Source organism: Perca fluviatilis, chromosome 10, assembly GCF_010015445.1.
Source record: "Perca fluviatilis chromosome 10, GENO_Pfluv_1.0, whole genome shotgun sequence".
In the NCBI taxonomy this organism is placed as follows: Eukaryota; Metazoa; Chordata; class Actinopteri; order Perciformes; family Percidae; genus Perca; species Perca fluviatilis.
Window position 1 is genome coordinate 22,959,313 of NC_053121.1, and position 127,500 is coordinate 23,086,812.

The 127,500-nt window shown below is 40.5% G+C and overlaps 5 protein-coding genes across 9 annotated transcripts in view; 3 read left to right on the plus strand and 2 right to left on the minus strand.

The window, feature by feature from the left end:
* scyl1 (SCY1-like, kinase-like 1) overlaps positions 1-4,642 on the minus strand; it is a 13,411-nt gene extending 8,769 nt beyond the window's left edge. Inside the window, 5 exon segments of the mRNA XM_039813613.1 lie at positions 92-182; positions 2,163-2,389; positions 2,483-2,605; positions 3,392-3,532; positions 4,441-4,642. Of these exon segments, the coding sequence (XP_039669547.1) occupies positions 92-182; positions 2,163-2,389; positions 2,483-2,605; positions 3,392-3,532; positions 4,441-4,548 (690 nt within the window). The 5' untranslated portion in view covers positions 4,549-4,642.
* A 15,364-nt stretch (positions 4,643-20,006) lies between these two features.
* On the plus strand, positions 20,007-28,243 carry LOC120566541 (inactive histone-lysine N-methyltransferase 2E). The gene is made up of 7 exons (XM_039813065.1): positions 20,007-20,739; positions 21,008-22,619; positions 24,670-24,698; positions 25,570-25,698; positions 26,421-26,487; positions 26,725-26,832; positions 28,184-28,243. The coding sequence occupies exons 1-7, from the start codon at positions 20,627-20,629 to the stop codon at positions 28,241-28,243; spliced, it is 2,118 nt and encodes a 705-aa protein (XP_039668999.1). The 5' UTR covers positions 20,007-20,626.
* A 3,408-nt stretch (positions 28,244-31,651) lies between these two features.
* Positions 31,652-37,676, plus strand: rom1b (retinal outer segment membrane protein 1b). The gene is made up of 5 exons (XM_039814411.1): positions 31,652-32,439; positions 33,600-33,842; positions 34,570-34,757; positions 35,272-35,518; positions 36,436-37,676. The coding sequence occupies exons 1-5, from the start codon at positions 32,293-32,295 to the stop codon at positions 36,685-36,687; spliced, it is 1,077 nt and encodes a 358-aa protein (XP_039670345.1). The 5' UTR covers positions 31,652-32,292; the 3' UTR covers positions 36,688-37,676.
* A 1,537-nt stretch (positions 37,677-39,213) lies between these two features.
* ccdc88b (coiled-coil domain containing 88B) lies at positions 39,214-80,126 on the plus strand. Of its 3 annotated transcripts, none has more exons than XM_039813822.1 (28): positions 39,214-39,417; positions 40,585-40,733; positions 42,849-42,957; positions 47,165-47,234; positions 47,426-47,484; positions 48,066-48,149; positions 49,038-49,178; positions 51,295-51,440; positions 51,847-51,928; positions 52,689-52,847; positions 55,691-55,837; positions 56,069-56,243; positions 56,475-56,590; positions 56,984-57,052; positions 57,487-58,191; positions 58,514-58,693; positions 61,929-62,269; positions 62,460-62,619; positions 63,563-63,961; positions 65,894-66,055; positions 66,800-67,077; positions 67,317-67,460; positions 69,430-69,616; positions 72,086-72,231; positions 75,533-75,640; positions 77,139-77,290; positions 79,218-79,556; positions 79,949-80,126. In XM_039813822.1, exons 1-28 carry the CDS (start codon positions 39,358-39,360, stop codon positions 79,984-79,986), a joined length of 4,905 nt encoding a protein of 1,634 aa, XP_039669756.1. In that variant the 5' UTR covers positions 39,214-39,357; the 3' UTR covers positions 79,987-80,126. The 3 variants fall into 3 exon arrangements, with proteins under 3 accessions (XP_039669756.1, XP_039669757.1, XP_039669755.1); XM_039813823.1 differs by adding an exon at positions 42,268-42,303 and having other exon boundaries at positions 39,217-40,733; XM_039813821.1 differs by having other exon boundaries at positions 39,217-40,733.
* Positions 80,127-92,104: 11,978 nt separating this feature from the next.
* macrod1 (mono-ADP ribosylhydrolase 1) overlaps positions 92,105-127,500 on the minus strand; it is a 103,929-nt gene continuing 68,533 nt past the window's right edge. Inside the window, exons 5-11 of one of the 3 annotated variants that reach the window (XM_039812865.1) lie at positions 121,686-121,802; positions 106,130-106,251; positions 103,411-103,441; positions 101,891-101,964; positions 98,790-98,871; positions 95,993-96,021; positions 92,105-92,543 (exon numbers count right to left, since the gene is read on the minus strand). In XM_039812865.1, coding sequence (XP_039668799.1) covers positions 96,011-96,021; positions 98,790-98,871; positions 101,891-101,964; positions 103,411-103,441; positions 106,130-106,251; positions 121,686-121,802 — 437 coding nt within the window. In that variant the 3' untranslated portion in view covers positions 92,105-92,543; positions 95,993-96,010. The remainder of the gene's footprint in view (positions 92,544-95,992; positions 96,022-98,789; positions 98,872-101,890; positions 101,965-103,410; positions 103,442-106,129; positions 106,252-121,685; positions 121,803-127,500) is intronic. The other 2 variants (XM_039812864.1, XM_039812866.1) reach the window with 2 other exon arrangements.

The following is a 127,500-nucleotide window of genomic DNA, read 5'->3' on the forward strand; positions in this document are numbered from 1 at the left end:
TGGCTAAAATATGTTTTGCTGCAGAATATTAAAAGTGTAAATATGCCATGGAATCAATGAGAATGGTGTGGTAATTACACAAAGGTCTTACCTTTCCCAGTGAGCGAAGGGAGGATGTGCGAGGTAGTGGCCCGTTGAACACCTCCCAGATGAGGCAGCCTAGCCGCCACACCTCCCCTGCCCTGCGACAAACAAGCACACAGTTCAATACAAAAGTTTCTCCAGAATATTAGGCAGTACCCACCAGGGCCAGATTTAATATCTCATCAACACTTTTACAGGTATCTTTAAATAGTCCAATTATGAACATCGTCCTCTCCAAATTTTCTTATTGCTGCTCTCCTTTTCTTCCCTGCCACAGGGTTCGATAATTGGACCAAAATTATTCATTATGTATATAAATGATATTTGTAACGTGTCCAATATATTGAAATATGTCATTTTTGCAGATGATACTAACATTTTCTGTACAGACGACTAATGGACAAGGTGACAGTAGAACTAGGTAAATTGAAACTGTGGTTTGATGTAAACAAGTTATCTTTAAATTTGAAAAAAAAACAAAGTTTATGATTTTTGGAACTCGGAAAACACATTTAACAACTCATGTAAGCTTAAGGATAGAAACTGAAGACTTAGAGAGAGTTTATGAACACACCTTTCTAGGGGTAATAATTGACCATAAAATCACAAGTAAACCATGTAAGATCCAGAATTTCCAGAAGCATTGGGGTGTTGAGTAAAGTCAGACACTTCCTAAATTATAAATCTATGAACACTCTCTACAGCACGCTTATACTACCATATTTAACGTACGGTGTTGAGATTTGGGGTAATGCCTGTAAAACCACTCTACAGACAGTGTGCACAGTTAGGAAAAGAGCTATACGAATTGTGAATAATGTCGGCTTCAATTATCATACTAATTCTTTATTTTTTAAGTCAAACACACTGAAATTCATGGACCTGGTGAACCAAAATACTACGTTAGTTCTGTATAAAGCTCAAAATAATCTACTTTCTCCCAACATTCAAACCATGTTTAGAGAAAGAGAAGGGGGTTACGCCCTCAGAGGGGACCTTAATTGGAAACAACCTACCTGTAACACAGTAATGAAAAGCAGGTGCATTTCTGACTGTGGCGTGAAGTTATGTAATGCATTGCCAAGGGAATTAAAACATATCGGGAATGTTTTTAAATTAAAAAAGTGTTCAAAGATATGATACTAGATAAGTACAGAAATTGAGTAATATTATTGTGTGCGAAGGTGGATATCATGTTGATGATGATAAACATCATTACCATTATGGTTGTCATCATTAATTATGTTATTATTTACCTTAAGGTGGCAATTGCAATGTATTGAAGCACTGACCCTTAATGGGTATATGTAGGTGTGTATGTATGCATATTTTGATTTTTTTTTTTCTTTTCGTAAAATTTCTTTTATCTTTTTTGTCTTGTTAATTTTATCACCTTGAAAATGATTTTGTTATTTAAAAAAATGTACGGGAGGGGGCTTATATAAGCTGAAGCTTCTGACCCTACCCTTTGGTTACGACCAATAAAAATTCATTCATTCATTTAATTAATTCCTGTGTAACATCTTACTATTAAGGCTGTCAAAATGAACGCGTTAATAACAAGTTAAGTCGTGTTATTCATGCTATTCATTCATTGCGTGCAGTCCACAGATCCTCGGTTAAACACTAAACAGTGCTGACGTCTCTCCCCCTATGATCTCTTGCGCAGCAGCACAGCGCAGGCAGTCAGTAGGGGTGGGCTGCATGCAGCGGAGATGAGACGAGACGCGACATGGGAGCGGGCCTTAATACATCCATGAACGGGAGTGGATGGCTAGCAGAAAGAAAGTTCCTTGAGCAGAAATGGATAAACAAAAGGGTCTTTTGAATGGCAAGGTGAGTTTGTGGTTCTCTCCACAAGAAAAAGTTATTTGCATGTACTGTCGATGTGAACTGAGTTACCAATGGAGTAGTCGAGTCTTAAATACAACTTGAAAAAGATATCCCTTTTAAAATACTGTACATTTAGAACCGATAAAATTTTTTTTCGATTAATTCACGATTAATTGCAAGTTAACTAGGACACTCAAGCGAACAGCCCTAGTTTTTATTATTATTCTGACCCACACCTCTCTTACCATTTCTCCCCACTGCTATTGGACATCTCTGGTGGGTCATATCTCTCCATGTCTGGGTAAACAGCCTTGGGGGTAGGGAGTGAGACCCCACTTGGGTCACCCTGTTCAGGGGCCACATGGTCGAGGGCCCCCAGCTTCCACTCCCCAGCTCGATCCACAAAAACAGCAGATACCCCCAAGTTGTTATGAAGCAGGTGGCAGTCGTTTACCAGGAAACTCAGAGCTTTCTGTGGGAGGAGGCAAATGGCAGAAGTGGAGTAAGGGCTTACAGAGAAATGGTTCCCCTAAAAGTATCACATGGCACGCTCTCCTATCCTTACAACTATCTGGTGCAGACCCCAGGAGACCTCCAGTTCGCCAGATCCACCCTTCTCTGCCTGGGCCTTCAGGTGGACTGCCAGGGGTGTCACCTGCTCAGTAACCAGATACAGGCTCTTCTCGGTCTGTAAAAGAACCGCAAGTAAAATCCACCATTATTTTATGTGTATGTAACTATTGTGTATGTTTTATTGCACCAGCTTCACTGCAAAAATATTATCCCAATAACAAAAAAATAATTAGATATATTTTAACAAGCACTCTGCTGTTTATTATCCATATACTGTATGTAATAGAACAACGTTTCATAATAAACATTATTGTTTCAACACACAGTTTTTTTTTTTTTAGAAAAAAAAAAAAAACACATAAAAAAAAGTTAGGGGAAATAAGCTAAGGAGTTTGGCAATTTTCCAGTTGCTGCACAAGTTCAGAAGTGGTAAGAATCCTCAGTATTATGCAACAAACAAACCTGGACAATCAACTGTCATATTTCCCTTGATAGATTTTATTTTCAATTCATCTTTTGGCAAGACATGCAATAGATGCATGCAACAGATGCACCAAGTGTGTAACGGTTGAAATAGTACATCATAACTATTAGTTGGGATATTTTATGACCTTGTTGAGCAGACAAAACTGATCAAACGGAGTAAGAATCTGCTTTTATTATATAGTCAACTACTCACTACAACTATTGTGCAAATATTAGAAGGCCTACAGTGGCATATTCTCACTCACCTCTGTCTGAACGTTAACATGCAGAGAAAAGCAAGATAGTGGAGATGATCATATGATAGTTACAAAACAAGGTCACTCACCATTTTGCACGACATTTTGCTCTGAACATCATACACAATGGCATTGTGTGTGTACAGCTAAAGATGGGTGCAAAATAAACAAACACATACCTCCAATCCATCCACATAAGCCAGGATGTTAGGGTGACGCAGGGTCTTCATACGCTTGAAGGCAGCCTTGGCTAGCTGGGTTTGCTGCTCTGTTCCCTGTGCTACCTCGTACAGAAACACCGACACTGGCTCTCCGTTGGTCTGAGGACACAGGTTGGGTGAAATGACTCACACGATTGACGTAATATTTACAACATTACAAGATTATGCTTTCTCATTACATCAAACAGGAGTGGGGGGGAAAAAAATCATATCACCACATAAATTACAATAAACGTGATGAAAATCATGTCCCACTTGGTCGCAGAATGGACATCAGTGGACTGGGAGGCTGCTCAGGTCCCTCTGGACTCACTCACTGTAACTGGACTCACATTTCCATTTATATTCTCTGCAACTTTGACAAAGTGCAATATATATCTTTTCGTACATACAGTATCATTTCTAATGACCCTAATTTTGCACACTCAATGCACATCCAATCTGCACACTGTATGCATACACGTTTAAAGGGCATATTTTAGTACTTTGTTTTTGATATATAGCGTCTATCTATCTACCACAGGAAGCAGGTGCTTGGTTGTCATTATCTGGCCCTGCAGGGATGATGAAGACACTCACAGTCCAGACTGAGTTGCTGAACGCTAATAATGAGGACACTTGGTTATGTGAGGTGCTGTCAGTGCTGAGGGACAGTACCTTTATTTCTGTGATAAAACATTAGCTTGAAAATGGTTCCAGTAACAGTTATTAACTCTGCTAAAACGGGGTGACGTGGCGAGAAATACGTCTCTGTCTCTCGGAGTAAACAAAGCCTGAGCTCACCTAGTTAGATACATAGAGCAACCATTAAAAATAAATAAGCACTGACATTGAATCAGCGAGAAAGATACGGACAGACCTGACATGTAACCACGCCAACATAACGCCGGGCGTATCTAAAGGCTAAATCAAAGTAACAGACACTAACGCTGGCTAGCCGGCTAATATAAGTGGCAGGCCTCCATAACGAAGCTAACTCTAGCGGAGGATCGGTAAAGGTCTTTTACCTTTCGCTTCCCCCGATGTAGAGTCCATATTCCAGACGTCTCTTGGCTGTCTGGCAGAATTTCATAAGCAAAGTCTTTGACAGGATCCCTGGCAAAAAAGGACCACATCTCCTCTTTCCTCCACACCTCATCAAACACACAGACGGCGACAGAAGAACTAAACAGCTAATGTTAGCTAGAAGCTAGCAAATGGCACGGAAGTAAAATGGCTCCGTGTAAACTTTGTTTATGCACATTGGTTCCGCAATAGCTTGACAGCCAGTCCTTTTTATTTTATTTTTTATTTTTATTTATTTCAGAATATAGTTTACAAATATTCAGTCAACACAATCAATAAAATTATGCATAAATAAGTGCAAATAATATAATATGAAAGTAAGTATAAAAGTATTAAAATAAACAGAAACAAATGAAAAAATACAAAGGTACAAAGGTGACAGACTTTCAAACTTCGTTAATGATATAGACAGCAAGAGCTCTTAATTAAACAAACCTGAGTAGACATCAGATATTAAGATAGCTTTCTGTACATGTCTGACTTCTGCTACAACACAGAGTCATGCCACATGCAGAAGTTTTGGGATGATACATACTGCAGTTGTGGGGTGTATTAGGGATGGGCAGGAGGAGGAGTACAGGGACCTGGTGGAGGACTTAGTGCAATGGTTCAAACTCAACCACCTACAACTCAACACTTCTAAGACCAAGGAGATGGTGGTGGATTTCCGTGTGTCTAAGCCCACTCTGCTGCCAGTCTCCATTGAGGGGGTCAATGTGGAGGTGGTAAACACTTACAAGTATCTGGGAATACACCTGGACAATAAACTGGACTGGTCAGCCAACACTGAAGCACTCTACAAGAAAGGGCAGAGCCGGCTGTACTTTCTGAGGAGGCTGCGGTCCTTTAATGTCTGCAGCAAGCTCCTCTGGATGTTTTACCAGTCTGTTGTTGCCAGCATCCTCTTCTATGCTGTGGTATGCTGGGGAGGAAGCACTAAGAAGAGGGATGCTTGGCGACTGGACAGGCTGGTAAGGAAAGCTGCCTCTGTCGTGGGCGCTGAATATCAGATAAAAGGACCCTGAACAAACTGCTCAACATTTTGGACAATGACTGTCATCCACTCCACTGCACTTTCACAAAGCAGAAGAGCACGATCAGCTCAAGACTACGCACACTGCCATGCACAACTGACAGACTGAGACAGTCATTTGTCCACAGGGCCATACAACTCTACAATGCTTCACAAAAGGGAAGAAGAGAGATATACTTCTCTGCATAGTCTGTCCACCACTTCCACTCCTATAACAGCAGTTATGTACTGACTGTCCACTGGCCCACTGTTTACTGGCTATATGTTATATTATAGCCCATATGCACAACCCCTCCCTCCCTCCTTCCCCCAGCCTGGACTGAGGTCTAACTTAATACTTGAACAATGTAACCCTATTACTTCAAACCTCTAACATCGACTGTTGATTTGTGTCTATCCTACTGTCTACTTTATTCCCTTATAATGCCCATATTTAATGCTCTTTTTTAAAACGTTATCCTTTCACTGCTATAGTTTGTATATTACTATGTTTACATTATTTTCTTATATTGTCCATATTTAATGCTGGTCTCTAGACTTTATCCTTGCACTATTGGACCTATTTGCACTACCACCATGACACACACACTCTCATAGAGCACCTTACCATACATACTGAATCACAGGGTCTGTCACTGCAAGCGTCTCATGCTTATACATCCCTTAGTACATTCATGTAGATTTTTTCTTTTATTTAGTTTTTTTTTCTTTTATTGTCCATGCTTTTCATGTGGATTTGCTTTTTTATCAACCTGTTTGTGGTGTATGTGAATGTTGTGTGTGATGTCTGTAAGCTACTGGGACCTTGAATTTCCCCTTGGGGATCAATGAAGTATCTATCTAAATTCAACCTGGAAAAGTCTGAAACACGGTGTTGATCTGGAAAATGTTGCCTTATGGATATGGAACTTACCTAATATAATAAAGAGATTTACAGTCATAGAATTAAAACCACTATTGATGTATTGGTAGAAAAATATAAGGATTATAAAGACAACATGAGCCTCTTTCCCCATTGATTCCAATTGAAGCAATTCTAAAACTTAACCCTGGTAAGATGGCGCCAAGTGGTTCCATCCTGGAATGGCAAGTCAGAATTACATGTCATATCTATTGTTCTATATCTATGTTTACAATATTACATAACTTTCTATCTTTACATTCAAAATGGGTAATAATATGTTTCCCTTCAAGTGTGATTGTATGTTTTGTTTCAAAGCTTTTCCAGAATGCAATACAAAATGAACAACCATAAAAAGATGGGTTAAAGATTCTTGTTCCGTTTTACAAAAACAATAGTTATCAACAGTCATGAATTTTGAGACAAAAAGGATATATTATGCAATATTTTCAAATGTAATTCCCTAACTTTGTTCGTGATACAATATCTAAAAGGAACAAGCCACGCCCTATGCCAGTTAACATCAGTAAAATGTGAATTCCAGAAAAATTTCCCAGGAGGTGTTATTTTCTTTAAATTAAGAAAGCTTGACAGTCAGTCCACCTGTTTAAATTAATGACAAATGACATGGTAAGTAAGAACTACATGTATATACAATTTAACCTAGATAAATTCCTCTCAATGTCCAATCTGAAATTCTGTCCAAGCTTTTCTTTTTTTGGAATCCCAACATCATCCAATGTACATGTTTCTTTAAGATAAATATTTTTTTCTGAACACAAAAAATACCCACACACTATGGTAGTTCAAGTCAGTTTGTTTATTTAACAATGGACACTGACTGTCCCAGAATTAGTTCATCGCTAAATTACATCTGCAGTCCCTGGGCTGGTGCGTGGTCATTTAATTACACATTTATTTAGGATTATGCAACTATATCTATGGGTAAAACCTGTCATTTACTCAGAGGGAGAAATACATTAACCATAAAGCCTAAAATTTGTGTTTTAACCAAATTTCCACAAACCGGGGTCACAGGCCTTTATTGTTGCATAATCTTTCACACATCAAGAAACTGGTGTTTATTTTAGTTACACGCAAAACATCTTTGCACGCCATGGTATTTATAGTTCATGGTTACATTACAAAATTTAAAAACAAATAAAAAAGTAAAACCCAACTGTTCTGGTGACTCATGGTGGAAACTATATTGTGTTTTTTTTTTAGCTTGTCAGCCATTTGTACATAGCTGCTGTTACATCTGAGAGGAATAGTTCTATGTTGTATTGGGACAGGAAAACACCACTGCTGGACATAGTTTTCTCCTAATCTCTTAAATTCCATTAAAACCAGACTGAAAACCAATGACTACATATTTATAGTTTGGTAAAAACTTGTTACCACAGGTGATAAGGATAACAAATAGGCTCCCTTTATTAGTTGCTTATAGTAACTTGGGTTAATGTTAAGCACAATCTGAAAAGTTTTTATACTCCAGCCATTCACAGTACAGGTAAATATGTAGATTCCATTTTAAAGTCTTATAGCTGTAAAAGATTTTCATTTAAATGTTAAGTCACTATTGTTTGAGGTAACCATGGTGATTGAGACTATATAATTGAAATTGAATATTTATACATTGGCACCATTATTGTCTGGCATGTCTCCTGGTGGAAAAATAAATGCTGCATTAGTTTCAGTGTTTGCCATTTACACAAAAAAAAAACTACAAAATTTAACACTGTAAACAAGACTCCAGACAATAGATTAATTTTATTAAATAGATTTTTCTATGCTTCAGACTGTCTTAACTCTAGCTAATCCACTAAATGTCAAACCTATTTAACTCTAGAGGATCAAATACAGTAAATCATTACAATCCAAAAAGTTCAAAATAAACCCAAATAAGGGAAGCCAGGACTGTTATTCACATTTAGATGCTTTATAATAAAATAGGACCCATACCATTCAAATACAACATACTTGCACCAAGACAAACATTTTAAAGTCAGTTTTAATTCTAATCAGTCTGGTCAAATGCATTGTCACCGTTTCAGAAGAAACCCATATAACTTATTACTACTTGAAATTCTTTGAATGGCTAAGTTTTCCCCACACAGCAGACTAAAAAGAGCAAAGACGCCGCAGGGGATTGAACCCTGTCCCGACAAAGTCAGGAGTGCCACCACCGGAGTCTTTTGCTTTTTGTTGTTGCTGTAATTAAGGGCAAAAGCAAAACCTGGAGGAACAAAGAAGTTTTGTTCCTCCAGTAAAAGAAACCCCCTCAACACCTGTCACATAGGAATGTCTCTTGGTCACGAGGCTGAAACTAGAAGAAAGAAAACTGGTTTCCCCAATCCCCAGCATCCCCCACAACACTGCATTGTTGAATGATTCCATATATCCAGATTAACAAAGCCACGATACCAGCATCCCTGGTGATATTCAAAGCGATTTGCCCCTTTGCAATTCAGCTGGACTCACGGGTCAACGTACTGTGAAGCTTACAGCTGTAATGGAAAAAAGACAGACAATTTAAGCCCCCCACCCCCCCAACCAACAGAAACCCCACTTGGTCCCAATTCTCATCCAATATGACAAATGTCAATACGGTTATGGTTTACCGCGACTGCCGTAGCAGCAATTACCACAGATACTCAGCGATGCTCAATTCTTTCAAGTATTGAAGATTGTACCCTAGAGGCTGGCTGTACCAAGTCATCCCTCGACTCCCAGCTGAGGTTAAAGTCACCTGGCTCAGATTCAACTTAAGCTCAACGAGAAATCTGAAAGGAAGAGAGAAGAATGTTGCCAACCCCCCCCCCCCTTCAAAAAATAAATCCTGACCAAACACTACTGCAATGTTTGACAACGACTTCATGAATAGTATGTTGTGTGTTAGGAATAAAATGTTATGCAGAGCTGATGTGCATGCAACATGTTGAGTTACACATTAAAGCCATGGTCATGTTAAAGAAAGAAATCAAGGGAACCGAAATTACTTAACTTAACACCCATGAGACTGAAGTGATGCAGTATTAGCGAAGACAAACTTGCAGCTCTTGATCTTAATGTGACTGGATTCTCAGTGTTCCATCACGGGTTAGGCTATCCCAGATGACAAATTAAGACTGACAATCTGACCTGAGAAACCAAAGGGAAAAGGAAAAGGCACACACAAACACAGAGAGCGGGGCTTCTGCGAAGGTCGTCGGGGGGAGGGGGTTCTGATTTAAGCTCAAGCGCACAAGGGGTTGGTACTTCATTCAGGGGCCACACTCATATTCGCTGACAGCTTCCACAGATGGCTTTGCATTCAGAGGCAGGCGAGATCGGAGCAGACAGACGAAAATGATCTGAAACAAAGAGTGATCTACACAACACACCCACCACACAATACTCAAAGATTCGAGTTCTACTCATCTTATGGTTTAAGATGCAAAGCAATAGGGCCCCGTGGCCAAAGAGGAATAGGCTAGTAAAGCATTGTTGTTACTGATGATTTGAGGTTAACATAAAGCCAGTTCCAAGATTGCAGTTTATTTTGACAAGTTAAGCCAACATCTTACTACATGTTCCAGGTTAGAGGACTTCACTCGTGCTTGAACCAGTCTTGCACTCTGATTTCTGTAAGAGAAGTGTAGGGATACACCCAACCAAAACACAATATAAACTGAAGCAACACATTTGCGCTGCATTTTAGACCAAATTGAAGCCGCACAATGCACAGCTTTCCTCAGCTACTTATAATTTTGAAAACTTGCACAGTTGCGCATACTTTTATATGACCAACCTGCCACTTGCACAGTTGCGCAGGGCAGCAGCTGAGGACTAACCATTCAAAGCTATACACATCGAAAACAACCTGACTCCATTTGTTCAAACCGCGTGTTGGTTGATTTCAAAGGGCAGGATGATTCCTGTGTCGTCCTAGGTAGACTGCATTCTTCCTTTGGACTGTTCTGTAAGATCAAAGAGGCAGACAATAGACACCCCTACGCCCCCCCTCACAGTATCGTAGAACTGACTATTGTTATCCTTACCCAAATGCTTTACAGCAGATAACGTCAGAATCAATGAGGGTACATCAAATCTTCCCGTTATCACAAGACTTGTTAAGAAAGCACAACAGTGCTATTTCTACAGTCAAGTATAGCAAGTTGCTTTCATTTCAAGAATAAGGGCAGTTAGCCCAGTCAAGATAAGTGACAGCTCTAGGTTTGAGAATTTTCCGACATCAATATTTGATGGATTCAACTTATCTGCCTTCAATTTCCACTTTGAAAAGGATGTCATTCGAGCCCAGGTCACATCCGTGCTCTACAAAACTCTCCAAGCTTTAGTCATACCTGAAAAAGCACAAGAAAAGCTCCCCCACACAAGCCCCCCAAAAGAACAAATGCATACCAAAACTGTATTCAATCACAATAAGCTATGCATTTATTATGCAGTAAGAAAATCCTTTACAGATAGTTCACTCATTGTATTGTCAATACAAGGCATAGTAACTAATTGCAAAGGAATTGCAATGGAGGCATTTAGCCAGACAATGAATGTTAAGAGAAATGTGAATACATTTAGTGACCTTACGTGATGCTCGATGCGCAAGGAAACTTGTACAAACAATGAGTTAGGAGAGATCCGGATGGTCTCGGGTATTGGAAAGCGCACAGGACACTGCACACTGAAAAATGCAAAAGGAAAAAGCCTCTCTCCCCACAATACCCCTCCAATGATGCAGTACAGAACTACAAGACAATTACTAGCATTACAGTACTCCCTTAGCAAGGACACAACTGTATGACTATGAATACAAACAGATTGAAGCAATTTTCCAGAAGAACATTTAAATACCGCAGGCCTGAACGCGAGGGATTCCTTCCTTATGAACGGTAGATGTGGACTTGAATGTAGATTTGAAGGGCGGGCCATATAACTTAATCTGCAAGAGTCACAAATACACAAGCCCCTCCAAACCCCACATAGCAACTTGAAGCCTGTACAGAATTACAATGACTTCTAGTAAAGAAACTTGTTACCGCACTCCCTGTGGAAAGAGACTCTTGCTACACCAGGAGACTAGTTTTGAAGTTGCTATCCTGCGAGGCAAAGAGTCCACTTGAATCTTGTTGGGTGCACCTGGATGTTTCCTATTCAAGCCGTTTTGCGTTGGGTAACACGGAGCTGTGAAGTCTAGGGAACAGACTGATTAACGCCCCACAACCCCTCCCTCCCCTTTAACCAAAAGATGTGCATGAAACCCAATTTACAACATGTTCGAAATAGAGTAGAATAAATAATCTAATGGATTTATTGAATACCAAATACCTTCCTACATCTCTTTAAACCCCAGTGGATGTGCATGATCCTGATCCATAGCACTATAGTATATAAGGAGCTCAACTTGTACGGAGCGGCTAAGAGGGGGATTCTTTCGATGGTCAGCTTTAGGTGGCCAGGCCTGTGAAAAGAAAAACTCGAAACACGTTGTAAACACCCCCTACCCCTGACCCATATTTCTTTACTAACCAGGATCAACTACTTCAATATATATAGTTTCATGTAAAAAAAAAGTTACTGTATACTAGACAGCATAGGCAATAATGAGTTAATGTACAGGATAGTTACACCCACATGTACATTTCATGCATTAACTCACTGCTCAGGTAAAGAGGTAGATGCGGCTGATCTGTACCGAAGATGCGCAGGGGAAGCACTGAAGGGTTGCTGTATACACTCAACGGCCGCACGGGAGACCATCCACTCTCACTCCAATGATGAGAACTTCTTTGGGGAAGACCTATTGAACAAAAGGACTGCCTCTCCCTCCGGCAGGGGGAACTACTTGTGATCGCAGGCGGTAGACGTTCGACATGATGTTCCTCTCGACAGCACACTATCAAGGCATTCATCACAGCAGACACCACCACACTCATGTCAGCGCACAACAGGAGGGGCGACCACGGTACAAAACGCTTTACACGGCTTGCCTGTAAAGAGGAAGAGAGATCTGTGCGAGAAATTGTGTTCTACAACAATTGTTTCTGGAAAGTAGTATAAAAAACTAAATGCCTGAGAATGTTACAGAGATACCTCTACCCAATATACAAACCACCGCCTTGCTTTAAACTTGTGAAGCTAGAAGACACTTGTGCGCCCTGTCCCACCCTCTCATCACTGGCTGGCTTGTTCTGGAACTGCTTCAGCAATGGCCCCTCTGCGCTGCTGCTACCCTGCACCTCGCCTCTGGCTCCCTCTGGTGTACACTCATGGACAGCTGCAGCCGCCCCTGCTCTCTGGGGAACCCTCTGCTCTTCCCTCCATGCCCTTTGGTCCTGTCCTGACAGTCCTGCCTGGAACCACTCTGGTCCTCCCACGCCCCCTGGTCCTGTCCTGCCTGGCTCCACACTCTGGTCCTCCTGTGTCCCATGGCCTCGCTCCGCGCTGGTCCTGCGATCTTCCTTTAATAACTAAGTCCATTCATCCCCTCGATAACTCAGTCCATTTCAACCCCCCACCCCCCAAAAAATCTTGTCTTCTCTAAGCAAAAAAAAAATAAAAAATTGACAACTCAAAGTCCATATAGATTAATTGAGCTACAGCTTTGATTATACAAGCTCTGATTCCTTGAAAGCTGCTTTAAAACCATTTCCTGTGTCATTGTGGTCAAAAGAAATACAAACACTCTTCAAACTTTAAAACTACCACTTGTAAGGAAAGTGTGATGACCGAGCCACTAAAGTGCACCTTAAGGAATCAAAAAAAAAGAAAATCTGCATAAATGCATTATCAATGCTTGCCTAAACAATGGCATAGACTAGAGACTGAGCCTCACCCTTTTTAAATACACAAAAATAACGTGATTGTCTCAAATGCTTCTTTGGTTTACAACAAAGTTCTTTGAAGAAAAAAAAAAAAGAAAAGAAAAAAACGGGTGCCTCTGTCCCTCGAAGTTCTTAACTGATATTTATAACTGACTAACTTCACTTTTAAATAAAGCCATAGCATGTTTTATATTATTCTTCTTGCCATTTATAGACAACTGCTCTCTGAAGTAACCGTCGCAGGTTAAAGTCTGCTTACGTTTTTTTTTTTTCCCAGTTCAATAACTCTATTCCAAGATCTGTTTACGAGCAAGTCCTAACCCTCAGTATCGTTTCAATGTCTTGTTAAGTTCACAGTAATCTAGTCGCAGCCCATCATTAAATTACTATTCAAGGCTTCTAATACAGTTAGTGGTTACACTTGTCTCTCGGTGTAGCTTTGAGCACCGTACCTGACCCGCAGCTGGTAAAAATACAGACCACTCCCTTTCCATCTCTAGTTGCGTGACGAGTTATTCAAATCAACCAATAGCCGTTGCAGGCTGCTACGTCACGGCTCCCATCTTGAGCCAACTACCGTTACAAGCACCAACTTGGATTCGACTCATAGAAAAAAAAAAAATACTAACGTTAACCTTTGACAAAAATATAACAGTTACTGGAAGAAAAGAAAAAAGTTAACGTTATTTTGTCAGGCCAAAAAGACGAGCGTGACGAAAAACGAAAGCGTGACGTCCTAATGTTGGCATTAAAATGAGCCTATATTTGGCTCGCTAGGCCTGCCGTTAGCGGATATTTAACGTTACTAGCTAGTGTCGACAAAAAAAAAAGTTACGCTTAGCTAGCTAGGTTTCGGATCAAGGCGGACTTTCATTGACATTTTTGCCCGTTGAATAGTAAAAATTAAAGAGAAAGACTGCTTAAAAAGACAATAGAAGGTACAATTCAATCTTGAAGTTAACGTATGTTAATGTCAGCTAGCTAGCTAAGCGTTCGAGGCAGGGCCTAATTCTTACGGTCTCTAGCTAATCAAAACACACTTCATTCCCAAAACACACAAATATCAAATTAAGTAGATTAAATCTACATATTTTCATCTCCAACGACCGAAACTCAGTATTAAAAGGAAATAAACAAGACCGGTTTAACCTGCTACGCCTCAAAGAACGCCGAATTCGTATCAATGCAGTCTGAGTTGAGAAGGCGTCACTAACCCTATTTATACTGTTTGGGTGATCCGGCTACGACAAGAGGAGGTATTCATCCAGTGAAAAAAGTAGTCCCACATTCACACGAAAGAGACGCTTAAAATTTCACTGTGGCTTTATATTCGAGTTCAAAACAGAAAGTTGAATCAAGAAAACGAATAAATGCGGGGAAATCAATGATACATATGGCATTCTTGAACACTAAAGTATAGTGTGTTTGTGTTAAGATTGTCTGTTGATTTCAGTATTTTTGAAAAACAAGATACGCAAAACAGTGAAGTAATTTACAATAACAAAGACACATTTGTAAACCTTTTGCACGATGATAACTACAGCCAAAAAAGCTGACGTCACATGAACGTCTGCGTGGATTAATCTTTATTTGTGTGTAACACGGTCCGACAAACCGGATCAAACTGGAATATGGTTGAATTGCCGGATCTCCTTCCCCTTTACTGCAATGATATGCCATTTGTGATTGACGAACAATAGAAAACAGCTAACTCATGTCCTCTATTGGATGGCCTATGTTCAATAACGTGTTTTTCTTTGTGGTAGATTTAGTAGTTGCCTAAAAGCTGTTGGGGCTTGCAGTATTTTCCATCAGATGTGGTATCATGTATCATTTAGACCTACTTTTAAAAGCCTTAATTATGCTAGTCTAGGCTTTAATGTCCAATTCAACCTGAACGTTAGTGATACAATTTTAGAGCGTTAATGTTGGCTGCAGAGTATACGTGATAAAGCTAGAAATATCCAGAAACTTTCAGTGCCAGGTTTGTTGCTATGACAGGGTGGAAAAATACCAGTACTGAAAGGCCAAGATGGGAGTTACTTTTGTTCACCAACAGAGGGTGCAGTCTCTGCTAATCTCGTTATCAACATGATTACAGTTCTCTTGGACAAGTCTGGGCAACCCAAATATTCTATGTCATTGACAGTGGCGTTTTTAGATACCAACATAATTTATTTTCCTTAGTTTAAGACAAATACATAGTTTTTTTCTACAGAAAACCAAAGTTCTTAAATTATTAATGTCGAAACAAAAGCATTTATTTTATTTAAATATTGTAGCTGTTTGGATTAGCTATATAACTAGTTGCCCCTAAGTTTTCTTCCTTCCTTTTCCTTTAAGCAAACACAACATTTAGATGCTAAAACAGACCTCATGTACAGTAGTTTCCTTGACATCTTCAGTTTGGAGGAGATGCAGTGAATGTTGAATATACTGCAGTGTATTGGTGCAGAGGGAGTGATAAACAACTTCCAGATTGGGTGAGCAACAAGAAAATTAATTACCAAACAGTTTTGGTCTTATTTTATCTTGATATCCTTTTTCCTGATCATTGATTAAGTTCCTATTATTTTCTGAACAACATTTTTGACTATTTTAGAGTATTTAAGTCTTTCTGCCTTTTGAATAGCTTAGTGTTAAAACAAAGCATTTACTTAAAGGGATACTTCACCGATTTAGCATTCAGCTTTGTATCAGTAGAAACCCGATAGTATTTCTGAATGACCGTGCCTCCCTCCCTCATGTCCCCCTGAAACGAGAGATTTCTGCATTTGGGGCCTGGAAAAAATCTTCCGATGACGTAAAATGACGATTTTTGCGTCATTGGAAGATTTTTGGGCCAGAGGCAAAGGACTACAGCCAGTAGTAGGATCTACTTCCGTATGTTTTCAACACGCCCATAGGGGGTTGGACTGCCGAGTCTGGCCGAGGTATTCCGAATGAAAACGACTGTCAGCCATCTTGAATCTTCACTAAACAGGCTTTCGGTTTTCAGCAGAAAACATTTACAACAATTATCTGCATTCAAACTACCGGACGTGTGTACCACCGGGATACATCGGTACAGATCGGAGAATATGGAAGAAACGTTATTACAGACGCAATACTCGGCAATACTTCACGTGGAGCTTCGCTGCACGGAGACCAGCGGTGTCGCTCAATGCCGCGGCCGGCGCAGGGGACATCCTCATCGGCTAGGTGGAAAGCTAACGCTAGCTGTCCACCTGTCCCAGCCATCCTGCTTGCAAGTGTCTGCTCATTAAACAACAAGCTGGACTACATCCTCCTTCAACGAAACTCCCAACGTGAGTTCAGTGACTGCTGTGTTTTTGTTGTTGTGGAAACATGCCTGAACAACAGTGTACCGGAACCGGGACTATCCAGCTACCAGGCTGCTCTCGCCGGCCCGTGGAGGTGGGCTGTGTTAAACGGACTGGTGTAGAAATAAAATCCAACTAGCTACTGCTAACTGCTGGTGGAGCTTGTGACTGTTAAATGCCGACCATTCGACATTCCACGCTAATTCACGGCTGTGTTTATACTCTGTGTTTAGCTACACCAATGCTAGTATGCGTTAGCTGAACTTTACGGATCCTGCTTGCAAGTGTCCGCTCATTTAGACCACAAACTGGACTACATCCAACTTCAACGACACTCCCAACGTGAGTTTAGAGACTGCCGTGTTTTTGTTGTTGTGGAAACCTGCCTGAATAGTGTACCGGACTGTCCAGCTACCAGGCCTGCTAGCCCTCCGAGCTAGAGATGCTCTGTCGCCAGGTAAAAGAGGTGGGCTGTGTTAACACCGAAAGTGGGCGCAGAAATGTGGTGATTTGTATCCATTTAACTGCTAACTGCTGGTGGAGTTTGTGACTGTTAAATGCCGACCATTCTACATTACACACTAATTCACGGCTGTGTTTATGCTCGGTGTTTACAGCCCACCAAGCGCTAATGCTAGTATGCGTTAGCTGAACTTTACGGAGCCTATAAAGTGTGTGTACTAAATGTAGCCTGTTTCGTATGTCGTTTTTATATAATGTCGTTTTTATATAATGTCGTTTTTATATAATGTCGTTTTTATATATGTTAAATGTGTAACACCACTTGAGTCACGATGAAACGTTGTTTCGTGTATATGGTTGAAATGACAATAAAACACGCTTGAGTTGAGTTGAATGCCTCTGTCGGTCTGTCAAGCGGTAGGCGTGGCTTGGGAGTGGACTCAAAGCAACGAAGCAGGTGCATTCTGGGATTTGGTGTTTTTCATCCATATAAGACCAAAACACATTTTCTGGCTTTTCTCGGCCTAGAAGGCACCAATTTCAATTTTTTTTTCACATTTCTACTACATAAGTGACCCAATTTAAAGATATATTCAGCTTTCCAGCGGTGAAATATTCCTTTAAGTGACTGTTGGTGAGACCTTTTTGTTTTAGGGCTGGAGCCAGACTCCAGCAGAGTTTAGGCCTACACCTTGTGTTCACACCTCATTTAAACAAAGGACCGCTTTTCAATAGTTTGAGCAGATACTAGGCTATTGGGTCTATGTAAATCTACTCAGATAGTTTTGTGAATGAATGCCTTTTAATATTCTGTTGCTTTCTGTAACTTTGTATAAAACCCTGACCAGAAAACTCATTCTGGTCAGAGAGAATCCTACAACTACTTGTGAGTTTCTTGTGAGCTTCTTTTTCCATGCGCAGTGAATACAACTCATCTGAACCAGCCACTGAATTGGAGAGAACGTTTCTTCCACACTTGCTAATAAAGTATTATATCCAGGTCACAAAACAAAAACCTGTCACATGCTACTCTAGGACTGCAGTGAATTTGGTATTCTGTCCACCTTTAAGTTTGTCAATCAACAGAAAATTAACTGGAAGCATTTTTTTATAGTTGATTAATAGTTCAAGTCATTCATTGGGTAAAAATACCCAATTTGGATTTGCTTCTTTTCATGAATATTTTTGGGTTTTGGACTATTGGTTTAACAAAATCATATACTAAATAATTCAATATAATAATTGCATTTTGCAAGAAAGACTGATTGTATTTTTTGACTGCTCTTATTCGTGGGTAAAAGCTCAAAGTGTGAATTCAAAGGGTGTGAAGGATCACTTTTAACCATTAGCCGCTTTCCGACCGGAGGGATTTTTGCAGTTCCTAAAACATAAAATTCCTAGAACTCTTTTTATCTCGTGTTCCGACTGGACCGATTTGGGTATTTTTAAGTCCCTCTGGCTGCAGTTCATCTAACTCTTTCAGCTCCTACTTCAGAGCAGGGTCTTTTCGCTGTTCCCTTTTCAGCATAGGGTCAACGAGGGTCGGGTTTCCGGTAGGCCTACAGACAGACAACGGGAACATTTTCGCCATCTTATTCATCACTAAATTCACTTCTGACAACGTTTTAGGCGAAAAATGAACTGTTAAAATTTCGAATATCGGCAGTCTTGCGAAAATTTATGCCGAATTGACAATTTGCTTCAAAGTTTTCGGAGGTGAGAAGCTCCATGAAGTGAGGCGACAGTGGGCAGGCGCCTGCCCCGGCCGCTAGCTCGCTGCTTGGCCATGTCCTGCTCAGAAACCCCGCTGTCAGCTGGTGGTCTCTCAGACCGCTCTCGTAAATAACAGGCTTTTATTTCGCCGTTGACGGTTCGTTTGTTTAAATATCACAACACGTGTCCATCATAACATTAACGGGAACCTGTGGTAAACTGTCTATTCGGAGTTAAACTCCACAAGCGTGCCCTGCGGGCTTGACAAACTCGCCGTCACACACACACACACACAAACCGCAGCCGGCGGGGGAGAGAGAGATACCAGTTTCTCTTCGGGAAACTTGTTTAAATTATGACAAATATGCTATATACATTAGATTTAGAATGTAGTTCATTCTTTTTTGGTGTATTTGTTTTCTGATTTTAACGCTATAAAGACCGTGCCGTGCTTGCATTAGGCTACTCCCTTACCCCTCCTTTAGTCCCTATGGCCACCTGGCCAGTGCGAATGCAAATTGAGAAAACGGTTTTGGGGGAGAGTTAGTTGAACTGCTTAGAAGTGGACTTGGACAGTGGGGAGTTGTCCTCTGGATGAGTTTCAGCCCCTCCCTACCTCCAATGATTTGATCTTTTTCATAGTTGTTAGACAGGTTAGAAAAAGAGGCATCTTCTTGCATGTGATAACCAAGGCCTTTAAAGCTATAGGCTCATCAAAACCTTTGTGTGATACTCGCTAATCAAAGTCATGAAGGAGTTCTCAATTTGCATTGAGTGACTCAGGGATTGCGTTAGAAGCTGTGAAGTGTATTCAATTGTAATAATCACTGAGAAGTTTTTTTTGAAATATAGATGAAAGCTGTATCAGTTTATGAATCAAATAACCTGAAAAAGAACATTATTTTGACCAAGCCATGAAACTAGATACCTGACAAATCAAAGCACTTAATGACATTGATGCAAAAATGACCATCAGCTGCCTTGCTTAATGATTTGCAACATTGCCAACAATGATTTAAAAGAACCAGAGACACTAAGGGATAGCTGCCACAATAAAGATTGTATGATATAATCTCTGATGGCTGATACATTTATACATCCCATGGTATGTATCGTCATATTGCCCACCCCTCGTAAATGTTGGGCAGTTTAATAGCATTGGTTCATTCTCATACTGTACCTTCTCATACCATACCTTATTGTATATTAATAACAATAGTGGTGAGAACAAAGTAAACAAAAAAATGTCACACAAGATTAGAGGATATAGACATGAAGTTTAAGTGCGCTTCTGCAAGTTATAGCTGTGGGTTAAATGAACCATGTCATCGATCCTGTTCCACAGGGCTCGGTTCGATTGTCTCCTGTATGAGGACAAAGGTCTTGCTCTTTCAGCTGGTTCAATGAGCACCCAGCTGTTACATCAGGCGTGAAGCAAAATCAAGCCACCATCCAGAATTTCATACATTCCTGTTCACAAGGCGTGATTTCATTATTCTGCTGCCAGCCGCTGAGGGAGACAAACATATTCATATGGGTAAACAAGCCCACTACTGGATGCTTTGCTGAAACACTTGGAGATTTATCCTGTGTTGAGAAGGTTACTTTTTGAGGACTGAACTCCTTATGAGCTAGTTTAGAATATGATTTAATTTTCACAATACTTGAAAAATTGTGATTGTTGTATGGTCTGACGTGATGATCTCAGCAGCTGACATTGACAGACAAGTTGTAGTCTTATAGAGACAGAGATTTGTCAGAAGAAGAAAAAAACTAGTGGAAACAGCTGAGTACCGACAGGGATCACCGTCAGTGCCCCTTGTCAACCCAACCAGGACCATCGACAGCCTACAACCAGGGAAGAGACGGGTCATGGAGAAGTTTTTTAAGCCTGTTCACAGCCCCTCTAGCCCGGAAGAGATCAAGCCGCGGAAGCACCACCACCACTATCACCTTCCCCATCACCAAGACCCTCAGTCACACAGGTAGGATGGTTCATTTCAATCGGCCAGATTTACATTTATTTCTAATGGAAGAGGTATTAAGAGAAAAGATAATTACATACATTTGCCTTTATAGTGCAAGCGCTACATTTGAAGGCATCTGCATTTTGGAATCAAATATACATATTCTGGCAATAGTTTTAAGTTGTAATTGTGCATCAGTACTATATCATGCAATGCATTTATGTATGTGCCAATCTAAAACTGACATCATTAAAGTTGCTTATATTCCTGTGTCCTTGTGTTGTAGGTATACAACGTTTAATGACACAGACAGAAATATTGATGGAAGCCAAGGACACCACCGTCACCATCAACATGGTCGCTATCTCCATGACTGCCCTCATCACGATGCCCACCATCAAACACAGCAATTTCACCACAGCGAAGAGGATGAGATACTTTACGACCACAATACACCTGTTACTCTCTCTCGGGCCTCTTCCTCTTCCCTCTCTTCGTCCTCTTCCTCCTCCTCTTTTTCCTCATGGAACGCAGAGGAGAGTGCAAATGATCCATTTTCTCTTCGTCTTGCTGAGCTGCCACAGCACTCCTTGTCCTGCTCCAACATCTCAGATGTGCGCAGAGGTTTCAGGGAGGATGACAGCAGCGAGCCTATTGTCCTTGCCACCATCAAACACAACAAGAACGGCAGTGTTTGTAATGAGATACATAAGAGTGCACAAAAGAGGGGAAAGCGTGGTTTTGCTTCTCTTGACCGAGGTCACAGCAGAAGTGAACAAGGCCTCCTGCAGGGCAATGAAAGTGATCTTGGAGGGAAACCATCCAGAGCACCACACATCAACTATGGACCGTTGTATAAGGCAGCTAGTTTGAACCGAAGCCTGGCTTTCAGTGAGGAGGACTTTCTGTTAGGGGTCTCCAGGGCCCCCAAGAGAGCAGTGTCCTCCATTCAGCTACCCAGCAAAGGCATCCTCAAAAAAAAGGAGCCTCATACTGACATCCGCAAGGCTAAGTCGATGGAGGTGTTGTCCCCAAGAGTTTCAGAACAAGATCCCAGTGGGCAGAAAGGGAAAGGGGCAACTCAAGTTGAGATAGAGCAGACCAGGGCAAATTTTGTGCAGGGAAAGTTGCAATTCTCAGCCTTTCTAGATGAGATTACAAAACAGGTCATAAGTCCCTCAGCTCTCAACATCTTGGGTGTGACTAATAATAATAAAACTACTGGGAAGATACATGCCCCAGCACAAACACCTGGCCCAATCAAGCCTCAGCTCCCACCAAAGAAGAACAGAGAGAGCTCAGGGGAGGACAGGGAGCAGCACCTGAAACAGCCCAGCAGACAGGAGAAAGCAGCTTGCAGCAGCCCTCGGAAACTCTCGGAATGCTCCAATCCTGACAAACTGATCTCATATGCAGCTAGGAGCCACCACGGTAGTCCCCCGCCTCATCACCACCCCCACTCTCCCAGCCACAATACTCACCATGAAAGCAGCCGTAAAGACAGGAGGCCATCGCCCACTGGGGGCTCTGTGTCAGGGGACAGATATGGTAGAGGTGGCCCTTACCTCACAGATGGCACCAGCACCAGCCCAGAACCCAGCCAGCCCAAACAATGTCACCACCGCAAACAGCAGCCCACTGCCTCCCACAGTCAACATACCCAACACTTCCCTCAGCATCAGCCTCAACAGGTGCACCCCGGTCCTGGGCAGAGAGGGCCCGCCAGCTCCCCTCCATCCTCAGCCAAGGGTGTGGGGCCAGGCCTCGGATCTGAGTCTTCATCCACAAAATCTGATTCACCCAGGGCCAGAGACACAGCCTCCACAGCTACCAACCACAGCCCGGAGCAGAGTGGTCCACACCAGTCACAGCATATGGGGCATTCTAAACAACGCAGGGTGAGTTTATTTTGATAGTATTTTTGCTCTTTTTATTAGGGTACAATAATATGAGACAGGAGAGACTGGAGTGGAGGGAGATTTTAGGCCTCAGATCATGAATCTAAAGTGAAATGTTACTTGTATGATGCACACACCTTATTTCAGTTTGGAAAAGTAAGGAAACTTTTGGTTGATAACACATATGCATATGTGATTATTATAATATTATACAGTTGCATTCTTTAACAAATAAGCTTGTATGCTGGCATTTGCCACTCTTAAATTGATAAAACAGGTAGTATCAAATGGAGTTTCCCCCGAAAGTACAAGACTAGTATCTGCTGCATTGCTGAAGAATGACTCAGCTTGTAGTGCGGTAGTGTTTGACACGTCCTACACAGCCTGTGACTCAGCTGTACTGCCTCTGCAAGAGAGGAGCAACACTGCATTCTGTTCTGTCTACGCAGATATATCCTCCCCTTATTGCAGTATTATGCCTTCAGAAGCTTTATCGCTGACTGGTTTTACAGTCAGACTCATGATTCTTCTTTCTTTTTCAGGAGTCTGACTCATGACAACACAATATAACACAATTTGATTCATGTATTTTCTCATAAATTCCCCAATTGAAGGTCATTTGTGGTGTGATGCAAAGGTTTCTCCATCCCTTTGTTTGATTTTCAAATTGATTTTATTTAATAAACGTTTTAAAATTACCACATATCATATAAATGATTATGAATAAATTATATTCGCTGACTGAGATATATTACTTAGGGATAACGCATGGCTTATTTGTCACTTATTATAATTTATCTCCAATGTGATCCTCAAAGATTGGCAAACGACAGTAGAAAAACAAGCTTATTGAAGAATCTAACTGTGTACATGTCCATATAAATATACATACACACGTCATTCCTGCCCTAAATGGTGTAATTGTTTGTTTTCAAAGATCATCCCTGAGCTACTGTATGTTCTGTGAATCGACTGTATAGGCATAGAAAGTAACATTACACACATCACACATCCACTGGGACAAATCTCTCACACTAGCTCACATAGCAGCAGCCAGAACTATGTGAGAGAGGTTGGTTGGATAAGAGAAAGGATCACGTTGTTCTTATGTTCGAATCTGCTGCAGGCTTACACTGTTATGTACTGATAATCACACACAACATTACATAACATTTTCCATTTGGTCGCTGTGTGGGATTTGGTCTCACTGAGTTTGTCTTTTCAAATTAAGGTTCAGCGAATTCACACAAACACCCATACAGAGGGGCAAAGAACTAATCAATTCTAGTGGAGTCCATTTCCGGGAGCAGGTCTGCCATAACTCAATAGTTTATTCAATCTGTACATGACAGTCAGTAATGGACTGGTGACCCATCCTGGGTGTGTACTCCTGCCTTTAACACAATGTGTGCATGGGCAAGGCTCCAGCTCCCTTGGTGTATATAGAAAATGAATGGATGGGTGTGATGTCATTTTTCTTACTACTTATTGTTCTTTATATAGGCTACCTATGCTGTTTTACCTATAGACTGGAATCAGTTCTGAACTGCGTGTTGCCCTGCGGACTTAGGGACCTGAAACCATTCATTTGTTTATCTTTTCCTGTAAATGGCTTTTTTTTCCCAAAGTTCCAGTTTGCATGCTTGAATATCAGGGCATGTTTTATTTGGACAGTGATATGTTTGTTTGTCATTGTTTTGGCTCTACTCCAGCACACTGAAATTCAAATGAAACAATAACTATGAGGTTGAAGTTCTGACTTACAGCAAGGGTGCATATGGAGTGTTCACATTCATATTGGGTGAACAGTGAAGAACCTGTCACCCATTTTGCTCTTTGAGGTACAAAAGAGGTTTACTGTTGTTACACAGCACTCAAATTGCATTTCAATCCAATGTGCTGGAGTACAGTGCCAAAACAAGACTGTTCAAACACTTATGGATTGTACTGGATGTTTGCACCGAAGGAAAAGTCAGTTACGTTAGTATTACATCCTAATGTGTCCTGTATCTTATCTTTTTCTCTCATCCTTCTTTTATTCTTTTTCAAGGACACACTGTGTGATGCCGACCATCTCCAGTAAGTGTGCAACATATTGCTCACTTCACCTTTTGAGTGCAGCTTTTCATACATTTCTCTCTATCCCATTCTGTTCTCTCTCTGTCTATCTCGAGATGGGTCAGTGGTTATTGATCACACTAATGAGCATCCTCTCTTCCTCCACTCCTGTTTTAACAGGAAGAGGCATGGTATTTATGGAACTGATTTATATAACCATGCATCTCTATGTTGTTAGAAATAAGAATATGTGAAAGAGAAGTTTAAAAGAGGTTGGACAAAATAATAAAAACACTATATGAAAGTTAAACTACAAAATCTTAGCTTTCATACCAAAATATGTTACCCCCCTATATGTAATACATAATTTCCATTGATGCTGTTCCTGACTATTCCTCTCATATCATTTTGTAGTTTGTGTAAAATGTACAATAGGCACAGATTGATCTATTTGAGTTTGTTGTTAATAATAATAATAATAATAATAATAAAATTAATAATAAAATAATGCTGAAGTGCTGAATGCCAGACCTCTGTAGCTCTATAGCTAAAATAGTGCTAACTGTCATTCAACCTATGTAACAGCCATCTTTGTAGTTTGTTTTTTAAAGTCAAAACCCTTTTTAATGCAGTATATATATCATTTTGTCTAAGTCTTATGTGTAGTAATGAAGTTTGATATCAACATGACGTGAAATGTGGCATGTTTCAAAGTTACATAAAAACTTTTTTGGATAATGAATAGACTCTTCAAATGGAGGCATATGAGAAAAGGCCTCATCTTCAATAGTTCTTAAGGGTAATTACTGTTTGAAAATATAAAGGCAACACATTTAAATACTTTCCAGGATCTGTGACAAAACTCCATCTACCATCATTCCTCTGTGTTCAGGGCGCTGCAGGAGGAGAATACAGATCTTCACCAGAACTTGCTGCAGACTGTGGTTTGCATTGAGAGCCTGGAGGTGGAGTTGCAGAGGACCAGGGACGAGCTCAGCCACGTCAAGGAAAAATATAAAAGGTTTGGGATCATAAACGGAACAAAATTCAACATGCATGATGAATTAACATTACATATACCCTATCATTTGAATGCACAAATAAATACTGAAGATTACATCTCTTCTACGTGTAGTATGATGATGCAATACATAAAAGACAACATGTTTCCATATGAGAGTGAAATGGTGTGAGGAGGGCACACATATTGATTACAGAGCCAAAATCCATCAGGCCAACCTATGGCTTTACATAACAGTTTTTATAGATTAATTGATCTATGGAACATACATTCACCCCTTTGCATTTCTGTGGGTGTTTTGGTTCTGCAGTGACATGTTTTCCCCGGCCAACACAGACAGGGGGGCACAAGTCATCTGTCATGTCCCTTCACACTCACCGGTGAAAATTTTGTTGTGACCCGAGCCTGTATCTATCACCAACCAACCACTGCGGCCTACCAGGCACATACCACACATTCTTCAACAGACTGCAGCAACTGGAGTGAATGGTCACCTCACACTGGGCTCCAGTTTGGTGTCAGTTGTTACATATTTGTTTGGAGAGTTTGTGGCTGCCATTTGGCCTGACAAACAACTGTCTTTAACCCTAACAGATAATGACATGGTAATAAAGTGGTGTGCGTGTGGAAATAAAACTGATAATAGGTATTTTTTTTTCTTCTCTTCTTCTTCTTCTTCATCTTCTTCTTCTTCTTCTTCTATGGTTTTCTGTGTCTTGCAGCCTTCTAGAGACCCACACTGGGACCAAGCAGGCCAATAACCTGCTGGGGGAACACCTGCATATAGCGGTGAGAAAACTTGCAAGGAGAAAAGACTGGGGAAGCCAGGGGATTCACTGCATTCACAAACCATGGGCAACTTTCATGTCAATCTCATCGTATTGTACGGTGTGTGTGTGTGTGTGTGTGTGTGTGTGTGTGTGTGTGTGTGTGTGTGTGTGTGTGTGTGTGTGTGTGTGTGTGTGTGTGTGTGTGTGTGTGTGTGTGTGTGTGTGTGTGTGTGTGTGTGTGTGTGTGTGTGCGCAGTCAGAGAACCTGAGCAGTGAGAGGAAGTACCTGCAAAACCGTGTGTCACAGCTGAGCTCAGAGTTGGAGGATGCCCACCGGACCATTGCAGCCATGGAGAACATTAATGTAAGCACAGTGTCCCCTACTGGACATCCATGCACACTTCAGATAGCAACCATTTTACTAAATACATTATTGGGATTGATCAGTCTTCTTTAAGCCTTGGTTGGATGGCTCATTCCAACATTTGAAGTGTAATATTATAAGACCACATCACCCTGTGTTTTAAACACATGTATGTTTGCAATAGCACATTTGTTTAAGCCTGCTTCTGTTCCTCCTCTCATTTTGAGCCTCAAGTTAAGATGATAAAGTAGCAATCACGATGAAATCAAATGTTTTTGTGCAGCCACAACTCTCTACTAATGTGTGTGAAAGCATAAATGAATAAATGAATGGGCCTAGGCATCCAAGGGGTCATGGGGTCAAAAATAGAGATTCTATTTTCAGTGGCTGTTTTTAGAGGCAATTATTAACATTTCTCATTGGAAAGTCAAAGAGCGCAGTCAAAATAAGTTATGTCTTGATCACATTTTTTTTGCTCATGATCATTCTGCAGTCAAACATCCCCTGTGACTGTTGTAGTTGTTGAAGTGGAGCTGTTTTTTTTCCTTCTTCTTTATTATCATTAGTATTGCAGTTCAGCATGGACATGACAGGTTGTTCGTTTCAAGGAGTCATTCTTAGAAATGGAGCTGGTTTTAACTACTTTATAGTTAGGTAGTAGTCCAGTGGTTCCCAACCTGGGGTTCACAAGATCAACCTGAAGGGTTTTTGTCTTTGTACAGTCTATGGCTTCTACCCTATATTTTATAATTGAGAGGAAAAAAGAAAAAACTGTTTTGCAACACAAAACTGTTTTATTTTTTCTGCCTTCTCTAATCCTTTTTTTGTAATCTATTATTGTGTGAGATATATATGACAAATGTAGTGGAGTAAAAAGTAAAATATTTCCCTCTGAAATGAAATGAAGTAGAAGTATGAAATGGCATGAAATAGGAATACCCAAGTAAAGTACCTCAAAATTGTACTTGAGTACAGCATTACATATGGTTAACTTGCAAAATGCTGAAAGAAACAAAACAACCTGGAGTGATGCAGGGCAGGGGTAGGTAGGAGGGGGGCTTACATATTTCTGTACCCAGGGGTCCATTGTTTCATAATCTGTTCATGTGTGCAAGAAGATTTTTCCCATAATTTGTAACCTGCGTCCAGTGTTGTACTTTGTAATTCAGATTACACTCAACCCTTGAATCAATTGAAATAGCTCAAACAAGTATTCAAAACTGTTCAGCTAAAGATTAGGAGAATATCTATTATAGAAAGCTTTCAGAGATTTATAAAGTGATGTTTTTTCTTCTTTTACATGGATACATGGATTGAATTCAGAGTTTGTTTTTGTGTGTCTCAACCTCAGGTACCGTGCTTGATAAAGGAGTTGTTGGAGAAGCACTTTGATTCAGCTGATACCATTTAAAGCCCTCTTCTCCTCTCTTTCTCCCCCCCCCCCCCCCCCCAAAAAAAAATTATTTCCTACACTTTATACCATTTAAGCAGGGGGTGCCAACAATAGGAACTGAAGGCAGTCTCTCTGGTCAGCATGAGTCCAGCCACAGCCCACCTTTCTCTGCAGCTGACATCAGCACTGCTATCTATAAGAAAATGGCTGCCAGTTATGCAGCCAGACCACAACCTCTCTATCCCCAAAACCAACAGCAGCTTCCTCTGGGCACTAGCCACGCTGACGCCCCTCCAAACCTTGAGCAGGCAAATGTGGGTGGTGACAGCTGGGGTGGGAAGGGCGGTGTAAAGGTAACACTTTTGGAGCAGGACGTTGTGGATGTGACCTCCATGTCAGCCCAGCAGATCCTGGATGATTTCCTGCAGCAGCTGCAGCCCCATGGTGGAGGGAAGGAGCAGCAGGGTGGGCAGGAGTGGGCAGGATGAGCGGAACAAATGAAAATGTCAGAATGAAAATGTCATCCAACAACATGACTGGATGAATGTATATGCTTATCTTATTGCATTGAAATGTGTATTTATTCATATAAGTCATTGCTGTCAAATGCATTGTATATTGTTTCCCCAAAATACCAGAAAATCTGTTTTGGGCTTGTATGTCATGTCCTTTTAGGTGTAGAATTTTATGATTGCTAATTTTGGAGGGACAAGATTTCCACACACACAAAAAGAACTGTATTGGGAAACCAATTTGCACTCAAATAAATAAAAAAAAACTCTTAAGCTTTCTGTTGAAAAAAATTAGCAACAGAGCAATTAAATGCCAAAATGTATATTAAAAAATATGAACATACAGTAATACATACAATTATAGGAAACTATTTCCAAGTATGCTTTATAAATATATTTCAATTTAAGTGCTTAATTTAATAAGATGTAATGTACTGTGCTTTCCCTTAGCCTATTGCCCTGTAACCCCAATTTAACAGAGAGACAAATACTTCATACCTTTAGATAGAAGCAGCTCTTCCTTTTAGTAGTGAGCTTAACAGTTGACCTATTAGTACAATGGAAGACAAGGTTTTTAAAAGTCAGAGACATCAAGAACATCTGTTCTTAAGAGTAACAGGTCTGAGGTTAACAGTGTTATAGCCTCTTATCAGTTTTAAAATGTATTAATTGATTTATGTGAAATATAATTTTAAATTAGTATGAAATAAAAAAAGACTACTGTACATGCACAGATTTGTATATATTCATTGAATGTGTGTATAAAATGAGATGGCCCTTCCTATCTAAAATGATATTGGGTAGATTTTTAATGCTGATGTAGTGGGCAGAAAAAAATGGAAACGTTGAACAGTAATTATGTGGAAGTATTGTGATAATATATATTGGATAGAGTGTAGCAGCAACATATTAATCTTATTTTAATCTGTATAGCCCCATCTCTCATCAGTGTACACTTTATCCTCTGAATCATGCATTTATGAATACTGCTAGTCTACATCAATTCAATATATAACTGTGTCATTACGGCTGTTCTACCAATAAAAATACTCATCTTAAATGAATGCAACAGATTACAGATGTCTTTCTTGTTAAATTTCTTCTTGTCAGCTTCAAACATCACTAGTAAAGGAGCAATCTCTCTTTGTATAATACATAACATAGAGACAGCTTGGCTATTATTAGACCTTTAATATTTGCTGTACTAAAAATATGTAATATTTGTTCTTAATTTGGTGCCAGAAAAAAAAAGGTTTAGATCTTTTTTTCTCTTCTTGCCATCTCTACCATTAGAGGGCTACACAAGTTTCCTCATTATGTCAATATATCTCCATCAGTATCACTATTTAAAGACAGCCTTACGGGAAAAAAAGCACATGTGAAAACAAGTTTTCACATTTGTTAATGACATGTTTCTATATGAACTAACTAACTACTTAACTAACTACCTTACTGGAAATTTGATTAATGGTGATGTGGTTAAAGAATATTATGGATAAGTTATAGATATGAGGAGAGAGTTTGATTTAGTTTTCTGTTTGGTGTGTTGTAAGAGCGGGGAATACACGACTGGCTTCAACCTGACTGTAGCTCTGACTCAAGCTGTCATAAATACTTTTAATAACAGTTTAATCCTATTGATTCAGTACCACCAACCTCCCTCCGTGTTGCACTGTATACATAATCCCATACAAGCATAAGTCTCCTCTCCATAGTCTTACTTTCACTTTACATGAAAGCGCCTCGGTTACCATCCTCCACAAAGATATTTTTGGGATCAATATTCACTTAATTTCAGTTGATCAATTGATCAGTGGCTTTCTCTTTTTGTCATTTATTCATACATTATATACAGTTGGGTCTTGTGTCATTTTAATGCCACATCATAAAAAGTGTAAGTTTAGGTTTTCAGCTTTGTTAACTTGGAACAGATGGAATTGGGTTGAGGTCAGTTAATTGGGTGAAGGAGTTCACAATACCTAGCATTTGCAGTAGTGGAAATTAACTAACTAGGACATTAACTCAAGTGCTTTACTGAAGTATAATATGAAGGTATCTGTACAGTGCTTTGAATATGTCCGTCTTATGCTACATTATACTTCCACTCTACTACATTTCAGAGGAAAATATTGTACTTTTAACTCCACTGCATATATTTGACATTCTTCACCCCATTATTTATCTCACAACCCCTCAGTTTTATCATGTGACCCTTTGGAGGGGCCTGCCTGACCCTCAGATTGGGAACCACTGAACTAAGATACCTAACTATACATAAAGTAGTTAAAACTAACTCCACCTCAACCAATGGTTACAACATTAACATGATGCTTACTAATGCATCAGTATTTACATCTAATGATCATATTATAAATAATAATAAATCAGTCCCAGGGGGTCATTTTTCTGCAGAAGGTGTACTTTTATTTGTGAGAATTAAGGTACATTTAGCTGATACAATCTCTGTACTTTTACTTAGGGTAGAACTTTGATTTACTTGGAGTATTTTTACACTGTGGTATTGGTACTTCTACTCTTCCAACACTAAACAGTCGCCAGTGTTTGAAGTCAAACCTGGGATTATTTAATTCATCCTTCTTTCCTCTGATTGCGTATCTTTGCCTTATCAAACAATAAAACATTCAATACTTCTGACAGCAAATTAGGTTTGCTTGCTCATTTTCTCCCACATCTCATGATATTGCTACCATTTAGCCTCAGCTAATTGCGTCTATGATATCTACTCTGTCGCAGAGGCATCCATAGTGTCCAGGTTGTGCTGATGGGTTTCAGGTAAGTCCACCTGTCATAATAGTTCCTCCCATCAGTGTAGATCTGAACAAGTTTGCTGATCAGACACTGCCCTGCTTTCCCATTGGCTCCTGGACTTTAATAGGATCCCAGGGACTCTGTTGGGAGGATTACGGCTCCAAACTCTCGACTTTGGCCAGTTTCTGTTTTCTCCAAAGATGGGAACAGCGGTTTAGGGGGTCGCCGCACATGCACAGACCCAGAGGGGCGCCATCAAAAGACAACATCACATCAAGAGAAAGAAATCAGCTTGAAGGGGGGGCTACGGCGGTGTGACCAATCAACTTGAGGAGAAAGGAATACATCTTTTCTTCCACAATTCATTATTTGACAATCATCACATATTTTTCAAAGTTTTGCTGCACTGCTTTTGATTATAAATCATCTTTTTGGGACAATTTCAGCATCCAAGTGAAAGCTTTTGGATTATCCTCTGAGGTCGACTGTGTCCTTTATCATCTGAGGGATCTACCTGCTTATCGCCTCCACCTGGAATAACTTAGATGAGCTCAACCAGCTAATAACTCACCAAACAACAAGCACAAGGCCTGTATTGACCACTGTGTTTCTGCAACGTTGAAAACACCCTCTTGTGACCTCAGTTGGGTTTGTCTCTTTACGTGCAGCTGGCCGTCTCTGGATCTCAAGTTTTGACCAGAACTGACTGAACTCCTTCCTCTTCTCTCCGCTTCTCTTACTTTTCTCTCCTGAACTTTTGCGTTGATCGGTGCATGGTAGTGAGCCATGCTGTTGAAGATAAAGTTCACCCAGCAGCGGCGGGTGCACCTGGCCCAGGGCCTGTGGCTGCTGTCCTGGATGGCAGTGATGTGGGGGGTCATCATCTTTTGTCTGGGGGTTTACCTTAAGACAGAGCTGCTCCGTAGGGCCGAGGTAGGGAGAGGAAAAATACACTCATATGTACACAAATTAGTGCAATGTCAACTTAAAGACAAGAGGGCCAAGTTTAAAAACACAGGCATGAATGCATTCAAAGTTAGACAAACATAGACCTTTGCCTTTGCTCATGGTTGTTTACTGAGTCTGTTGTGCTGCTGCTAATCAGGGACTTTTATTTAAATTTAGCTCTACAGTTTAATCCACAAATACAAACATGCAGCGCACACAATACTAGTGTAAACATGCACACAGTGACACTCAGGCACATTCATGCATGATAAATCGTGAGGACATTGTGTGTTAAAACCACTGTATCAAAAAACAAATTCAAAGTGATTGGGGTTCAGTGTGTGTTGAATTTAGGTAACATGACCAGCAGGTGAAGGTTATTAGCTCTACTAGGTAGTCATTGGGCTAGATTGATCACTGATTGATTTGGATAGGCCATGAACACATGCCTACAGATAGTTATTGAGATCCAATAAGAGATTCCATAACCTCTAAGTTCTGTAGCAAAGTCTTATTGGGTTGTGTCGATATGGTTTAGATGAGTGAAATGTAACATGTGACCAACAAAATAGTGTCAGGAAGGATCTTACAGAATGATTCACAAGAATGCAATCCTCTTTTATACTTGTTAGACAAAAATATAATTTAGTTTGTTTTGCACATCATTTGCGTAATGTGTACAGATCATTGACAAAACTAGTTATTTCACATCCAGAGGCTGAGATCATTTGTCCTAAACTCACATATGGCTGGATAGATATTATTGGATGATTATTTTACAAAGTGACAGTACTGGGCTGAGTTTGTTAATGGTAATTTTAATACAACAATGGGGCAGAGGTGCTTTATGGCTGACAGGCTTTTGAAAACTCAGCCAATAATAAACTCAGTCTATAATTGACTTTTGCTGTAACCAGGGTAATTAATTCAATTTGTCATTATATTTCTAGAGTAGTCTTTGCATCCAGCACATCAGCAGCTAATTGAATCTTTTGGCTGCCAAGGTCATTTTTAGAATAGATAAGGGTAATCAAATGCAGGATTATTACCTGCTAAAGTGTGTAGAGGAAATGACAAAGTGACCCACAGTTGGCTGCTGCTCTTGTGGCTGCTACTATCTTTGACTGTGCTCTTCCTTTCTTGAGGTGATGGACAACACAGAGATCCACGTGGTGCCCAACATCCTGATGATGGTGGGCCTGGCCTCCATCGGCACCAACTGGGTTGCCAGTCGCGCGTGTCAGGACTCCTTGGATGCAACCCGCTTCCCACGTTGGAAAGTTTTCCTGCTGGCTTGGTTTGCTGTAGCTGCAGTGCTCTGTTGTTTGCTCATCGCTGTTGTGGTGCTCAGCTACGCCCTGCAGGGAAGCCTGGAGGAGTCCCTGAAGGTGGGGGTCACTAGTAATGATCAGAGGGTGACAGGTCAAGGGGTAGAGTAGGTGTTAGCATGCCAGCTATTAGAAATTATAGTCAGGGAGGCAACATATTCCAAACTTGGCCCCTCACCCACACCCACTCCAGCACCATAGACTTTTACATGGGCCCCCCCCTGGACATGGGGCTGGGGTCATCTGTACCCTTTGACCCCCTCTGACAGTGGGCCTGTATGTCAGTATGGCCTTATAGAGATTGGTCCCATAACAGGATGGTGTTTTCTGATCCTCAAGCAAATCACAAAACCAAACCTGCTCCCCCCCAAGCTGCTGTGTCTGAAAGAGACTGCCAACTGTCTAAAATGAAGAAGAAAAGTTTAGTGGGTTAAGGCTACAGAGAAAAGGGCTCATATTCCTGCAAGTTGATCAATTAAAACCAATTAAAAAGTGAATGATTAAAGCTCTCACTCTTGTTAAATGTTGAATTGAGACGAGAAAAAGACAGTTTTCACATCTGTTAGAGATGTCAATTAATTAAGTTGCAATGCGAAATAATTTAAACAACAAACCAGACAGCATTTAATATAAACAGATTTCAAATACCTAGACCTAATTATATTAATATTTTAACAGACATAAACAGAAAACAGCTGCATCTTTGCCATACAGTACAGTAAAACCATTCTCGAAAACATCAGATACACCCCTTCTGTCTCATTCACTCTTCTGTCTTCACTGTCAGGTGGGCCTGAGGAATGGTATTCGGTTCTACAAGGACACAGATGTGCCAGGCCGTTGTTTTCAGAAAGAAACCATCGATCGTCTGCAGATGGAGTTTCGCTGTTGTGGGAACAGCAACTTCAAGGATTGGTTTGAAGTTCAGTGGGTCAGCAACAGATACCTAGACTTCACCTCCAAGGACGTCAAGGAGTGAGTGAATCACAACACAGGGAGCAGCAGGTTATGCAGGGAATTGAGAGGATGAAAAAGAAGAAACTGGACTGATGAGGGGTATACAGGAAAGAGCAGATAAATCTAGTTGAATGGCAGATAAGTAGACTTCACATCTAAAAAGGTCAAACAAACTGTTAGAGGGAAGATAGAGGGGATGGAGGGAGAAAGGGAATGATTTGAAGGTAGAGGAATAGTGTATTAAAAATAGATATGGCCTTTACTGTTGAAACGAATGACAGAAACAGATAAAAACGTGGGTCAAAGATGAAATAAATGAAAAGGAATGAGTAAATAGAAAGGTTGTGACATGATAACACTTGTAGAGAGGCACTGCTCATTTCTCACTAATTTTAAGTATGTATTGACCTGAAAGTCAGGCCTTTAACTTCCTCGCCTCATTTCTTTCTCTCTCCTCTTCTCTCTTTTCTGTCTTTTTCTAATCTGTTTCCGTCGTCTGTTTTCTCACTGTCCCTCCCTTCTCTGTCTCCAGTCGTATCCGGAGTAATGTGGACGGCCGTTACCTGTTGGATGGCGTTCCTTTCAGCTGTTGTAACCCCGCTTCCCCTCGCCCCTGCCTGCAGCTGCAACTGACCGATAACAGCGCCCACTACAACTACGAGTACCAATCAGAGGAACTCAACCTGTACAGCCGTGGCTGTAGGCAGGCCCTGACTGACTACTTCATGGAGCTGATGAACTCAACTGGTCCTGGTGTGCTGTCAGTCATGTTAATACAGGTAGGATACATGATGGCATGAACATAAACACTTCTATTATTCTGTGATTTGTGGTAAAATAGAGGAAATACAGTAATTAACCAAGGCACAGAGTGTTACCTGAATATTTACACAAACACACACACACACATACACACACACACACACACACACACACACACACACACACACACACACACACGCACAAAGATACTAGAATGACTATCTGTGGAAAGCTGTCCAGAATTTTGTGCTACGCCCCTCTACATTTTTAAATAATGGTTTTATTTAACGTAGTGACTGCCATGGCATCCACCAGAATTAAAACCTCACTCTACTGACACACATTGATTTCTGTCTTTTAATCAAACGTGTACTTTCACTCCTTTGCCAAATAACAGTAGGCCTATTGACGGCACATTCTCTTCAAATAATAGGACACCCATACACATGTTTTACAGTGCATCATTAAACACCATCTACAGCTAACCAAACAATCTATACTTTTAAATGCAGCAGCTCAGGATGGGGTTTTTCTAGTCCAACATGATAGGATATGGCTGCCATGTGAAAAGTTAACGAGGTCTCAAGCTGAGTTGTAGATAACGTCAGATTTTCAAGCAAAAACTAAAACCTGCTTTGAATCATGTAGCCCCGAGATCAAACAAAAAAAGGAAGAGGAAGCATGAGATAAAACTAATAATAATTTCTGTACAGTCCCTAACCCATTATCCCATAAAAGTGTGAATGTTTCTAATACTGATTCTAATCTTCATGCGTGCAATCCTGCAGCAAAACATAATTATTCATATGATCATTTGAATTCTTAAGACATCGGTTTTTGTGATCCGATCAAACCATTTGACCATCTCATTAGGTGACAAACACCAAATGAAATGAAGCTTTTACATGATCTAGATTGCTTTATTTCTGTCCAGCTGTCAGTATGTCTGAGCCTGCGGTACCTGCAGACGGCCGTGGAAGGAGCTATGGCTCTGGAGGACCCAGAGGGCGACAGTGAGGGTTATCTCCTGGAAAAGGGTGTGAAGGAAACCATTGAGGACCTCAAAGCCAATGCCCTGAAGATGCTAAAGTTTGGGCAGGTTGACCCCAACGCCGCCGAAGGGTCCTCTGAGGCTGCAGATGCCGAGAAAGCTGAGAAGACTGCGTCCCCTACTCCTGCCAGTTAGAGGGGAGAAATTATTTAAATAAGAGCTGTGGTGAAAGGGATTCAGGGGGGATGTGTTTGAGGTTTCTTGGTTGTGTGAGTTGGCAGGTGGCGGGTACAACACCAGTTGAGTTTTGACATGTTAGGTTTGATTTACGCTTCACCAATGCAGCAGCCACAGCTGTCTCGCACATGGCCAAAACAAGGCAACAAATAGGGAATCTTATCAGGCCCTCCACAGACACCAAAACAAACATCTCCTCTATGCAGGACCTAATGAATGTTTAACCATCAAAGAATCTGCTCAGGAGATAGTAGGCTACTTTTTGTTGTAACTAGAAGAGAGAACATTCAGTTTAAAGTGGTGTAGCTTTCACACACAGCAGACACAACAGACACATATTTAACACTTTACATTTGGCTCTAATTTGGCAAAGTCACAATTCACACAATGCTTAAGGTCATCACATGTGCACTGTAATATTCATCTCAGGGCTGTAGAGTTTGTACTGAACTGCAATGAAATGCTTAGGAACCTGTTAAAATGGCACATGAATTATATATTAAAGGTAGAAGTTTTTAACTGCTTTGCAGTGTGGGCTTCCTTTTGTACATGTAATATAATAGAGTAGGGAATTTCCCTAAGTATGGGTTATCTGAGTTCAGCAAGGAGAGTTGGATTAAGTGTGTGTGTGTGTGTGTTGTGTGTGTGTGTATATGTGCATGAGTGCTGTGCCCTATATGAAGCTGTCATCTTGTCTATTGTGACAGCTCAGAAACAATCTGATAATCCCGGTGTGGTTAATCCCAGAACTGCTGTACAAGCAGCATCAGCACATAGGAACACACTCTGTCATACAGGGACAGAAACAGCACACTGATGCAACAAGTTGGAAGTTATTTTTGAAAGCAAAACCGTTTGTAAATGCTTTTTTTGTGCAAATAATATAACATTGTGATCTGCCCTAGCTATCCAAATGTGTTCTTCTTAAATAAAACACTGTCACGGAATAAGGTTAATGAATGTTTCATTTTAGCAGATAAACATGCTTTAAGTGGTCGCAGAAATACATATTTCTTTAATTAAAAAACAGAAGTTGATAAAGGAGTGTGGGTGAAAGTTTGGTTTCAGGCTTAGTGACATCCTTTAAAAATATTACCTGTAATAATCCAACTATTAACATTACAGTACAGCACAATGGGAGATTTTTCTTAGACAAGTACGAAAAAACAAAGTGAAAATACAAATACAATTTATTAATGAATACAGATTTTAAAAACAATTAAAACAAATATTTGCAATGTTTAATAGTCTTCTTAAAATATAATTCCCAGTAGGCTAATTAAGTGAAAGATGACACATATTAAGGACCATTTGTGTAGGCCTAGGAGAACATACAAGTGTACACATAACACATTCATGATGATGTTTACATGGCAACAATAAACCCACATCACAGCTAGAATGAGTCTCTACAAATTGACAGTGTTGGAAGTATTCAGATTCTTAACTTAAGGAAAAGTACTAATACCACAGTGTAAAAAATACTCAATTACAAGTAAACGTCCTGAATTGAAAATGTTTTCTCAGGAAAATGTAGCCTATTTAAAGTTTTAAAAGTAAAAGTACTTAATGCAGAAAATCCTTACATTTTAGAAACTGGAAACAATCAAAACAGTTCTGTCAATCAACTAAGTGTATAATCGGATAAGCCTTTCAGCTGGATATAATAAAACATTTTATTTTATAAACTAAACGTGTTGTACGTGCAAAAAGCTTAATAATAAAAGAGTAAAAAGTACATTTCCCTCTGAAATGAAGTGGAATAGAAGTAGAAAGTGGCCTGAAAAGAAAAGACTCAAGTGAAGTACAAGTACTTCAAATGTGTACTTAAGTACAGAACTTGAGCAAATTACATTCCACCATAACTGACGTAAAAAAAAAAAAAAAAAAAAAACAGCACCTAAATAAAAGTAAGTGGCTGCTTGGTATGACCACTTCCCCAGTGATGATTTTGTTATGGAAATAATGATGTAATGCATCATTTTTAAATGGGCAATTAGGAACTTTAATTTTAACCCGCCAGGGTTCGCTATTGCACAGTGTTTAAATCTGGCTAGGATTTTGAAGTAATTTGTGTGGACGGAGCAACAATGACAATACTATAGCTCTGACAACTTTTAAGTATTAACTCCAGTCAAAACCTTCGTCATTTTCACCGGAAAACCTGTAAGTTATTGAGCGGAAATAACACAAAAGCCAACATTACCATATAGCCGTTTGAAAAAATAGATGACATGCATTCAAATGTGTCAAATATGAAAAATTTGTTCTGTTGTCATATCGTTTTTAAAGCATGCAACATCAAACGAGGCCCACATCTCCAGTGTCCACATCAAGATTAGATTATCTGTGTTTGTTAGCCAATGTGTGGAGGGCGTGTAAAGATGTCTGCTCAAAAAAAGAAAAAGAAAAAAAAGAAGCAACGTGCGTTTTGAAAATTCCGGTGTGGTTTTGCAATGAAACTGTCACACAGTCAGAGAGGAAGAGACAGCGAGGTGGAGGGAGGGGAAGGGCCGCAGAAACGTCAAACTACTTCACTTGAAGCAAGATGGATTCTAGTACATAGTGTTGATAATCTTTTTTAATTAGCTGTCTTCTGTAGTGTTTCACAGCTCTCGTAACATAACAATGGACTCTAACATTATGGAGACAATAGAGGAATTCATGGAAAGTGCGTTGGTGCAATGGGTACGTCATTTATCATTTATCACTTCCAGTTAGAGAAAAGGTCATCATTTCTAGAGGCAGAGAGAGGAGAATAAAACAGGCGGATTATGTGGAAACTGTGTAGAAATCCGCTTTGGACAATGCAGTAAAACATTATTTCTAGTCACAGATACTTATGACATTGTATCTTTTAGAGAAGCCTTCTTTCCATTTCTATTCACCCAAATAATAGTAAAAGTAAGAGTTGAATAAACAGCAAAATACAGCCTTGATACTGATTTCTGTTTTGTAGCTACAGCAAAACAAACACCCTACTTCTCCTTTTGGCAGCTTCCCTTGCCTCTTAATGACCAGTTGTTCTTCTTCTCCTAAGCATTGACACTTCCGTGTCCTTGGGCTTTTATCTACTGTGTATTCAAGAGAATATAGTCTCACTCAATTCAGATGAGGATTTGTTGTATTTGTAACAGACTGAATTTCCAGCTGGATTTTCCACATGGGAAACCAATCAGCCCAAGGAGATTTTCCCCCGATTCTGGTCAATGAACAGTATTTAGATATACTGTAATGTGATACTGTGCTGAACCTTGAAGGGATATTTTCTTTGTTGTTGCCCTACTCCAAAGAGGGGGTCAGAGGTGAGTTTCATCAGGAAGCCTGCAGCTGGCAGGGCTTTACTATTTGCTCAAGGGCACTTCAGCAGGTTGATTAATCACTGAGCTTTCACCCTGCTTCACAATATGTTGGACATCCGCACCCTGTTCACACTGTCGCACAGTGTCTCAAGCTGCTCTACCTCACCTTATCAGCTGATCCAACTGGAGCTTGTTACTCTGTTAACCGACAGTGCAGTTTTTAGAAGGTGCAGGTGGGAATAAACCTCATTATATTGCAGTTTGCATTGGCACAGCTCTTCTTAGCAGAGAGAGACCTTGGCTGGCGTCCTGCTTGGCTGCCTGTCACTGTGAAGTGCTTCCCAGTGTGGGAGCACAGAGCCCACCTGTCCAGACAGGTGCACCGACTCAAGCAGCTTCCTGTGTGAAAATGTTTGCACCTCTCCATCTCCCTCCTTGTCTCTCTCTCTCTTACCTTCTTTCTATTCCTGTCTTCCTTGTCCACCTCCTGGTACATACTCATTGGCCACACTATTGGCCACACACACACACAATCTCTCCCTGTCTCTCACAGGTTCAGCTGTTTGAAAAGATGGTGGAGAGGGAGGACGGCTTCCCGCTTTACAGCCAGTACATGGAAGTCAACTCAATTTCCCAGAGTGTCCGGGATCGTTACATGAGGCTGACCAATGGGATTTTCCTCAATGAGATCATGAGGGTCATGTAAGATTGATCAAGACTTTTTTACTTCATTGCTTTGCAGCCATAAAACAGACTGCTAGGGAAAATAAGAACTTATATGATACATGCGAGGACATTTCCCAGTCAATCTGTAACACAAGAGGCCCATTTGAACTTCATTGTAAAATTAAAACAGTCCTAAACTCAAAATTTTCAGTCAATGGAGAAAACTGAAATAATAACCTTATGTAACCTTGCAGTTAGTTGCAGAAATTGGCTTTGGCTTTTAATAAGTGTTTTTTTTTTTTAAATGTAGAAATGGGCCCATTCTCCAATTAAACTAAAAAACATTTTTGAGTGAAGAACCATTTGTTACAAATTAAGTGGTTTTGGACCCAAAGCAGACCATGGGAACTGATTGGTTAAGTGAAAAAATGTTAATTTGAACAAAAAAGCATCTCAAGCAGGAGCACAGGTGGCAGGGAGCTAGCTGACTGTAGAAGTTCTCGGGGAGGCAGAGTGGAAAAACTGGTGTGGAAACACAGGAACAGGATCAACAGCATGGAACACTTGTAGTGCTGCGTATTCAAAACAACTACAAGTAAGTCGACAGGAAAAGGCCAAGGTCAGATGCAAAAATTTCTTTCGCTGGTCGAAAAATCAGGCAACCGCAGCACGCTACCAAACACAACGGAATTATCTATCAGAGTAGTGGAGTGAAGACCTGGCTTATATGGAGTGGGTGATGAGGTGAATGGAAGCAGGTGTGCCTCGTCTGCTGCCTGGAGAAGCCAGCCACGCCTCCTGCCACGCACGTGCTCTGCAGAGGAGAAGGGGAGAAGGGGAGAAGAGAAAAACATAAACACAATAAAAACAAAAACAAAAACAGGAACATAACACCATTTAAGATTTAACCATTTATTGCAACAAATGAAAATACAGTTATGCTTGGCACTGATAGCTCCGCTCTTGATAATGCTCCCTGGATTAGCCGAGCAGCATGTTTAGCTGAAACAGGGAGCGCAATGCACAAACCCCAATCAGGACTCTGATTTAGGAAGGTGGAGGCTGGAGCTTTACCAGCAACAGTGGCGTAGCAGGGGTCAGCGAGGAGGGAGTCATGTTTAAATGGACCACCTTGATGTCAAAATGGCTGTGATTGGTGTGTGACTGATAGAAATGATAATTTAATCAGTGGGCGTATGACTTCCGTGTCCTGCATGAACTAACTATTGCATAATTAAAATAACAAAGTAAGACTGGCTGTTTAGATAGGGATGTTGAAATATTTCAACTACTGTTGGATAGATTGCCATGAAATCTATACATCCTACAGACATCCTTGTTCCTACTGACTTTGGTGATACCTTGATTTTTCCTTTAACGGCACTATGAGATTAATTTTTGTGTTTTTTAATGAAATGTCTCCATATCTATTGGATGGTTTGCCAGACATCACTTTGGTGATCCCCTGACGTGTAATCATCAGGTCAACGTTTTATTTGTCCAATTCTTTGTTAAATGACCAAATACCTTCAAAACTAACAACATTTCCTTTGTGTTTATTGTTCATCAGCAAATGTTTGCATGCTGAAGTAAGATGGTGAACTAGGTAAACATTATACCTTCTTAACATCAGTATGTTAGCATTAGCCCTGAGCCAGTACAGCCTCACAGAGCTGCTAAACGACTCTTAGTTCTGTTCTTCACATAAGATTTGATGTAACATTCATCACATTCCCTTTTGTAACCTGGCATTGTTCTATAACCTGTGTAAAAGGATGGCATAAATGTAGGACCCATTTATATTTGTCAACCATTTCCAGTGAATAATTAAATGAGGCTTGCAACCCTGTTAGTCATCTCCGCTGAATTATGTCTTCTGCAGAATAAAACCTTTTCTCTCTCACCAGACAAGATCTTCATCGTATTTGCCGAACAGCTGATTAATTTGGTCTGACCTAAGCCAGGTTATTTTAGCAAATAATTGCATGTGGATTCTTACAGCCTGCTTCTCGGGCTCATTAAAATTTGATTCACTCTGCTTAAATGCACTGTTGCATGAGAATTTCTCATCTGGAGAGTTGTGGTACTGGACTGTTTGATCAAGCTGCAGTAAACACATCGTCATGTCTTTTCTATTTCTGTTCTGTTCAGAGACCCGAACCCCAAGGTGGAGCGTTTGTACAACAGCGAGCGAGATGATCACATGCTGAGAGTCCAGAACTTTTCGATATTAACTCGACACATCAGAGCCTTCTACCAGGTACGGGAGAGTCACAGAGAAATGAAGGCGTTAGATCAGATAATCAGGAGCAAAATCAGGAGTGATGGTCTGAAAATCAACATATGCACAGGTTTTTCAGTTTTCCCCCATTTAATGTATAATGAACTTTCTGTCCAATTTTTGGCATTGACTGAAGTAACTACAGTTTCTCTGTTTATATAGCTCAATTTGACTCAATTTTGTATGCTCTTTTTTTAAACAGTATTTTTTAATAAATTAGTCATTTTCATTTTAGTGATGAACCCATACAGCAGTTCTTTGCAGTTCGGCTCAGCCCTATATAGAGATTTTTTGTGTCTTTTAGCTCATTTTATAGCCTGCAGTTTTACTGTTTTGGTTCACTCTCACTGCTCTCATCAACCCATTTCCAGGTGTAGCAGGCAGCTATTTTCGCTTTTCATAAACCCATTATATGGTACCTGACCAGCATCAAACTGCAGACAATGTTAGCAACTAGCTGGTGAACAAAGTAGAGCATGGAGCTGTGAGGGAGAACATTTTTCTCAGGATGTGTTGGAGACAACAAAAAACAGAGCTAAAGGAAGATCGTATATTGGACTCTCAGCCTTTATGAATTATCTTAAAAAGTCAGGAACCTTTACTCTGAATTATTTTCATTATGAATTGAACTTGTTACACATACTTGAAGGTATACTTTTGACATTTTGGTAAAATATGCTCTCTCAGGTCTGTCTGTTCAAGTTATGAAGCTACAGCCAGCAGTTGGCTGGTTTAGCTTAGCACAAAGACTGGAGACAGGAGGAAACAATTTGCCTGACTCTGACAAAATCCATCTACCAGCACGATTAAAGCTCACTAATTAACAAGGTAGATTATATTGATTGATTTATCCGTATAAAAACCAAAATGTAAAAACAACTTCCTGGAGTCTCAGACGTGAATCTCTGTGTAAGTAAAACCTTAACAAAGCTTAATTTGGTATTTTAATACCTTGACAAACTCTGGCATTAATATCTCATCAGTAAGGCAAGCCGTCACACAGAGCGGTAATACTGAGAAACAGACTACACAATCATTTAGAACTGGTCTCGCTCCATCTGATGTGTTTATTTTTTAAACAATGTCTCGAATAGCCCTATTTACCCTCTCTAGCATTTCCAGCAAAAAAAACACTGGTGTAATGGCTTTTTTGTGGCTGAACTGAAATGACTCCCAGCTCATTATTAATAGAATTGTCTTGTAAAAAAACGCTGAAATAAAACATAACTCAGGGCCACACCAAATGGCGAGGGAGAGAGGGGTGAAGGAGGAGGGCTGGAGAAGCAGTTGTCTAGCTCTAAGGTTGTAAAAACAAAAGGACAAGATGAGGCTCAACTATCAGTCTCAACACACGAATATTTCGCTTAAGGATATTGTAGAAAGTTTGAAGTGTATGCAGGGGGTGAATGAGAATTTGCACAAAAGAGAAGATGAAACAGAAAATTTCAATAGACGTGTCCCTTCTTATTATTGGGCAAATGGGGTGCAAAAAAGTGGAGGAGTGGCGAGCTGAATTTTTTAGCTGCAGTCGTGGTTAGGGGGTTGAGAGAGGAGAGTAAATAAAAATCAAATAGCAGTATATGTCATGCATTTCATACTGTGCATGCTAGATGCCTGTGGCCATAGAGGAAATGACACAATTCTTTCCCCGAAGGATGATTCAAAGGCCTCTGTTCTCAGCAAAAGAAAACCTCCCCAAGCACTAGTCAGGTGGACTGAACATGCCCTGCCTAGTTTGTCACACAACATAAAGAACTCGGGTCTACAAGGTTTCACTTCCTAATTTTCAGTAAAAAAAGTAAATGTCCCTTGAAAGCTCAGCGCAGCACAAGACGCCGGCAATAATTGGGAAGCTCATATCAGTCAGCGTTACACTAGAATTTCACCTGGTGCACTCAAGATAGGCTCCACTGTTGCTGTGGACGTTTAGTTCCACATTGGTCATGGTTTTACTTCTCGCTGCCTTTTTTGACATTGTTTTGCTGTCTATGTGTTTGAGTGTGTGTGCGTGTAAGAGAGTGTGGTGAGTGTAAGCCACAGCAACCATCTGCAGCCTGTCAGTATTTCAATTTCTCTGCTGTTACCTCCACTTATATGTATATATATATATATATATATATATATGTAATATATATGTAATACAGATAATGAGCTATTTCTATTTGTGTAGATGATACAGGCAGAGCACGTTTACAGTATAAATCTGTTCTATTCTATTGAAATGTTAAATGTTAATTTGCCTTAGCATGTATTGACCCTCTACAAAGATCTTTGTCCTCAGTAACCAATACGTTTTTAAGGATACAGACCATCTGATGCATGATGTTTGAATTAATCTGGTTTGCACATCTGAATAAAGGCAAAAAAAAGATCAAGTAAAAGTGAGACCGCCAACAGAAGCTTTGAAAATCAAAACTGTCTGTTGGTAAAATGAAAACCAGCACCAATCCAAACTACATAAAGTGGAATTATTGATAGAAATATGGAATTTGGAAAAGATAATGTTGCAGATGGATTATAATTCTCTTCAGAGCTGCAGCCAGTAGCTTGATGAAAATTGTTATTCCAATTTCAGGACTACTTTATACAACAGTAGATTATTTTCCGAGGCAGACTCACTGAGGGATAAAGGTTAATTCCTTATTTTTTTGCTGTGATGTTAGTGGAAAAAGAAATTAACCTTGAGAGAAACTCAACTCATATCATAGCGCAGATAATTGCACCATGTATTACTCATATTGTTAATCTCTTAAGCAGGGTGTATAATTGTACCAAATGATGATGTATAAAATATAGTGTGGGAGAGATTTGAGCAAACACCACCCAGTATGTATTTTGGCTGAATGATACAAGGACATTAGCATGCCAACAACAACAAGCAGCTTCTTTATTTTTTCTAGTCTGGCTAATCTCTTGCAGAAGTCTGTTTGGCATCATGAACCATGAGATGCACGATGACCAACACAGAACTGCAGTGGCTAATGTCCTTCATGCCCTGAAGGAGCACAAATGTTAGGTTGGCTGCACATGCTTCTGATGCCAAACTCACACACTGTAGTTGCTGAAGGGAGTGCCTGCTTCTTGGTACATTGCTTTTCTCACTGTATAGTTTATAAATTACAGTAAGCCCGCAGCAGAGAGAGCTGTAATTGTGACTTGCCTCTGATGATTTTGCACCGATGGATTGCAGGAGGATGTAAACAGGATTTCAGAGCAGTTGGGAAAGGAGCTTGCCAATGTCAGTGTGGCTCTTTGACAAAAACATTTTTAATTAACAGGGAAATTGTTCAGGGAGACCAATTTAGAAAAGTAATAAAGTATCCGGCGGATGACTTCACTGAAATTCTTTTACACTAGATAGTATCGTAGAAGGAGGAGCAAAGCACTGCAGGTCCACATGACAAATACTTATGCTGCCAGAAAAGCCAGTTTTCTGGATGGGGAACGTCTGAGGCATCTGACATCCAGCTTGATTAAACGTCATTTAGAATCTGCCTGGAGATTTATCCAAGATCATGAAGCAGGAAATACAACTCGCTGACCACAGTGTTGGTGGGCCTTCTGCTCATCCTGAATCAGCCTGTTTACTCTTCAACATGTGAATGCTTTCTAGCACATGACCATTGAAACATGCAGATTCAAGAGCTTGTTTTGATATTTGACTCGAAGGGCTTTTGAAATTGAATGGCTTTAGTAAATGTTCAAATTCTTTTTTTCATAATGCTTTCTGTTTTAATTGGAAAACAAAAACATTAAACACAAACCCTCAGGGTAGATGATACAGTGTCTACTATAACCAACAATGTAAGGTCATTTGCTGGCAGTTAAAAGCTGCATTTCTTTTAACCACAAGGGCAACAATAGAATCAGAGATTTTGTTACAGGATTGTTATTCATTCGTCAAATATTTTTTATGTTTCTATATCATCTAGAATATACTAAGAATTAGCTCCACTGAAACATATTAAAGCTAATTTGTACAAAGACTCCTTGACCTGGAAGGACAAATGAAAAGTTCTCTTATCGGATATCAGCTGTTTGTTTACACCACAAACTGCAGGAGGCTGTTGGAAGGTTTTCATGTTGCTGTTTATCCAGGCTCACTGTGGGCAGACAGACAGACAATATGGGCTGCCCGATTACTTGAGGTTTTTTTCTACCTCTTACCACTTATTCTTTTCCTCAGGAAGACCTGCAGCAGTTAATACTGATGCCTCTCCCAAACGTTGCCATTCTGGGGCAGGACCCCCTAACAGGTACAAGATAAACGTATGATCCTATCAGTGCCATATCTCCCAGCAGCCAGAAAGTAATTATACTTTATATACGAGTCCATATCTCTGCTATCTGTGAAACACATTAAGGTGATAATGATAGGGAGGATGGTGGTGGGGGGTGGAGATGATGACGATAATGATGAGGATGACAGTTATTTCTGTATCCTCAGAGGCAGCCGTGGAAGAGCTCCGACGACTTCTGCTGCTCTTACTAGGATGTGCTGTGCAGGTAATGACACACACTCACATGACCATTTCACTCTTTGAAGGTGGATAATGGCACCAGTGTTGTTTTACTGAACCGGACAACCAGTATTTTGTACTAAATGTTCAGTATTTTAAATTGTTAGCCAGGCTAGTGGAGTGGTCAGTCTGTCCATCTTTTGATCCAACACTTTGATGCAGAATAATTATTGGATGGATTATCCTTGGTCACCAAAGAATGGATCCTAATAACTTGAGCGACACTTTTTTTATATCTACTGTAGGCCCATATTTTAGTTCATTCTTTTCATAGCGTCTTTTTAAATGATCTTTTAAATAGCAAATTGATTTGTTTATAGAAAAATGTAATGGACAAAATTTCAAAGAATTGTAAAAAGAAATCCCCTCTTTATTTCTCAGAGCTCATTTAGTTGACAATAATGTAAAATAGAGAAAAGCAGCAAATGATCAGAGCATTACACTTCGGTAATCTAATTGTCCAGCTCTTGCTTATAACGCACACACGCACGCACGCACGCACGCACGCACGCACACACACATACACAAACACACACTTGACTGCATTGCATCCCTCTGTGTCTGCAGTGTGAGGAGAAGGAGATGTTTATCCAGGAGATCCAGTCTCTGGACATTGAGACCCAGGCAGCCATTGCCAGCTGTATCCAGCAGGTAGGTGTTCAAGTGCAGAATTAATCTAATCAAGGATCCCCTAGATATAAAAGCTGTTCAGCGACTGACCGTCAGTATGAGGAGATATTATCCAGAGGAGACACTTCTAAGAGAGTTTTTTTTTCCGAAATATGATTTAGCAAAGAATTTCTTTACTGTCTGGCCTGTAGGCAGAGAGAGTGAAACTATTATATCTTCTGCTGGTGCTTCAAGAAATTGAAAATGAGCTACTTGTTATTCTGCTGGCAGCCTTTTAAGGACCTCTGGGTGCACCTTGCTGCCACCGTAGGATGGATCCTCCACCCCTCATGTCCACCTCTCCACCTCTACCTCTGTCACATCATCCTCTCTCCTTCATCTTTCTAATTTTTTCTCTGCTGTCCTCTCCAATACAGCCTAAATGCCAAATTGTACTCTTTTAAAAATACCCCCCCGTGAATAATTGCCGGCATTACAAAAACAGCATGTTGCATACCAGCGTGTCGGAATTACAGTAACAGCATGTTGCCCACCAGCCTCTTTTGTGCCAGGTTTTTTCAGCCTCATAAATCATAGAGGTGAGAGGTGCCGTTTCTGTGTGGATGGATGCACCCCCTGCTTGCTGTTCATATGCCTTCCACCCGAGGACATTTCAAACCTGCCTACATAATAATTAGTTTTGCATGTATTAGTCAGGCATTTTTGGACCCACTTCCCTAAGAGATACAATACTGGAGAAAATGTGAGAAATATTGTTTCTTTTAAAAACAGATGCATGCATCTCTGCTTGGTATTCACACTGCCTTCACACTGCATGGATTGTTTGTACCCAGATTTGCTATTTTGTGTCAGGTTTCCCAGACACACATTGATCTTATCATGCAACCTGAGAAACTGTCCTTGCTGCAGGTGACTCAGGATCCTCGCACGGTGCTGCCGCTGAGGTGGGAGGAGCTGGTAGAGGTTGAAGGTGCAGACTTACAGCTGGTGTTCAGCTCCATGGCCAAACAGATCCAAAGCCTGCTGGCACAGAGAGACACACACCTTGAGGTATACATACACACACTTAAAGGAAAAGTTTGACATTTTGGAAAATATGCCTTTTCTCTTTCTTGCCATGAGTTAGAAGAGAAGATCAATACCACTCTCGTGTCTGTTTGGTAAAGATGAGGTGACAGCCAGCAGCCAGTTAGCTTAGCTTAGCATAAAGACTGGGAACAGAAGGAAACAGCTAGCCCGGCTATGTCCAAAGGCAACAAAATCTGCCTACCAGCACGTTGAAAGTATTTCTTGGCAGGGCGCACAACCTGCTGTAAAATATTTTTTTGGCAGCTTTTTCTTTTTTTCTTTTTTACTTTTGAACAGAGCCTGGCTAGCTGTTTACCCTTGATGTGTCGAATCTATGTGCTAAGCTAACTGGCTGCTGGTGTAGCTTCATATTAACTTAACAGACATGAGAGTCATATTGATCTTTTCATCTAAATCTTGACAAGAAATGTCATGTTGCTATGGTAGCAACTTATCAATCACAAGGTAACTACGCCCTAAAGCATGCCCTGCTTTGTCATTTATTTTAAAATAAAGGGGTCCATAATTGACTAAATGAACATCATGCTGTATTGAAGAAGACTTGAAACTAATGATTGAGACCATAAACTTGTTAGGAAAATGTTTACTGTGGTAAAACTCAAGTGCGAAGTAGGCTAATTTTCTCATAGACTTCTATACAATTGGACCTCTTTTTGCAACCAGTGGAGTCGCCCTGTGCTGGCCGTTAGAAATAATGCAGTTTTAAGGCACTTCCTCATTGGCTTCACTTTTCAGACCCGTAGGTTGCTACTTGTTTCAGACAGATGGAGTCAGATTCTTTTGTGCCTAAAAATGATTTAAACATAAGTCCTTCTGTGGCTCAGATGCATACCATACAGTTTAACAGCAATGTCCCTGGTTCGATTCCTGCTGAGGACCTTTGATGCATAAAAAATGTGTCTGACAGTTGACTGACCTATACAATATTTCCCATTAAACCAACATGATAATAAGAACAATATGTTTGTTTTATAAAGTTATGACATTAAATTAGCTGAAATTAGGACATGCATAAGTAAGTATTTGTTTCATCTGGGCTTAATTGTGTCACATATTTGATCAATATTTTATATCTCAGGCTGCTCATATCTTATATTCAGTTTGTAGCTAATATTTACCACTCACAGTTGTAGTAATTCTGCCTTTAGCCAAAGCAACAACCTGCTATTAAAATGGTATCTCAATGGAGTAGTCTGTAGATGGAGATTAAAATTCCCCAAACGTGAGTGTATATAGTGTAATTTGAGGCTGACATATGAATAACTTTGTGGTCCATGCAAGTTTGTATAAATAAATAAATAACAATAAATGAAAAATAAAATGCATGTCCACTGTCTGAAAAAAATAGAAAAAAGTATTTTAAAATATATAACGAGAGCTCAACGCTGGCTCCCCCCCCACTTGCTTTGTATAAAACAGTGGTTGGCGTATTTTCTGGACAGAGTTATATGCTTGAGCTCTCTACAGCAGGGATTAACAAAGCCAAATCATCAACTATAGACCTATGAAAAGGTGCAGCAGCACAAATATCAGTCCTAATGACCTCAGCATCACAAGAAGTAGAGGAGAGCGACTAGGCAAGGTGTGATTTCTGTTTTTGTTTTTGTTTATTTGTTTATTTGTTTATTTGTTTATTTGTTTGTTTGTTTGTTTTGTTTTTTCTTTTCTTTTCCTCGAGACCACGGAGGGTAGGGGGTGGTAGTGGGTGGTTGTTCTTGTTCAAGTGTGTTTGTCTGTTCTGTATGTTTAAAATGGAAAAATAATAATAATAAAAAAGTATCTTTAAAAAAAAATATATATATATATAATGAGGTTTTTTGTTTTCTTAATTTGTCTCCGTCCTGCATCTTTACAGTGTAAATCCACTGATGTTCCACTGAGATCTTTCAGTGGAAAGCTTTTGTGGGATTAAAAGGCATTATTAAAAATGCTATCTCTGTTTTTAACAGTGAATAATGTTCTAAACCTATAAAATCTTCCATTCTTTATCTCCTGTGTCTCCATTCTCTCTCCAAATCTTTCTTCTCCTCCGTCCTCTTTGTCCCTTGCCACATCTCTCTCCCCTTCTCTCTCCCAGAGGATAGCAGAGCTGTGTCGGGAGCGGGAGAACCAGTCTGACTCAACCACGGTGCCCCTGGGTGGTCACAGCGAGGAGCCACCCCAAAGTCTGGCTCTCCAGCTGGCAGACAGCAAGGCCAAACTCCGCCGCCTTAAACAACAACTGTGAGTGTGTGTGTGTGTGTGTGTGTGTGTGTGTGTGTGTGTGTGTGTGTGTGTGTGTGTGTGTGTGTGTGTCCATGTGTGATCCAAAAAACTCAAGAGAACCTTTAGAAAACTTGCGATAAAGGTCAACATGAAAAATGAGCAAATGATTTTGTCACACAAAACTGAATTGTTACTTAGCTACGAATAAGGACTCACTACTATGACTATATCACAAAGGTCATTGTTGGCTAATTATAATATCTGGATACACATTTTTAAACTATTTCTTTAGCAAACATAATCTGCTCCAATCTTATTTTTAATCAGCCAATATGTAATAAAAAACATCTGCCAAATACTGTTTTGAAAAATTGTGTAATTGCATTTTTGGTGTTGATGGTTGTATGTTTGACTTGTTTTTTAGGGAAGATAAAGGTGATCAGATATTGGATAACAACCTGGAGATTCAAACCATGGAGGAACAGATCAAGAAACTTCAGAAAGAGGTACAGACAGTCTGACTTGTACCACCAGATATGAAAACTGAAAACACATTAAACGTAACTAGTTTGGCAACAGCTGTAATATACTGTATATTAGGTCTCAAAAAACAATACAGCACAGCCAAAAGCACAAAACACAGGTGGCTTTTAATAGCCAATAAGCAGATTCCTCTTAGGTTATGTATTTAGTAGCAATTAGACAACACATATTGCAGCCAACTACAATTTTGTCCGACAGAACATTGTTGTTAAACTTCTTTCCAGCTGAACTGACAGTTTAGACCCGAACAAAAGAATAGGGAAGATCCTGAGAGGCCTTCCCTGAATCATTCCATTGTATTTTTCCATTGTCATAGTTCAACATTTATTTACAACAGCATCAAACAATTGTTCCCAAAATTACAGTATTTGGGGATATGTGGACTATTTAGTCTTACACAAATAGTGTCACAATCAGTGATTTTAAAGTCTTAGGAGAGAAGAAGACAGCAAAAATGTTGTCTTTCTTACACACACACACACACACACATGCACGCACGCACGCACCTTTGCTTCTTCCTGTATTAGACTTGGTCAACATTAGCTTTACTGCATATCCCAGATCTGTTCACAACCTTCTTTGACCTCATCCCCATTGGTATATGAATGTGTGTGTGTGTGTGTTTGTGTGTGTGTGTGTGTGTGTGTGTGTGTGTGTGTGTGTGTGTGTGTGTGTGTGTGTGTGTGTGTGTGTGTGTGTGTGTGTGTGTGGGTGGGTTTGCAGAATCGTTCTCTGCAGGGTGAAGTGAGGGGCATGCGTGCACTGCGGGATGAGCTGGACTGCGCCCGAGAGCGAGCTGCGCGGGCTGAGCAGCTCCAGACTGAGCTTCAGAGCTGTAAACACAGATTGCGCAGCCTGGAGCTCACACGGACTCAGCTGAAGGCACGTACGCGCGTACGCACGCACGCATACACACACACACACACACATGCAAAAGCACAACTCACTACACATTCTTCTGAATAATTCATTTACACCAGAAAGAAAACAAACAGCACGACAACATCTGCACCATGAAATACATTAAAATTGCTTTGGCAGTAAGTTACATATTTGAATCTCCCAAACAGAACAAAATCGAACATACTCACAATGCCTTTATACACATGTACACACAAACACACATACTTTTCACAAAGTGAGGACCTTATAAGAACATTACCAGTGAAATAAAAAAAATCTCCCTTTTTAACCTTTCTGAGTAAGTATTGTTTTTAAAGAAGTACCACTTCATCTTAAAAGCTATGTATTCTCTCTCACGGCCCTAAGCGTTTCAATCAAAAGTGAGTATGAACAACTCTGAATCTCAAAGCCAGAGAATGAGATTATATTGTGTGATGTCATCAGGATTTACAGCCCGGAGCTGCTTCATTGACAAAGAGCAGGAGTACATCTTCAGTTATTTGAGCTTTTACACCCAAATGAGATTTATTCTGAGGTAGTATAACTGCTCTTAGGCAGAAAATGTGCTCATATCCTTGTAAAACACCTCACAGTGTCCTCACTGTCACCTTCTCAGTCTTATTTGATTTATTCTGCCTTTATACTGCATCTCTGTGACAGCCCACATAGGTGGCAGGATGATTTTTTTTCTCGTGTTTAGGTTTATAATTAATTTTCATAATTTCACAGTGAACCCTTGCGTGGTTGTTAAGCTAATGCTGAATGTTTACGTGTAGAGGGGTTTTCTCATTTAAAAGAAAAATCCACCCTAACACACTTCAAGAGTAATTTCGTTTTTATAGCATCTTGGGTGTTAATTGCATAGTTGTGGTCATCATTCCTATCGGTAATAACAAGTTATTTGCAGAGATCTGATAACGCAGGAGACTGAGGGGGACAATCAGTCAGGTTATTACCGCCATTTTGGGTGTGCTCACTTTAGCTTTAATGACTAAGTCAAGTGTTTTGGATAAACTAAACTGTTGGCTTATTTCAACCTGTCTGATCGTCTAATTGCTTGTGTTTCTTGCCCTGTCTGACTTTGTTGTAGCAATGTTGCTGTGTTTGATCTCAGTGTGCAATAAAAGGTTATTATAATAACTGCTAGAAATGCTTGTCAAAACTATTAGAATAAGACCCAAATTGCCCTTAGCTGCCACTAAAGAGGACAAATGTGGATCAAAGATCGATTGGCTCTGAGGGCTGCAGCAGCAAAAGACACATAGAAAAACAATGTGATTCTCTCAGCAAATGTTTGGTCTAAATGTCCACCTTGCTAAGTTGTGACTGACGTGAAGACTTCACTATATATCCCTTGTGTTGTCCTTCGGGTCCCAGTGACCCGAAGGACAACACAAGGACTATGTACTTCCCTTTACTTTGTTGAGAATTGCTCTCTAAACAAGGGTTAATACAGCACCTTAGTTCTTGTTTGTACAGTATTTTGGTCAGCTTAAACTGTGTTTAAATGTGTTCTAGAAATAAACTTTACTTACTTACTTTACAAGAAACAGGGTTTAGAGAGCAATTCTCAACAAAGTAAAGGGAAGTACATAATCCTTGTGTGGTCCTTCGGGTCACTGGGACCCGAAGGACCCCACAAGGGTTAAACACTCACCTAAAGGATTATTAGGAACACCATACTAAGACAGTGTTTGACCCCCTTTCGCTTTCAGAACTGCCTTAATTCTTCGTGGCATTGATTCAACAAGGTGCTGGAAGCATTCTTTAGAAATGTTGGCCCATAGTGAGAGGATATCATCTTGCAGATGATGGAGATTTGTGGGCTGCACATCCAGGGCACGAAGCTCCCGTTCCACCACATCCCAAAGATATTGGGTTGAGATCCAGTGACTGTGGGGGCCATTTTAGTACAGTGAACTCATTGTCATGTTCAAGAAACCAATTTGAAATGATTCATGTTTTTTGACATGGTGCATTATCCTGCTGGAAGTAGCTATCAGAGAATGGGTACATGGTCAGAAACAATGCTCAGGGGGCGACCTCTAGCTCACCCAGTAAGAGCGTGCGCCCCATGTAGGCTGAGTCCTGTGCAGCGGCCCGGGACGGAATCCAACCTGAGGCCCTTTGCTGCGTGTCATCCCCTCTCTCTGACTCTACCATCTGAATGTCTCAACAGAAATCGAGACTCATCGTCTTCAACTGTCCAATTTTGGTGAGCTCATGTAGCCTCATTTTCTTATTTTTAGTGGAGATGAGTGGTACCCGGTGGGGTCTTCTGCTGGTGTAGCCCATCCGACTCAAGGTTATGCGTTGTGGCTTCACAAAAGCTTTGCTGCATACCTCGGTTGTAACGAGTGGTTATTTGAGTCAAAGTTGATCTTCTATCAGCTGGCATCAGTCAGCCCATTCTCCTCTGACCTCCAGCATCAACAAGGGATTTTCGCCCACAGGACTGCCACGTACTGGATGTTTTTCCTTTTTCAGACCATTCTTTGTAAACCCTAGAAATGGTTGTGCGTGAAAATCCCAGTGACTGAGCAGATTGTGAAATACTCAGACCAGCCCGTTTGGCACCAACAACCACGCCACGCTCAAAGTTGCTTAGATCACCTTTCTTTCCCATTCTGACATTCAGTTTGGAGTTCAGGAGATTGTCTAGACCTGGACGACACCCCTAAATGAAATTGCATTAACGAGAAAATCTTACAGGTGTTCCTAATAATCCTTTAGGTGAGTGTATATATATATATACAATACGTATATCACTATGTACTTACAGTTTCATGTTTCTTGTCTGTCGGTGCGCGGCGCCCCTGCAGGAGCAGCAGCAGCTGTGTGCAGCGCTGCAGGAGACCAAAGTTCTTCTGGAAGAACAGCTGGCCAATGCACAGGCACGCTGCTCCTCACTAAGAGAGCTTGAGAGGGACAATCTTCTGCTGCGTCAGAGAATCATAGACGTGGAAGCGGTGGGTGTATTGTATTTAATGTTTGAGTGATGTGTTTACTGTATGTGTGCATATGCATGTGTCCATTCACAGGCATATGTTATGAAATGCTAATCCTTCTTTAGATCTGGGTATGAATGTACTTTTATCACATAGGAGTAGCATTTCATCATGAATGAATGTGTGTGTATGTGTGTATGTGTGTGTGCGTGTGTGCGTGCGTGCGGCGTGTGTGTGTGTGTGTGTGTGTAGGAGCAGGACACCGAGAGGCAGCGAGTTGATGAGCTGCTGGAGATGAACATGAGCCTCGAGGCGGACCTGAGGCACTGCTGCAGCAGCGGCAGTGTTCCCGCTCCAGTTGCTGCGGTTCACCAACGTTTCCTCCAATCAGAACTGGACTCTGACGAGGAGCTAAACGAAATGATTGGTCAGAGCACATGCCTCTCCGCACCTTGTCATTTAAGACATTTTAATTAACTGATAACAGAAAGTATGTTGAGGTAATACTGGCCCACAGGTTATCAATCAACAATAACCGAGTGAATCTCTTCATGTATCCATTTCTCTTTTTCTCCATTTCTTTTTTTGCCTATTTGCCTCTCTCTCCCTCCTCTTCTTCATCTTTCTCCTGCTTTATTTATTTCTCCCTCTGCCTCAGATCAGAAGCCACTGAGTGTGGAGGTGGGCGAGGCTTCGACGCTGATGCTGCTGGGAGCGGAGCAGGAGAACGCAGAGCTGAGGAGACGACTTGAGGAGCTGCAGGCCCAGCAGGAGGTCAGGGTTCAGGGGGTCGAGGGTTATGACTGGCAGAAATAATCTATGACAGTTTAGCACTCCCTGGTTATACACTAAAGCAGGTCATCATTAGAGATAACTGTGCTTGTCTGCACTTTAGAAAAACATGTCTAACTCCATGATATGTAAAGTAAATAATACAGCTTTCAGATGCCTGTAGTGTATTTTATAATTGATATGATCAGCATGTCTTGGTAGGAAGAACCATTGCAGTTACAACTTTTCTTATAAAAATACCTGTAGACCCACCGTTCATGTCAACCTGACATCACCAAAGTCAGACATGAAGCGCTACACTATCTGGGAAAATGAAACAGGAAAAGCAGGAAGCAACAGTTGGACGAGTTAAACATCCATTTCCTCTCGCTGCAGGCTGATTCTCCAGATGCAAAGGATGAGCTGGCTTGCCTGGAAATGGAGCATCAGAACACACTCAGAGAGGTGAGCTAAGAGGGAAAGAAAGGCTGCTATCGACCTGAATTCACAGATATGATATGAAATAGTTTCTGGGAGACGGATCTGCTTTGTCACACAGTGTTGAGCGACATTAGGCTTCTAAAGTGTAGTAATATGCAGAACGCATTGTCTAAAAAGTAAGCAATTGAAAACTTGTATCGTCATCATGACACAAAATATTCAGTAATCATAAAGGAGGAGGAGTTAGAGTGGGTCGTCCTTTGCATTAATCACAAGGTTGACAGTTCGATCCCCGGCTCCTCCTGTCCAGATGTCAAAATGTCCTTGAGCGAGACACCGAACTCCAAGTTGCTCCCCATGGGCAGGCCAGCGCAGAGAATGAGAGGGAAATTGGAAAGTGCTTTGTTTGTTAAGGTAAAAAGGCGCTATATAAATTTCAGTCTATTTTCCATTTTCAGTTTCAAAACTTGAAGAATGACAATGCCACTTTGAAGCAGCGCCTTGAAGAGCTGGTGACCAAACTGCAACACTTAGAAGACAAAAAGAAGGAAGGAGTGAAGATGCCAGACAGAGAGGAGGAGGAGAAGGTGGAGAGAGGAGTCCAGGGCTCTGAATCCTGCAGGGGAGAAGGGGAAGGAAGGGTGAGGGTAATGGGGTTGAGGGAGAGAAGAGGAGAAATCATTGGGACCCAGAGGGAAGCAGGCGTTGGGGAAGAGGTTGTCCATGTTGAAGGGGGAAAAGAAGAACCATGCGATGAGGAGGCTGAGTCCAAAGGAAGAGGAGAGGCAGAGGGAGGGCAGAAGGACAAAGAGAAAAAGGAGAAAGAAAGAAACATAAAGAAAGATCATACTGCAGTAACAACAACAAGCTCAGAGATCCAAAACCACTCACAAAGTGTAGAAGATAATACAGAGACCACAGCTGTAGTGCAGGCTGTTTGTCCACTGTCTGTTCCTGATGTAGAGCTTCTGGCAAAGCACCTCCAGGATGCCCAGGAAGAGGCTGACAGACAGGCAATGGTGGCCCAGGACCTGCGCTCCAAACTGGGGGAGCAGAGCAGAAAAACCTGGGAGGCTGAGCAGAGGCTGGTGGTTCTGGAGGCCGAGCTGCAGCGACTGAAGAGAGCTGCCGAGAGTCTGGGAGATGCCCGCAGGCAGATAGAGGTATGGGTTGGGTGGGTGGATGATGGAAGGACGATATATAGATAGATGGTTGATGGATCGAGGGAAGAAAATGTGCTAATAGAGATATTAAGATAATTTATGTTTGGTTGGTTGGATGGGTGGATGGATGAATTTAAGATATTTAATCAAAATTAAAGCAAAGTTTGATATTAAAACAACTTTAGAAATAGATTTGAACTGATATGATAAATATATTTTGGTAATGATTCACAAAACAATTAAGGTAACAGATGCATGGCTGTATGTATTAATAGATAGATAGACATTTCCCCATCTTAATATCCTCACGTTGTTTTCTCAGGTTCTTCAGTCGGAGGGTCTGGTTATGGAGGAGGAGCTGTGCCGCTTGCGGAGCCAAGTGGGGCTTCACAGGATGCAGTCCACAGTCATCGCCACCCTGGAGGGAGAGCGGGCCGCACTGGAGAGAGACAGGGATACGCTACGCAGCACCATGGACGCCCTGCGCACCGCCTACCGCAAGGTTGAAGAGTACACATTTACACACACACACACACACACACACACACACACACACACACACACACACACACACACACACACACACACACACACACACACACACACACACACACACACACACACACACACACGATGCAGCTGTGACAACAAACATTTTTATGACCATGGCAGATGTCATTTTCCTTTAGGGAAGATGGATGTGGGGCAGGAAAAAAGAAATGTACAATCCAAATGAAAGGAAACAAAGTTAAAAAAAAAAAAAAAACAGTTACAGAAATGTATACAATGTTTAATATCTGATCTTATTATTCTGTAATCTCTTTAACTAATTACTTGGTTACATTAAATACATCGCATTTATACAATGTATTTATCTACAATATGCAGTTTCTAATTCAACGCAGATGAGCATCTTAAAAATGTTCTGCGATGATGTGATCCAGTTATATAATCCCATGGAATCAGGTGATATAGAAATAGATAACTTTGAAAAACAGTGTAATATTCCTTTAATTTCTAAACAATACTAAAACGTAATCCACTCTCTTAATGTTACAGCATGAGGAAGTTCAGTTCTATATCAGCACCATCAGCACCAGATTGAAATGTGTTCATTTGAATGCTTGATGATTTACTTCATAAAACAGAAGAGTTTCCAGTTAGTAAGAGGTAGACTTTGTATTCAGACCACCAGAATAATAAGTAAATGGAGTTAATGGAATTAATGGAGACTATAACAGTGTATGTTAAATGAAACATGAAATGCACTCTGCTTCTTTCAGCTGGAGGGGTGAATAAAACCTAAATAGGAAATTACAACTCATCTACATCCTCTTTCTCCCCCTTTGCTTCCTTGTTGTGTGGGTTTAATGAACTAACCTGTATCGAAACATAACTGACAACATTGTATTGATTTGGTCATTTAATTTGGTCAAATCATGCAGAACAATGTCGCAAAGATTGATTGAATTTGCGTTAATTATTGTGATGTGATTCTAAATCTGGAGGAAACTGGAGGAGCATTATTAAAGGTTTCCTATGAAGTTCTGTTTACATTCAGTGTCTCTCACAGACACATTGGCCCTCATTTACGAAACGAACGTATGACAGAAAACAAGCGTAAAACCAGCGTACGGTCATTTCCACGCAAAGCTCGGCATTTATCAATATGGACGTGAGCGGAGGCTACGATCAAATCCCACGTCAAGTTTAAACTTGTGTACGCACATTTCTGAGTCAATGTGGACTTGCGGTGCAGCATATAATCAGTTTAACAGGAGAAGGAGAAGTCATCAGTTGATCACTTATCGGCATCTGGCTCTTTTAGCAGTCCCTCCAGAAAAACGTGATTCTGCGATCGCATAATTCAATGCATAATCAGCCAAAGTCCGCATATTTATGTGGGGGCCGCATTTTTTCAAATACGCCGCACTTTTGCCGCATAAATTGCCGCATAAATTGCCGCATAAATTGCCGCATAAATTGCCGCATAAATTGCCGCATAAATTGCCGATTTCCGAGCAAAATATGCGGGGCTTGCATGATTTCATAATCCCTGCATTTTCGTTGCAAAAAAGTCACATATATCTTATCAGAAAGTTGAACGTTGAACATCATCGAAAAGCAGGGTGTTGGGGGAATCACATTTTTTTTCACTGATTCATCAAACAGCAGTTTTTGCAAGTTCCTGCAATTTCATTGCATAAAATTGCATAAATATCCCACATATTCCATTGCATTTTTTAAGAAAACGTGCCGCATAATCAAGGATTTTTGCCCGCAACAATCACAAAAAAACTCGGTACAACAGTGCACACGTATGCACATGGGCCACGGTAGAGCGCTCCATCGGATTGATTAAGGGCAGATGGCTCTGTCTTGCATCAGCGGGGGGGACCCTATACACGCCAGAAAAAGTCTGCAACATTGTTTTAGCCTGTGGTGTTCTCCACAACATCGCGCAGGAAAACAGGGTGCCATAAATGTAGTGATGGAGCCAGATGACCCGATGCCAGCTCACGGTTGCCCGGCTCTGACTCATGAAAAAAAGAGTAAAACGAGTAAAATAAAAGACACTGCATACATAAACTCTGCTACTGTGCGTTTATTTAAATATACTGTAGGTACACCTACATTTAGGCCTAAGAGATTGCAATATAAGCCTGTATATTACTACTATAGCATACATATGTCAAGGATGTATAAATTATATAAACTTCAGCTGGAGTCCGATTTACTACAGCAACACTGTTGACCGCATCAGTGATCTCCTTCCATTCCGCATTCTTTCTACAGCCATTAATACCAGTCTACCAATCTCCACCTCTGAAAAGTGCCGCTTCTTAGCCGGATTACGTCTCACCATGTCGTAAATTGTAGGGGCGAGGCCTCAAAACTGAGAACGACCATTCTTACGCTGTGATTGGTGTGATACGAACGTTTCATGAATCACACGTGAAGCCTGTTGTAAGAGGATTTCTACGCTCATATCTGCGCTGGTTTCTACGTTAGGTTGATAAATGAGGGCCAATGTGTGTATCCTTGAGCTCTAACAAATGTGCTGAATGCATTTTCTTCTTAAGAAAACATTTGCAAAGCTGATTTTTGTAACATATTGAAATCTTTATTGTTTACATCCACGTTTGCAAGCTTGCAGTCTTCTTATTTTCTGCCTTTGTTGACACGTTATTTTGTCGAATAGCCTGAAAGAGAAAGAATCCAAACTTCAGTTCAGAATTGTTGTTTTTAGTAGTACCGGCTACAGATGCCAAGATGCTCCACAGAACAATTTAGAAGATATTTTGTGCCCACAACTGTGAAACTTTGGAATTACTTGTTTTTGAGATTTGGGTTGTATTTTTGTCATAATTTTAAAGTTGTCCTTTCATATTGATTGCCTCTTTTTTTGATCTCATTTTTAGATCCATCACTTTTTGTTGGCCTTTTATTTATTTATTAAATCATTATTTTATTAGTGACCAGGCAGGGTCCTGATCTTCTCCAATGCCCTCTCATAATGTGTTAGTTTTTGTGTCTGTGTTAATATAAAAGATATAAAACATATCTAAGGTAATACAATGTCTTTCATATGTCGCCTATTGTGAACCGTCTGATTTGTGTCTTTTTTTTGTTATTAGCCACTGTGCGTGGGCGACCAAACTAGTTTCCCTTTTGCACATTAATCAATGTATTTAATCTTAAGTGGCATTAATCATCCATTATGTCTCTTTTGCCAGAGTGACCAGTTAGAGCTCACCACTCAGACTCTCAGGGCAGAGGTCGAACGACAAGTTCGGAGTTTGGAGACTTCTCGACGTCGGGAGGAGGAGCTGGAGGCAGAGCTCCGCGAGGCCACCGTGGAGGCCGAATCTATGGCCCGGGCGCGAGACCAGGCGCTGCTGGAGGTGTCAAGGCTGGAGCAGGAGAAGGAGGTGTGTCAGTCGGAGCTGGACGGCCAACGGAAGGAGGGGAGGCAGAGAGAGAGGGAGGCAGCGAGGCTCAGGCAGCAGCTGGAGAGCACAACCCTGGCCCTGGAGCACAGCAACCAGAGAGCTCGGGCTCTGGATGCTGAACACAGGTACACACACTCCTGGTCACACACGTAACCCTGATCACAAGATAAGGGTACGCAATTAACTTTACAAGGCATCAGAAAGAGCTACATGGCTGCACCGTGCATTTATCTTAATGTTAACTTTATCTTCATTCAACTTGTGTCTGACCTACTGCTGCTGGTGTGTGTGTGTGGCGTGTGTGTGCGCACGCAGACGTGCGGGTCAGCAGCTGTCTGAATCCAAGGAGCTCTGCACTCGGCTGCAAGACCTGGAGAAGGAGCTCAGCACTCGATTAACCAGCATGGAGGAGGGTAAACAGCAGCTGCAGGAGCAGCACGCAGATGCTCAGGCCAAGATTAGCTCACTGTCCCAGGTGTGTGTGTGTGTGTGTGTGTGTGTGTGTGTGTGTGTGTGTGTGTGTGTGTGTGTGTGTGTGTGTGTGTGTGTGACGTAGTTTAGTCACTGACTGCGGGAATGTGTTTGAGGGTAAACTCACCCACACTCAGCAATTCCCTTTATAAACTGAGATCTTTTCTTACATAAATAGTAATAATTGTTGCTAAATGTTCCTATGTCTGTACTACATAATAAATCAGTGTGTTCATACTGGAAAAGTGACAAAAGTCAGTAATCTTAAAGGATGCAATTTGCATCCCAAATTTGCTGGATTTTTTAGTGTGTTGTTGATGGACACTATTGTCCCACAATGCAATGGACATGGGAATGGTTAATGGAGACTATGCTCACAGGTTGGAAGTGTGTTTTCCTAAAATTCACTGTATAGCCCTCCAATATTCCCACAATGGAATGACAACACTAATTTATGCTGATAATCAACATGTGTTGCTCTATATCTGTCAGTGATGACGCATAATGATGTAAATGTCCAAGATCTCAATTTACTCCACAGACTAAAAAACAATTCCTATTAAATCTTGGGGAAAAAACATTTAGCTTTGTTCTTGTTTAATTGGCTGTTGCCAAAGTCACAGTTTGACCTGTGACACTGTGATGAATACTTTCCTGTTAGTATACATTAATGTCTTGTCTACTAACAGCTAGCTTAGTATACTGTGAACATTAGTGAACATTAGTAGATTGTACTAACTGTCTAGAAATAGTATGCAGTATGGAATTGTTCCACGATTGTATTATTAAAGTGATCGTATGAAGATTGGTCCTTTTAAGAATGTATAATGAGTCAAATTAATTTTGTCTATATTTGTATTTTGATCTGTTTTATGAAGAATACTGTTTTATTTTCCAGAGATTATAATATTTGAAAGCTGCAATGCTTCTGATCTCTCTCTTTTCAGGATCTATCCAATGAGCAGGCACGTTCTCAGAAACTGTCTACTGAAGTCGAACATCTGAGCCAGAAACTGCAAAACGCTGAAGCTGAACTTAAGACAACAACCGATTATCTCAACCAATCACAGGAGAGAATAGAGTCGCTCTCCAAGTGCCTTCAGAAAAGTGAATCTCTTCTCCATTTGGAAAAGAGAAGAGGAAGTGCGGAGGTGGACGCTACGTCTAATTCAAAATCAGATTCATCAAACAAAAATCATATTTGTCACACAAACACCCAGGAGACGTCACATCTGGATCAATCCCTTGCAGCTGGCAAAGGTCGACACCTTTCCATGACGCATGACTATGCCACAGGAGAGACAGAGAGGCAGCTGAGTGAGAGGTTGATAGAGCTGGAAAGAGAGGTGTGTATCTGTGTTTGAATATATTTTTGTGAATGATGTGTGTCGGAGCTGTTGAATCTCATTTGCAGGATGTCTGTGTGGTTCGGTACAGCTCCTGTGATGGAGATGATCTATATTATGTTGAAATTCTTGCTCTAGGGATGCTTGACGACTATCAACTCACAGTAGGCCGCCACTTCCACGAGTGCAGCACTTTATTTCCAGGACTACCGCTTTATCTCTGCTCATCAGTTTTTATAATGTCACCTCGGCTACTGTTAATCTTCCTTATCTCGACTGCTGCTCTCTTGCTCTAGCCCTTACTTTCTCTCGCTCTCTTTTTTAACACACACACACACACACACAACACACACACAGCACACACACACACACACACACACACACACACACACACACACACACACACACACACACACACAAACTCACATCAAGCTGTGAGGGTTAGCTGCCAAGGTCGGGAATTTCATTCAATGCATTGCTCGTTAGGTATGGTGCTGCATTAACGCTGTCAGATGATTTAAAGTTTTAGATTAGGATGGATGAAGCAAGGCACAGACACCTGCAGCACCAACGCAACACTGTAAAAATACTCATCTGCAGGTAAAAAGTATTATCAGCAAAATGTATCAGAAATTAGATTATTAATACTGATACAATAATGTGTAAACAGAATTTTACTGGTGTAGCTGCTTGAGGTGGAACTGGTTTTTACCACTTCAGTATTTTAGTTCGGTGGTTTCCAAACTGTGGTTCGGGTCCCCTCATCCGGGTCACAAGAAGAAAAAAAGAGTTCTGCTAAATTTATATTCCTTTTTATTTTTTTATTATTTTTTTACTTTTATCTTATTAACTTTTATTAACTTGTATCTACTTTGTATAATACTTTGGGGCTACTTTCAGCTCTTTGGGTCTTCAACAGTTATTTAAATGAAACCATCTGAGAAGTTAAGACAACACACTGCTTTTTGTGTGAGGTCACAAGTCAAAAATGTTGGAAACCACTGGTTTAATACAATGTATTTGATTTAATAAGCCCCTCATATGTTTTTACTGTAAAATCTTAAACTGAAACGTAACTAATAACTATAGCTTCCAAGTAACATGAGTAGAGTAAAAACTACAATATTTCCCTCTGAAATGCTCTGGGTTAGAAGTAGAAAGTACCTCAAAATTACATTAAAGTACTGTACTGGAGTAAAAGTACATATTTACTTTACACTACTGACATTGGGAGGGAAAGTCTAAAAGAGCCAGTGAAAAAGTAGCAATCCCCTGTGTAGTAGTATCTTTCAGTAAGGTTCTGGTAGGAAATGTGAAAGAATTTAAAATGAAGTCAAAAAGCTGCGGCGCACCAAAACTGAGCTCCAGACCCTCCAGATGACTCCCACATGAAGTGTGTGCCAGTACTTGCAAAAATGTTCATACAAATCCACATTGTCGAGTGGGTGTAGAGCTGAGTTTTGGTGTGCCACAAGCTCTTTTTAATTTTGGACAAAAACACCAGATCTTCAGCAATTTTGCAACATTGCCTGTTCATTTGTAATCTATCTATCACAATGCCAAATTAACACACTCCTTTATTTAGCAGAGCAGATTTCACAGACACAAATATATGTGCAGGTTTTCTGATTGGATTATTAATGCTCGTACAGGTTTTAGCAAGTATAAACAACAGATGCGGACCACTTATATTTAATACATTTCTGAAAACTCGGTTACACACAAGATGAATTTCATCTCTGTTTATAGATTGACACAAATGTCACACAAAGCTGCTACCTGACTGAGAGTGCTTTAAAAGGTCAGCTGCAGATGAGGTAGAAGTTCAAATAATATGGATATTGTGACGCCAAAGGTAGCACAGCCCCTGCTGCAACTTCCTCTGTACATGGCTGTGGACGCTCTCTCAATCTGAACATTTCTCTCTCTCAGAAAGCAGTGGCGGTTGCAGGACAGGAGGCTTTGCTGTTGCGACTGTCTCAGTCCCAGGAGGCGTGTGAGCACCTGAAGGAGCAGCTGGAGGGTCTGCGCCGGCACTCCCTCAGCCTGCAGGACTCCTGCACCAGAGTACAGACACTCAACACCCAGCTACAGGTGACCAAACACACACATAGAGAGCATGATTACGCCTGAAATTATTTGTTCAACTCGATCATTAGACCCTTGCACATAATTTGGATGTATGATTTATTACATTATTGGACTACCAGACTGCTTTGATTTAGGGAGACAGCACATTCTAGCCATGCCGGTGGCGTGGCTCTGTGGATGACAGTGTCAGTTTGTTGGTTGGTCGGTTTTGACATGAAATTTGGTCCAGACATTCATAGTCCCCTCAGGAGAATTTGTAATTACTTTGGTGATCCATCAACTTTGCATCTAGTGCCACCATTAAGTCAATATTTATTAAGTCTTTATGTTTATGACCAAATACCTGCAAAACATCAACCTCAGCTGTACTTTGTGTTTAATTAGCAAATGTTAGCATACTAACGCTAAACTACAATGGTGAACATGATAAACATTATACCTGCTAAACATGTTAGCATTGTCATTGCGAGCATGTTGGCATGCTGCCGTTAGAGTTTAGCTCAAAAGCACTGCTGCGTTACCCTCATAGAGCCGCTAATGTGGCTGTAGACTTCAGATTTCAGTTGTATATTATACATTGTAGCTGGAATATTTTTGGATTCTGGATTGACAAGGCTTCCTTCTTGAAAATGACCACAATTACCAAAAAGAGAAGAGTCTAATCTATCGATATACATATACTTCATGTTCATTTTAATATAGGCAACAACATGATCTCTCTGTTTTATAACACACACACACACACAGGTGGAGCAAGCATCTCTTAGCTCCCAGCATGCAGCAGTTGTGGCGCGTTGCAGTGAGAGTGAGGGCCGGTGTGTGGCTCTGGAGGCCGAGTCCAAAGTGTGGGCGCGGGAGCGGGAGGAGTCGGTGGCCAGGATGGAGGCTCTGAGGCGGGACCACGAGCGGATGACTGCTCTGCAGCAGCGGCAGGAGGTGGAGCTGGAGGAGCTGCTGGACAAACACTCTCAGCTGAGGAGCAACAACCGCAGCCTGGAGGCCCAGCACAGGGAGCTCGAGGCCAGGTACAAACTCACTCTGACTGCATTCATTTAGACCCTTTTATAAACATGAAATCCTGACTTCAGAGAATTTTGAGTCTTTTGTCTATCCATATACTTTTAGTTCTCCCAAGAACAAAAATATACACACAAAAATATACAGCACCACCTTTAAAGACACACATACACACACTCTCTTTCTGTCACACATTTTAAGCCATAATTGTTTTTGTTGGGATGAATGTTGTGTTTGTAATCTCAAGGTACAAGGAGCTACTGGACGATAAAACCCACCTGGAGGAGAGAGAGCGGGAGATGAAGATGGAGAGAGAGGAGATGGAAGCAGATGCCCAGAGGAGACTGGAGAGAGAACGAGAGCTGGAGAGGCTGAAAGAAGACAACGATAGGTAACAAATACACTCACCAATCAGCTTCCTCAGCATCATGTTAATGAGATCTGATCATCCTTTCACTCCTCTCCTCTCACTGCATGCAGCATTTATTTCTCTATATGAAGCACAGGGAGCAACACAGGAACTGGTTTGAATAAAAATGTAATGGAGGAATGCACAGAATGCATTTTTTTTTTGTTACTGATTGAAAGGCTTTTAGGCATTAAACAGCAGCACAGAACACACCACAAAACATAAAAAACAGGATTGGGGAGCAATGGAAAATATGTAGGTTTGTTTGAACCTCAGTTCCAAAACCACTAAAAAGCAGAACAATTTATGACTTTTGGACTCAATTGATTAATTTATCTTAGATGTTGACTTAAAGCTTTACCTCAGATTTTTGTTTTCTTCATCATCCCTTCCCCATCAGGGAAGGGGGTGATATAATGATGATGATCATCATCATCATACAATACTCATGTACCATGATAATTAGTTAATCAACCAGGTTTTCATCATCATATTGATGTGATTGATTACTCTGACTGTCTCAAATGACAGGGTGTCAAGCTGGAAACAGGATAGCCTCTTCCTCCTGGTCAGATGACACACTTTGTTAAGATTTAAAATAAGCATGTTCATGCATTAGTAATGTAATGTTTTAACGGAATGAGGTAAATAAAATATGAATGGATTAGTTGATAACAAAAAATAAATTGGCAACAATTTTGATAATCAAGCACTTTTTTTATTTATTTCTTTAAAGCGGCTTTAATCAATATTTTCATAATAATAAATGTATCAAATGACAAAGTGAAAGCAATGTGACAATGAAAGGGTTCGCTCGTATTTACGATCCTGCAGAGAATTATCACATGAACCTGCAACTCCTCTCGAGTTTTATAGCGAGTTTCAGCTCATTGTTCAGCTGTCTGGCAACTTTAAAGTCAACTGCAGCAGGAACCTGTTTTCAATGAAAAATGCTCTAAAAACCCACTTTACACTACCTGCTCAGCACCAAACAGCAGACAGACACAGTTAGCGACTAGCTGGTGAACACAGTGGAGCATTTGGCAGCTATAGAGCCAGATATTCCCTCAAGGTGTTGGTGGAGAACAAAAACAGAGTTAAAAGAGAGTTAACAGGTGGTCAGAAACACAACAAATGCATGCTAATGTTGCTGAGTAACTGCCAGGTGTGTAAATAAGCAATTGTTTGCTAACACGTTTACCATATCAACCTTAAAAGGTGATGATATGTCAGTGTTGTGTTCAAAGGTTGTGTCTGCTGCCCCCAAGTGGCCAAACAATCAGTTATTGCCAGTTTAAGAAAAACTGGCAAAAACTCTGTTCCAGCTTCTTATGTGAATATTTCCATGTTTTTTATTCTTCTATAATTGTAAACTTGAAATTGAACATTGAAAATGTCACCATGTGCTCATTGTTACTATTTTCTGAAATTTTATAGAACAAATACTTTGATTTATTGAGAAAATAACTGAATAATGAATAATGAATACAATCATTAGTTGTAGCTCTGAAGGTAATATATGGACAGTGGTTGATTTGTTATATACTGAGCCATGCTGTACACTGGTTCAGTTTTAACTTACATAAAAAGTTAATGAATCCACACTGGGAACATAAAATGTTGGATGCTTATTACTGAACATTACCAAATTTCCCCCACAGTGATCATTAAGAGTTTCATCTAATCTCACTGCAGTTCTCATTACAAGATGATCGCTTCGCTCTATATTTTGTAAGCAATGGTCTAAAACCACTGAGTGACCTTATAAAAAGCATTTTGTCTGAGATGATGTCAGATTTATCTGTTGGTGGTTTTCCGGCTTTGTGAGGACTCATAATGTGTTGTAATAATATAATAATGAGCCTCAGTTAAAGAGCACTTACCAAACAAATGATACACGACACCTAACAGTGACAGCGATGAGTAAAGCCTGTGTGTGTCTGTGTTGCAGGCTGCAGGCCCAGCAGAAGGAGGGGTTGGCGTCACAGGCAGAGCTGCTGGCTCAGGGCTCGGAGCTGAGGGGCGAGCTGAGCGCCTCCCAGCTGGAGCGGACACGGCTGGAGGGGGAACTCAGCGGCCTGAGGGAAACCAACCAGAGCCTGGTCCTCACCAGCGCCCGCCTCACCAGCCAGTACCAGGTATTAATCACACACATACACAGACACACAGAAATGTATCTACACACCTGCAGATACACACAAAGTTGTTTTGTATTCAAGCTGCCAGCCGACCATTGACATGCAAAAAAGGGATTAAGTACACAGCAGAGACACTCACAAACGTTACACTCTTGAAATAAATAAAAAACAAATGTATTTAAAGCATTATTGGGCAATTAAACAAAATGTATTAGGGATTTATTGCAGGTTTTAGAGAGCATTTTACATAGTTGTTGTAAGGGAGGAACAGCTATCGTATCATCAGTGAGGATCAGTGAGAGGCTGATCTTTAATACTTAACGCTGCCTGGAAGACAACGTTGGGGGCTTTAAACACCAAACACCATTTTTAATACTTTCAAAAATTTCAGATTGACATGTCAGGAAAAAGTGATATATTGGTCCAAACAGAAAATTAATACCAAGTAGGTAATAAGGAGTAGGGGCATCTTTTCCTCTAGAACAGCTTTAGTCTTCTGTGTGATACTGTCAAACAAGTGCTGAATATTGAAAATGTTCTTCAAGCAGGAAAGTCTTTAGTCATTTGAGGGACCAAACAGGTGAAACTTGACTTTCTGTACAGAGTTTAAGAAGTCAACCAGCAGATGTTATGTTCCGCTGCTTCATCCAGCTGCTCATTAAAACCAATCCTGAATCAAAAGCTGGTACAGGACCTTTGGTCTGCTTATATATGTGACGGAATGTTGTACAGGAAGAAGCAGAAACACAAAATCACAAAGTTTTCAGTTAGGACAATACCAACCATTAAAGTAATAGTTAGACATTTGGGGAAATACAGTAAGTCAGGAGCTTAGCTTAGCATATAGACTGAAAACTGGGGGAAACAGCTAGTCCGGCTCTGATCAAATGTAAAACAAAATCCACCTACCAGCATCTCTAAAGCTCATAAATTAACACATTGTATTTCATTGTTGCTATATTGTTTTTTGGGGCTCTGAGCAGTTACTAGGCAACCAGCAGAGACTGCAGGAAGTTTATGCACTGGGCATAGAAATAGTTTAGCATATAACCATCCATAAAGCAACAAATTGTAATATTTTTTGTACGGATTAAACCAAAGAAAATACATTGTGTTAATTAGTGAGCTTTAGAGGTGCTGGTAGGTGGTATTTGTTACATTTAGCCAGCTGTTTCCATTGTGCTTTTAGTCTTTGTATCAAGCTTATTGCTAATTACCAGTTGGCAGTAGCTTTATACCGATATGAGTGTGGTATTGATTTTCTCTTCTAACTCTCAACAAGAAAGCGAATGAACTTGCTTCCCACAATTTACTAAAAAATGTAGCGTTCAGAATCACAGCATTGCTTTTTGAGTCTGATGAACCAAATGTTTCAGAAATTACATTATTTCTAGATTCACTTTCAGTCTCATTTCATGCCAAATCATTTCTTCGTCCACTCAGGTCAAACTGTCCCTTAATTCAAAACACTGCTACAAATGTTTAAGTACCAGCATTTCTATGTGCCTCACTGGACGCCTTATTCAGCCCCCCACAATGTTGTACTGCTGGTAGTTATGTTTAGATCCTGGGACTCAGACACACAGGCTTCTCATTAAACTGTGTTGTAGAGAAGCAGAGAGGTGGCAACTCTTCTCTTTGATTAAAAGGAAAAGTTCATTTTTGGAGCCTGTGTGGTCTCCCAATTAACCTGTTGTTGCCACAGCTGTGCTAACTGCAGTCGATTGGACAGTGACTGCGGCTAAGAAGGCAAATGTAATTGGAAACAGATTAACAAATAGAAATTTAGAGAGATGTATTCATGCAAAGGTGTGGCCGTACCTGTGTGTAAGACTTGTAGTTTTCTAAGATTAGACATTTATTCAAATGTAAAAAAAGATTTATTTTTTTCACGTCTTTCGCTTAGTAATTTCATGCACTAAGATTTTGTTGTTTTGAGTGTTAGCCTTGGATGTTAACTCTGCCTAAAACAGCATCTTTATGAAACTCTCACAGGTTTTGTTCGGACCACTTTGTAGAGAAGCTGAATGAATTCTTTGGCCATTTGAGACACGGCAGTTTGTTGCTATGTGCCTTTCAGTCAGTCACTCCTGGTAACCTCTGACCTCTTGCTTCACAGTTTCAGTGTCAGGTTTGATTTTTTTTAAAAGTTTGCAATCTTTTAAAACAATGCCCCAGCTATTCAGTCACCAGCTATTGGGTCTCTTTGTACTTTGATATCTTCACACACTATAAATATCTTTGAGAGACTTTTCAGCTGACAAAATCAATACTGCTGACTGGTAAATCTGAAGAACCTGTATAGATTTCTGCAGATCCATTGTTTTTTTTATCGTTTACATTGACTTTTCTATGTATGCCTACTTTGTCTGCAACCTGTGAATGCATATGTGCCCTCACACACAAACACATTATATTTTTGTCTTACCAAACTGTTTACTTTGACATTTACGGTGTTTATGTGTGTAGCTGTTAACCCAGTTGAAGGGGAACATGGAGGAGGAGAACCGACATTTAGCGGAGCAGAACCAGAGTCTGCTGAAGGAGAATCGGGCCTTACTGGAGCAGAGCCTAGAGCGCCGTGACCAGCACTACTCACAGCAGAGGGAGTACCAGTCAGTACACACATGCACGCATACACACACGCACACACACACACACACACACACACACACACACACACACACACACACACACACACACACACACACACACACACACACACACACACACACACAATCTCTCCTAGCTCATCCCTCTTTGTATCAGATAATTAGTCTTTGTTTGGAACTACTGACAAGAAAACACAAGCGTACTGAAGAGAAAATCAGGTTTTTTTAAAGGTCCAGTGTGTAACGTGTTTAGTTGTTCATTAGCAAAATCTGTGTTGCCCGTTCACAAACGTGTCCTTTTTAATGAATATTTACCACCACCATCTATTCCAAGTATTCCTAATGGCTTGAAATTTTACATTTGCATTTGCATGAACTGGGGTAGACGCTCCATATTCATGCGCCATCTTGAAATATGTTAGCCAATAAGGGACATACAGGACATACTGCTCCACCTTTCGCCTTTTCGCCTTTTCGCTCTCACATGATAAACTCACAGGTGCTGCTAATGAGTATCATCACTTCCTTGCCCCGGCAAGTTTGAAGAAGGAAACATGGAGGACCACATGTATTCAAAATCTAAATTTCAGGAACAGGAGTCTTCTTCTTTGCCCAGAAATAGAAAAAGGATATTGAAAAGAGCAAAAGACGTGGCCGGGTTGGCTCAGTGGGTAGAGCACCAGCACCTATACTGAGATGCTTATGCCTCGACGCAGAGGTCCAGGGTTCAAGTCTGACCTAAGATGATTTCCTGCATGTCTTCCCCCTCTCTCTCACCTAGCTGTCCTATCAATTAAAGGTGGAAAAAGCCACAACAAATAATCTTACAAAAACAAAAAAGAGCAAGAAAAAAAGCGTGAAGGCTACCGTAGCTGTAATAGGAACTGCGTGGCGTCAGAGAGTTGATTGCGATATATGATCTCAACGCTAGATGGGAGAAATTCCTACACATAGGACCTTTAAAACAAAGCATTACATTTATTCAAATGAAACTTGATGTAATTTGTGTTAGAGCATTTTGTTAACATTTCTAACTTTGTAGGCAGTAACACAGTCTATATTCATATCCAGGACATAAAAGCACTCATGTAAAGGTTTGAGACAACACTTACATAGTCCAATAGCACTCAGCAGTCATCCTTTTTAAATGACGAACAGATTCATCTAGAACTAAGAGTGAGCATGCAGAGCTGGCTTCACCATTTACGTTTGAATGAGCCATATTTCTCACAAATGACATCTTTTGTAGCTTTCATTCTTGAAAAGATCATTTTTACTTACTAAGGTTTAATTATTTTTTTTCTAAATTACTGAGATTAATGTCACTGACAGCATTGCATATTTCAGTTCAACACCTTTAACTTTGGTGGGTCTCCATTTCAAATGCATGTTAATAAACAGCCATGCATTGTTCAGACCCACAGGCATTTATTTTAATCTTTAGACCATATCAGCACAGTTATCATCATAACAAAGAAATAAATCACACTGAATTACAGAAATATAACTCCCCAGTGCATGCTGGGATAATGGGATAAGCAGGATATTAAAGTATTTCAAGATGGAAGGAGTTATCTTGTGTTGACTAATTAGACTTTATAAATGCATGTTGTAGCATGATATCGCTTTAGTGAACATTTGGAACAAACAGGCAAACAAAACAGTGAGACAAAAAGTTAAGAAGAATTTCAGGGTAACATTTAAGGGGCTAAAGGTTAAAGTTATGTGGAGTTTTTGATCATAAGCAGTGCTATGAAGGAATGTTTTGGTGGTTGGGTTCACATTTTGTTTGTATCTTATTGGCAAGAGCACACAAAGTCACGATACATATTCCTGCCTACAGTTTCACGCCAGTGATCCACAGTAGTTGGCAGCAATGCACCAAGAAAAGGCAAGAAGAAGACAGTAAGCTAACCTTGGATTAAAACAATACACGTTCCAAAAACAATCTGGCTTTTCAAATGTTTTATGAGTAAAGAATTGCATTAAACTCATTTGTCAGGCATTAAAGATACCATACATTTTTTTTAGTAATATAAAAAGCCGAAAATCCACGTAGGGAGGCTGGTCGGAGTGGTGGATGGGTCAAACAACACAGGACTTTAACCCGGGCGAGCAGGGATCGCGTCTCGCACTTTGTTTTCCGGGGATGGCGTCCCTGCGTGTGGCGTTTTGTTCCGCGTGTTACTGTGGCGTGTCTCCCGGCGTTTAAGGCGCCCTTTCCCCGTAAGGTTTTTCCTAAACCCAACCTCCGCCATCCCGTTATTGTGGTGCGTCCCCAGCGCCACGGCGGGCTTAACTCCGGCTTATGGAGTTTCGCCGGCGTCCTTTCCCAAAGAAAATAACGTGATATTTACACGTAAAAAACGAGAAAAACGTCTCTGTGAACACGTATCAATAGATTAAGAATAACGTTGGCATTTACACTGCCGTGATACCGGGTTGGTTAGCATGCTAACATTTGCTAATTAGCATTAAACACAAAGTACAGCAGAAGATATTGAGAATGTTGTTAGTTTTACAGGTATTTGGTCATAAACCTAAGTTAGGAGATCGCCAAAATCATAAAGATTTATCCTGAGAGCAACATGACTTGAATGTCATGGCAATCCATCCAATAGTTGTTGAGATATTTCTTTTAAACCCACAAATGTGAACCTCATGGTGGCACTAAAGGAAAAGTCAGAGGATCACCAAAGTCAGTAAGAGTCATCCTCTTGGGACCATAAATATCTGGACAGAATTTCATAACAATCCATTTAACAGTTTTTGAGATATTTCAGTCTGGACCAAAGCGGTGGACTGACCCAACAGACATCCCTAGATTCATGCCGCTGGCATGGCTAAAAATGTACATGGGCCTCGATACTCACCGTTGCTCTTCTCTAATAACCTTTCTGATCTCTTCCGCTCACAGTTTTGTGTCAGTAACCAGCGGTCAGCTCATACTGTCAGTGACTCTGTGTTCAGTATTTCTATTATGAGCCGTGCTCATGCAGCATGCAGGCTATTTGTCATCTTGCTTTAAGCTTGAACCCTGAACCCTCTGCTCACCAGCAGCACATGAACATTAACATCCACACACACAGTCTCTTTTCTGATCTGTTGGTTTATAAAGAATCCTGTTCAAACAGCACAGCAGGCTCCATTTCTCAGTCGTGAGTTTACAGGAACAGATTCATACACTATCAGCCACTTTCTGAATAATCCCATTTACTGGCACTGATAATGAATGCATGAAATGAATCAAACAGACCTTCCTACTCAGCTGCTTTGTTCTGATGCTTCATGTGTTTTCTTTTAGGGAGAAGCTGAGTGAGCTTCGTCGGGAGAAGCAGAAATTGGTGGAGAAGATTATGGATCAGTATCGAGTCCTCGAGCCCAGCATGCAACCTCCAGCCAGCAAAGCCAAGTAATTTATAGAAATACAGCACATTAATACACAAAGACAAAGTGCTTTACACAAAGAAAAGAAATACAGCATGAGACATTAAAACATGAATGGATACAAATCATTCTAAAAGAAATTAAAAAGTGTAGAAATAAATATAAGTTAGTTTAGGAAGTAGGTGCAGGGTGGATAATGATGAAATTAAATGATGTTTTCAGCCAAAACACAGTAAAATACAACAGTTTTTTTAACCTGGATTTAACCTGGGGGTTTGACCCCATCAAAAAGTGGCCAGTTTAACCCCCTCATAATGATGAATGTAAAATATTAACTGTTGGCTTTCTTGATTCAATGTATTTGGCAAGCAGATTTAAATGATTTTGATTTAGATGAAGATAATGAATTTGTAATACTTGGAATGCAATTGCAAAATTGTTGCCATATTAATATTTTAGTTAACCTGATTTGCAAGCACTTATGAGCTGAAATAGCTGCACTCCAACTATAAAAAAAATCAATACTTTGGCCTTCAGTTTACCATTTTATTATTCTTCCCTCTTCATTACGGTTAGTTGTGCTAAAACAAGTATCAGGTAGATTGCCCCCTCTCAGAGCTAAGGTGAGCTATAGAGAGAATTTTTTTGGATCAACCAACTGAACACAATGCAACCATTTGGATTAATTGAGGAATTTTCAGTGAAATCATTTTTATTGTTATGAAGGCTTTTTTCCAGAATGTTTTAGATACACAGAATATGGTATTTCCCCCTGTTTTGGTTTTGTCTACACTGCTATCCCGAATTAGTTGACTTTTCTAGAAATTTGTGTGGAAACCAGTTGCCTTAAACCCTCTAAGTTTTTACACAAGGTGAAACTTAACAGGTCAAGTTGTATTAACACAGAGCGGTAAGTTAATGCAGTAGACAAATCAAGTGTACATTAGTAGTCATTACTAAAAATCATTAGTAAACAAATAATTTTTTTCTGGAGTCATGTTGTCTAAAATAAGCATGTTAAGGTTAAAGCTTTAGTGCGTAACTTTTTTTATATTAATGAACGTCCGTTACAAGCATTTGGCAAGCATTTTGTACCATAAATGAACATTTAATAATTAGTATTTTGGGGTACAAAGAAGTGTCCCAGAAATGCATTTTGTCCCTAGTGCTACAAATTAATATGGTAATGACATTTTAATGATAACATTTTCAAAAATAGATTTTCTTGATGTCATGTTACAAAGTGCTCTCTTTGGCATAATAAATGGCAGTTGGCACCTTCAGGAACATTTTATTCTCATTTTGAAAACATACAGCCCTTGTTACACTTGGCATCCTCCAAGTGTTTTCTGTAAAAGCAGGGTGCACACACACACACACACACACACACACACACACACACACACACACACACACACACACACACACACACACACACACACACACACACACACACACACACACAAAATCTCTCCTAGCTCATCCCTCTTTGTAAATGGTCCCTGTCCTCTGTGTCTTCTTAGGAAATCTAACTGGATTGCAGACCGGATGAAGAAGCTAATCAAACCCCGGGGAGGAGTAAGAGAGGGACGAGCCCTCTTCACCGCCGCGGGCAGTGTGGAAAACATAGCCGACAGCACTGAATTTACATCAGACACGCACACACCTCATCCCGGTGAGACCACACACCTCACACAGCCCAGCACACTACCTCTCTTTCTCTCACACACACAAACACCGAAGCCGAATGGTTTTCACAAAGATATGCTCACATGCTCACTCCATCAAGCGAGGCTACAGGCATGCATACAAATCATCTCATGACTAACAAGTGTGCTCGGCATTGATACCACTCTCTTCTCTTTAGATCTCTCCCTGTAGAGTGCCAAGACTTACTGAGGCCGGCTTTCTCTGCTAACCACATGTTGAAAGAAAAAGATTCGCAAGGCTCCATCCTCTTTTTATGCACCTTGACTGTGGAATACATTTTACTGGCTGAGAGAGGGACTAAAAACTCACTACAGACATTTTCACAGCCAAGATTTAAGCCCAAACCCGCATTCAAGATATTTTGTTCTCTCTTTGTGACATATCGTCCCCATTTAATTTTTCCTCGCATTGTGTTTTCTATTATCCCCCTCAAAACCCTGCTGCCTCAAACGGTGTGTCAGGACCTACACTGGGAGGCCTGACTCTTTCTGTTCCTCAACAAGAGGACTGGTGGTTTGTATTGCAGTATAGCGGTTTTCATCCCAGAGAGAGAGACGCAATTTCTCAGCTATATTCAAATCACAGTTTAATTGCTCTAAATAGATTAGATGTCTTGTAAAAAGAGAGATTTTTTTGAGCTGGCCAAGACATTCCCCACTTCCTATCTTCTATGTTTGAGTTGACATTTCCCACAACACCAACATTTAACCCTGAAACTAACCCTCTTTATGCCAGGTTAACTTGACCTTAACCACTGGTCTCAGGTCAGTCTCAGGCTGCAGATGGTGTTACAAATCTCTGAACAGACGGGGTCTCAGCGAGGTCTGCCACAGCAGTTCTTTATCTCATTAAACTAAGTCAGAATGTATGAATAATTTAAATGATTTAAATTTAATATAATCTACTGTTAAATAGGTTAGGATTGCCTTTTTGCATGTAAAGGTCAGGCTTATATCCACATTAAGCTCTTTAGTTTAAAATCTTTTTTATTTTATTACAATATGTATGTATTTTAATATACTATGAAATCACAATTTAAACAACACTAATAAGCAATTTAGACCATGTTGTAGGCCCATTTGAAAGTAGCATTTTCACCATTATAATTCTTTCAGAATTATGATTCTAATTGTCATTTGAAATGCCATATTGTATAAGAAAAAGACGGTAGTGAAGGTGAGGTTGCTACATTAATAATATATCCGTACATGCAATTATATTTATATCATAAAAATGCATCCCAGGAGGAATTGCAGTTTACAAATGCATGGATAAATACTCAACATATGTGCTTAACTTAAACTACATTATTGTTCTTAATAAAATATGTACATTTAATTGTTTATATTCTGCTTAAAATAGCTAAATAAGGGGTTTTAAATAAAGGGTTAAGCACTTAACTTTACTACTTCTCATTCACACTCACAGACTGACGGTTGGCAGAGCTGCCCGGCCATCAGGAGCAATTTTTGGGGTTTATTGTGTTGCTCAAGGTCACTTTGACAAGTGGACAGGAGGGGCCAGGATTCAAACCACTAACCCTGTGACTAATGACAGACCAGCTCTACCACCTGAGCCACAGTTATCACATTTCCTAAATTTATTTTTGCACCGGCCTTTGTCTGAGTCGCTGAAACTGCATTTGCACTGAAATAAAAGTAGTAATGTACCTTCCTGGTTTGTGCTGTAAAGCAATCAGCAAATTTATCCCACCTGGTGGAACAACATCATGCTGTAGGTGTTGTATATTGATTATAATCATATCTCAGAATGAATGAGCCAATGATTTAATGACGTCAAAATTTGATCACCTATAACATTACTACCATGGCCTTCGTATAGATGTGGGATTTAAGTAATAATAACCTTGAATGAATTTATTACTGTTTCAGACCCCCGCAGTGCTCCAGTCTCTCCCTCTCCAATGAGAAAAGCTCCATCCCAGACAGACATCTCGGCTCCTGGGACTCCAGCCATGCGCTCCAGCTCTGGGGTGCGTCGTAAGCTGGGATCCCGTCACGGCTGGGGGCTTGGGTTGGCCAGAGGAGGCTCTGGAGTCTCCCAATCCTTCAGTCCTGGTGACCACAAAACACCACCCCGCTTGCGGCTGCGCTCCAGCCAGAACAACTCCACTGTCCTCTGGGAGGGACAGAGAGGCGAAACAAACACACCCCAGACAGCAGACGCTCCGTTGAGCAGTCAGGAGAGTGTCGAGGAGGATGAAGGCAGAGGTGAGGTGGAGAAAGTCCAATGAGGAGGATGTGTGTTCATTTCTTTACACTTTGAGAAATGTCCACCCTAACAAGTCATTTGGTCAGATTTTCTTTAAAGAAGGAAAACAGCAAAAATAAGTAAGGAAATGCTGAAAGAATTGTACATTTATATAAAAAAAAGGTTTTAGTTTAAAAAGGTTTGTGTGTGTTTGTGAGTATGCTTATATGCTCAGCATTGTGAAAGGTCTATGGGATAACAAGTTAAATGTCAAGCTGAATACAAATTGGACTGTAAAGTAAAACTGTGCCCAAAGTAGCCATAACATCTACAAGCACTGAAAATACAGCTAATATTCTTTTTAATAAAACATGCATGCGCCTATTAGACTGTGATCTTCTCTGCCTTCCAGACAATCAACACTCCAGTGACGACACAGCAACAACCTGAGACAGAACTACACTTGACTCTTAATTAAAGCTTATGTTTAATATTTTTGATGCAACCTTTTGTATTCCTGAATATTTTTAAAATGAGATCCTTTTAGTATTTTTGAATACATGAATTAATAAATCATTTTGTTAATCGTTTTCAGTGTTGCTGAGTTGAATAAACCACCTCTCTATTTTATTTTTTATTTATTTTTGTATCCTTCATTTAGCCAGGAAGAATCCATTGAGATACAAGATCTCTTCTTCCAGCAAATCCTGGTCAAGACCAGAGGCGTTTTTGTGTCTAAACCTAACCATACCATAAGGGTGACGGATCAAACAATTTATTTTGTCATTTAATTTGAAGAACATCAGTGAAGTCAAGAGGATGTGTTGCTAGCTAGCTTAACTGAAAACACTGTTAGCTAAATGCACTAAGCACCAGCTGATGTTAGCTAACCTAACTTTAGTCATAAAACTAAAGCCACCAGTCCACGTAATGTTAATCACCCATATACTTAACTACTACATCCTGTGGTGTGCCTCAGGGTTCTGTGTTCAGTCCTATATTATTTGCATTGTATTCCCTTAGGTCATATTATTAACAAATTTAAAGGTATCTTATGTCACTGTTATGCTGATGATATTCAGCTGTATGTCTCTTATAAGCCTGATGAGAGTGACAAACTGACACAATTTGCACAATTATCTGACTGCCATAAAGGACTGGATGGCTAACAACTTTTTACAGATCAACGATAAGACTGAGGTCCTTAGCGTTGGTTCAGATGGCACAGCTTCCAAGGTTGCTCATTGTTTGGGGTGTCTTTTCCTCAGTTTTCCTTCCTAATATCAGAAATCTATTTGTTACTTTTGATCATGCTATGTATTTTGATCAACATATCAAATCATTAACCTGTATATGTTTCTTTCAATAGACCTTTTTCACAGCAGACATTTTTGACTGAAATTGATAACCATAACGATAGCTCAATTCCATCAAGTGTCCCACTAAGCTATTTCAATGAGTCAGCATGCACAATACCAGGGCCTCTCCTAAGTGGAATGCAGCCATCATTAATGGTTTTGAATACACCTGTGCTTTTCCTACTATGACATGTCAACATGTCTGCTGTAAAAAAGGTCTATTAAGAAACATTGCCAAACTCAGGTCTGTTGTATCACAATCCAAGCTAGAGATGATCTCAGCTAGACTACTGCAATTCCCTTTTCACCTGCCTCAGCAAGTCATCCCTGGACTGTCTGGTCCAGAATGCTGCTGCAAGGCTGTTGAAGAGGTCCAGCAGGATGACTTGCATCACTCACATCTTATCCTCTTTACATTGGCTTCCCATCAAGTTCAGGATTCATTTTAAGGTTCCTGTTCTGACAGATAGATCCTTTCATGGTCACCTGTGTATATCTCTGACCTGCTCCATCCTTATATCACCAGTAGGTCCCTTACTGTAGGTCTTCTGACCAGGGCTTACTGGTTGTCCCTCGCGCTGGACTATAAACAAAAGGTGAACGTGCCTTTGAAGTGGTGGCTCAACTTCATATAATCATACGTTCTATGGTCTCTGTTGGCATTTTTAAAAAGCAGCTGAAGACTCACTCTATTTAAACTGGCCTTTGCCTCATGTTTGTAAATGTGATTTTTAAGTTTTATTTTACTGTTTTTGGTCTTATTTTTTTAAACAGTTTTACTCCTGTGAAGCACTTTGTGACTTTGTTCTTTAAAAGGTGCTCTATCAAATAAAGATATTATTATTATTATTATGCTTATATCCTCATTGTAAACTCTTGTAACAGTAGCTAAAGCATTTGAGCCAACAAGTGAACACTTAACAAGTTAGCTAGGTAGCGCTACTTACAGTAGAAGTTCGCAACGTGTTTCTATTGTCTATTGTTCTAACTTTATAAAGCTTATCACACTCCATGTTAATTATACACAATATTATTGATTTATTTTTTCAGCTATATTTTTGACTTATCCTTTTACTAAATTTTGTCAGTGTCAGGGCTCCATACTCAATTTCAGCAAAGACCCACACAGCAGCTCTGCAGTGTCTATGGGACTGTTCAAATACAGATGCTTAGTGAAGACATCAGAAATATCAAAGTAGATTTCATTAGGGGCACCACCATATACAGTACATTTCAGTTTTTAAGTTCAGCGCTAGAAGTGCTTCATCTTGTCTTCTTTAAACCTTATATACTGTATATAGGATTAACTAAAAATGTTTGGTGTTTCTTCTGATCATCTCCTCTCTTTAAGTTGGCTCACTCAAAGCTAGAAAAGTACATTTAAGTGCTGATCACATATTTTGTAAGACATGTTTCAAGGTAACAAAGGAGAAGCTAGTCACAAAATGTTGAATATTAATGCTAAAATATGGTGAACTAAAAGCATAAAGATCTCTGGAATTGACCAAACTAATAAAAATGTATTTAAGATTAGTATTTTAGTAAAGGACTGAGAAAAAAGTATTAAGTCATCTACAGTCCAGTTTGAGGCATCACTCTGAGGGTCGGATTTATGAAGTAGGCCTAAGGAAAGTAAATACATAAATCTTATGATAATTATCCTTGTAACCGCCTAATCTGATCTGTGCACAGCAGGATAAACATGAAGAAACCCTGCCGTCTGGCTCACATATAGCTGAAAATCCCATTCCTTTTTAGGGTTTCTGTGTAAATCCAGCCACTGATCTAATGGCAAAGGAACTGCACTAGTGCTTTAATGAGAATCCTCTTTAACTCCTTTCACTGTTGCACCAAATGGTGTCAGTGTAGAGCCGACCAGGCCTCTGCCGACAGACAGATGAAGAGGGGGAAATTAGCATGCAGCTTTCCAAACGAGCAAACCTGAGAGTTCATCATGAAGCTCAAAGTGCCCTCGTATAAGACAGGCAGCTTTCAAAGAGCTCCTGCTTCCCAGATTAGGACAGGGATACTTCAGCATTTCCGGTAGGGATTGTTTTTGAGTGTGTGTGAGTGCAGAAGACAACATTAAGGATAACGGAAGGCCGTAGCTCGTTCTCTCGAGCCAGCCCTCCCGAAACACACATCCTGAATTATGATTTGCAAATGACAAATGGATCGCTAATACAATTCATGAATTATGTAGTTGTCATGGTGACATTAATCAAAAAGCAGGCCCCTTCTCTCGGCTCCACACATTGTTTGTGGAATTGAGATGCGTGACGGGGGCTGCACACCGAGTTGCCTGAGTGAGCGCAGGGCAAAGCGATAGCAAGATATTGGTTCTGCCAGTCACTCAAAGGCTTATTATGAGTGCAATGCAACAATCACATGCCTTCAGGCCCACAGACAGACAGCGCCCTCAGACAAATATTGAAGAGTAAGGCTTTAAATTCTCAACGGAAGCGATTTTCCCGTCATTTCTGAACCTCCCTGCATTATCAATACATTTTTTAAAGCGAGGCACTTGAAACGGAGGATTAATAAAAAACTAGAATATTATTAATTTGCAATGTGACCCTCTCGTTGAAATAAATCAGTACTTTTGAAAGGCTTGGCTTTGTTTTTCCCTGAAAGCAACAAGCAGCAGCAACATAAAATCAGTCAAAAAAAAGCCTTAGAGCAAAAAAAATAAAAAATAGTGAGAGAAAAGTCTTGGCACAAAATGAGTGATTAAGTGCTAGCCGTTATTCCTAAAGGGATGAATGATGGATGGTCGCCTTGGTTGACATCACAGCTGGATCTCAAGAGTCTGCTCAGCTGCTTAATTATTAAGCACCTGAGGGGTGTAACACTATCATCCAACATCACTTTTTCAACCCTCCTCTTCAATGTTTTTGGCCTTCCTTCTCTTGTATTGACTCCTCTCTCTCTAAAGACATCACTCTATTTCCATCTATTTCTTCCTCTCAACCAAGGTTCTTTTTTCTAACCAAGAAAACTCTTTCCACCTCTGCGGCCCAAGTACATCTTTCCTCATCACCTACCTCCACCCATTTACCTTCAATCTTTGCAGGAGCTATCAAATTTTAATGACTGCCTATCTAAAGAGCCTCCAGCGACCAAAAACCTCGCTTAAACCACTTAGTCCACTAACTGAACAGGCTAGGCATCCTAAATACTTGGAGGTGCATCAGATTTTTCTTCAGTCCTGGTGCTTGCCTCTGAAATGAATCTTTGCAACTGTCAACTGAATCCAGATCCAGTTGTTTTTCGACTCTTTCCCTAGTCATCCTGATTTTGCAGTCTGGCTGATTTAGAATAAGCGCACACCACAGAAACTTTGGGTTAATAAAAAGTTGTAATTCATGGATTGTTGTTAGGCATTTTCTCCCAGCAGAGGCGCTTGGTTGGGCAGGCACAGAGACAAGAGAGCAGAGAGGTGATCTTTGATCGAGAAGTGGTGGTGTAATTTAATTAATTATATTTTGCTCCAGGCAACAAAAGTCATGGAGGGGATCATTGAGAGGGAACACAATACAACTAGGTGGAAAAATAACAAGTAAGTGGAGTGTGCACACAGGCTGACCCTGCAACCTCGTCTCCTCACATAACTGTCAAAATCTCCATGCTTTCACCAGGCTTTTACTCAATGAGGTTAGCCCAAAGGTGAGTCTGTTCATCTATAACTCCCCCCCCCCCACACCCCACCACCACCCATCCTTTCCACCTTACCCCCCTCTCTTCTATTTCATCATCCTCCTCTCTCTCTGCTAGCTTCGGGATCGTTCCTTCTCTCCTAACAGTTTGTCCCTGCTCTTCCCCTCCCTCCGCCTCCTCCCTCCATGCACTCCCTTTCTCTCCCCTAGTGTATTAAGGGGCTTTGACGCTCTCAGTAAAAGCTGATTTATTCTCTTGGTGGTATCGATCGGTTTCTGCATTAAAGATTATAATTCATTACCCTGGCCCCTTTTAATACATTAAACACTCAAAATAAAAATAAAAAACTCCCCCACCACCGCACCCAGACTCCCTGTGTCCCGAGGGTGCGGGAAAACACTCTTGTCGAGACGTCCGGCCTGTCATCCTGGAGCCCCAGAGCTCCACCTGTGTGTGTGTGTGTGTGTGTGTATTGTGTTATCGAGATAGTCACAGGAACACACTCCTCCCTTCACGCACACACTCATGCAGTCTGGTAAAGTTCATGTACACATCGAACACAAGCTAACACATACACATTATCCCAAACACACAATGACAAATCACTTACGTCAGTGGTCAAAACAGTAAACAATGTAGACAGACAGACAGACAGGAAGTTTTCTCTCCTTCAAAGAGTGCACAGCAGAAATCACCAGCTTCTGCTTTGGCCACTAACATAATACAGATTTCTTCCAGACAGGTCAAGTTAAAGATTTGTGTACCGCCTATGTACGCCCCCCTGTTTGTCAATACGGCTGGCCTCTGTGGGACTGTAAGGATTTAAGAAGTGCCATGTGTCCCCCATTGATTTTACCCCAAATGGCCGCACCAATTCCCTGCACAAAACAAGATTGCCCTTCCCCATTGCCTTGACAGATTGATTTTGTATATCGGCTGTGAGGACTTGAGGAGCAATCCCTCTGATTCGGCCTCCTCGCACTGTCACTCTGATGGACAATTTCCCTTTCCATCCTTACCGCTCCCTGTCTCTCCTCTTTCTCCTTCCATTAAAGGACTCTTCTACCTCTAAGCTCTAACTTCTCTCTGTCCGGCCTCCCCCCTCTGCCTCTCTTTCCCTCTGACAGGCTTTCAGACAATAAATCAGAGACATTGATCCAGCGCAGCGCCCAAGTGTCCTGGATTTTGCTAAAGAGCCATTTTCATTTCACAAGCAGTTTACTGGCCTTGCTACCCCCCACCCGTAAACATCGCCCTCCTCCCTCTTCTCTCGCTCTCTCCATCATGGCCTCATCCATACACATCACCCACCTCACCTAACCGCTGAATCCTCTTCTGAGTTCCGGCCACTGTTTCCTCCCACTTTTTGCTGCCGACTCACACTTTTCGTAGAAGGGAAATACCTTAGTAGACCTGAAACATTTCAATAACGCATACTGATTGCACGCACGCACACACACACACACACACACACACACACACACACACACACACACACGTATATCTACTGTACACTCTTCCACAACCAGGGTCCAGAGCTCCGCAGGGTTTCTTGAATTGGTTCCAAGAGGTCTGACTCCAGCAACATCTGGACTAATTTAACAACCCTGGAATTAGTTTGACATCAGCACAATGAATACATGTGTAGGTCTACTTTTTTGATATTGTAAGTTTCTATGGTTGTGCAAGATACATTTCTGTCTGAATTCAAGCATCTGCTAGTTTCTGCGATACAGTGTAGTCTGTACTGTACGTTTTTGCACAGTGACACATTTTCTATTGTTTTGTCTTCATATAACCACATTATTTGTGGCTAAGAGGAGGTTCACGTTCATGTTGGTTAAACAGTGTAATCTATCTGTATCATACATATTTCTTTGCACATACATACAACAATATAAGATATCTTATAATATAAGGTAAGACTTGCACCATATACATTGACTAAACAAAATCCTATGCACACAGGTAGGAAGCTGAAAGCTTATACAAGATTTACAAGGTTACAGTTAATGCACTGTTCTCTCAGTAAAAACCTCTGGTACTGGAGTACGAAGCCAACACAACAAAAGAAAGAAAGAAAGATGGCAATGTTTATTGTAGCTTATTTGAGAACAGATAGGTCTGTCTATATTGAAGTAACACTAGTTTATGTGTCCTGATGTAAAGGCAACATCTTTGGGGATGATTAAACTTAGTTACAGATTGTGAACTTTTACAGAAACCTTTTGGTGAGATTGGTTTCTCAACTGCTAGTTTTAAGATTAACAAGGAACTTTGAACCTTACATTTTAAGCCAACATGGACAAAAAGTGCTGAAAGTGATTACAGGAAAATGTGTGTCATATGCTGTCATGGTTTTTCTTGCCATATAAATGTTAATCTCTGGAGTACTTGAACAACTTCCATTGCACTGTGGTGATTGTCACTGCTTGCTAGCATTTTGTCTAATATGAGCCACCTTTGCAGCAGTGTTTATGATTGTGATTAAGTGTGATTAAGGAATTGTAATTAACAGCGCCCTTAACCACCATTCATTTTGTGGTTTAAGACACTTTTACTTAACAGAAATCCAGCTGGAATAATACCTCATCTTGTCACTTTTATAAAGCTGTTCATTCAAAGCTCTTAGCTCAACTTGAATGTGTGACAACCTGAATCTCAACAGCAGAAGCCATAACCTTCTGCCTGCCAGCAGCCTGCAGGGTTGTGAGGCCCTTCAGGGAGATAGTATCCCCCAACTGCAGATTCAGAGGCTTGGAGGCAGAGAAATGTCTGCAACAGGCATTCACACAAATTAACTGAAGGACTGGAGGACGACTGTTGACAGCTGTTGTTGTTTCCATGTACTGGTTGATTTTTTGTTTATATGTTTAGTATATGTTATATTCATGCACGAATGTCAACATTTCAGTCCAGAAATGTTCATTTCTGGACATTTAGATAATGGAGAACTTTTCTTGGATATGAAGGACTTCTCTTTGGAATATTGCTGTATTCACACAATGTCTGCCGAATGGGAAGAATTGGAAAACCTCCCTTTATTTTGAATTGGGAGTGTTTTATTCCAAGATGGTTATTCCCACTGCCAGCTTTTTATTCACATCATTTAAATAATATAAATTTGCTACTTTTGTTAAGTATTTAAAAACGGTTCATTAAAACCAGATACAACCATCTCCAATATTTAGCTGTGTTTTACCTCGTCTCTGGTTATGCAATCTCCGTTGATCCCGTTCGTTTGTACTACAGCTGTAGCGCACTGGGTTTGCGTTTTAACAGGTAGGCCACCTGTGGCAACCCGGCCCAGCTGTCAAACTCTGCAGTTGATAACAACACACAGGCCAAAACACAAATAGAAATTCCTTCATGGAATGGAAATTTCAAAAGCAGAAAATACTGGCTTTAGCACTGTTGTTAGAAAACAGTTTTTCAACTTAGCATGTTTCCTTAATATCCGATGACACATTGTGGTCACAATGTGCACATTTAAGAAGGCAAGATATGCCAAAATATTGATAAAAGTAAAAAGACTGTTTCAGAGTGTGCAGCTCTCCCCTCATTTTTCTGATCCCATAGTTTTAGAAAGAAAGAAAGTGGTTAATAGTGTGACAATGTTTCCACCCCAAATGATCAAAATGGCTGCAATCAGGTAGGACCACTTTTTAGTTTTATTTATTATTATTGTTAATTATTTTATTACACACACACACACACACACACACACACACACACACACACACACACACACACACACTCAGAAACAGTTTTGCGACACCTTATGTGATAACTGACATTATTGTACAACATTTTGACAGAACATGCATATAACTGAAATAGCTTATCACACTGCCAATTAACGTCCTAGGCCTGCAACAACAACAACACAATGAACAGTTGAGACACAGGATGATGAAAACGACATTGAGCCAAATAGCTGCAATTAAAAATATTCAGCTAAATTGCAAAAGCCCCCATCATATAGTGCCACGGCAGAGAAATACAGGTTTAAAATAAGAGCCACTTAAAATTACACAATGCAAAAGCAATAATCCAAAATATAGTAAGTAAGAATTTGAAGTTTTGTGTTCTCCGTCTCCCTGCTGGAAGAAACTCAAGTAGAACGGAAACAAATATGTTTAAGTGCCAAGAAAATGTTGACAAGGCAGTCTCCTGTATTGTGTACTGTATTAGACTGCAACTAACGCAGTCAGCAACAGCAGTCATCAGCCTGAAATAATTCTTCATCAAACACCTGAGAGTTCACTGCCGTTGGATACTGTCAACCGAACTAGCAGTGGACATTTTTCAACACACATACACTTGCACAGCTGTCTTTTACACACAGTCTTTAACTATTGAATGTATTAAGACTACACACACACACACACACACACACACACACACACACACACACACACACACACACACACACAGGTGCATTGGCAGGGCGTGTGCAGCGAATAACTTTCAGGGCCAACAGGATTATCAGTGTATGTTCAGGATGATGGCAGGGAATCAGCCTTCAAGTTAACGAAACAGTTAGCGTAATTGTTCTTCATCTGTCATCTCAAACAGATCTGTGGACTGTTCCGAGTCCCACAGAGAAAGAAAGAGAGAGAGAGAGGGAGAGAAAGAGAGAGAGATTACTGACGGGACAGTGATGAAAATTGGTCGGAGGATAATGAGTCTCGTTGTCTTTTCATCCTCTGTTTCTTTCTCTCCCTCTCGTTCATTACTCAGAGTGACTGGTCGTGGAGTAGCTTCACAGTCTGCTGCTTATTAAAAAATCCAGAGCGCCTTTAGATGAGTTCATCAGGCTCTCCATCTCTCTTTTTCCCTCCATCTCTCCATCCTCCCGCCGGCTCTGCATCCTCTCATCTCCACCTTTTTTCCCTCCCCCTCTCTCAGTTTGAACTCCTACATCCTTCCTCTCTCTGTCTCTTTATCCCTCCCTCTTCCATCTGTTTATTTTTTCCACCAAACAGTGAGAAAGACATGAGGAGGAGGAAGAGGAGATGGAGGCCCAGGCAGAGAGGGAATCAAAGAGCTCAGAGGAAAAGACAATCACCTTTGTGACAGATGAAGCTTTTATAGAAAAATGGGGCTTTCTCCCAATTTCCTGTTGATATTCTTTGTAGTTTATTTTCCCCCGACAACCCCCCTCCTTCCGTTGTCTCAACACTACTCCCCCCTCCTCCCTGTGCGTCTGCTCCACCGCGGCAGATTGTTTGGAATCAATAAAGATGGTTGATGGCAGATGAAAGTCGTGGGGCGGGACGGTGGCTCACTAAACACTCAATTCGCTTCACACAAATCACCGCCTGCGTCCCGCCGACACGTGATGGCTACATCCTGCAACAAACAATTAAAAACTCATACAGATGTGCTGTAGGGAGAAGCATGATGTCATTTACATAAATACATATATGGTGAGTTCTGAGAGGCAGAAAGGGTGGATGGGATTTGGACAGTATAGAGACATAAAGGAAATAAAGAGAAGGAAGGAGGGAGGGTTGATGATTGTTGTTAAAATGAACAGGTGCTAAAAGGTCCACAAAAAGGGAATCTATTACGGTGAAAAATTGTAAAATGATATTGTTGGCAGGGTATTTAGATCCTTTACTCAATTAGTTATACTACACTCTAATCATACTTAATTACAAGTATTCAAGGTTTTATTTAAAAGACCAGTGTGAAGGATTTAGTACCATTTGGCGGTGAGGTTGCAACTAATTGAATACCCCTCCCCTCACCCCTCCCTTTCCCAGCGTGAAGTAGAACCTACAGTGGCCGTCACATAACTTAAAAACGGGAAAGGCCCTCTCTAGAGCCAGTGTTTGGTTTGTCCGTTCTGGGCTGCTGTAGAAACATGGCGGTGCAACATGGCGGACTCAAAACACAATTCTTAGTTTCACCTCATTGTACACTAATGGAAACATAGTTATCAATATTATATTTCTGTCAGGTCCATTAAGTCAAGAAAACACATGACAATAAAAATGATTTAGGAAATTTTTATTGAATAAATTGCAATTCAAGTTGATAAATTCTGAATTAAATTTTGGCGGTATGGCTCTGTTCAGGGAGTCCTCTGACCTTTCATGAGCACCATGAAATAGCAGAGAGTCAGAGGACAGCGGCAGCATTAGGGAACGCTCACACAGTTCAGGACTGGGAGAGCTGAACTATTCCCCCACATGGACAGAGCAGCAACAATGACATAAAAGCAAATGCCACCATATACACGACAAGGAGGAGCCGGGGAGGAGGTGGGCGGCAGAGAAGCGAGCAGCAAGCAGTTAGGAGAAAACTGAATCTGCTTTAAACAGGGCGCCGTTTTGAGCGTAGCCATTTAGCAGCGAGGGGAGTTGACCAATTGATGCGCTGATGCAGATCAGCTGATGAGTCCGTGTTGTTGGCCAATAGCGTTAGCAGCATCTTGACTACTTGGCCTGCCAGAACTGACGCTGACGCTCAATTTCTGCCAATAGATCACCCTTAATCACACTGCTCCTTTAAGCAAAAACACAGAAGTATTATGTATTTAAAGAGGTTAAAATCAATATTTTTCATAATACCAATGTATCAAATGGGAATGACATTGTGAAAGGGGTCTGGTAGTGATGAGAGTTATTACCTGAAATTCCAATATTCAATGGCCAACGGGCTCCATAGCGCCCCAAAACGCAAGGGTTGGGATAAAGTTCTTTTGATGTTCACGAGAATTGGTAGGAGCATTGCCCGCATATTAAGATATTTATGATACATTTTTTAATTTTTTTCACCTGACAGGAAGTCAGCCATCTTGGATTTTGTGTGTTAATTTTCATTTCTCGTTTGAGGACTTTAAGATGTACCTATTTTCAAACTAATAATTATTTCGATTGATATTGTAACTGGGCTTGGTCGTGGCACGTCGGGCCTATAGCGCCCCCCACTGAGTTCTAGAACTCCTACTATGGGGGTTTATTGGATTCATTTAAAATGTGGTTGCTATAATCCTCTGACTAATGTGCCGCTAAACTGGAAGGAATAGGAATAGTCGATCACTCGAGCAATGATATTTGCAACACGTCATTTCCAGCACTACAGACTCCATGCAGGAAATAATGTCTAACTTGTGTGCGCAGTGTCCGACAGTTACAGAAATGTCAACTTATACATGAACTTTATATATTGCTGTGTAGTTTAATCTAACAAATCATATATTTGACGCAGATATGTTTTGTGTGTATAACCTTTAAAGTAACTAGTACCAATAGGGGTCAAATTCAAATAGTGCAGTAAAAAGTACACTATTTCCCTCTGAAATGTAGTGAAGTATAAAGTGATATCAAATAGAAATACTCAAGTAAACTTCAGTACAGTACTTGAATAAATCTACTTACTTTCCACCACTGCAAACAGATAAGCAAGGTCCTCTCTTTCTGTGCCTTCACATTTAGAAGCGAGAAAAAAAAGAAGGAAATATTCAAAGTGTTCCCTCGTGACGCCCCAGCTCATTGATTCATATCGCATCCCGAGAAATAATCAATTCATACACACCAGGAGCCTGTGTGATTTGTTTTAATAAGCTTTTGTCATTGTCTCACACATATGCGCACACACACACATACTGGAATACCAATATTCTAATAGCACAGGACACATAACTCTTAGCGTGATGCACCACTGAACACAGAAAACAAAGGTCAAGTTAGAGTGCAGCTTAAGGTCCATTTTTCACAAGAACTATCAGTATAATTTCACACCTTCATCACCTCTCTCAACCATTCGTGGAAAAAAAAGGAACTAATTAACATCTGCAGAAGAGCCAGTGTGCACTTCAAAAAAGCAATCACCTATTTAGGAGTTATCTTCCTGCTGAAGAAGGTTTTGATCTGTGACGACAGCGAGGAAAAGGAATCTGGATGCTGAGCGTAGCGGTGTGTATCCACAGCAACCAAATCTGACAAATCGACTCTCAGAGTTTACTCTTGATTGTGGCCTCTGTGGGAGACAAAAAAAATCCACTTGTAAAACAGGGGAAGAGAGCACTTTACCTTGGTCATGCAGCGGTTAATAGTATTTTGGCTTCTGGAGCGTCTGGTTGCTTCAGAGGGATCTGTTAGAGCGGATTAGTCACTCTCAGTCCAACATGGCTTAAGACACACTGAAAACATGCAAACACACGTACATACATATCAAACAGACAGCCAGTGTGAGTAGTGCCAGGTGTTGGAGACACATAAGGTTTATAGTGGAGACTTGGAGGCCTGCCTGCAGCAGCTCTATCACACAGACAGACAGTTCCGGTCCATCTACCAGCCAAGCACCGCTACTGCTCGCTCACTGCTGCTACAAAATCTGCTGTACATCCATTAGAGGAAAAAGACACCAACATCTAGTATGGACTTTTTTTTTTTAAAGAGACACACACCTGCATTTTTTGAAAATAACCTCTTTAGTCAACTGACCCATTGTGAAGATATGAAAGTGCTGATTTCATGCTTCAAGTGTAGAGTTGATGCAGTGTCACAGTTTGAAACTGTCGCGTGTTGAGTAGAATCTAAGCGTTTCCTCCTCATCACAGAAGTACAGGATAAAAACAGGCCATCTGACTCTAAAGCTGGATGAATTCATGGTTTACTTCTTACTAGTATTAAATCGCCATAGAAACCCTCCCAACACTTTTATTTTTTAAATCTTTATTTTTTTGTAGCATTTTCAGATGTTTTCGATTTTGTAATATGTATTACTATGAGGCTAAATGTATTTTAATCTATTCCTTCTTGTATGCCCTTTTTAACATGTAAGATGTCCTTGTGTATTTAGAAAGGCGTCCGCCAAATAAAATGTATTATTATTATTATATATAAAATAACTCAACTTTACAATCTGAACATGAAATCAAAGGTAATATTACACATAAGCCATTCGGTCAGCTGAGGGGTAAGAAGCTGTAAACACAACAGTGATATGATATCAAAATCATTGTAGCAAATATGTTCGCAAACAGCAATCCCCCAAAATATTCAGGTTGGTGATTGCGTTTTTCTTTCATGTTCTTTTCTGTGTTCTTCATTTATTAACATATTGCCAACATCGGTATGCATTGTATTTTATCCTCATGTTAGTCCTGTTACAAGTTTATTTTTGAAATGGGTTATAAGATAAATCATAAGATTGCTGTTGTCCTCTCTGCAGACAGCCTCTGAGCGAGGCGAAGGTCCTGAAAGATACATGTACGCGTTTCATGTTCTTTATGTGTTCTTTTATGACCATAAACATCTGGCAACCCCCTTCACTGCTCTAGTGAGTGTTACTGCCAGCAAGACAGTGTGTGATGTATTGACTCAAAATAAACTACTTTGCCCGAGTTCATGTTAATGAACATGTCATCCAGTGCAACATTGTTGCACATTGATGTGTTTTTAATAGTTTTTGGCTACACAGGAAATATCTGTAATAAGGATCAACTCATTGTCGGTTCTGGCATTTTCATAGGATGTATTGTCAATAAGAAAATATAGAATATCATTCCCTTATCCTTTAAGCTCATATTCACAATTATATTTTCATATTGGTGTGAGGTTGCTGCTTCTGCTTGATCATTGTTACATTTTTATCCACAAAATAAAAAAAAACTTGTATTAGTAAAAAAACTTGTAAACACTTTTATATTTAGATTTTTGTATAAATTAGAGAGTATAAGGGCATCACAGTTTGAGATCCCATTATTTTTAGCATTTGATCTTCCCTGAGGCGCACATTGAAATGAGAGAGAAATCCTTCCTTGTATCGGCAACTTCTGGTCGGATGTGTCTGCAAAAAAGATTTAAAAAATTAAGACTCTTAAGCCTATGTCTGACTTTAAAGCTTATGTGGGAGATACGGCTGCAGAGTTGATTGGATTCTGCTCTTATTTTTAATAGGCTGCGCCCCTTTTTTCTTCTACTCTTCGTTGACTCCTTGTCTGTCAGGTCACATGTAAAACACTTTAAATCCTCAGTTTATGGTATGTTTTCATTTTGTCTTATGTATCTAAGGGTGCTGCTTTTTTATGCCTGCTGCATTTTTGGCAACCCCGTCCTAAAACATACTGACTTGTGAAGGTATGCATACTGTGTGTGTGTGTGTATATATATATATTAGAGCCTTGAACTCTTGAGCAGCATGCATATTAATGATATACAGAGTGATAAATTCAAACCCCAGACACATTTCTCTGTTGCTTGACTTTACTGCCACTAAGACCAAGAATCCTCCTTTCATTTAAAATTAAACACAACACTCTTGCATAGTTTCAATGTCTGCCAAGATTTTGTTGAACATTTGTCTGTTTGTTGTGTTTAATCTTTGGTGTTTCCCTTTTCTTATTTCAGTTCATGTATAGCTACTATTTTTTTTTCACAGTACTCTCGAAATTGAAAGTATTAAAATAAATGAAGCCTGATTATTCTAATTGCTTTGTGAGGTCTAAAAGCACTGACAGAGGCAGGTTGTTCATTCAGGTCCACACTTTACATCGCCAACTTCTTACTGTGTATCGAGAGCATGAGACTTATAGTGAGTCTTCTCTATTTGTTTAATTCAAGCAAATGTAAGATTGTCACTAAATGCAGGACCAAGCAGCCGTACAAAACTTGTAGAGGTGAAAATTTGCAACTTCCTGATTCTTTTGTTGGTCTTGAGTTTGGCTTCGGCAGCAGCTGTGTGCCAAGAATAGCAAAAAGTTGTATAAAAGCAGAAAGCACGAGATAGTTGAGACCTCTCTCTCAAAATGTTTTGGAGGCGAGAGGTGGGTTTGATTTATAGCAGTGGTAAAGCAAGACATTAGAGGTTAAGGCTGCAGTTGTAATACCAGTGCTTAATTTGAATAATTGAGTGAATGACTGATCATGTTTAGGAGCCCAGACTGCTTGGCATTATAAAACTATCAATCACGGGTGTAATCAAAACAAATGAGTGAAGTCATCATGTCACAGCTCGAGCCAACATGAAATGTACGTATTTACTAAACTTTATTCAACCATACAGATCAATCTGCAATGATGGCACAGGACTTTTGATTAGTCCATTTTAAAAAGCAGGTGAGACAGGACTTGCAGATCGAAGGAGGAACCTTGGAGGCTTAAAACGTGATTGTTATGTTTTTGTTTAAACCAAACCCTTTACACCTTCAGAGGAAAAAGATTTGAATATATTCTTCATCGGCAACAGTTTGTAAACGAGCGAGCTTGAGGTCAGCAATGTCCAATGCAAAAAGCCATTTTCATGTAATTGAGGTGCAACAATTGGCAATTTATTCCCAAAATATGAAGTGCTGGTTGGAAATGTCAGGGTTTCCTCTCTGTACGCAGCCTTTACTTTTTCACACAGGGGTTTAGACTGGCCATCTACAAACAGATTCCTTTTGAAAGAGTAAATAACATGTTGACACACACCATGCAGGTTACCTGAACAATAAGCTGCTATCATTGGTCAGCTAAAGAGGTGGACACAGAAATGAGGGCAAAACACAGATGATTGGCTAAGAAATGTATAAAAGTCATCAAATGTTATCTTGCCAACAGTGTATTTGGAAAAAGAAACACATTCTAATTTGCTTACTTTCTGAGAGTGAGATCAGAACAACAGCTGGGCACAGTAGCCAGGTGTCCATCCAAATGTAGTGCAAATTTGAACCAAATTTTCAGAAAATCGGCAGAAGAAAATTATAGTTTGTGTGTGCATTTACTATTTACTACTATTATGCGAGTAGGTGGTGGCCTGTCTCGCCGCTTCTGCTCTGTGTTGCTGTTCTCAAAATCCCCTCACTTTGGGAAACAACAACAAACTTTGAGCTAGCAAGCTACATGCTCAAAATGGGAAGTTTTTAAAGGAACACGCCGACTTATTGGGAATTTAGCTTATTCACCGTAACCCCCAGAGTAAGACAAGTCGATACATACCCTTCTCATCTCCGTGCGTGCTGTAACGCTGTCTGACGGCTCCAGCATTTGCTTAGCCCAGCACAGATCCTGCAGGTAACTGGTTCCAACTTGGCTACTGCTCCGAATTGTGACAAAAGTGACAAACCGGGAACTTTATTCACAGACAGGCTTGCTGCGAGAATATCACTCCGCCCAAGTACTATATTCTTCCGCCTGAGAATATAGTTCCCGATTTGTTTACGGTTAGAAGATGGCTGTGCCTCATGTTACGTTGTTTTTTGTACACACTGCGATTCTACAAATCACAACATGTAAATAGGAACATGTTGGCGTTATTTTGTCACTTATTCGGAGCAGTAGGATTACTGGAACCATTCACCTGCCTGTTCTGTTATGGGCTGATGCCGCTGGAGCCGTCAGACAGCTTTACAGCACGCACGGAGATGAGAAGGGTGTGTATCGACTTGTCTAACTCTGGGGGTTACGGTGAATAAGCTAAATTCCCCATTAGTTGGCGTGTTCCTTTAAGAAAATGTGAGTACTGCAACAAGGCAGGCTTCTTTGGTTCTTCCAGGGAATGATTGTAAAGGTTTATAAAGAATATGTTTACGGCATTTATGATCTAACTGGGACAATTTGGGGGCGAATGGTGGGAATTGCTACGGACAAAGTATGAATGGCCATCCACTGGTAAGAGAACATTTAACCATGTATCCAGCTGATTATATATATATATATCTCACGTTACTGTATTGTGTGAACAGTTATCTTCATTTAATATTCTATGTGGCTTCTTCTTACAAAATGCTCCACCAAAACAAGTTCATTCATAAGAGCATTTTGCAGCGCAGCCTTTGTTGCATCCAGAGCTTAGCGCCTCCCAAGATGATTGTGATTGGTTGGAATAAATGCAAAAAACCCAGACCGTTTTTTTTCTCCTATCTTAGGATGTACAGTATGTGTGGTGTGGCCAGACCTTACTCCACAACGCTGTGGAGATAGGTCTGGCAATGTGAGACTAGGTGTCTTTATACCACTGCAGAAAAAGAGGTTAAATGAGATGACGTAATTAAAAGAGCGCCACACAGATCTGATCTTTTTGTCTGCTGCCAATTTTCATCTGTTCGGTGGAAGATTAAGTCACATGCTTCATGGATGTCATGATTCAGTCTGTGTCCATTGCACTCTTTCACATTTTGCTTTTATCAATAAACCCAATTTTCCACCTGAGCCAAGCGGCAAAACCTTTTTGCAATTTTTTGAGCTTTTATAGAAGTTTCCACACAGGTGTTCTTATGCGCAAATTGAAAATGTGCAAACAAATAGGTGGATGGAAACACCATGACTGCACACACACCACAGTGGCCTACACTTCAAAGTGTCTCATATGCTGATAAAATCCAGATGTAATGTAATACACTTTCAATTACACTTACCCACATAATGTTTTTATATGTTAGCCAGATCACAAATCTGATTTCATCCATCTTGGTTTCCCAGAACTAAGTTGTCATTTCTGCTTATTTGTAAGTTAAATTAATGAGATACCATGTGTTGATTAGTGAGCTTTAAAGGTGCTGGTAGACATATTTTTGAACTTTAGACACAGTCAAGCTAGCTGTTTCCCTCTCTTTCAGTCTTTATGCTAAGCTACAGTACAGTAGATATGTGACAGTTACCGATCTTCTAAACTATCTCTCAGAAAGAAAGATAATAAGCATACTTGCTAAAACGTTTAACAAACTCAACTCCTTTAAGTCTTTTTATTGTGCCAAGCCTTAAATGATCTTATAATGAATAGGTTTTAAGTCTTAATTTTTCCCTCAAGCTGTTTATGTGGATTGTATTTAGTGCTATACTTGCATCTCATAAAAAACGTGAATGGTTATTCCAATAAAGTAAATACATTGGCAAAAGGAAAGTAAAAATGTCTTTAGTTGTGCAATAAACCTTAAAAAAAAAAAAAAAATTTACATCTCGTTTATTCTGCTATGCTGCTTACTGAAATTATTCTGGACCATGACTTCCATGACGCATGTGTAACCCTATATCACGATTTAACATTCAAATAGATTTAATTGATTAAATAAATAAATCAATCAATAGATAAATTCACAAGTGAAATAACAAGGCAGTTTCTCAGTTTGTCAGCTATGGAAAAGGCCATGCCAATAAACACAATATATACATTAGATGGACTGTATGTCAGTAGTGCAACTAGAATGTGCTCAAGTGTGTGTGTGTGTGTGTGTGTGTGTGTGTGTGTGTGTGTGTGTGTGTGTGTGTGCGTGCGTGCGTGCGTGCGTGAAAGAACACTCACCGGCAGGGAAGTAGAGTGGGAGGGTCTGTAGATACAGCTCCTTATCAGTCGGCAAGAACACACAGAAGATGACTCTGTCCAGCTGACACACACACACACACACACACACACACACACACACACACACACACACACACACACACACACACACACACACACACACAAAATGACCTTTATTACAAGTATATGGAATAACCATGAATTCATCAACAGCAGGGGGGAAACAATGTAACAGTATGTGACATTGTGTGAAGGCGATATCAGGAGAATGTAGCTAATGCATCACTCCATTACTCTCCTATTAGCTTCCTATTATGGCCATGCCACAACACAGCGCTTATGACACTGTGAGCTGGGACAGAGTGCTGCAAATATACTGTGTGTGTGTGTGGGGATGAAAAAGAGAGAGAGAGAGAGGCAGAGAGAGAGTACAAGCTCCTTTGTCTATAAGTACTTCTATTGTAAAAGTGTTTATGTGTATGGATGGATGTGTGTATACGGGAGAGATAAGTAACTTTGTGTTTTTGCGCATGTCCATCAGTGTTACACTGTGGCATTCAGCCCTCAGTTTCTCTCATTACTGTGTGAAACACTATTCAACTCAATCCAAAATCACCACTGCGCGCACGCACACGCACAAAATTACCTGTATTACAAGCATATGCAATAACCATGAATTCATCAACAGCAGGGGGGAAACAATGTAACAGTATGTGACATTGTGCGAAGGCGATATCAGGAGAATGTAGCTAATGCATCAGTCCATTACTCTCCTATTAGCTTCCTATTATGGCCATGCCACAACACAGCGCTTATGACACTGTGAGCTGGGACAGAGTGCTGCAAATATACTGTGTGTATGTGTGTGTGTGTGTGTGTGTGTGTGTGTGTGTGGTGGGGGTGAAAAAAGAGAGAGAGAGAGAGAGAGAGAGAGAGAGAGAGAGAGAGAGAGAGAGGGAGAGAGAGAATACAAGCTCCTTTGTCTGTAAGTACTTCTATTGTAAAAGTGTTTGTGTGTATGGATGGATGTGTGTATACGGGAGAGATAAGTAACTTTGTGTTTTTGCGCATGTCCCTCAGTGTTACACTGTGGCATTCAGCCCTCAGTTTCTCTCATTACTGTGTGAAGCACTATTCAATTCAATCCAAAATCATCACTGCACGCACACACGCACACGCACACACACACAAGATAATAGCTTTCAAATAATATTAAGACACTGGTCGAGTGAGTGCAACTATTTTCTATCAATAAACAATCTTTATGCTCTGTGCTTTTGTGTTCTTCGGATCACTGCAGTCTATAATATTTACATTATATTCTGTATAGCTGGACATACAGTACAGTACACAGCACTATATGTAGCCTGATGATTAAAGTTACTGTAACTGCAGTAAAGAGATGATTCCAGGGATATAATCTCCACTGTGATCTCTTATTTCTCACCCTCTGACAAACATTATTACCTCCCTAATGTCTCTACAAAGGTTTGGATTTTTCCGTTTTGGGGTTAGGTAGAGCAATTTATAGCCCAGCTGTTCACTTTCTGCTTGGTTTTGGAGTTTAACTGTCATTGCTTTCAAAGGCAGCTATTTCAGCAGCCTGCTAGCCTGGAGCCCGTGTTTTTCAGCCCAATGCTTGTCGCACAATTACCATCCTATCCTCGCCAGGATTTGAATGGAGGCTAAAAAGGAAGATATTGAAATGTGTGGTAAGTAACTACATCCCCTGGGCTAAGGTTCAAAATCCCTAACCACCACGCTGCGATGCCTCCACTTGCGTCATTTTTCAGCCTCCCTCTTTCAAATTAAAGCAAATGCTTGCGAGGAGAGATGCAAAACGGAGTAAAACTTTATTTGAAGGGGTGTGCATAAGGTCATGGGATATAATCAAAAGCTCCACAACAGCTACTAAATGGATCTAGACCGTTTTCTCAAATGTCATACATCAGTTTTGTAGAAACTTTCAGTTAGTATTTAATTTGTAAAATATAACAACTATGAAACTTATGAGCTGCCTTGGATTTTACTTTCTTGATTTACAAATAAATTATTCATGTTATTTGTTATTACACTTGATGCAGAGTGTTGGTGCATTGCCCCGTGTCTTGAGTCCATTTTGTCTTACTGTGTGTGTAATTTTCAATTTCATTTTCTACAAATACAACTCTCCAAGCCAGAGTAAGCCCCACAAAACAGTGTAAAAAAAAATGCTAAATGGAGCGGGTTCAATTACAGAATAAACCTCCTCTGGTGAGCATTCTTACTTTATATGTATGCAAATAAACTCTGTCTCACCATCTGATTCGTTCACAGTAAAACTTTTTTCCCAGTGGTCACATTTCTGTGCTGAATTTAAATAAGAGCCTTGTTGATTTGGCTTTCTGGTCTTGTGTTCAGCCGTTTAAGTCTTGTAGACTGTTGTCTTCCACGGTGAGACGTGTAATGTTTAATGTTCGTTTGTTGAGCTTGGCTGACGGCATCAGTCGACTGGTATTGCTACAGAGACTCTGGAGACTCCAGTGCTAACAATAACATCGTCAACACCCTCTCTGGGAGGTGATACAGCACGGTGGTTAGAGACAGAAAAAATGACTGAAAAGGGGAGGAGACCTTAAGAGTAAAGGAGGAGAGTTTAGAGCATGTTAACGACTGATTGGAAAGTTTCCTTTTTGTTCCAATCTCCCATCAGCCCCCCCTCTTCCCCTCCATCCCTCCCCTCCAGTCATCTATTCCATCATTTTGTCTTTTCTTCGCTCGCTGTTTCTCCGGAGTGAAAGCGTGTGTGTGTGTGTGTGTGTGTGTGTGTGTGTGTGTGTGTGTGTGTGTGTGTGTGTTTGTGTTTGTCGGGTTTAGTCCCGCAAGGAGCCAATTAAAACGCAGACTTGGCCATGAGCATGAGAGCCAGAGCTTGGGAGTGTGTGTTTAGATGTATTTTTGTGTGTGAGTGTCACTGTGAGTGTGCGTGTGTGTGTTTTTTCTCAATTCACTCTTCTCCTCGCTCCCACCAGAAAACAAACACAACAGCTGCGAAAGGAATAATACCTTGAGGAAATGGTAGGGAAAAATTGCCAATCATGCAGACACAAACACATACGCACCTTGTCATGATGCTCATCCAGATACTCCCTCACAGTTGCCAACGCCTCATGCACAGCCTGCTCAGGTGGATATCCTACATAAACAAAAATATACACACTGAATTTGCAAGAACAGGTGCATTGACGGATCTGTATGTTTGTGTTAGGTCGTTGTCTGCGCTGTTCTTCTTTTCCACTATCCTAACACTCTTTATGTTCTGTGTTTTTTCACTTCCTCTCAACCCGACTCGCCTATTCCGATGAGGTGCAGACATTACACACTTTTTGGTTATGAGGAGACAGATGAAGAAAGACTACAGTGCTTCTTCAATATTCATTCAGCGACTGAGACCTTTCAGTGCTGGAAAAGTATCCCCACTACTGGAAACGCAACACAAAGGCAGTACAAATTCATCAAATGGCCAAACTGCTTAGCCACAAACAAACAAATACTGTGTGATTATACATTAATTATTCTATACATTACGTCAATTAGCACTAAAAACACATTGTTTCAGCTTAAAAAAGCACACTGCAAGAGATGTTATCTCTCAAACCGGGCCCATTATGTAACAATTCTACTGCTTGATGAAAGAAAAAAAAAAAAGCAGTTTGCCTTTCCATTACGAATATTAAAGGCAATAGTCTTGTTCATCTGATGAATAAGCTTCATCTTAAAAATGAATAAACGTGGTCCACCTACACAGATGCCTTCACTTGCAGACTAGGCTAGACATTAATATACTTCTAATTCAAACAGCAAATGTGTTTTGAGTGAAACGTAATGCCATCCAGATTAACTTTAATCAACCTAAGACATCGACAAACAGATGAGGAAGACACGGATAACACGCTGAGTCAATCAGAACTATGGCCTTTTCCTCTCTCTAGCAACAAGGGTGAAGTGTTGACAACTGGCCCTCACACTCAAAGCCACTCCAGGGAGTATTCAGGCACTATCCTTAACTCCCACTCCTGCCAGTGTGAAGGGGGATTACAGTCAATCTGACACAATCTCCGGCCTAATCTATTTTAATCTGCTTGTCTTAATCCAAGGCCCTAATCTGAGAACCACCTCTGGGCTGCAAGAGATAATGTGACAAGTGGCACCGGGTGGCTCAGCAGGACTCTGATTAAACAGAAAGACTGATACTGGAAACAAGCATGTGATGGAAAACACAGCCAGTGTGTACAGTGTATAAACAAGGGAACAATGATAGGCCTGCATTGTTGTTGTTGTTGGATTAAAAAGAAAGAAATTCTTTCACACTCAAAGAAACCATCAGTTTGAGTATAAAACCCCAAGCAACACATGATCACTTGAAGTAAAACTATGGAAATGATGACACACACACACACACACACACACACACACACACACACACACACACACACACACACACACACACACACACACACACACACACACACACACACACACACACACACACACACACACACACACACACACACACACACACAAATGTCATGCATTTGTTCTTGTTTGAGAAGGTGACACACACATCAACTCAGACACTGACCGTAGATTCCAGTAGAGATGCAGGGGAAAGCCTGCAGAGTAAAGATGACAAAGTGGTTACAGTCTGTTGCTGATCACACAACAGCCAACACACACACACACACACACACACACACACACACACACACACACACACACACACACACACACACACACACACACACACACACACACACACAACAGAAAAAGACGCGGATCTCTCTGCTGAATCTTGATGAAATCTTTCTCCTGATTGCTTTTTACAACAGCTTCTCTTCTCTGAGTTTCACTTCTATTTAAAACCCAGTCCATCACCATTTTACCCTTTTGTTATGGAGGCCTGGTATGAAAGGGCTTTTTTCCTCATTCAGTCATTAACCCGGCATTATTATAGGTATTATAAACCATCATAGTTATTATATTTATAAAGTTATCATCAGCCTTTTTTCATAATTCTGTGAGCAGCTGACTGACAATGTATTGGAGAGGTGCAGGTTAAAAAGAAATTCTGTAAGAGCCTCTTACCTGCAGCTCTTCCACAATAAAAGCCACCCATGTTTTGGCAGTTGAGTGCTGTTAAAAGGATTTCTTTTCTTCCCAAGTAACGATCCTCTTAAGTAGCAGACTTTGACCCACAAAGTCTCCGGTTCTCCTGTTTTTTTTCTGTTTGTTTTTTATCCTGTTGGGGACCTTTCGTTGCATCTGCCTCATTTCCTGTCATCTCTCTACTCTTGCCATACAGTATAATAAAAAATTGTATTTTATGTAGCTTTTAGCCATTTCTGTTTTATGTACATTGAAAGCACTGTTGGACGATTTAATTGTTCCTCGTCTGCATACTGGCCACAAAGAGATCTTTTCTTAAAGCAATTACATTTCAAAAGTTACAGTCTTTTTAGTACCAAATTCCCTCTTTTTATTACTATCCCTTGAACGCATCTCAGCAAGGGAACACAGTCTAGAGACACAAAGAGGTAATTTGGTACTGGAAGACCCATTTGATTTTAACTCAGGCAGCTGCAGCTTTGTGACCAGTGTAGACAGCAGAAACAACTACAACGACCTATAACTTTTTAAATGTACATATGAGCCTAATGGGAGTATTGTTTTAAGACAGATTTGAATTCATGTGAACCTATCCTCTAGTATGAAGCTGAAGCACTAAATGTTCTGTTTGCATTAGCAGTAACTTTTAACACGCCTCTGATACGGCTGCAGGAGAGCAAAACGTGGACATGGAGCCGTCTATCAATCAGATAAAATTACAAACAGCAACATTTAAGTACATGCATCGAGCCCTGTAAATCCCTTGTGAGTAAGTAGGTAATTTTAAACCAGCTCAAGAAAGGCAGACTATACCAATAACAATGAAAATGGCTAAATGGTGAGGTAATTACTGAATGTAAATACATTGAATCCCTATTGCTTAACTTTTTTTAAAAGTTTAGATTTTTTTTTTGGCATTATCAATTTATTGAGATCAGTGTCAGGCAGGTTCTGGCACGAAACTGGTTCTGAGTTCATAAAAGCAACCAGTAAACTTCAAAGTAAATCAAATCCGGCAGCTTTGCAAGCTGCTGTCAAATACTGCGGTACGAGCAGATGCCAGAATACTCTCTGTGTCTCCAGATCTCTTAGTTTGACCAGATTGCGGAATTGGCAACTCAGGGTGAGAACAGACGTGACTCACAGGTTCCTCAAGGCAAAAGGTAAAAAAGTCAAGGGAAGGGAATTAATAACAAAAAGCTTTAAGGGCTTAATGTGAAAAAACTCGGTTGCCAAGTCGAAGTAAAGTTGTACTGAGCGGGAAGAGGAAATTTTATCAGTCAGTAAAGTCCTGTGAGGCAAATTTGTGAATTTGGATTACGTATACAGTACCAATACAAATTTATTTGACTTTATATCACAGTATCAATCAAATAAAGACTCACAATCAAGATACACAAGGACACAAAAGCAAATTTTGAGCATGTAATAGAAAATAAATGAAAAAACATTTAATAAATACAAACTGTTTGAAACTTATAAAATTTAAGTCTATTTTAAATTCTACAATTCTACAAATGCACAGCATTTACTTTATTTTCATGTTGGTTTGGTGTTTTTCTTTGACTTTAACACCTCGTTCTGTTGTGAAACCTCCCGCCTGGTGCGCTTCATAAAACCTTTTTACAACTCAACAATCCTACCTGCTGCTCCTGTTTCCCTCTCTTCATCTAGTTTCCTTTGAAAAATCTTCATGTGATGAAGCTTCTTCTGTCTTTAGCTCAGGTACAATGTTTTACACAGCCCTTTCTTTTCCTTCCTTCCTCTTATATGTCCTTTCTGTCTGTTATGCTTTCTTCACTTTTTGTGTCTTCAGTGGTTCTCTTCCTTCAACCTCTCTGTTTTTCTTTTTTTAAAGATAATTTTTTCGGGGCATTTTAGGCCTTTAATTGACAGGGCAGCTGAAGACGTGAAAGGGGAGAGAGAGGGGGAATGACATGTAGCAAAGGGCCGCAGGTCGGAGTCGAACCCGGGCCCGCTGCGTCGAGGAGTAAACCTCTATATATGGGCGCGCGCTCTACCAACTGAGCTATCTAGGCACCCCAACCTCTCTGTTTTAATCTAATCTCTCAGGTTTCTGCACACCTCTCTCCACCACAACAAACAACGCAGTATCTCTTCATCCTTCCTCTCTCCCTTCCCGTTACTTCCTAGCAATCTCAGCTTCCATCATCTCCCCTCCCCCCCGTACTCACCACAGAGCGTGCAGCGTTTTCGGTGGCTGTGTGCAGGCTGTTCTTGTAGCACGACCTCAAGGCATTCTTCTCCTTCTCTCCCACTCCTCCTTGTGCAATCGGCCCCACAGTGTGGATCACATCTAGAGACAGCGAGAGATGAGAGGATGAAACACTTCTTACCACAGAGTGACAGATATGAAGATAGAAGTAAAATATAAGTTAAATATCTCCTGAGTTTAATCTCCCCAGTAAAATTCCCCTTTTATTCAGTGTGTATTATGACAGCCATGTTATAGTCTCACTTTTATCAAAATTAATACGAATTATGAATCAGAAACATTTAGCCCTTTAGTGTTTACATAAAAAGTCCATATACATATTTAGTCCTGAACTGTTTCTCAAACGTCTATCTCATTAACTAATGCTAAAACTGCTCAACTTTGTTGATGTGAATTACAAATATATCAGTTAATTTAATGGTGAAACTGGTGTTTTGGCTGGAACAGGTGACTTTTGGTTTGTTAGAAAATAATGACGTGTTTATGTCATGTCAGAGTTATCGTAATTTTGAATTTAAGACTTGTAAATGGCCTTTGCGTCAACGTCCATGTTGTAATTAGGACTGGGAAAGTTTGATCATCTGAAAGCTCCAATATGTCCAACTCAATGCTTTTTAATACAGAAGTGCCTGAAAACATCAGCCAAAGTCCACCGTTCAATGTAATTAAACCCAATTTTAGTGTATATGGTGTTAAATTGTTAATGCACACTATTTTTTACTCCAATGTCACCAATTCTGCCGTCACACAACTGTCCTGAGTTGTCCTGTATATTAAAAATTCTTTATTAAGAATGACCCTTTGAGATGTACCATCTCGTTGTCAAGGTGGTCCTCGATGACAACAATACAAGCACAATTAGACAAAACATTTAACAAAAAGCAAAATTAACAACAAGATTATTAACAAAACCAAATGTGACAAAAAAACTATAAAACTAAATATCACACAATAAGACCTAACAAAAAAAAAATCAGGGGATCATACTCCAAGCAGAGCACCAACGCATCATTCATTCGTAGATTACAGAAATGTTTTAATGTCACTGATAGCATTAAGTATTAAACATGATTAAAAAAAAACAATTATAGTGCCGTGTCATTATCAGTACAACTGATGATCCTATAATAAGAAGACAGGGTATTTTTGAATGAGTGAAAAGATTATATGGAGGGAATACTTACAGGTAGATTATTTCAACCAGAGGGAGCTTTAAACATAAAAGCTTAGCTATTGATTAAGAGACTGCAGGAACAGAAAAAAAGCTGTATAGAGTGTCTCAACTGACAATTAAGGGAGAAAGGTACCATACACTGTTTTATAAAGAGAGGGTCATTACAGTGTACACATTTAAAAAATAAACTGCAGCCAATGTCGTTGTCTTTTTATGTTTGGAGAGGACAAATCAAGAGTTTCATACATTGTACAATGAGGAGTTGTGAAATGATGTATTGACATGTATTATCTTACCTCTGTGTATGTCTGTGACACAGTCAGTCTAACTGATGCAATCAGCTGTAACACCTGGTATTTAACTGTGGTTTCCTGACACCAAACTGCTCCTGATGATGGTTTTTAAGTACAGTCAAGATCTTGAGACTAAAACAATGCCATGTCATGTTGTGAAATGTAAGCTTACTCTCTTATGGGTTAGAGCAATACCAAAGCACTTTTCCTCTTCGGTCCCCCTACAGGTTGGAAGTGGAATTGTCCATTACCGCTGTCGTATGTCTCACTCGAACTACAGATGCTACCCGATCTGGCAAACTTGCATAGTGCGGTTATAGCTGATAGAGGGCCGCAAAGCGAATGCAGAAGTGCCGTTCACCCTGTTACGAGTTGATGAACCACTGAAACGATTATGAAAACATTATTTTAAGGTACAAAATAATCTTTGGCGTTGCTTTAAATATCATGGGATATTCCAGCTACAAGTGAGTCAAACCTGTTCCCCTCAGGGCAGGAAAACAGAACGCACACATGAGAACAAACAGGAACCCTCAAGCCAGGCTGTTATTGTGAGCATGTTAGGGGGACGGCAGGGCATGTTTTTTACAATTCACTCAGCAATGTTTTGCCCCATAACAGACTGAATTTGTATGTAGTTTTAACTTCATTAGTCATTTTCATTTGAACTGTAACCAGGTTACAGATGACATGCCCTCAGCTCTCAGTAAACAGTAAAGTAATAGCATTTAATGTTAGATTTTGACAGCACACCTGGGAAGCCATAAAGGCACTGCTGTCACTGGTTTAGATGCTGCACACAAGTAATGTTTAAATATCAACTGGGCAGGAAACCCTGAGACACCTGTAAAAGAATGTTGTGGCCGTTTGTCATTAATTATGAAGGCAATAGTTTGAAATCTGCTGGTTTGTTTGGTGTTGCTACCTGCAAGGTACCTGACCAAACAGTATTATGAGCTGCCACTGTTGCCAAGAGCTGATGACCTCTAATATGGCTGCCAGAGGATGTATCATGTCTGTCTACCAGCAGATTTTAAATGATTCTCACATAAATGATGATTCATTTTACTTAGACTGTTTATGGAACTACACACTTTAATCAAATTAAAAAGTGTGCAAGCAAGGTTACAGCAACAATGTCTTTCACCTTTTCTAATTAGTTTGTCCAATTTTTTTTTCATGTTTTTCTGTCATTTTGCAGCTGGAACGCTTCATACTGTGTGTGCTTTCTTTGTCAAGTTAATGACTTGTTTTTTTCTTCCCAGGTCTTAAAAATATTTCAATTGAACTGATGATTAAACAAATGGTAAATTAACTGAAGTATATTAAAATTTAAGACAGAGGAGAGGGAGGGAGAGAGAGAGAGAGAGAGAGAGAGAGAGAGAGAGAGAGAGAGAGAGAGAGAGAGAGAAAGGAAGGAAACAGAGGACCTCACAAACAGAAGCTGAGTGAGAACAGAGAGTAGATGAGGTTTAACCAGCCTTACGCGCCGACGATACAACACCTTCTGATGAGGCTCAGCGTGTTGCTCTCTGTGTGAATTCCAACGCTGTGATTAGACCTAGCCGGACCTCTACGCACACGTGGAAAAAACAACACATTTAATTTAGTTTCGAGACTTTTTTCTTACGAGTAACCAATGGAGTGAAATAATCTTAGTTTTCTCCTTTTTACAGATCAATCTTTATGCTTCAGTCTGGAATCAAGGGCCAGTTTTGTGACACTACTGGACTGATCTGCAGTGTTGCTAGATTTGACTGACACCAAACAGCCCATGAGAGCCTCAAACCTGCCCAGTCGCCTCCAATTTTTGATTTTCACTGTAGTACTGTATTCAATTCTAATTTAAATTGAGAAGAACTATATATGTCTTTTGGTTAATGTAACATTAAACTGATATAACAGATATGAAAAGATGTAACAGCTTCACAGAGGTATGAACCATTTATAATTTAAATTGGAAGTATAGTTCCCATAATGCTTCGAGGGATGTAAACAGGAAGTACATGGATTCAGTGAGTTATGTTGTGGGCTACAAGTTGAGCACCGTTTCTTTAGCCTGTATTTGTTTACATTTTGGCAATTTGGCATGACTAAAATCATCAATCTGCCGAATTTGAAGATATGGTCCCTGATTTACAGTGCCTATTTTTTTTCCATGTTTACACACCGTTATGTAAATGTTTTCAATAATTTTGGTGGGTTAGTACAAGAACGTAGTAGAGTTTTTATTTTTATGTATTTGCACTGCTGGTATTCGCAGCAGCAGCAGAGAGCAGAAGCCAGCAGGCAAGTGTTATTTAAAACTCCTGGTGTACTTACAAACTTTCCAATCCATCGTTTTATGAGTGCATAACCTATTTGTACTACTGTAGAAGTTTGGTATCATTTTGGGCATTATTGGTGGGGTAATGTACATGATACACTCTTCGATCCATTAGCGCCTGCACTAAGCTATTCAGCTGATAACGTTAACTCGCCCAATGTTCGACCCAGGTGAAAAAAGCTTCTGGGGGGTTGTTTGGCTCGAGGTCATGGTGCAAAGGACCCTAGGGTGAAATTACTCCGAACCATCACTTTAAAGCTGGGGTAGACAGTTTTTTGTCTGTGGTTTTGGGGAAAAATTCCATAATAACCTTAACAAAAATAAGCATATCATAATTCAACTGGTCTGCGAAAAACAAGACTTCTACTTCTCCTCTTGGATCTGTTTTCTGGCTTTAGAAAATCTAGCCGTGAGGGACACTTTGGCCAATCACATGTCATCTCAAAGAGAGCGTTCCTATTGGCTGTTCTGAAATGCAGATGCGCGTGCACGTCCCTTCAGAAGGTTAAAAGCCTGACTCAATGGCGGAAAATCATGCAGAAAAAGTTCCACCATTGGCAACAACTGCCTACACTGCAAAGCAACCCAACTTACTTACTTTTACTTGTTTTGTTTTCAGGGAAAATGCAAAAAGATATGCCCTTAGAAATTCTCTATTTTTCTCAGCATTAACATTAAAATGAACAGACCTTTTCAACTATTAAAGCTGCAATAACTGACTTGTTTTGGCCATTTGTGGACAGTGCAACAAGTTACAAACACAAAACTTACGTAATATTACCTTATAAAGCGGATACGTCAAACATCTTAGAAAACACTATTTACACACTCATGTGAGTCCAATATCTATTAGCTCTGTTTTTGGTCTTTATCAACTCCTGATGGAAAATATCTGGCTCTTTAGTTACTGAATGTCCACTACATTCATCATCAAGTAGCAGTGGGTTTTTAGAGCTTTTTTTGCTGAACACAACTGCATTTGAAAGTGGTGCTGGTGAGAGCAGTTAGAGTGAACATAATCAGTAAAGGCCATAAAGCCAAAACAATTAGCTGAAAGACAGTACAAAACGCTGCATATAGCTGAAGGGAACGGAAGAGCCGACTGATAGTTTTCTGTGGGTTTGTCACACAGTATTTGCATTTCTTTCTTCTGCTCTTCTGCGTAAAGCAGCACTTTCAGCAGAAAATACTCCTCCTGCAATCATTACACAGGAGACGAGGAGCTTTACACCAATGGCAACTTATCAAAAACTATACGCTGTGATGCCTCGGTGTCCCCCTAAGACCAGAAATGTGCAGATGAAAGTGTGCAAAAAAGACTGGTGCTGCTTACAGTGCAGTCCACAGATGTGAATTGAAAGAAACTTGTCTGTTTGACATGACAGTCCTTCAAACTGCTCTGATTAAAGAGTGTGGTCCCTGAGAAATCACTTAGTCTGAGTACACAAACCCACACAGAAAGAATAGTAAGTGCTTCAATCAAAGTCTGTTTATACATTAACATGGCTATTGAGACACTAATATTCTCCTATAGCATATATTATCAAAGGTTTACGCAATATCACTTCCTTCATATTGCATGAAAGTGGAGGTGGATATTCATGATATGATTTGAGATGTTTCCCTGGATTTTCCTAATGAATTGTCCATATTGTTTAGGATATAATAATGCAACATTAGGCTCTGTGTAAGAACAAGAGTGTGATTGTTTTGTGTGTGAGTGACGGCTCATGACTACAGCTTCTCAGCAGTAATGATCCTCTTAGAGCTGACATGGGTCAAAGTCAGACAAACATCTGTAATCTGTAATGGTAGGATCACACTCGATGACCCTACTGACTCCGTCCCTCCCGCCCGACACACAGACACGAATCACACACACCAACACATCAGACCGTTGACATACCTTAAAAAACAGCTTAATGTTGTATTTTGTACAATACGGAAGCTGCTGAGACATAATTAGAAAACCTTACAGAATACTATCACATCAGGACAAAATAACACTGGTTTAAAACTGCAAATTTAGTAGCTTCAAAGAACTGGCTATAGGATGAATCACTATTGTGATTCACCACTTGGGTGAGCAGCAACAATTGTATTTATAGTGTATGAGAAAGCTGCAGATGTGTCTTCAAATAGCAGCAAAGAAAAATTAGAATATGGGAATTTGCAGATAAAACACTCACAGACACGAGCTGAATTACCGTGGTCAAACATGCAGTCACGCATGAAGGAACACAGAAAAGGGACAGTGCAAACGCAAAAAGGAGTACAGTGTAATCATAATATAACAGTGTTTGTCTGTGTGATTGTTTGCGTTGTCACATGTGTGTTTACTCTCCACTCTGAGTCTGAACTACTCCAGCAGTCAAGTAACCCAGAGTGAGCATGTGCTCTCGAGGAGTGTTTCAGCCATGCCGATGCATCAACGCACCACTCAGCGGAGGCCAGGTTCACAACTCGGTCGGTGTGTGTGTGTGTGTGTGTGTGTGTGTGTGTGTGTGTGTGTGTGTGTGTGTGTGTGTGTGTGTGTGTGCAGTACTGTGTGTGTTTTGGTGCTGGTGCGGTTCAACAGTGGGTCACTTGGTGGTCATTCATCTGCATTTCATCTGTTAAATGTCACTGCTACACGGTTTTGAATTCACACACACACACACACACACACACACACACACACACACACACACACACACACACACACACACACACACACACACACACACACACACACACACACACACACACACTTTCTAATCTATGATTGGTAATTGTTCCTCGTTGCTAACCCAATTATGTTTTTCTGCCCTCTTTTTTTTTTTTACCAGTGCTGTTTCTTGCCCTCTCCATCATCTTTTCTCCCCTCCATCTCTCCCCTCTTTTCCCCTCCATCCTTCCTTTCACTCAATCCGTTTCACTCTCAGCGTCCTTTGTCGTCACTCTTCTCTCTGCGTCCCTCCTTCACCATTACCTCATCCAGTCATCCCACCTCTCCCCTCGCCTCATTACCCTCTCCTCCATCCCTCTGTCACCTATCCTTTCTTCTTCTATTTTATCCATCATACCTCATCCTCCCATCATCCCTTCCTTTCCTCCTCTCCTTTCTCTTTTTCTTTTTTCCATTTGTCCCGCCCTCTCCTAACTTGTCTCTCTCATCCCTCCATTATTTCCTGCATTCTTGTCTATCCCTTCCTCCCCTCCTCTATTAGATATTCCTCTCACCCCTCTCCCCTACTTCTCCTCTCTCTCCCTTCTCTCTCCGTCACCTGAGGTAGACAGTTCTGTCAGGAGCCGGCCTTATTTACCGCCTCTCTTCGCTCCTGTTTACATTATCGATCGGCAGGGTTGCTTTAGTTCCACCATACATCAACACCACCCCTTCCTCCTTCTCCTCCTCCTCCTCCTAGGAGACGGGGGGAGAGCTCGATGGGGAGATGGAAAGCTAGCGGAGCATGTTAAGATGTGTGAGGGATTAATGTGTGAAGGAGAGAGTGTGTTGGACAGTGTGTTATAGAATGTGTGTGAAGACCAGTGTTAAAGGGAGAAAGTGGATGTGGGTCTTCTGAAAGTGTGTGTGTGTGTGTGTGTGTGTGTGTGTCAGTAAAAGCATGTGTATGTATTTAAAATGCTGAAAACGTACACAATTGCCCTATGTAATTCGGTGAGGCTTTTGTTTAGTTTTGATAATTCATTAAGAGATTTTGAATCCTCTTTTAAGTGAATTTTAAAAGCACAGCAGTGTAGTGGACACTACAAGGCCAAAAGTATGTGGACACTCAAACATTAAACCCACATGTGATTGCTTAATAATTAACAACAATTTCTGTATGGACCTGGCTTTGTGCAAAGAGTTAAAGGAGAACTCCACCAATTTTAAACTTCAAAGTCTGTTTACAGGCCTTGTGGAGTACTACTGCATATGTTAAAAAAAAGTTGTATAAAGCTTTTTCTGGGTCCAGAGGAAGCTGCACGAAATAGAAGATAAATTGCCTCAAGTTACTTTAAGAGTCCACTTCTCATCTCTGCTTAAGGCTACATTAGCCGCATGAGGCTGCAGTGAAAGATTTTCAATCCAGCATTTCACCACTTTGTGGAGAGAATAGCATACATCATAAGGACAATAAAAAAATAACAGTAAAGGGCAAAATACCATCATAACCAAGTTGTATCTATTATTAAAAGGGATACTTTGCCGATTTTAAACTTGCTCTGCGTTATCTTTCATCTGCACACACTGCCATGACACAGATCTTAATTTAAATCAGCAAAGTATCCCGTACGGTGGTGGACCCACATAAATAGACCAATCAAATTGCCCTCACATCATCACATCAGTACAGTGGCCTTTTCCTGGTGTTTTTCAGTTTGTTGGCTCAGTTTGTTGATTAATGAGAGAGAAACCAACAGACCAGATCCTTCATGCTGATTTTGCACATAACCGGCACAATATTTTTTTCCAACAAGCAGTTTTATGCTGTCTACCTAACAGCATCTATCATTGTGGTAGTTGCATACAAAATAAGCATGTAATGGCCACATTTTATCATCCTGCTAGAGGTTAAATATTTACAAATTGTCATTACATGAATGTGTGCATGTGTTGAGTGTGTAGCAAGTCGGTTTATGATATGTAAAGAAGACATTTAAAACTGCCTGCAGATGAACATTAGTGTGCAATATGAATCTTTCATCAGATATCTTTCAATAAGATATTCTGTGCAATGATTTGATTGTAGACTTGTCTCCTTTAATCTAACTGTGCAGTTTTCTTACTGGGTGTCCAATTCTTCCTCCTGTCCTTCCCTCCTCTTCTAACACACTTGTTTTAAACAACTGGTTTTTAAATCTTCAAGCAGCTTTGTATGTTCTGACTTTTCATCCAATGAAGGAATCACATTGTACAGCTCAGCGAGTTACACTATTTACATTGCACTGTTTATGTATCCTATTATGTGTATGATGTTTATACTGTATGCTTCCAGTGTCTCTTTACCTTTGTCTCCTTCAACAATGTCTCAGATACAATTTTTTGTACTTAAAGTCTTAAAAGTTTACTAACTATGGAGGCAGATATTTGTTATATTTTTATACATTATATCTCTGGATTACTATCACTCATGCATGAGTTAATGAATTAATTAAAAGCATTCTAATGTTGCAGTTGGTTGAGTCTGCGCTCGCAAACATATTAATAAACTCATCTTCTATTTATTTTTTTAAATAATCTGTAAGAAGTTAGTAACCAAAGCTGTTAGACAAATGTAAAAAGTAAAATATTTGAATAGTGTGTTAGAACTCAAAATACAGTACAAGTTATGGTAATACTGAAGTAAATTACTAACACAGGCTTGTATATGAGTGTTGATTTGTGATGTTTCTAATAAAGGAGATATTTGTTGTAATTAAACTGGTCCACGTGGATCCACCTGTCCTATTTCTCTGAAGCCAACCTGATTAAAATATTTGCATAAAAAAGTAGTAAACGTGTGTGTGAAAAAAATTATTTGAAGTAAATTAAAGACAAGAAGTGCATGAGCTTCTTTCTTTCTTTGAAAAGTTACTCTGACTAGTTGCATCAAAGTCTCATCAAAACTCTTCTCACAGTCTTTTTCTCTCGTATGTCAGTTGTCCTATCTGACAGCCCCTCAAAGAGCTAATGTCCTCTGTGGTTTAATCCTGTTTTCCACCTGAGAATACTGTCATTTTTATCAGATAGATTAGAATAAGATACTAAGAAGTATCAATGTGTAAAAACACAGTCTGACCTAATTATAACACAAAAGCTTGTTGCTAACAGATGGCATTAAGACACATTTTGAAAACATACTGCTACACTTGTTTTATTAAGGCCCCATGATTGAACGATCTTCTTCACAGAAAAACAATAATAAACAGGCTGAGTAACATAAAAGAAAAGAAACAAAGTGAAGGTAAGAAGAAGACAGGTAAGACAAGGAAGGGAAACAGTAAGTAACACAGGGAGGAGAGAAGCAAAGTAAATTTGTACTTGTGTGCAGTTCAAACTATATTCATCACACATCTCATTTGCTATGCACACTTACCCCGTGTGTGTGTGTGTGTTTGTGTGTGTGTGTGTGTGTGTGTGTGTGTGGGTGTGTGTGTGTGTGTGGGCGCGCGCATTCTTTTTCATAAGTGGGTGTCACACTGGCGTGAGCCTTTAGTGAACTTGACTGAGTGCCATCCGGTGACATCCGCCCCGGCTCTTTTTTCTGCCGTTCCAGCTTTTTTCCTGCCAATTGTCATTACCCCTCTTTTTGGCTCTGTCCCGCCCCCACCCACCCCCTTATGACCTCTCACCATTCTTACCTGGGAGGCCACGAGTCGCTGCTCCTGCTTTTCATACTCAACGGCCATCCATCCATCCGTCCATCCTTTCCTTTCCCCTTACTCTCTCTCTTCTTATACCTCCATCTGTCCCTTGCCTTTCTTTATCTGCCTTTAAAGCAGGAGGCAGAAAAAAGGCGAACTGGTCCTTTGTGTGCTAGGCCTCAGTTTGTGCTCAGCCAAGCGAACACAGCTCTTAAATCCAGGCCCGGGCCTTTGGCACAAAAGGAGGGCTCAGGTCTTGTAAAGGCTTTCCCTATCTCTTTCCACCTTTCTCTGAAAAAGACAGAGGGGCAGTTATTCTAAACAGAAGGACAAGAGTGGACCGAGAAGGGGGGGACGAGATGCCGATGCTGAAAGGAGCGGACATAATTCTCTTCATCAGAGAGCAGCAGCATAGACATTCTTTACTCCCTCACTCCAACTCTCTTTTCCCTAAGCCAAGCAACACCGGAGCTTTTTTTTTTTTATCCCTTTTTCTCCTTTAAGGCGAATGAATTAACTGAATGAATTAACACCAGGGCTGCTGTGATCATCATCATCACGCTCCTCCTCATCAGCAGCAGCTTTGATTAAGCTTTTTAACACCTAGAAGGATCACACTGCTGACGCCGAGGCAGGAAGAAGCAAAGATGTCGACAACCTTGTCAAAAAAAGAGGAGGAAAATCTCCCCCAACTAGCAAGGTATCACAGTCTGAGTGCTACAGTGTTTAGCCCAGAGCCTTGTCAAGTCTCTTGGCACTACTAAAGAACCCTTACTGCTGATGATGATACGAAGAGAGGGGGAGGCAGAGAGGGAGGTGAGATGGGGAGGGAAAGGAAAGGCGGGAAGAGGATGAGAGCGGGATACAAAGGAGAAAGAAAAAAGATGAGGAGGGGGAGTGAGCAAGAGAAAAAAGAGAGAAGGTGAAGAGATAGAAAGGTGAGGATGAGAAGAACATGATGAAACAAGGTGTTTAAGTTGTTGATCACGACGGGCAGAAACACCACATCTTCAAAGAAAGGGAAACAGACATCAGAGAGCGACAGGGCGACAGGCGAAACAGAGAGATGGAGGTCTTGGAGGAGAGGAAGAGGGGGAGTCTGGGAGAGCTGCAGTGAGGATTTTAATTAACGGTAATTGGCCACCAAGGGAACAGGAACTGGTAGAGGGGAGGCAGGAGAGGGAAGAGAGGGGAGCATAACAGCCAGTTTTTGACAGAGTGATATCTCTCTTGCTTTGTACCTCTCTACTTCCTTCAGCACTTTTCATATGGGCCTTTCCATCTCCATCTTCATCTTGTTTTCCCTCCATCCTTTTCCACCTCCAACTGTGCTACTCCCGCTTACTCCCCAAACAGTATCCTTAACTCTCTACCAATTTCCCTACAAAATTCGAGACACTGCAAACAGAAAGCATTAGGGACAACATTAAAGCAATGTGTGCAATTGTGCTACAAAGCTTTGCACACTTTACTGAGTTACAGGATAAGTTTAAAATGCAGTTTATTGGGATTTTTTGGCTGAAAAATAGAAAACGATGTTAGAAAGGTATGTCAAGACATTTTTCCTGCAGAAAAAATGTGACTGCAGAGGTTTGGGGGTTTTAGGACGAGTGCTGCTGGTTGTTATCTATTTCGTATCTTGTTTATTACTTCAACTAATCTTAAAGCTGCCATAATCAATATTTTCATATTTACAATGGACCGCTTACTTTAATTAAGAATTATCACTCAATTCTGCAGTTCCCTTAGCTCTATGGAGCAACATCGGGAATGTTTTCAGCTAGGCAGCTTCTTTTGTCAAGAAAGGTTCTTTAAAAGCCCACTGTAGACTACCTGCACCAAACAGGAGACAAACATAGTTAGCTGGTGAACATAGTGAAGCATAAGTATTTTGGTAGAGACCAAAACAGAGCTAAGAGAATGTGTATTGCTCCGTTGGACCTATTTTTAGTGCTCAAACTGCAAGGTATTTGTATTACCTTCATAGAAAATTATTAAGGTGTGCAGCTGACTGCCTGGAGTACTTCATGTCTTAAACTTCAGATGTTGCACTGTATTTGTAGTCCTGTGTTCATCACCAGAATAAGAATTAAAGGTTGTCAAGGTTGTAAGTCTGCACTGACATTACTAAAACAGAGCGCTGCCTTTACTGGATGTAAATTATTATGGTTCTGACCTCATGTTGTCTCTCTCTCTCTCTCATTTTCTTTAGACCCGCCACCGGCACCTTCCCTCCCCAGTGTGGCACGCTGTTGTATCTCGGTGTGTTCGGCGAGGGAGCTAGGGCCGACTGGGGAACAGGTTAGTAGGGTGGCAGCAGTGTTTATCGGTACACAGGTGAGCTCTGGGGCGCTGGGTCGCCTGGACAACACTTTCAGCCCACGCTCCCCTGTTTGGCAACCACAAAACACACACAAGCGCACACCTATACACATGTGCACATGCATCTTACAGCACACAGCCGGCTCACAAGTGAGCAACACGATAATTTTATGCACACACAGACAGACTGATATCAAACCGTTAACCTAATCAAGTGCTCCTAATTACCGAGGCTCATATGCCCCAACATTGCAGATTGCTGATTTAACTGCCTTTAAGTTTTAGTTAATATGTGAATTTAGACAGGGCCTGCTTGAAATTTTCCAGCTGTCATCTGTCAACACCCCTAAATTGTAATTCTTGCTAAACAGCAGCGGTAGTGTGCCATGCGCTCCGGGTGTTGCTAGGTTACGCCACTGGGATGCTGCTGGCTAAGTGGCTGCGGGATCATTGATGGACACTTTGTATGGAGGACTGACAGCAGGTCCTCTGGATCATTTGGCAACTCGTGAGTCCGACGCTTTTTAAATCCCACATCTGGTGGCAAGCCCATACAAATCAAAGTGTTGGCTTTGAGATTGGACCTATCTCTCAACCTCTCTGCCTCTCTCCTGTCGAGTTTCATTTTCATTTCTTTCTCTTTTCAACGGCAGCGCTCTGCCTTCACACAGTCCTCTGCCTGCTTTGTTATCCCGCCTTTGCCTTCCCTGTGTTGTTGCTGTCTCGCCTCTCTCCCTCCTGCTGAGAGGTAATCAAGCCCTGTTGTGAGTGTTTAAGCATTGGAGTAGACGCATGTTGAATTATTCTTGGGACTTAAAATTGAGTCTGGGAGGAGAGAGCCAGTCTCCATACCCCATACTGGGTAACGTCCATGCACATATGAATGCACCCACACACAGTTAGTCAGTCAGTCAGTGAGTCAGAGAGATGGTCAGTCACACAGATCTTATGCTGACAGATAGTTACAGGTAAGAGAGTGATAAGACCTTACAGGCAACCCACAATGTATACACTGATGTACTACACTTATTGCAACACAGACACAAGTAAGTAAACACAATATGCACATGCACACGACCAGACCGTACAATCAACTGTATCAACATAAAAGTAATACACATGCACACTTAAGGACACATGTGACAAGCAGCAGCAGCATCCACTCCCACGTGTACAAATATTACAGCTAACATACACAAAGTTAACCAACAAAAGGAGAGCAGACAATGTAAGAACTCATCTTCTTACTAATTCCCTCCTGTCTTCAGCTCCCCTCAAACCCGTCCCCTCCTCCACGCTGCTTCATTTTATGTTATTTCTTTCACCACTCTCCCACTCCCTCCTCATCTATCTCTTCTACTCCTGCTCTCCATTCTGCCTTGAGCTCGCCTTTATCATCGCTTCTCTTTACTTTTTTTCTCTCATTCTTTCACTGTGAACTTAAACTCTCCGTGGAGCCATAAGCTGATATCACACAGACTCAGAGTTCCTTTAATCTCGCACGCACGCACGCACACACGCACGCACGCACGCACGCACACACACACACACACACACACACACACACACCTGGGTGGTCATTATATTATACAAAGCTTGGCGAGGGCATTATTGCAATACCTATTGGTGTCATGCTGTGTGCAAGCCATTGCAGTGGTGGGCAATATTATGATTAGCTCCTCACAAAAGATCATGTTTAAAATGAGGGGCGGGAGGCGACAACTGTTTAACGTATTAGGAAGGGAACGCTGTGTGCAACACTTACGTATGAGACAAGTATATTCTGTGTGTTATTGAAATACTTTTATGATGGATAATCTGTCACATCACTCCATTTATTTAGCACTGCACTACTCTAACATTGTCGGACTCCCAATGGGAAAGGATTAAAATTGATACAGCAGAAACGGAGAAATCGCCTTTTTTATTCCACACACATTCTTCTTTTTCTTGTCACCTACATTATCCACAATGCAACCTGACTGTCGACAGTTGGGTCAGAGATTTGGTTTCGGTTATGCTAATAGCGGCTAATGTAGCCTTGAGCCACTAGCCTCAAGCAAAAATGAGGAGCGTGCTACAGCAACAACTTCTTTCTAACTCCACACCTCCAGATTTGTTTTATTTTCAAAACTTTAGTCTTAACCCCCAACTGACATCCACTCAAGTGACATCACTTGAGGCAATTTACCAGATTTAACAAAGCTCCCTCTGGAGCCACAAAAGGCTTTATACAACTATTTTCACATTATGCAGTAGCACTACCAAGACCCGTTAACAGTTAGATGTGTAAAATCGGTACAGTTCCTCTTTAAGAAATCGAATTTTGGAAGAATTCTGGTACAGAGTGTCTTGTTGACATGTTAAACTAAGAGGTGACTTCATTGCTATTTGTCCTTTCTGCCGCATTTTGTATTAAGCAATCTCTGCTGCGATGTTATAGCACTGCACTTCCAAGCAGCAATTAAACAAATTCGATTAAACCAGTAGTTCCCAACGGGGGTCTAATAAAAAAGATAGTCTTCTACAGATTATTTAATAATGAATATAATAGTTAATTGCAGCCCTTCCTAGAGGTCAGCTGTCAGTATCTAGAAACAGGAAGAGACTAGTTTTCAGAGTGTACTTACTGCTGTTCAGTTTTTCTTCATGTCTACACCAAGTACCGAGGCTCTCCCCATGGTCACATGTGTTTTAGACGTCAGGGAAGCTGGAGGAGAATTTTTTTTTGGAACTAAAACACCTAGAAATACTTTTTCTGTCAGGTTGAATCTCAAGTTTCATCACATTATACATGCCGCAATGGAGTGCCACTTAATAATTGAGTGCCACCCTTTACTTTGCTATAAATGGAAGGCTGTGACATTATTGTGGATACTTAGAGGAGTTTCTGCTGGGGGTTGAGTTTGAGCTGGAAGGTAAAACTAATCTAGAAAAAATTGTTAAATTAAGTTGAGTATGTTTCTGTGAAGAAGAATAAAAACATTCCTGTTGCATATTAGGACAGCAGAATAGCCACCACACTGAAGTAGCTGGAAGTTACACAAAGACTCACACACTTTATACTCACACTTTGCTGGGAGGCCGTAGCCACAAGTGATCTTGGCCTCTCCGGTCTCACAGCCCTGGAGGGAAGCACACTCCTTTTTTAGCATTGGACCTGCAGCACGGTGGATCGCTCCGTCCACTGGAGAGGAGAGGACAGGAGATTCAGAGAGTTGGCCTACTTATGTGAATCCCCTGCAATCTGACTACTTAGAGGGAGTCTAAATGTTTGAAGTCCAGCAGACACATTTACAGGTGTCAAAGCTTAGTGCTGAAATGACCTGGATAAAGTCAGATTCATTTTTTCTTTTAATAAGTCTAAGCATCTGTCTCTCTGAGTGTCAGTCTATTTAATGGATTTTAGGGCCACTGCCTTAGTTAATTACTCCATTTAATGTGTAATTAGGGACTCAGCTGACTTTGACTTTTTGGTCAATTAGTCTTTATTAATTACAATTTCATAAATCTGTATCTATCTTTGATCCACACCACATCTAAAGACCGTGACTGTGTTCATTTCCACGAGGGCAATGATGCAGGAAAAGCAATTTTACAGCTGTGCCAATTACCAGTTTCAGTCACAATTCTTGCACCTCTTGCAGTTATACACATTTCCTCAAAGTTAATATTTTTACCATCTCGATCGCAACAGTTTTATTATTATGATTCTCAGCATTATGGACCTAAGAAAACATAATAACATCACCTTTCCAACTAAAAAAATGAAGGAAAACACACCTATTCTAGTGAGGTGCAGGCTCGAAGAAGAAAGATCATTTACACAAAAAACCTCCAATGGAAATGTCTAACTGGAGAGACAACGAGATTCGGGAACTACTGTTGGTAAGGGCCAACGCTGAAATCTTCAGACTAATTCAAGGAATGGAGAGAGACTCAGTTGTTGAACAAATTATGAACTGGGTACGTGAGCGTGGCGTAATCCGCGTCATGTCCTGCCTCCTGCACGCTCTCCCTAGTAGTATTTCCAGTGTGTGAGAATGCTTCTGAGACAGACAATCTCCTGTTGAGTGCTACGTGTGAAAGTGCAACTTCAGACAATGTCCACCCTTGATACATTGTTCCCCCAATCTTAACCATATGTTTATTGTCACCACAAAGGTCTCCTTTTGTTTTATAAATATAGTATCAAAAAAAGTATTGTTTAGGAACTGGTATCGAAGTCACGGTATTGATATCTGTACCGGAATTGAATATTTTTGAACGATACCAAGCCCTAGTCATTAAACTATAAAAAATAACCGCCTTCCAAACAGCTTTTCTCTGCTAGAACACGTGTTACTAAATCTTGGCTTTTAGCCTTATTTGAACCCATACATATGTGCTTTAATGCCTGTTGTTGTCTATGTGTACAAGCTTAATTGTGTATGCATCTGTGTGGGCCTGAGCAGAAAGATTGTCAGGTCAAATAGCATTGCTGTGGCTCAAGGCTGTGCAGTCCTTTCATACAGACTGGAGGAAAAGGCCAGTTTTCACCATTAATCGCACACACATGCACAAACACACCTGCAAGCACATACACATTCAACAAAAGGTATTGTTGGTTTACGTTTCAGTACAATTTTTATTTCTTTTTCATTTGTTTCTGCTTTTCTAGCCTGTTTCCTTATCTCCCTCCAGACTATTTTTACATCTGCTGCTCTCTCCCTTATTCCTCTCCCTTCCTCCCTCCTTTTCTTTTCCATCTCTCTGTCTTATCACACTTGTTCTCTATTTCAGAGTCGGGCTGCTTCCTTCAAAGTTAGTGTGTGCAGTGTACAGTATATGTGTGTGTGTCACCTAAAGGACTCTTCACACACACCACACGCACACAATGAATACATGTGCTTTGACAAGGATATATACACACACACACACACACACACACACACACACACACACACACACACACACACACACACACACACACACACACACACACACACACACACACACACACACACACACACACACACACACACACACACACACACACACACAGAGTATCTGAGCTGGTTTCTGTGCACCCTGAGGAGCTAGCCAGTATTCAGAGCTTGCCTTTCACAACCTCACACTTGTGCTTAGCTCACAGTGCAACATAGCACAGCATGGCATGCACACTACAGCTCAGCACGGCATGCAATATGCCAACTTAACACAATAACGTTCAGATAACACCAGACCCCCTGCCTGGAGCTACTCAGTTTGGCAAAACTCACCGCTGTAACAGCTGGTCTGTATACAGTCGGACGGAGATCAGAACCACAGGCCAACAAGCTGAGCTGTGACATATGGATGGGTGTTATTGTACTATTTTCACCAAGTGCTGACAAGTCTCACAGTGCTGTGACAAACTCAAACATTCCTGACAGATGTGTTTTATTCTGGGTTAATTATGAATTACTGACACCAGACTCCTACACTAGACCTCTAGTGACTAGAATTATTTCAAAAGAAAAGCAGAGTCTTGAGCCAGATTCTTACTCTGGCACAGCGGCTGGTAACATTAACAATATCAATTAAATATAGACAATAATATTCAAATATATACAGTGTATACTACTTATTTGTTTTGCCAACTACATTTTGAGGGAGACATAATTGCTGCCAGAATTATGCTGAGTTGCAACAATGTTTTCAAATGTAGGAAGCGCTACAGCACAATTATGTACGCATGCAAGTTGTAGTGTGTTGATCAGGGCCGACAGTGGGCGTACAAAGCTCACAACTCTGACACCATGCAGGACTCAGAATGGTCATTTTCATACACAGGATCTTGCCTTTGGTTAGGTTTTGGCAAACAAAATAACTTGGGTTAAGGTTAAGAAGATAATATTGTGATTTTGGTTATAATATCAATAAAGTGAACACATCCTGTCTTGTGCTTCAACCAATCTTTCCCTAATCTTACCTAAGCTATTGAGTGCACAAAGATAAAAAAACATAAATCATTCTTTAGCTGTTTAGCGTAGATGTTGTATTGCAAAACCACATATTACAGGAAAGAACAAATGACATGTTATCAGTGGACATTTTGCAGAGAATTTCATTTAAAAAACATCCAGGGCGCCCGCCCTGGTGGCCTATAGGAATTTAAGGCAAAGAACATGTACTGTAACATCCCCAGTTTCACTCTGAATGTAAGCAAAGAATTGTGAAGCACTTGCTGAAATAAATGTTCTTCTTGGGAGGGCAGTCTCCGATATACTGTACATAGACATATTACAGCAGTGTCCTTAATGTTGTTTCACATTTCAGGTGGCGCACATCTTCGCACCCAACACATTTTGTCCTTTAAGCTGCAGATTACGTCATTTTGACAGCTGAAGAAGCCTTTGTTTTTCTCATGTTTAAAATTTCTTCTTGTTAAATGGAGATGAGAAGAGAAAAGACAGAATAAATCACTTTGTCTTCGTCTCTGGACACAGCCTGAACCTGGCGATTAGGGTTAATAAATATCCATACACCTATTCAGTCTCTCCGTGACTCCCACATTTCTAATATAAAGAGCTGTCCCTCTAACTAAATTCACTGAAGACAGCTCGTGTTAGCTTTCTTTCAGACCATGGTAACTTCTGGCTCTGTGGGAGCCGGTGTAATAGCCCAGCATGAGCACTGCACGCTACTGAGTAGATTCAGACACTGTTCTGTCACTTCAATGCGGTCAGAAATATGAAGGGGGAATTCATGAGCAGAGGGGGGTGCAACTGAAAGATGTGTTTGAAGTAAAGCTGCACCAGCTGTACTTCTTCATCGCAGACACATATGCAGGTCTATTAGTGCTCAGGGATGGCAATAGTATTACTTCTCCAGAACAATATCAACCAAATCTATTTTTCTATATGAATTATTTAACATTTTGTTAATGAATAAAAAAGGGTAGAATTTAGGAATTGCTTAGAATTGATTTTTGCAATGTCACACATATTTGTTTGTTATTTGTGGACTGTCTCTGATGTGCCAAACTAGTGGCATGGCAATGGTCGGGTGGTCAGTCCACCACAGGCTGTAATCTCTCATTGGATTGCAATGGAATTCAGTATAGACATCCGTTGGTGCCCAGAGGATGAATTTACTTTTATTTTGAACTTTGGTGATCTCTAACTTCTCATCTTGTGCCACCATCACCATCAACACCAACATACTTCTGTTTATGACTAAATACCTGCAAAACTAATGACATTTCTATCAGCTGTACTTCAAATTTTTAGTGCTAATTTGAAAATGTTAGCATACTAACATGCTAAACTAAGAAGGTGAACATCGTAAACATATACCTGATAGAAATCATCATATCATCAGTGTGAGGCTGCATGCACACCAAATCAGGCGTTGTGGCAATTAGCACAGGGTTGTCCCCATTGTGTTCCCCAACTCGATTGTGTTTTGTCTGATTGGCAGTAGGTTACGTGATTGGCCACCGCAGCGTGATGTCGGGTTACATTTCTCCAAAAGCGGATTCTGTTTAGACTTTTCGCTGTTGCATTTTCCCCGCAGAATCGCCTATGTTCCCCACCGCCACAGCCTAAATGCACTACCCACATTTAAATGAATAGGAGTGATAGGTTGGATATTTCAGCCTACATGTTTCAAATGTATTTTATATCTTGTATGTAGTGTACCACACAAGAAGGTTAGTCTGGGGACAACCTTCACCCACAAGAATGTGTAGAATCTATTATGAGTTTGGGTACAACTTTCACACAGAGGAATTGGAGCCAGGAATGTGGGAATCTATTAGGAGCATCGGCCATAAAAGGTGTAGTTTAAGAGTAAAACTTGTGCACTGAAATAGATGTCTCGTGCTGTGTAAGCACAAAAAGAGTTTAAAAGGTATTCACTATGATGTACATGTGGGTCATCCTTGGGCAGACGTGTCTGTATGCTCATGGTTGTCCCAGTGTCATGAAAGTTTGTTCACTGTTTGAATAAAGCTACACTTGATTTGTAATCATCGGACTGGTCGTCATCTTTGAAGTCTTCCAACATCATTTCTGAATCATCACCCGATATCAAGGAGGACTGATATTTTCGCTGCAACTCCTAATTTGGTGTAAATGCAGCCTTACGTTGATAATGTTAGCACGCTGGCATTAGCATGTAGCACCACTGTGCCAAAGTAGTAGCAGAAAGTACATGCTGCAGACAATACTATTTTGTTCCATTGTGGGAATATTTAGGCCATTATTTATTTCTATAATAAACATTCTTCGTCAGTCTTGTTCTTGCATTATTCCACCTCTATGTGTGCTTATCACTTGTGGACTGCATCTCTTTACATGAGATGAACAGTATGTTTCTTTTATCTGTGCCTTCACTGAAAATGTATTTCCCTTTGGAGATAATAAAGTAAAGCACACACACACAGACACACACACACACACACACACACACACACACACACACACACACACACATACATACATATAGATCTATTATACTATAAATGGGTATTGATGTATCCCTCATTTAGATAGCAGAGTGGGGAAGCTCTAACCAAATTAGCAACACTGCAGTGTCAAAGGATACCTGTTCATACTCCACCGACTCTGTCACATGCAAATGGTACCTCAACTACTCAACAATCAGCCATAATTGGCTACACTTAATGCTACCAACAGACAGATTATAATGAATTAGTCATGAATTTAATTTATATCACTAGACACTGAAAAAAATATTTTTGAAAGTGTCAACCTCATTTCCATATAAAAAAAAAAACAGCATTCATTATTTAGCCTTCATTACCATACAAAATATCACACCAACGTTTTCTGCTACTGAAGCCCATTCTTCCAGGGAACACAAGATGGGACGCAGATATAAAAAAAACAATTGAGAAA

Excerpts from the sequence above, each read along its gene's own strand:
- LOC120566541 (XM_039813065.1), top strand. The coding sequence starts at position 20,627 with ATGGAGAAGTTTTTTAAGCCTGTTCACAGCCCCTCTAGCCCGGAAGAG. Across the intron at positions 22,620-24,669 it reads GGCATTCTAAACAACGCAGG|GACACACTGTGTGATGCCGA; the intron begins GTGAGTTTATTT and ends TTCTTTTTCAAG. Across the intron at positions 26,833-28,183 it reads CAGCCATGGAGAACATTAAT|GTACCGTGCTTGATAAAGGA; the intron begins GTAAGCACAGTG and ends TCTCAACCTCAG.
- ccdc88b (XM_039813821.1), top strand. The coding sequence starts at position 40,441 with ATGTTTGCACCTCTCCATCTCCCTCCTTGTCTCTCTCTCTCTTACCTT. Across the intron at positions 40,734-42,848 it reads AATGAGATCATGAGGGTCAT|AGACCCGAACCCCAAGGTGG; the intron begins GTAAGATTGATC and ends TGTTCTGTTCAG. Across the intron at positions 62,270-62,459 it reads GCTCTGGATGCTGAACACAG|ACGTGCGGGTCAGCAGCTGT; the intron begins GTACACACACTC and ends GTGCGCACGCAG.
- rom1b (XM_039814411.1), top strand. The coding sequence starts at position 32,293 with ATGCTGTTGAAGATAAAGTTCACCCAGCAGCGGCGGGTGCACCTGGCC. Across the intron at positions 34,758-35,271 it reads ACCTCCAAGGACGTCAAGGA|TCGTATCCGGAGTAATGTGG; the intron begins GTGAGTGAATCA and ends CTCTGTCTCCAG. Across the intron at positions 35,519-36,435 it reads TGTCAGTCATGTTAATACAG|CTGTCAGTATGTCTGAGCCT; the intron begins GTAGGATACATG and ends ATTTCTGTCCAG.